The sequence below is a fragment of the Mesocricetus auratus genome, unplaced genomic scaffold (genome assembly GCF_017639785.1).
Source record: "Mesocricetus auratus isolate SY011 unplaced genomic scaffold, BCM_Maur_2.0 Super-Scaffold_100011, whole genome shotgun sequence".
Classification (NCBI taxonomy): Eukaryota; Metazoa; Chordata; class Mammalia; order Rodentia; family Cricetidae; genus Mesocricetus; species Mesocricetus auratus.
The window spans coordinates 14,801,122-14,945,300 of NW_024429195.1; the positions used below are offsets into that span (position 1 = coordinate 14,801,122).

At 39.7% G+C, this 144,179-nt stretch overlaps 1 protein-coding gene and 1 long non-coding RNA gene across 3 annotated transcripts; one reads left to right on the plus strand and one right to left on the minus strand.

Annotated features, from left to right (window-relative positions):
* Positions 1-19,149: 19,149 nt before the first annotated feature.
* Positions 19,150-22,970, minus strand: LOC121143056. Its single transcript, XR_005880190.1, has 2 exons — positions 22,930-22,970; positions 19,150-19,632 (listed from the first exon to the last, which is right to left on the minus strand). It is a non-coding gene; the product is annotated as an uncharacterized LOC121143056 (long non-coding RNA).
* Positions 22,971-37,548: 14,578 nt separating this feature from the next.
* On the plus strand, positions 37,549-116,513 carry Slc7a11 (solute carrier family 7 member 11). 2 transcript variants are annotated; one of them, XM_040754450.1, is made up of 12 exons: positions 37,549-38,194; positions 42,652-42,778; positions 46,101-46,216; positions 55,389-55,514; positions 59,063-59,162; positions 65,339-65,383; positions 95,900-96,023; positions 97,824-97,927; positions 98,684-98,780; positions 100,591-100,740; positions 102,048-102,225; positions 109,296-116,513. In XM_040754450.1, the coding sequence occupies exons 1-12, from the start codon at positions 37,918-37,920 to the stop codon at positions 109,358-109,360; spliced, it is 1,509 nt and encodes a 502-aa protein (XP_040610384.1). In that variant the 5' UTR covers positions 37,549-37,917; the 3' UTR covers positions 109,361-116,513. The 2 variants fall into 2 exon arrangements, with proteins under 2 accessions (XP_040610384.1, XP_040610385.1); XM_040754451.1 differs by lacking the exon at positions 37,549-38,194 and adding an exon at positions 38,215-38,322.
* The last annotated feature ends 27,666 nt before the right edge of the window (positions 116,514-144,179 follow it).

A 144,179-nucleotide genomic window follows, 5' to 3' on the forward strand; every position in this document is an offset into this window, starting at 1 on the left:
CCAATCTTTAGTCTTTTCAATGACTCATTCTAACCAAGAACCAAAAATTTTATCTCCTGCAGCAGATCTAGGATTTCTTACATATTTTTTTGTCACAAAAGGTTTAGACATCTCCTGTTATAACTGTTATAAGCAATGAACCTGTTTGTTCATTGTTTGTTTTGTTTTTGTTTTTGTTTTGATGCTCTTCAGAGAAGGCTTTCCAGTTATAAACTATGTCTTCTCCATCTTTTTTCATTATTTAAAATGATACTCAGTTTAAAAACACAATGTTGACTGAACTTGTATTTAAGTATCACTCCCAAAACATCCATCTTTCACAAAAGCTCCTTACAGACTACAGCAACATCTGCATCTTCAACAAAGTCCATGAAGGCAGTAGGCACAAGATACCACCTTGAACATTTAATCATGTGTCTGTGTTCAGAGAGCAGCCTTGAAAAAGAGTGTGAGAGACCTTATTTCTGATATCATCTTGACTGTTGGGTGTGTCTTTAGCCCACTCTGATTCTTTCTGAATTCATATTAAAATTTTTGCATGTGTCCTCAAAGAATGTCATGGCTATTGTTCCAAAAATATCGCATTGCATCTGCTCATAGGATTATAGTTGTTGATGCACAAGCAGGGTGATATATCTGTTATTGAATTGATGACCATCTGTGCTTGCATTTGGTTACCATGGTGTTCATAATTTGTTGTATTTTGACAACACCTGAAACTGGAAGCACTCTAAAGCACGGAACTTTCTTTGCTTTCTCTCTGTGACACCCTTTAATGAGATTTGTGGCACATCTAGATTTACAGTCAGTCTTTCTTGGAGATAATTGCAGTTTGCTGCAGGCTACTTTAGAATTTCAGCTTTATTTCATATCAAGGACTCTCTCCTCATTGGTCACTTCTGAATTATATGTGGGATGATGGATTTGAGTATCTCTAATCCTAAAATTTATCTCCATGATGAAAACAGAAATAAAATATTGAATTTCAGACAAGTAATGAACACCTTAGTATACTTCCAGTCTGGCATGTGGCATATTCTTTTTTATTGTCTATTTGATGGTAAAATGTAAGTGAGCCCTATATATTTTATCTCTTAATCTAATTTGTATAACCACAAGAAGTTGGAACTGTAAATGTAAAAGGAAAGAGGTGAATGACTTTGTGTAACTGAACAGGTCAGAAGCAAGCCCCACCCAGTTGCTTCAATGTTCAGCCTTGTTCACATAAGGAGAATTTCTCATAATGGGCATTTGTAGCAGAGCACAAATGGAGAGAATGGTTAGAGGGATGAGATTCTCAGGGGCTTTCCAAAGCTCAAGTCCTTGTTCAAGGAATGTAGGACTTGTCCTCAGCTTTCACCTGGCAGGAGACCTTACTGTAGAGGGATGAACTGAGACAATCTATGGATTAAACAAAAATCCAAGTACATTTGAGCATTTGAAATCTCCCCTTTTTCCTTTTGGTATGTAGACATTTCTTCATTTTGTATGTAGATTTTGCATATAGAGGTTTCCTGATCCATCCACCCCTATATGGTTTCAAGGGGTACCATAAGTTCGGAGGGGAAAATTATCAACCTATATATTTGACCTCAAGAAGGTCAAAATGGAGAGAGATTTCGAATGTTGATTAGAAAAGAGTTAAACCTGCATGGGAAGACTATAAAACGAGCATAGGACAGTCCTGAACAACTCTTTGCAGGCCACTGCCATAGACATCCAAGCCTGAATCACCAGAGGAAGACTTGACTTTTGGAGCCAGGGACAGCTATGGGAAGAAGGACACCCAGCAGGAGCTAAGTGATGGCTATCCTTGGCTATCAACTGGATTACATCTGGAACTAACGAAAAACCCAAGAGATACCATACCTGTGAGAGTTTCTTAGTTAATTGAATCATTGGAAGTAGAAGACACACATTAAACCCATATCATGTGAGGTCAGGAGACCTACCTTGTATCTAGATCTTTTGAGGTCTGAAGACTTACCTTAAATCCAGATCAGATGAGGGCAGAAGACCCACCCTAAATGGGGACCACACCTTCTTGTGGCAGCCTCATAAAGGACAAGGAAGAAGGAAGCCTTTGCTTTTTGCCTGCTTGTCCTTACTGTCACTGTCACTGAGCCTACTTCTTCACGTTTCCATCATGGACTGAAGGCCAGCTGAGACATCCAGCCTCATGGACTGAACAACTATGGATTCTTGGACTTTTCTTTGAGCGACAGTCATTGTTGAACTAGCAGGACCATGACATGTGAGTCACCTTAATAAATCCCGTACGTATAATGATTCTGTCTGTTTTGTTCCTCTAGAGAACCCCAACCTGTACACTCGTCCGATGATTGGCAAACTTTTCCACAATCTCGCTTTTGCCTCTGCAAGCTTCGTGTTTTCCTTCATTTTTTTTAAACTCTGTGAGCTTCTGGATCCAGATGCTATAAAACTTGTTTGCATTGTGAATGGACCATGAGATCTACCTTTAGTGTCATGACAGGGGGGTTACTCATTGAGTAGAATGTTCCTAAATTTCTGCCACCGATCACAGCAATGCAATTGCACAGAGGAATGATTGAAAACTATAGAAACATTTATTAAACCCAGTATCAACATGCCCCCCATTGAACTTTATCTTAACTGGCTCTCCAAGCTGTCTAGCTCACTTCAACACCAGAGCATTTGTTGGTTGGAAGGAATGAGCAGTCTTTGCTGTTAGGAGCGCTATCATCATCAAGTTGCTAAACTTTCAGAATCTTGTGACCATGCAATCCTTCCTCAGCTCCTCTTAGCTTCTCCTCCCCACCTCTTTTACTCTGGAGGACACCCAGGGCTGCCTGGGCGCTTGGTGGGGAGTGTTTTTTGACATGAAAGTCTTTCTGTTAGCCCAGCTGTCTTTACTTGTGAAACTGCAGGGACATCTGGCTCTTTCCCAGACCTAGAGGGCTCAGGAAGTACTTAGAAATACATCCATAAGTTTTCTTTTGTTTTCCTCCAGAGGATACCTCAAGCCCTGTACAAATCAACATGTGCATCCAGGATCTTAGGTGTGAATGTACCTATAGGTGACACATACTTGCACTCCAGGAAAGTCACATACGTGATGACCCAAGAGAAAGTTTAGAATGCTGGGGACAAGGATGCCTGGAGCAGTCTCTCCCCAAGTGAAAACCTTTCGGCTGAAATTATCCATAAAACTGTGGGTGTTTGATATTCAGTTCATGCTTATTCATTTAGATGAAGAATTAAATATTGAAATTACTTTTGAACTTCTGGAGATTTGTCATGGCCCTTGGATGAGCTAGATACTAATGCTTGTAGTTTTAGATGAAGCCAGCACTAGACAAACTTCAGATTAAAATTCTTGTTTAAGTCTTCTTAACAAAAGGTAAAACACCCAGCTCTAAAGACCTCTTTTCCAGCAGAGGAATAAAACAAAGTCCCGTGTTACATTGATCCCGATACTGCTTATTTGGTGCTTTTGAGTTTGTAATATAAATAATGATCACATGTACACACAAATGTATATGTGTTATTATGTGAGTTTGCATATGAAGAATTCTTCTGGGATACATTTTAACAGACACAGTATGGGGCTCAGTCTGTAGTGGGTGTTCTTCTCTGTGACTGGACATGTTGGGGTGTTCAGATAATCACAGTAGGGATCAATTTAAATTGCTGGCATTTCACCCTTGATTTGGAATGTGGATGTACAGAAGTGAATTCCTTGTGAGTGGCCTGACAGGTCATACTCGAGTGCATTCTCATTGCTGTATGTGGAAAAGTAGAGAACGGAGGCAGGGTGAGTGCAGGGAAAGAAATTGCTATGCAGAGAAGTCTTTGTGTGTGTGATGATAAATAAGTTATGATATGGAGTATGTTGCCATAGCTAAATACAATGAAATACGTTAACACACTCCTGAGAATATAAAATGCTGTGGACAAACATAATTACATTGCCTTTTCCAATTTTATCTCTCCCACTTAGACACAGCGACCCAATAATCCATGAATGTCAGCAGTTCCCATTTTGACATTTCAACAATATTGGAGAGGGATTTGTAAAAGGCTTGGGTGCTTTGTGCTTCTAATTATACTCATTGAATAGAATACCATTTTCTAAAATCATTTTCTTTGGATGAATGTATATCTTGGCAAATAATGTTTGAGGAGTTTGTTACTATTATTACTGACGAAAAAGCACAGAGGCAAATGGAGATGCATTCCTTGCAGCCTTAACTACACACAGGGGATCAATGTAGCAGGAGAACCTGCCTGCCTGTGCTGTGAATTCATGATCTTCCCTCGCTGTAGCTACCCAAGTACTGGGATAGTGACACGGGTCACAGATGGTAGCACTTATGGGTTCTCTTTTCTTTCTAAACTTTACTTCCTTTGATGTTCTGAATTCCGAGGAATTAATCCCAGAAACTGGAGGGAAACAGATCTCTGGTTCTTGTTATTGTATGTACAAGGTTGTGGTTTGTGACCCCACAAGTTGCTAAACTTGTGCCCAATTCACATACTCTGAAAAGAAAAGGTAAAACTCTGAACTGTACAGTAATGTCTAGTTGTGTGGCTTAGAATTGTTATACACACATATGCTCTAGATGACGGTGGATTTGTCATGCACATTAAAGTCATGTATGCTATATTTAACATATGACCATGAAATATTAGATTTCCATTTTACTATTTTATGTTGGAATATCCCAGGGATAGTAATACGATTAGAGAGTTGGCATTTAGTTCATGAGGTCATTTGAATTTTGAAGGAATACTCCATTTGCTTAAAAGAATTTTGTCTTCATACCTGCTAATATTTGTTAAATCATAAAAAAAACCACAATGCCCCAAGTTTTTCTGACAGTTGAAGATCAAGGGTGTGTACCAAACTAAATAACAGATCCAACGTCTGAGTTTCCATCCCAGCCAATCACAGCCTAGATTTCAGGTTATGCCTCTTCTAATTGATTCAGCAGGCCTGGATCTGGTCAGCACATAACACTCTGATGAAGTGTGACCTGTCCTCGGGTCACTGGATTTTTTTTAAAAAATTGTGCATGTGTCCTTAAGTCTGGGGATTCAAAACTGGATCGTATTGCTTGTAAATATATTTAATAAAAATAAAGGACCCAGTTGCTACACAATTTCAAAATTTCACTTCCCCAAAAAGGCTATTTCAAGAATAAATAGTAATACCAGAGACAGTATCTAGAAATCTTTAATGAGAGCTATTGTATTATTGTAGTGCACGGTGATGTTTGTACTTCATCTATGAAACAAAAAGTCCTTTGCATTGATATAGACAGCTAAGCTGGAGAATTGTGTCATGTCCTGTCTAGTAGTAAGAGTCTGCCTATAAACAACGAAGTCCAGCGACCCAAGAAGGGAAGAATGGGGCCACACGGAAGGTTTCTTCACAATCTTTATGTCTTGGACCTTTCCTCTGATACATTCTCACAAGCATTATCGAGCTTGTGTCAAACAAAGACACTGAGTGCTGAGAAAAACCAGGACAAACCCCGAAAGTAGCTGATATGTTTATAGGGACACTGTTCACATTCATTTTCCTTTCAAAATGCAGTTATTTGTAGTTGCTAGGAAATTCCTTAGCAGGACAAACTCTACATCTGGTTTTAAGTGGCTAGCAGGGAGGAGCAAAAATAATTTGATTTCCACTCTCCCTGATATAATTTTCCTTCACAGGACAAAGGGTCATTTGAAGGGAAAAAATGATCAAAAGCTCTTATTTGTGATAGTTCCTGAAGAAGCAGCTACCATTTCTGAACCTTCACACACCTGCCAGACGTCAGAGACAGGACCATCTAGCTGAGTAAATCTCTGGCATTACCTGAAATAAGTTATCTATAATAAGTTGTCATTCGTCCCTGGCATCTTGGTCCTCGGTGTTGATGTGTCTCTAGTCCGAATATGTTTTCCCCAAACCATTGAATAGCAGAGGTGATGCGGGCAGAGATGATCACAAAGAAGCACGCTGCTCATGAAGTGTGTGCCAGCGCCCATGCTTGGGAAATGGTTGTGATTTACCAAGACAATGCATTGGTATTGCTCTCGTGTTTTTCTCTGAGTTCACTCAGCATTTCTAAGTTAAGAACAGAAGAGCAGAGGCCCAGAAGAGAGAGTTTGGCAGCAACAATTATATCCTAATACTGGAACAAACTACCCTAATATAACATCATCATGCCTCTCAGAATATGTATTTACTTTTCATAATTGCTTTACATCACTAATTTTTAAAAGTCACCAACATCAAAGTTATGCAAGTTATGTTTTCTTTTTAAGGTTTGCATAATAGAGAATAGTTTTACTTACAGATGAACGGAATGTTTATTACAGAAAACTTCTTAAGTGTGATAAATTATAAAACTGCTCAGAGTAGAATAGATTATAAAGTGATTGTAACAATAGTGTATATAGTGGCATTACTTTCAATTATAAAGTCTGAGTGTCATTTGTACTGAATATAGGATGTGGTGACTCAACTAATCTTTCATATGTAGTGTATTTTCTGGTCTTTAATTACATGGAATATTAGAAAAATTATTAAAATTTCAAATTAAGCCTAGATTGAGGCAAATAACTCATATTTTAGATGATAAAATTGAGACCTAGACACGATAAATAATTTACATAAAGTCCCTTTAACAAGTGGTATACAATAGGTAGAGAGAGCTAGACTTGTAAGACCATGGTATCATTTTTCTAATAAAAATCTATCATTGGGAAATGCTTATTTATATATTAAATTTATATAACTTTGTACTGTTACCCCAGGAAACATTTCATAATCTTTCTGATGTAGCATGATTCTAATAAAGGTTTAGAATCATGGCACAATGCTTTCTAAATCCCAAGGTGACTGATTATTTGGATACCATGAGCCCCTTGTGTAACTGTACATTCTGTGGAACACAACATGAACTTTATTAAGCAAGTGGAAGTGTGTGTGTTTTTATTCTTGAACTTCATCCCTATTATGTAAGAACTCTGAATCTTGGAGATATATTTCACCAATTACAATCCTTAGCCTACTTAAGAGTTTGAATCATGTAATCAAATTTTAGCATAGTTTTGAGTGATAAGATCCTCATTCTTTTGTGTGTGCTGGCAATCTCTTTGATGCAAACATCCCTAAAGTTTACAAGTTATAATAAATTGGAACACTGTACAGGGCAGCACCCCAGATTTCCACTTAGCTTGCTCTTTCCCAGGAATCCAATAAAGAGAGAAACAGGTGTGTTTCTAAGCATAATTGTCAATATAAAAGACAAACAAGCAGAATATTAAGAGGTCAGGGATTTTATAGGTATGCCAGAGATGGAACAAACTCAAGAAAGATTCAAAAATAGGTAGACCTTGAAGCAAGCAATTCAATATCAGAGGCAATGTTTTCCAGTTGAAATTGTTTCAATAGTAGGACAGATCTTGTACTGAGATTTCAGTGGTCACTCTCAAGCTAGGAGACATACCCAAGAGGGCACAAAGTAGAGATTTGTGAGGAAAGTGTTCTGTGACTTTTTCTGTAGAGACATGAACAAATGGCTATTCATCCCAGATAAATCACCTATGGCAGACTGATAAAATGGTTCTACCCAAGTCTGACTTGGTGAGCCAACCCGTTTATTGAAATTATTTACAGAAGTGTCAGTGAATCAGAGCAGCTGCATTTTGGGAAAGCCTATCCTAGCACAGAAGACAACTTACACAAAGTATATTCTTAGTGCTGTCTGAATAACACACAGCTTGCACATAGCTTTACTGATTTTATGATCTTGGTGAAGCCTTCCAAATCTTGTAACTTTCAGCAGCTTCTAGGGTCTTCAGACTCTTAGCTTCCTGAATCTTAGGAGCATTCTTGTTCAAAGAGTGAATGCTTCAATTTGGAGAAAAGATAAATTAATGGGAAAAGAACTATGTATTAAGGAATATCCTTTCTCTTACGTTTACTATTTCCAATGTCATATCAACTAAGCAAAGAATGGTAGATGAGTGCTTGAGTATATACCATCTGTAATTTAAGGCACTGTCTGTTAAGTGTGAACAGGGTACTTGATACTCATTTGGCATTCCTTACATTCTTATTGACAAGAACCAAGCACTTTAAATAAATAACATATATAAAATTCATTGGATGTTACTGAGTTAGCTTCTAAGGCTCTTGTGAGGACCAAGGGACCCATCAATGCTCGTTAACATAGCAAGCAATTGGGATCATCTAGATGATATGATTTAAAGTTAAGATGAGCATAAGTTAAAGCAAGACCCATGTTGATGTGTGGTGAGGTTACCAATGTTGAGAACAAGTGAACAGTGACCATTAGAATTGTCTGTGAATACAGAGCTCATTTTAGTATCTGAAGATCAGAAAATTAAATCATGTTATACTTATTATGAAGTATATAAAACCAGCTATTACTGATTCACTTCTTAAAGGAACTGTTTGTTTCTTTCCATGCTTGGGTATATGCTACAGTTTGGATCTAGAATGTCCTCTAGAATGGAATGTAGAAAGAGGTCACTCAGGCTGTGCAATAAAAGGGGACTGCAGGACCCTGCCTCTTCTCTCTTTTCTTCATCCTGGCTGTGCTGTGAATGGGCCTTGTCCCCTGATGTACTCTGAACACCAGAGGCCCCAGACTGAGGCATACTCAGTCATGAATTGACATCTCTGATTGATATGTGAGTCCAAATAAGCCTTTCCTCTTTGTAAGACAATTTCTCTTTGGTATTTGTGACAGTTATGCAAAGCTTATTAACACAGTAGATCTTGAGGATGATTTCTAATGAACTAAGTTTCATTGGTCACTTGGTTTTATTTAAAATAAATGCCATATAAGAATATACATTGAACCGGGCAGTGGTGGCACATGCCTTTAATCCCAGCACTTAGGAGGCAGATCTCTGTGAGTTCGAGACCAGCCTAGTCTACAAAAGCTAGTTCCAGGACAGCCTCCATAGGCATAGAGAAACCCTGTCTCGAAAAACCAAGAAAAAAAGAATATATATTGAATGCACTAAAATTTCATATTATTGTTCAACTCAGTAGACTTTGTAAGAATTTCTACTTATGTCCATAGTAATTTTAAATGTTTTGTTCTGCCAAAATGTAAATGGAGTTTTGCTGGTATAGTTACTGTAAATGCCAGCTAGGCATAATGGTGCGTGTCTATAATCCCAGCACTTGGGTCAGGCTGAGGAAAAAATATTGTGAGCTTGGGTCTTAGCTAGGCTGCATAGTGAGACTGTTGGAAGGAAGGAAGAAAAGAAGGAAGGAAAGGAGGAAGGAAGGAGAGAGAAGACAGAGAAGAGGGTGGAAGAAAGGAAGGAAGAAAGAAGAGGAAAGGAGGGAGAGAGATACAGAAGCAGAGTCAAAGAGGAGGGAAGGAAGTTAGAAGAAAGGAAGGGGAGGAAGGAGGGCAGCAATCCTCCTCAGGTGTCCTAGTCTAGGTGTGCAGCTATTCAGGGTTAGTAAGAGTGGCCTAAAATGGGAACTGAGTCAGTTAGAAATAGAGGAAAGAGCTGGGCATTGGTGGCACATGCCTTTAATCCCAGCACTAGGGAGGCCGAGGCAGAGGCAGGCAGATCTCTGTGAGTTTGAGGCCAGCCTGGTCTACACAGCCAGCTCCAGGGTAGGCACCAAAGCTACGCAGAAAAACCCTGCTTGATAAACAAAAAGAAAACAAAATAAATAAATAAATAGAGGAAAGATAAGATCAGTGTTCTGAATATTTACTCTGGGCAAGAAGAAACAGAGTTATATTTTGTGGGTTATGATCCATCTAATACCATAAAATCATTAAATGTTGTTTTCAAGTATTTCATTTTCATATTGCAATGGAGTCAAATAAAAGAGTTATTAGTCAACAAGAGCAACATGCTGTGTATAATGTAGTGATCAGCTAGGTGGGCACACGATCACTGTTCTCCAAAAGCTTAAAACTGGACAAACTTCAGGGATAAATTTTAGTTGCATGTCTTTGATGAGATCAAGTGTTTTCTGAGCAATGTGAAACAGACTGATTTGTGGTTTTGGAAAAGGAGGATGCTACTGGTCTCTGGGGACCAAAAGTGATGCATCCTGCAGAGTCAGCTCAACAAGATGACATTTTTCTTTTATTAGGTTCCAACTTTCCATATATAGTATAAAGGTATATGTTAATCAAAAATATATCAGAAAAATAAAGGAGTCAACCTGGTACTTTTAGTTGCTGTTTTTCTGATGGGGGAAAAAAAGAGGTGGGAATAGACTTTGAAAACACATTGTGAAGCTGAATAACGAGTTCAAGAAAATGCAGGACAGAGACATGGGCTATGTTCCTCTAAACTGTAATCTTTTACTGGGCTCTGAGTGATGCTCCTTCTGCATGAACATTTGTTGCTTAGGAAGCTGCAGTATGTACACTGTGTCAGGAACATGAGCCCCTCTACGACCTAGTGATGGCAACTCAACTCCAGCATGGACAGCATTATGTGACATCTGGTACTATTCATCCAGAAGACTTAACTTTTTAAGAGCCAAGTACAGAATGTTTTATCTGTTTTTATTTTAATTTCTTTCTTAGCACAGAGGACCTAGATTAACTCAAATGCTTTTGTTGTTTCATCCCTTTCCTTTCCTTTTTTATGTTATATTCTTTTGGGAATGACTTGTTTCCATTACTTAGTCAACTTACGAGTATGTGTCTTCTGGGGTCTGACTAAAATCTTAAATGGCTGTGTGGATGATTGCTAAGCCATTGTTCCCGCAGCAGAAGTGATGGCTGCCCGTTACAGTGGCACAGAGGAGGTTTTTCTGTAGAGTTATATTCTGGGTTTACACATAAGAAGCATTTAAAGAAAGCATTTGGTTTGATTGGAGTGTAAACAAAATAGAAATATTTTCATATATACTTTAGCTACTAATGTTTCTCTAGGGATCAAAGGAAAAGTGAGTGTGATTTTTAGTTTTCGCGAATTTTTATAATGGATGCCAGATTCTTCCTAGACAGAAAGAAGGGGAAAGACCATATAGCCTCTTGGGGTTGGGCGGCTCAATGTTCAAGTTACTCTTCATGGGAACTAAAGCCATTTATGAGGTTTCTAAATTTCCCAAGACTTTGTTCTTTCATCTGTAAAATGGGATTGTAGTGTGCACCCCATTGGAGTCTCATAAACCTTGAATGAGATGATGTCTGGTTAGCAAAGTAAAATAGCATTAGAGGAAGAGGATTTACTATAACAGGGAGAATTTATCAAATTTCAGGGCTGTTACTTTTATGGTATATTTCCCAGTCATATTTGGCCATTCCCTGTGTAAATTAATGAGCTTATGTATGTGAGCCAGGGATGTGTTAAAAAAATATTAGGAGGATGGTTTCATAAACTACTTGCTTCTGACACCGAAAATATGCTGTTGAAGGATAGGGGGAGAGATTTGCAATGAGTGATGGGCTCTGGTTAGGATCTCTCTTAGTAGAAATCAAATGAAAGCGTCAATTTAACCAAGGGAGCTAGTGTTTCTGTGGCGCTGTTCTAGGCAAACGGGATATGGCAATGAATAAAAGAGACAAGATGGTCTGATTTTTTAGAGTATATATCTGGGTAGGGAAGCCAAGTAAGAGATGCAGTGAGTAGGTGATTCATAGTATACTAGGAGATAAGAAAGTGCTTTGGAGAAAATTTAAGCAGAGTCGTTGGGGATTGTCTATGGATTAGAAGACTAATTTATTCAGAGTGGGCAGGGAAGGTTTTATTGCTCACAACTTGAGTGGATGCATGGGATCATTGGTTCAATCCCTAGCACTGGAAACAAGGCGGAGATAGGCAGCCAGCAGATTTCTGGGGCCAGTGTGTTCTGGGTAAGAGTAAAGACCTGGGTGTGGTGAGCAGAACAGGAGGAAACATTTACCAAGAACAGCACGGAAGTCAGTATGGGCCGTACACTGAGGCATTCCAGGAGCAAATACTGTCAGAGAACTGGAGGACCTGCCGGGCCACTTCCAAACAGAGGAGAAAGGTAACAGCACTTAATGTTTCAAAGCAAAACTCACTCTGACTTCTGTGCTGTGAGGTCTAGTGATTTCTAAATATGAAAGGGGAGATGGTTTAAAACATTGAGCCGAGATATTTACAGTGAGCACTAAGTGTCTCTGGTCAACTTTGTCCTCCTGTGACAGAACACCCACGACTGAGTCCTGTTTAAAGAGCAAAACCAATGCTTCTTACAGTTCTAAAGGCTAGGAGGGACAACGATTATTAGCTATAGGATTACAAGAGCCCTCCTGTGGAGTCAACACACAGTAGAGGTTAGCTTTTTGAAGATATCATATGTATCATGAAGATAAAAATTATAGCTTCAAGCCTTCAAGATTGACACAACCCACTCATGCGTGTGGGTTAAATTAAACCTTTCTCATCAGTTTCCACCTCCAAACATTATGGTGTTGATTAAATTCCCAACACCTGCTTGGGGCAGGAGCATGCTCTAACTTCATAGCCTGATACTATTCATTCCCTCTCTCCTCCTCCCCAAATAAAAGTCCTTCTCAAAAGCAGAATGCATTATGCATTTATTTTATTCTAAATCTTCACAATATCCTGGTAATAACACCAAGTTCCACTGTGCAGTCTTGTCTAACTTAGGGGTAAACTTGAAGATATGATTGATGCTAAGACAAATAAATTCTCTCTAGCTAAGAGCTTGGGAACAAAGCAAGTTATCCATTTTAAAATCCAATGTAAGACACACATGGGATATTCCTCTTCCAAAAGGAAGAAATAGGCAGGAAAAAAGCAGTAACTGGTTTCAGAAAAGCCTAAAACTCAACAGGAGAAACAATATTAAATCTTAAATTCCACAATAATCCTACTTGAACCCCCGTTTCTTCTTTCTGGCCACATGAGGTGTGAACGGGGTTCTCAAGGCCTCAGGCAGTTTACTTACATGGTTTTGCTTTGTACACGTCTAGACCTGAATCTGGCAAAGGACTTATAGCCACATCATTCCATGAAGGTGAAAGAAAAATTAATACATGTATAAAATAGTGAAAGATGGAAATTGCTTCCTGAAGACCTTTCATATTTGGTATTTATCGATTTATGGCAATGGATACTTTATGACCTAAATAGCTCCTGCCAGAGCTGGCTTCCAAATGTCTACCTTTTAGACATGCATACAAACTGTAGTGAACAGTAACATATTTATTGAGAGGTTGACTAAATGGTAATCCCTATTCATATTTGGTATTATATAATCTCACTTGTTCCTTACAACTAGTATAAGAGCTATTACATGTATTATCCCATTTTTCATAGGTAACATGAGTCTAAACAATTTGTGGAAGACCCCAGAGCTAGGGGGTCTCACTGAAGAAATCTGACTTTAGAGTTAGCTTTTAATGTGTCTTTCCCCTTTTGACATCAGATTAGATTTTTAAAATTGTATCCATTTCATTTAAAGAGGTTCATTTTTCACTTGCTCTCAGTGGTAAGCTGAATAAATATCTATTCAGAGATGCCCATGCTTCAATGCCTGAAAGTAGTGGCTGTGTTAGCTTGTATAGATAGGGTAATGTCTTGACAAATGCATAGTAAATTGAAATGATCCCCATTGAAAATGAATTAAGCACACCTTCCCTGTGAAGGCTGAAGCTTAGCAATGCAGTCTACTTTTGGGTGTCATTTTTTTTTTAACCCTTGTGATTTCCTGGCCCACCTGGAGCTATGACTCACTCCTGCCGTCTGCTGCTACATTAGGAGAGTATATTCTGTGTCACATCACAACCTCGAGAACAGATGGAAATTTGAAGCGTAGTTTCTATGGAATACATATGACTTTCACCCAATTATGGAGTCAAAATATGGCAAATCCAACTACCATAAATTGCAAGCATGCTGTTTTTGCAGGTGTGGTTAAGGATCTCAAGATGACAAGATTACTTTTGTTTGGTTACTCAGGTAGGTCTGGTGTCATCAAAGAGACATTTGTAAGTGGGAAGCAAGAGAGTCCAGAAAGGAATAGGAAATTCATGCTTCTGTGGATACTTCTTGAAGCAATGGTCAAAACAGGAGGGATGTGTGGGTAAACCCAGGCAGCAGCATCTTCACATGAGACGGGCCACCGTGTCGCAGGTAGGGAATAGTGATAGAAGTGAGAAGGGTCTTAGCAAGGTTTGGAAACTTACCAGAAGGTCCACCAGAGTGTGTCATTCTGCGGAAAGCACTTGGGGTGAAAGGCTACTCGGTCGCACCAAGTACTGTGTGTTTCCAACGCTCCATGCAAAGATAATCAAGCCAACGCAAATAAACAAAAGAGCCCGCCTTCATCGTCCACAATTGATTTTTAGCAGAAAATACTCCTTTGAGATTAAGGCTTAGAGAGTCTTTAGCATTTCCCGTGTTTTCTCTGATACAATCGCTCTTTTGATTTTTCTAAGTAGAGTTAAATGTGCTCTCTTTGAGGAATTGGCTATTTGTTATGAGGAGGCCCTTCGTGGATTCATATGAGGAAACTGAACAGTAGAAACCAGAACAACATAACTCAGCTGACAAGTGGGGAAGAGAGTGACAGAAACATGCCAGCAATAAATCTTTCCTAATTTGACATTTTTGGAAGTATGTTACTAAAATTTTCCTCTTTGGATGACTTCTTGTGGCACAGATGCCCATAGTTTATGTTTTGAAACAGAAAAAAAAATTAATTCAGTCAGATTCATAAAAATGGCTAGCTCCCATGTCTTTCTTTGGCATGTAAAAACATATAGTAAGCATGTCCTTACAGCTTGGGATGCTGTAAGGAAAGCCCAGAGCCTGAGTAATTGACACATAGTAAACACTGACTTCTTGCTGTCCCCCTATCCCAGAATGGGGGATGAGCAGCATCAGGGAACTAGTCTGGCAAGAAACTATTTTCTGGTTCACAGATGACACCTTCACCTGTGTGCTCTCTGAGGCCTCTCTTCTTAGGTTAGAGCTATGGTTTGAATGTGCCCCAGGGGCTATGTGCTTGAACATTCCGTCCCTCCTGGTTCAGGTGTTTTGAGAGTTTGTCCAACCTTTATGGATGAGGCTTCATTGGAGGAAGTGGGCCACCGAGGAATAGTCAGTCCCTGAGGGTATAGCCCAGCCCTTCCTTGGTCCTGCCTTCTAGCTTGTTGCCCACTTGCTTCCTGACCTACCCATGTGTAAACAAATTCTTACAGACACAGCCATCAGTATGGTCACTTTGCCTCCTGGTCACATTCTTCTCAAACCACAGGCCAGAATACATCCTCTTTCTTCACTTGAATTGCTTCTTATAGATATTTTATTCTGGTGATAAGAAAACTAATTAGACACTGCATTCCTGAGAGATTTGCCCTCCAAGGTTCTCCCCAAAATATCAAAGCATGGGTGTTCAGATTTTCCTAGTTAAAATTTTTAGAAGGATTCATTCATCCTATGGCATATGTTCAGCAAAATTACCACCAACTACCCAGCCATTGTACTTGGAACTCCAGAACAGCTGTTTCCCTCCCTCCCTCCCTCCCTCTCTCTCTCTCTTCCTCCCTTCCTTCCCTTCTATCCTTCTTTCTTTTTCCTCTCTCTTCATCCATCCCTTCCTTCCTACTTTTTCTTTCCTTTTCTCTCTTTCTCTCTCCCTTCCTCACTTCCTCACTTCCTTCCTTCCTTCCTTCCTTCCTTCCTTCCTCTTTCTTGCCTTCTTTAAACATGGTCTATAGAATTTGAATTCAGCTTCTCTTGCTTTCACAGTAAATACTAACCCGGCTATCTCCCCTGCTGTGTGTTTTTGTTGTCATTTGTGTTTTGTCCATTTCTGAGAGAATGTAGCCCAGGCTGGCTTCAAATTCACTGGTCTAAGAACAACCTTGAACTCTCATCTGCCAGCTCCTACTTCACAAATGCTACTGTCTCTAGCTTAAAGATTCCCAGTTTTACCAGTCATGTTTGCTGTGGATATCTTTTCAGGGAGGTCCTCCCGTTTTCCACAATGCACACTCATAGACACACACCATCTAATAGGCTTTTAGGAATCATGACCACTGTGCCTGTGTTCTGGCATGCCTATTACTGTTTGCCTGTTAGCCTAAGTCTTAACAGTCTTTTCCCCTGTCCCTGTATTGTATTACAAAATCTTTTTGATTTGTTAGATTTTTATTACTATTTTAGGAACCGGTGGATGCAGAGAAACCATAACAAAAAGCTTTATAATGTGATCAGTAGAGCTTTGAACAGGTTACCGGTTGGGACTTTTAAACACTCTATTATAGCATGCTTTACCTTTCAATGTATTCCTTGTAGACTTTGTTCTGTTTACTTTTGCATTTTCATTTTGCAATTATGCTTCCTAAATTGTAATAAAGAGGGAAAAAATTGCCTGTTAATTTGAGAATAGGGAAAGAATGCCTCTTAGGTGCAACAAATGTGTTTCTTGAGAGGAACACCATGATGGGTGATTTGGTTGGCAGGAAGATGGCTCTCAGTGGAGGAACAAGCTGGGCGAGATGTGAGGCAGAGGAAAACTGACTGTTCTGACTGGAAAATACGACATTAGAGCAAATGAATGTGAGTGACAACAGACAGAGGGTCCAGCAAAGGTCAGCATTCCTTGTGGAAGTATCTGCTATCGGGAGTGACTGGGAGACTTGGAAAACAGGTTCTATGACTTAGCTGGGGTTCATGCTGCCAAGATCATGTTCTGGGAGCTTGTTCCCCTGTGGCAGAGCGTTAAGAGATGGAACTGAGCAGGGGACGAGTAGATCATGGGAAGCTCATGCTCGGGAGGAATTAATGCTGGTCTGTTAGGAGTAGGAGATGACAGAGCAAGTTTGCAGAGGAATCCGAACTCCTCCCACTCGATAACTCCTCCTACTCTCTCACACCTCCCACTCCCCACCCCAACCCTGCGTGTCCATGTTCTCCTTCTGCTGGCAGCTAGCTAGTTCTCTGCTGTCCTGTGAGGGACCCCTTTCCAGGACTCTGTCACAATTTGTTTGGACCCTTCAGACACCTGAACTGTAAGCCAAATAACTTGTTTTTAGTGTAGAAGTTACCCAACCCCAGGTATTTTTTTTATATTAACAAATAATTTGGCAGACACATCTGATTTTCAGTTTTGAGTTGCTTCCTGTGTGTGTAATCAGGTATGAAACTCATTTTTTTCTCTTTTCCTTTTTTGTTTTTTGATTTTTCTAGACAGGATTTCACTGTAGCTTTGGACCCTGTCCTGGAACTCGCTCGGTAGACCAGGCTGGCCTCAAACTCACAGAGGTCCACCTGCCTCTGACTCCCAAGTGTTGGGACTAAAGAGGTGTACCATCACCTCCTAGTGAAAATAAATAAATAAATGACACGAATAGATACAATTTTGAGTGTGTGTGTCTGTGTGTGTGGTGTGTGTGTGTGAGTGTGTGTGTGTGTGGTGTGAGTGTGTGTGTGTGGTGTGAGTGTGTGTGTGTATGTGTGTGGTGTGAGTGTGTGTGCGTGTGTGAGTGTGTGTGTGTATGTGTGTGGTGTGAGTGTGTGTATGTGTGTGGTGTGAGTGTGTGTGTGGTGTGTGTGTGAGTGTGTGTGTGTGTGGTGTGAGTGAGTGTGTGTGTATGTGTGTGGTGTGAGTGTGTGTTGTGTGTGGTGTGAGTGTGTGTGTGTGGTGTGAGTGTGTGTGCATGTGTGAGTGTGTGTGTGAATGTGTGTGTATGTGTGTGGTATGAGTGTGTGTGTGAGTGTGTGCGTGTGTGTGGTCTGAGTGTGTGTCAGTGTGTGTGAATGTGTGTGCGTGTGTGCGTGTGTGTATGTGTGTGGTGTGAGTGTGTGCGTGTGTGCATGCGTGTGTGAGTGTGTGTATGTGTGTGTGAGTGAGTGTGTGTGGTGTGAGTGTGTGTGCGTGTGTGAGTGCGTGTGTGAGTGTGTGTGCGTGTGTGAGTGTGTGTGTGCGTGTGTGAGTGTGTGTGTGTGTATTGGCTGAAGCTGTTGAAGCTGAAGGAAGAAAAGGCAAGCAAGGCAGAGCGTAAGCAAGAAACAGAGGCTCGGTACTGGTGTTCAACGACTGCTCAAACAAACTAGCCCTGCCTTCCAGGCACTTGTGATCAGAAGGCGTGAAAGCACCATTCTCTTCCCAAACCCAATCTGTAGCTTCTTTAGATTCACTTAAGATGACCCGCAGGGTCCTCAGCACCCAGAGGCCTGCCTTAGCATCTCAATGTGATCTACAGTGGAAGGGACTCTGATGATACCAGTTTTAAAGAAGGGAGAAAAGGGCCGTCAGAGTTCTGCAGGTATGCCCTCTGTCTCTCCTTTCCTTCATTTTCTCTTGTTTTCATTATCTTGGTTCTCTCTTCCTTCTTTACCCATTTCTTGCCTTCTGCTTACATTTTCCGTTCAGAAGCTAGACTGTGATTGTCTGGATGTGAGCATTCTGGAAAGAGATGACTTTCCTTCTGCCATGCCAGCTTTCTCTTTGGGTGTCTTGGTACCCTGTAGGGAAGAATTGTGTGCAAGTGTTCCTATGCATCTCTGCATAGGCATGGGATGACCCTCATTTACCCAAACACGAGTCCAAATTCCTTACAGAAAAGCCAGTTAGCATGTGGGGAGCACACAGAAGACTAAGTAAGGCTCTCAGGAAGACAGCTTGGGTTTTAGAGAAAAGCAGTATTGGGTAACCAGGGCAAAATGAGGAAGATCTGTGGAAACTGTGTTCTTGGTCTTTATAAGGGACAGTGGTGCTGCTGTTCAGCCTGCTGTTACAAATCCTGCAGGTTTCCTTTTACAATTATAATCAGTTTATCAGTTGCATCTTTCCTACTAAATACAAAGCTCCTGAAGGTAGGAGCTGTGAAGTTCTTATATAGAGTCAGGTATATGACACACATTATTAAGCACCACTGTTTATTCCCACTTGTCATAATTCCGCCTACACAGGGAAGAGTTGTAAGAGGTTTGCCAAAGGAGTAAATAGATGGGCAGGTGCTCAGGAAGGAGCACAGACTGACTTCACACTGCACATCTACATTGAGTGCTCCCACTTAGGACATCATATACCATTCAAAAATGTTGAAGCAGGACGAAAACTTGCGTAGTTAAATTAATTCTTCCATTAATTATTAATATAAGCAGATAAAAATAATTCAAGGTTAGAAAAACAACTACACAGGATTTTTTTGATAGATTCAGAATTTATTTGTAATTTTTTGAAACACCTGTCACAGCGAATCATTTAACTAAGCAATTTTAGTCCTGAATTTCATTTTGTATACGTATAGCTCACAATGACTATGAGTAGTTTTGTGCCTTTTAATAGATAATAGGCATGAATCTATTTATGTTAGAGACTGCAGTCCTCAATCTTTCTCTTCTGGTAATGCTCTTATTTGTAGCCATTTCCTCCGGTTAACTCCTCGGAAAAGCATTTTGCCAGGATGAAGTATGTAGCACCAGGCCCTGACAAATGACCCCATTAGTCACAGTGTCTATCTGCTGCTCATAGCATTGAAGGGTGGGCCCTTTCCAGAGATTGTAAGATTTCCTGCTGCTCGAGAACAAGGATTGCAGGGCCAGGTTGAGACTTGCTTGTGATTACAGTGGGATGACTCATAATTTGATGGAAATCGAGACCCGTGATTCCTTAGCAGTCTGAAGCTGTGAGACAGAAACATCGTATGAGTTATGGTATTCATATGACTCGCATTCGTACTCCTCTCAATAGTATTTTTATAGCTTTCATATATTTTTGTGGAGTATGCATGCCTTTTAAAAGGATGGCACCCCCACTTCAAGATGTTAAGAGAGAACTCTTATGGACTAAAGGACTTCTGAAATGCTTGTTTATGGATGATTTGACTTTGCTTAATATAATCCTAATAATCTACTACAAAAGAAACAGTGCCCATTCTTTCATTCTCCAGGAGCCTAGGTGTTTTCCTCCAAGCTTTTTTCCTCTTTACGAGCTGGAATTTAGGCTTAGGTGAGTGTGGTAATTTCAGGCAAGACTGGACACATAAGCAATTCCATAGATTCCAGTGGTTGCTTTGTTGGTGTGTGCAGAATCCTTCTGGGAAGGGAGATGCTCACTGGGACGTTAGCAGGGTTGCAGGTGTCACACTAAATTGTCACACAATCCCATTCAGTTCAGGTTTATGAAAGATATAATCAAATACCATAGGCAAAACCATTTACAGATAATATAGCCAACACAGGATGTGGGTTTAACTGACAGCAATGTGCACATTTCCCTGACCTGGTGTTACGAGAAGCTTTTCCTTGTGAGAAACCATTCCGCCCGCCTGGTTCTAGATCCGCATCAGTCCCAAATAAACACACAAGACGCTGTATTAATTATGAAGCTGTTGGCCTTGCTTGTCTCTTACTGGCTACCTCTGCCTTAAGTAATTACCCCATAATTGTTAATCTAAGTATGTCTCTTACCGGAGAATAGTTCTGGGCTCCTACCCCCATGGCGGTTACATGTTGACTCTCTTGTGTTTCTCCTACCCAGAATCCTCCTGGATTCCTAGCCCCACCTATCTAGATTCCTATTGGCCAGACAGTGCTTTATTAGCATAAGACTTCCCCAACATCTCCTCTTTTCTGTTTAAACAAAAAGAAAGGTCTTAACTTTAACATAGTCAAATTGTATATGACAGAACAGTTATCAAGTAAGAACACAGTTACAACATTTTGTCTATTAACATTTAGCAAGATCTAAAGAAAATATCATCCATCCCATCCTTGTGAGTCTAAAGTTCTATATGTAGCTTATCTCTTATCATAACTAAGGAAAACTATAACTATCTGTCTTCAACTCCATCAAAGACCACAGAAGGATAATATATAAACACTAGGATTGACAGAGACATCTTGCTACCTGGACAGTCACCCAAAGTTCCTCTGTAATGTTGGGGCATCCATCTTCAGCCCATAGGCCACAATGTGTCTGGAACACTTCTCAGCAAAGCAGGAAATTTCAAACTGTCCATCTGCGCTGGCAGTCTGTCAGTCATTTCTCTGTGTCCTGCAGAACGTCTCCTAGACTCTTCCATGAAGCAGGAACCCTGTAAGACTGAGTTCACCAGTCATTTTCCTGTGGGTTCTGCATGTCCAGATTATACAACAACAGTCAAGCAGTACAGGCAAGAGCAGTTTCTTGCCCAAATGGCTAATCTTGCCATGTTGAAAGCAAACTCCATAACAAGTTTCTTCGATGCCCATCTTCCTCTCAGACGTAATTGGTGCTGCCAGGAGCAGACATTTCTCATTGTCAAGAAAAGCCCTAAACCATTTTAAATGCCATGTTCTGAAGGTCTTTGAGAGGTTTGAAGACTGTCCATCTCAAATATATTTCTGTATATCTAGAAACCTACTTATGTAAATAGAAATTCTATTATAAGTAACTGTCTATAGTCTGTATTCAATTATGCATTACGTTGTAAAAGATCAGTATAAGCACAATACTTAATCAAGAGGAGAAATATAAGCATCACAAAATTGACCTTGATTTTGTCTCAATAAATGAAAAACAATACCCATACCATAATTCCCCTTTTTACCATTAAAAAAGATTGGCTGTGATCACTAGCCAATTATAAACAATCCCATTTAAATGAAAACAAAGTTTTATAAACAAGATGGGAATTGGGACGTCGCTCATTCCAAACTGCTTCCTGCTGGAAGGGGGCGCTGTTCACACCATGGGGATCATGACAAAACTCAGAAACCTGTATAAGTCCGTATTTTCGGGGTCTGTAAAGCTCCATCATCTTAACTGTCTCAGTCGTTGGAACACCTGGTCCACTGCTTCCGGGGGTCTTGGTTCGTGAAACCACAGAAGCCTGGAAGGAATTCTCAGCTTTTCATTTTCTGTAGAAACATAAGCAAAAACTCCTTTTCCGAGTAACATATCCTTATACTTAAATTTTGAAGTCAAGTCATTTTCAAAAGATAGAAGTTGGATTAATTTAGCAGCATTTATAATCAAGTGTACTTTAGCAGCTGTTCCTTCCTGAGCAATTAAAAAATTGAAAAACACAATAGCGTACAATATCCAGACTCTCTGTGTATTTTCCATCTTTACGTGGCTTATTTATTTATTATTACTTTATTTCTTTCACTTTTATTTCTTTTTCTCTGAGACAGGGTGTCTCTTTGGAAATCCGCCTGCCTCTGCCTCTGGAGCAATTCCTACCGGCGTGCGCCACCACAACGCCAGCTTTTGTATTTATTTACCACTTTGCAGTTTCATTTTCTCTCTCAATCTCACGTATATTTTTAAACACACTGTAAACCTTTAAAGGTTTTGTTCATCCAAGTCTGACTTTACTGTAAATCTTTATGTTTTTCTGGCCACGTGTCTTATCTGTAAAACCGCGGCTGTTTTAAACTGCCTCTTTTTTTTTTTTTCCAAGATGGCGGGCGTAAGCATGATTCCATCTTACCTCCTCAGTCCATGCTGACCTCCAGCAAAGCTGCCACTTCCAGCTGTACATACACACTTTTCAATCGTTAGCAGAGTCTCTTAAAACAATCTTGCTTTTTTTTTTTTTTTTTTTTTATGCCGAGTCAGGAAGACTCCCGTAAGCGAGCCACGTGAATCTCGGCTTGTCGTTAGCAAAACAGAGCACACCTGAGAAAAATGCTGCTACCAAAAATCTGTGCTTCTCTCTGTTCTTCTGTTTCTAAAATTCCTTTAAAGCTTTTGTTATTTTGCGTGGAAATTCATGATCCCACTTCCTGACACCATTATGTTACGAGAAGCTTTTCCTTGCTGCAGAACCACCAGTCGCCTGCCTGCCGCCAGCCTGGTTCTAGATCCGCATCAGTCCCAAATAAACACACAAGACGCTGTATTAATTATGAAGCTGTTGGCCTTGCTTGTCTCTTACTGGCTAGCTCTGCCTTAAGTAATTACCCCATAATTGTTAATCTAAGTATGTCTCTTACCGGAGAATAGTTCTGGGCTCCTACCCCCATGGCGGTTACATGTTGACTCTCCTGTGTTTCTCCTACCCAGAATCCTCCTGGATTCCTAGCCCCACCTATCTAGATTCCTATTGGCCAGACAGTGCTTTATTAGCATAAGACTTCCCCAACAACCTGGAGGTGTACTTTTCACTTTTAAGAAACATATACATAGATCACAGCAAAACCTTTTCCTGTCCCCTTCTTGTCTCATCCCTCCTCAAAGGTAGCATCCTTTGGGAGCTGGTGAATCCTCATGGAAATCCTTGATCTTCTAGTATGGATTCATAAACAACATGCAAAATTGTGTGCTTTTAGCTTTAACAGAGATGGGTCCATGCTGAGTGTAACTTACTTTTCTATTTAACATGATGCTTTTTGGATATTAACACATGCAAATTTAGTTCATTGGTTTCAGTAGTAGGGACAAAGCACACAGTGCATTGAATCTCTTACAGTGCTTCTTATGGTGTTTGCTGCTAAGAAAGGTTTTTGTGTCCTGAACACCTACATAGAATTTTTACATGGCATTTTCTGATGGCATTTCTAATTTATAATAACTATACAACTTCAGTTTTTCTAGATATTTCTAGATGGCTTCATAAAGTCTTTGTGTAGATTTATACTCTTTGGTCAATATTCAAGTTTATTTTCCTCCACATTCTTACAAATACATGGACATTATCTGTCTTAAAACTTTGCCAACTTGTGAGAAGAAAAGGCTAGCTTTTTTCTTTTCCTTGTGTAAAATAGCTGGCTGACTTGAACTTGTTATGAAAGTTTGGGGTGGTGGCTCAGTGGTAGAGCATTTGCCTAGCATGCACAAAGCCCTAGGTTCTCTGTCTGACATTGAAAAATATCAGTAATTATGGAACCAAAGGCACACATCATGATGTATTTTCTTTGCCAACTTGATTGGGTTTGGACATGTCAGTCATATTGTTCATGGAGAGATTGAACCTAGGGGAAAAGTCCCCACTTTAATGTAAGAAGCACAACTCCTTGGATTTAGATGCTAGAAAAATGAAGTAGAAAGAATAGAGGAAGTGAGCTGAGCACCAGCTGAGAACTGATGCAGTGTGACCTGACCCTTCCCATTCCACCATCATGCCTTCCCTACTGTATTACACTGCGTGGCTTCCCCACTGTGTTACACTGCGTGGCTTCCCCACTATTACACTGCGTGGCCTTCCCCACTGTATTACACTGTGTGGCTTCCCCACTGTATTACACTGTGTGGCTTCCCCACTGTATTACACTGCATGGACTTCCCCACTGTGTTACACTGCGTGGCTTCCCTAATGTATTACACTGCGTGGCTTCCCCACTGTATTACACTGTGTGGCTTCCCCACTGTATTACACTGTGTGGCTTCCCCACTGTATTACACTGCGTGGCCTTCCCCACTGTATTACACTGTGTGGCTTCCCCACTGTATTACACTGTGTGGCTTCCCCACTGTATTACACTGCATGGACTTCCCCACTGTATTACACTGCGTGGCTTCCCCACTGTATTACACTGTGTGGCTTCCCCACTGTATTACACTGCATGGACTTCCCCACTGTATTACACTGTGTGGCTTCCCCACTGTATTACACTGCATGGACTTCCCCACTGTATTACACTGCATGGACTTCCCCACTGTATTACACTGCGTGGCTTCCCCACTGTATTACACTGCGTGGCTTCCCCACTGTGTTACACTGCATTGATTCCCCACTGTATTACACTGCGTGGCTTCCCCACTGTATTACACTGTGTGCCTTCCCCACTGTATTACACTGTGTGGCTTCCCCACTGTGTTACACTGCATTGCTTCCCCACTGTATTACACTGCGTGGCTTCCCCACTGTATTACACTGCATGGACTTCCCCACTGTATTACACTGTGTGGCTTCCCCACTGTATTACACTGCGTGGCTTCCCCACTGTGTTACACTGCATTGATTCCCCACTGTATTACACTGCGTGACTTCCCCACTGTATTACACTGTGTGCCTTCCCCACTGTATTACACTGTGTGGCTTCCCCACTGTGTTACACTGCATTGCTTCCCCACTGTATTACACTGCGTGGCTTCCCCACTGTATTACACTGTGTGCCTTCCCCACTGTATTACACTGTGTGGCTTCCCCACTGTATTACACTGCGTGGCTTCCCCACTGTGTTACACTGAGTGGCTTCCTCACTGTGTTACACTGCGTGGCTTCCCCACTGTATTACACTGCATGGACTTCCCCACTGTATTACACTGTGTACCTTCCCCACTGTATTACACTGTGTACCTTCCCCACTGTATTATACTGTGTTGCCTTAAACTGAGTTAAAATAAACTCTTTCCTACTAAGTTGGATTTGTGAGGAACTTTGTCAGAGCAATGAGAAAAGTATCTAAAACCAACACAATGCAGTCACCTTTTATTTTCTTCTAGGATCTCTGACACAGAGAATTCTATCTCTAGGTTTGTTGCAACAGAAAGATTAGTCCAAGATGGATAGCCATAAATTTATTTTCCTGTTCGAAAATACTGTCATGGACACCCATGAAGCTTTATGTCCCCTCCTTTTGTGCCCTATCTCCTGTGATTTTCCTTTCCCTGTAGGAACTATTCATGTGTTTCTGTGTGCACCTTGATTTTACTTGCTAGATAATTTGAATGGTCGTCAGACTTCACTCAACATTATGATACGCATCACTGTGGTTTTCCATGAAGTTGTAGAGTTTGTTTTCACACTCTGCTTTGTGAATAGAACACAATCAGTTAACATCTTTCAGTTGTAAGGGATTTGAATTGTTTGTGATATGTAGATTTTTGATCATTCCTCTCAGGACTACTTCCTCTAAGGCATTCTTTTATTAAAGCTACAACTAACAAGGTTTAGAATATGCAACTTTTCATTATACTGATATTTAAAAACAATTGTAAGAGTCTGCTATGAAGCATTTTTGGTCTTGTGTTAATTTTACATAAGTTAAGGAAAATAGAGAGCTGGTTAATCTTAGCATTTGACAATGTCAAAAGTCAGTATTGTTTGATGAAGTTTGAGCAGTTGGTCCATTTGTCTCTTCTAGGATTTAAATCCAGTAAGGCTGAGTTGAGTAGTAGTTCCTTTTTATTTTTTAAATACTTTAATAGCATTTTATTTATTTTCAATTTGTGTGTGTGTGTGTGTGAGAGACAGAGAGAGAGAGAGCGAGAGAGAGAGAGAGAGAGAGACAGAGAGAGAGAGAGAGAGGGAAGGAGAGGGAAGGAGGGAAAGAGAATGGGTGGAGGAGGCCTTTAGGGTAGGGATGAATTCATGTTCCACATGTAGAAGACAGAGAACTATTTGAAGTTGGTTCTTGCCTTCCGCCATGAATTTTCAGGGATCTCATGTCATCAGGCTTGGTACAAGCACCTTTATCTGCTCAGCCATCTACCTGATCCCCCTTAATTAATCACCTATTATTTATACTATTATGTCTCTTTTTATTAATACTAATATTGTTATGGGTTTACTTTTATTTTGTCACTTTTCAAAGAGAGTTCATTGAGCTTCTGTATTTTGTTTTTATTTTCTATTTCACTTTCTTAACTAACTCCAATCATTGGGCTTATTGTTATATTAGACTTAATATTGTTACTTTTCCTTAATCTCTAAGCGTTATTAAATCAATTACCGTGTATTTTTGACCAGAGATTTGAATGGAGACTCTAATTTTCTTACTTTCAGTTTTCTGGTGTAGGTGTAACCAGAAAACACGATCTCTATATTTCTTTCCTGAAATATTTTATGATTGATGTGTTTTAGGTAACACTATATGGTCTTGTGTATTACATATGCGACACATGTCTGAGGTTTTTGTTTGTTTGTTTTTTTTCCCCTCCATTTTTCTCTGTTCTGTCTTCAGTAGGAGTATGTTGGCCAGGAGAGGGCTGAGGAGAGAAGATGAGCTGTTTTGTTAGTGTCTAGGTCTAGAGGACTGTAACTTGTAATCAGGAGTCGGGGTTGGTGAGATAAACTTGTAGATGGGCAGTTGCTGGCTGGCGAATGCCCAGATGCAGCTCGGATGCCGATCGCTTCAGCATTCTTTGTGTCAGGCTAGATCTGGGAAGAGCATGGTATACAAAACGAAATCCCACAGAGCTTGTTCATCTCATCATGGGTTAGAGTCCATGACTGGAGAACATGACCAGCCATTCCTGCTGCAGGCTGTGGCTGACATAGCTGAGGGGCATCTTAACTGTGCTTTCTGCTTGTTCCCTGGACTTCAGGTAGGTCCATCCTGCTGGATTTTCACAAGCAACATTGTTCTTTCAGCCAGTATTTACTATTGATAAAGGTGGACTAGTGGTTTATATATGAAGGTAGTTTTTGTGTTTTCTCTTTGTTACTAATCTGTGAATAATCCGTTATTTGTTTTCACTTGAGTCACTTTTGTTACATATTCGCACATATATCCTTATAAATCACAGATTTTATGACTTTCTCTCATGTGCAAATCATTTATTTATTTATTATTAACAGTATAGCATACATTTGTATTTGTTTAACGTTGGGTTCTCATTGACCTTGTTTTTACTAGTTTTTCTACCTTTTGATATTTAACTAAACATGCCATTATGAAAGGGAGTCTATATGATGTATTATTTGGAGTGGCAGTTTACATAAAATAGGAATTGTATATCCTTGAAGTGTTTATAGAAACCCCTGTAAAACTTCCCAATCTAAATACTGTGCAATATGATTTTAAACTATTGATTAATTCCAACCAATAAAGAATTTCACTCAATTTTTCTATTTATTCTGGTTCACATTAGTAATGATAGGTTTAAAAATTATTTTAAATTAGTTTTCTAAATGTTTCGTTGCATTCATAGCAATTATACTTTCAAATCTATACTTTGTTGTGAGTTATCATGTGCATTTTTCTATGTCTTGTCTCCTTTTGCTTTTACCTATGCTGACCAACACATGGTTAATTTCCTGGCTTTCAGAAAAGTAGTTGCTGTTCCTGTGATTTCTCATCATTGTATTTACACTTGGTTTTGTTTTCACCCCATCCCATTTTCTCCTCATTCTCTTCACTTTTTCATTGCTCTCTTTAAACTTATTTGTTGTTGTCAAAGATAATTGCTAATTTAAGGATAGTTAAATATCAGACAGAACAAATATTGTACCAAGTTAAAAGTTTTCTCTTCTTATGTCCATGTTGTGTGACTTTTCCTTGGGAGATGTGAGCAAGCATCTATTTACCCAAGATACAGCTGATGACAGATGAAAGAGATGCTTCACCTCAGGCCTGACTTTTAGTGAGCCCATGAATTTGTTGGGGTTACTTATAGCAGGGAAAAAGGTCACATATAGGAGCTTGATGACTCAAAAGCATCTCTGTCCAGGGAAAGGCCACTCTAGCAAGGGTGATGACTTGTGGAAGCTTCGTCCCTGGAGATCTCTGCAGGACTGGGAGACTGTCCCACTGAAATGCTGCCTCTTCTCAGCAATGTTTTACTGCTTCTCTGACTTGGGGAGAGACCCCGTGAACCTTGTAACTTTCTAAGTCTTGTAAATTTTGTTAGCTTCCTGAGTCTTATGAGTTTCCTTCTTACCCCAAAAGCTATTTACAGGAAATAGCTACACGTTCCCCCATCTATACAGAGATCATACACAGTCATGTTTTTACCCTTCTTACATTAGTTTCCTATTAGTGCACATCATGTTTCACAAATTTACCTCTATTAATAAGAAGGAGATCATTTAAGCTTTTAAATAAAGTATTTAGAACTTTATTGTGCTTTTGACAATACATCTTTTGTTTTGGATTATGATTAGAACAATTTACAAATCTTTGTTAAAACTGTAAGATGTATGGCATTTGTCTCTTCCATACTTAACACATTGGATTAAGTAAGTCATTTGTTAGTAATTGTATATGTTGTATACATGTTATATTTATTTTGTATATCTGGAACAGTGTTCTCCTATGAAATCACAGTTTTATGATCATGTAAGAAAACTCATAGTATTCCCATGAATTACTTGGGTTTATAATTCTTATCCATATTTCCTCAAGCTTATTTTCTTAATATTTGAAGTTTAAGTTTTCTGAAGTTTATTTTTGTTATGATAGCTTTGTTTTTATCTAGATTATTCTTCCTCTTTCATTTTTCGTTATACTGAATATTTTGAAAACACTAGACAGTCTGTAGAACAAATTTTCCCCATGTTCTGAATTTCTTTTATTGTTTGCTCTCCTTGATTCAGACTCTACATTTTTGACAAGAATTGTACATAGATATTATTGAGTTATTAATATTTTTTATATTTTATTTTTAAATTTAAATTTAAATTAGAAACAAGGTTGCTTCACATGTCAATTCTAGTTCCTCTCCCTTTCCATCCCCTCCTCCCACGTCCTCCCACCTACCACTCCAATATCCCTTCCTTTCCCCAGGGAGGGTGAGGCCCTCCATGGGGGTGTCCATAGTCTGTCATATCATCCAGGGCAGGGTCTAGACCCTCCCTCAAGAGTCCAGGGTGAGAGTGCATGTCTCATTGTTGGATGGGTGCACAAAGTCCATTTGTATACCTGGGATAAATACTGATCTACTACCCAAGGCTCAATAGACTACCTAGGCTTCCTCACTGACACCCACATTCAGAGGGTCTTGATCAGTCCCATGCTGGATTCCCAGCCATCAATCTGGGATTCAAGAGCTAAGCCTTGTTAGGTCAGCTGTTTCTTAGGGTTAAACCAGCCCAGTCTTAATCCCTTTGGTCATCAGTCCTCCCTCTCTGTAACTGGATTTCTTGAGTTCAGCTCAGTGCTTAGCTGTGGGAGTCTGCCTCTTCTTCCATCAGCCACTGAATGAAGGTTCTGTTTCCTAGACTCTCTGGCCATAGGATTATAGGGTGGCACTCCCCAGATCTTTGTCTAAAATCCATATATGAGAGAGTATATGTCATGTTTCTCTTTTTGTGACTGGGTTACCTTGCTCAGGATGGTTTCTTCTAGGGCCATCCATTTGCCTGAAAATTTCAGGATTCCATTGTTTTTTTCTACTGAATAGTACTCCATTGTGTAAATGTACCACCTTTTCTCTATCCACTCTTCGGTTGAGGGGCATCTAGGTTGCTTCCAAGTTCTGGCTATTACAAATAATGCTGCTATGAACATAGTGGAACAGTCAGCAAGACAAAAAGACAGCCCACAGAATGGGAAAAGATATTCACTAGCCCCACATCTGACAGAGGGCTGATCTCCAAAATTTACAAAGAACTCAAGAAGCAAGTCTCCAAAACACCAAAGGATCCTCTTAAAAAGTGGGCTACAGAACTAAATAGAGAATTCTCAATAGAGGAGTCTAAAATGGCTGAGAGTTATTAATATTTTTATGTTTAACTATCTGTGTCAATCAATTACTTTGGTTACCCGAGAAAGGGTAAATTGACCTCTCTGTTGTAAAGATAAGCTTTCTCTTTTGAAAATGTATGGATAATCTCTGCACAAATATTCAAAATTACATGAATATTCTTTTCCAAGTTTTACCCAGTGGTTTGTGGTATTTGCCTGATCAATGATTGCATTAATATAGAAAGTTCCACATTTTCCAATCTCTTCCCTCTGTTGTTTATTTTCTCACTCTGTCACCCAGGACGACCTCACTATATAACCTCGGCTGGTTTTGAACTGGGTGAAGTCCTTCTGTATCAGCCTCTAGAATCCTTGGATTATGTGGTGAGCCACCCTACATGGTTTCTCTCATTCAGTTAAAGTATATAAACTGGTGTCCTTTGAAGAACTTCCCTTCTCTCCTTCATCTCTCCCCTAAGTAAACTTTATTTATCATTAGAAATATGTAACATGTAAGAATTCATTTCAGTCAGTTTCTTTTTCATGTTTGGCAGATTGATGCAGCTTCAAGAAGACAGCTCCATGGCCACATTCATGGGTGACTGAGGACGTGCATGACTGCAATTTTGTTTCTCTCAGTACAAATAAGGTTGAGTCTGTTTTCATAGGTATAAGTGCTAATTTTTATAGCGCTGTTTGTCATTTGCTTATTACATTGTGTCTGTGTTATAACTGTCAACTTGAGCCTAGAGTCATCTGAGAAGGGTAACTCATTTGAGGAATTGTCTGGTGTAGGTCAGAATATGGCACCTCTTTGAGGAATAGTCTGGGTGATTAACTGATAGAGTATGTCCATCTCACTGTGAGCAGCATCACTCCCTGGACGGCTGATACTGGGCTGTATAAGAAAACTGTCTAAGCACGAAGCTATAAGCAGTCCAGCAAGCAGAAATCCTCCATGGTTTCTGCTTCAGCTCCTGCCTTGACTTGCTTGCCTGACTTCCCTCAATGATGAACTATATCTAGTAAGCAAAAATAAAATGTTTCCTCCCCTAAACTACTTTTTGCCATGGTATTTATCATAACAGCAGAATGGAATGAGAACACTTTGTGTGACTAAGTTACATTTAAAGAGACTAGAAACGTTTGACTGTGTGGCTAAGTGTATAATTCCCATTTTATTTCTTACTTGTTGTGTTATGTGGATTTAGAATAAAACACAGTAAGGCTACTTTTTTCTGAGAGTTTCTTGGTTAGATAAATCTGCACTATACATTCTAAGAGAACACCACCATGTTTTATGGTTTTGTTTTTAAATTGATCTGCTATGATTTTGTGTCTATTGTATATGTGCATCGGTTCAATTTTATTTTTACATCAAAGCTCATCCATGTTTCTCACATCATTACATTTTCATGCTTTAGTTCTATCTTTTATTTAATCGAAATGACTAGTAAGTGAACGCATATACTATGTTTAAGGACAATATTGACTATGGATTTGTCTACTGCTGATATTAACTGCATTGCCTTTAGTACTCCCAAATAAAGGAACTTCACACAGGAATACATCCCTTGGTAAGTCTATTCTGTTCTTATTCTTTCCAGGTGAAAGTCTTTGAAATAGTAACATCACAACCTATCAAGAGCTGGCAACAATCTTTTGTGAGTCAGGCATTATTGCCAAGTGACCAGCATGTGAGTAAACCCGGGCTCCTTTCCTTAGCGGATTCATTTTAGACAACCCCAGTAGCAGGGTTCTCTAGGAAAAGACAACGAGATGAGGAATCAAACACAAAATATTTGCTAAGGAAATGCTTCCAGGAACACCAGTCAGGAGTGGAGGAACCAGGGGAGGCAGGAGAGAGGTTGGAGAGGGTGGGAGGAGACAAAAAAAATGTCTAATTCCATCACTGTGATTCTGCAAGATGAACTCACACGGTAAAGGATGTCTTACATTTTATCTCCATTCAAGAGTGTTAGATTTTCACAATCTCAGGTCAGGGAATCATTGGCTAGTGTTTTCCTAGCTATTTTGAAATTCTACTACCATGGGAATAGTGGCTCCAGCAGTCCAAGTTGGTCCTCAGAGAAGATCTAAGATATGGCAGGGGCAAAGCAGACCATAAATTAGAGAATAAGAAAAAAAGGGTGGGGCAGGAGAAGAAGAGATGTAGCTCAAACAAGAACTCTGCTGCAATCCAAAGCTGCTTTTCTCATTGTTTTCATGAATTTGAGGGCAATGTAAGGAGTGCTTCAGCAGTAACCATGAATTACTGTCCTTTTAATTCTGTCATGTTTGTTCCTCAACACGTAAAGATTTTTTATCTGACCAATGACTCTTTTCCTCCCTGACAATTTTTGACAAAAATTATCTTGTTTAATTTCATGTTTTTTAAATTAGACTGTAGGTGGACATTGAAAAACACAAAACAAAATCATGTAGTTCATTCCTGGGTGAATGTAACCCATTTAACTGTACTAGTATATGATTTATGTACTTGGCCACTGGTTTCAGTCATTTTAAAACTTGCTTTGCTTTCTCCTTACATCTTTTGTTAACATTCCTGGTTATAACTTAGAATTAATGAGGTTTTTAGTATTAGTTTATTCTTTTTTATGGCTTCGGAGTCATGAATTTCTTTGCTTGGTTTATCTTTTTTCTCCTTTCCTCACTCCCACTCTTTTCCTTCCTCCTCCTCTTTTTCTACCATCTTTTCCTCCCCATCTCATCACTCTCTTTTCCTCCTTCTACTGTTCTTTTTCCATCTTCCTTCTCTTCCTCTCTCATTTCCTGGTCTCTTCTTTCCTTCTTCCCTGTTTTCCTTTTCTCTCATTCTTTTGTCCCTTCATTCCTTATTGCTCCCTTCCCCCTTACACCCTTCCTCCTTCTCCCCCCTCCTCCTTCCCCTCCTTTCCACCTCATCTTCTGTCCCTCTCCTCTCTCTCCCTTTTTCTTTCCATTTAGTGATTTACCTTCAATTTGTTAACACAGATAAATAACCCCACCTCTCTTTTCTCCAAGTAAAATGACCTTAGAAACCACTTTGATCACTCTTTAGTTTCATGTTATTTTGTCTGTTTTTGTGTTATTTGTTATCAATCAGTAAGAACGTGGTATTCTAAAAGGATTAAGAAATGAACAGATGTCCTTGCTTTTTATCACTCCCCAGGAGTGCTCCTTCTTGTTCCTCAGGGACAAAAGTATTTCTTCCTGGGGTGATTGTCCCCCTCTCGTGGTTTATCTCCAAATCTCTAAATAATACTTTTCTATAGTTGTAGTTTACATTTCTGTATATTACACATCAACCTTTTAGCACGGCTGGTCATGACTTAGCTCTTTCATTTCCCCACCCTGTCCCAGAGCCCCACATTTTCCTTTCCCAGTATTGCTTATAGTACTGGAGTTAATGATTATAAAATGTACTTATTGGTTTCTACTCCATAGTAGACTAACCATTTCAGGACACAGAACCGTAAACTCAGTTCCATACCAGGGAACACCCAATCTAATGAGGACCAGAGAAAACTGGTAAACATTAATTTATTTTAACATTTAAGGTTTGTAAGTTAGCAAAATGAACATGTTAAGTGATAGAATTTCAGGTAGAGGGAATGATCAAGTCAGGAGCATACCTTACTATGAGAACTATTGGACAATGAACACAGAAGAACAGGCATTAGAAGAAGATATTAATTGTAAACACTGGTGAGTTTCTATGCGTGTTCTTAAGCTAGAGGCAAATAAACATTTCCACCTTGGAGTCCACTCATTTCTTTTGCAATGGACCAGCTGTTGAGACATGAAAGAAGCTTTAGAAATAGATTAGTGAGTAGATATGGGTGTATTTTAATAAAACTTTATTTGCAAACACTCCTACTGTAAGTCATTGTAAGGGCTTTGTATTGTTTCATCCTAACAACAGTCAAGATGCTGAAAACTATAGAGAAGCTAAAAATGAGCCTTTCCTTTGGAAATGGTTGCAACACGTGTGCACACATAATTACATACATAAGTGAGGAGCAATGTACAGAGACAAAGAGTGAACATAAAATACTTGGCTGTGATAGGAAAAAAATTTTCAACTTATGTACTAAGTTGAGGTGTTCAAGAATTAGTTGAGCTTTTCTCTCTGCTCATCATACATACTCCTTTTTTTTTATTCTTTGAAGTATCAAGAATGGTTTTTGTTCCAAACATAACAGATCAAATATATGTCTCATCTATCTTATATTGAAGGTTGTCCAAACTTTCACCAAGTATATGATCTCTTTCCTAAGGAAGTCATTTTATAGAACTTTAAATTTAAACACATTTCCAGAACTGGTAACCACATCTGGCTAATGGCTATCACATGGTGCAACCTGCTTCTATAATCTCTAATGAGAAGCCTTCACATTCATCCCCATCATCCATGTGTGAATGATGTTTGTGTGGAGTACCAGTTAGCACTCTTAGTAAGGAACCCCAGTGTCTGATAGGATCAATGGAAGATCTTCAGGTCCAGCTCCAATCTGCCCTTCTTGGCCATGAAGACACAGTGCTGTGATACTGGGACTGTAAACATATCCATAGGGACCTTTTCAACATAGCCAGGGACATGTCTGCAGTTGTTGTCCTTGTCATTACAACTGCCAACAAATAAGAAAGGGTAATTCTTATTCCATTTAGAAATATGTTAGCTCAGATTGCATTCCAATGCACTACAACTGGAAAAATAACTATGTGCTTGGCTACGCCTAGGTTTTACAGCTCTGTTTACACACATGGGCTGGCATCTTTAGTGTAACGCGTTAGCCACCACAACGCAGGAGATGATTTTAGGAACTGGGGCCGTCCTTGAGCAGAGTAAACATTAAGTAAGTGTTAATGAACAGTCTCTAAAGTGCTCAAAATAACCTCAGAAGCAGGAGACAGACAATAAACCTATTTGCTTTGAATTTATTTTATGATATACACATACTTGAAAACCAACCAAATTCTTAGATTATAAGGTTAGCACCAGTGATTATAAAGGCTTGTTAACCTTAAAGGTAATTCACCACTTTCTTTGAAACGTATATTTTTTTTGTAAATTCATGGGAGGTTCAAAGAGATGTACTGAGGTTTTTATTAGCTGTATGCAGTTTTGAAGAAAGTTTCAGTCTTAGTCCAATGCAGGAGAGTACCCCCTTCTTGGCTATTAGGATAACTTCAGAATTATTTCTCCGTGAATACCTATTAAAATTGCCAAGGAGCAGAATACTATTTAAAGTTGGAATAACATTTTTCCTCCTTTAAAATATTTCCAACATCCTGTCTGAAGAGTACCCTAGTCTTACTAGTCCAACCATTTGTAATTTAGTCTCCAAAGTATGGTGCCATGGCATGGATGGGACACAGTTGCCTGGGGCTTAGTGCTTTATTTTAAACTCTTATTTCTTTAGAATTAATGTTCCCCTTTGAGGAGACAATAGCTTCCTCTCCCTCCTTCTGTTCATTAATCAGGAGAATTATGGGGGTAGAGACTGGGGCAAGAACAGGAGAACTTGGGCAGAGGGGAGGAGTCCCTTTCCTTTCTGAGGGATTTGGACTAGATTTAACTTGGGTAGGTCTTGTAAAAGGGAAATTGTGTGGCCTCAGTTATTTGTGTGATAAGGTCATCATGTCATGAACATTTTCTCAGGTAAGGACTAACAGAAAGGTTCTGGCATTTTCCAGGATTCCTTTCCAATGGTTATTTCCAGCCTCTGTCATCCCCATACCCTCCTCTCTCTCCCCTCCCCATCCTTACCTCCAGCCAGGTTATTTCCTGTCTCTGTAACCCCCCATCCCTCTCCCCTCCCCTCACTCCCCTGCAGCCAACCTTCCTTCCACAGGGATTTTCTGTTGTTTTTATTCTGAGATTCTAAAGCATATTTGATCATGGGTCTGAACATAGCTTCAGGATAATGACTGCATGGGATGGATTCCTCTCATTAAATTCAAACCACAGGGACCCAGAGCCAAAGATGATATAGTTGAGATTCTTTTTCTCTTGGTATTTATTTAGCTTTTATAAGGTACTTGGTTAGAAGCAGAAACTTTCCTGTTTAAGTGTTTACTTTTGATCTTTTTAATGTAAATATTTTATCCCTGGTCGGCAATCTTAATGCACTTTTATATGTTTAAATTACTTTTTAACTGACAGACCAAAAAGGAAAGCTGTATATATGTTAGGGTGTTAGGTTTCAGTACTTGTGCACACTGTAGTGCAATAAATCAGATTAAATCCCTCCATCTCCTCAAAATTTCATTATTTCCTAATGTAAAAAAAATCCCGTTACTTTTTTAAATGAACACTGTACTTCTGTTACAGTCACTGAGAACTTATGGCTTTGAGCTAACTAAAACTTAGTACTTGTTGATTTTAATACATTTTAAAATATACATTCCCCTTACTTTCCCCAAATATTACATTGTGAATTCCTTCACAAGCTTTTGTTCTGTGTGTGCCTTCGTGCGATTATAAGTACTGCCTAAGATTCCAAGTAGAGTCTTTCTTTCTTTTTTCTTTTCTTTTCTTTCTTTCTTTTTTTTTTTTTTTTTTTTGATGGAGCAACAAGCAAATGATGGAGCCCTCTACTTAGCTCAGGAAACCGCTCTGTGCCGACAAGAATCAGAAAAGGACTGTTTTGTCTAGTCACTGGGGTCTTTCAGCTTCTCAAAGGCAGATGGCAATCTTAAACACCAGCCTATCACAGGTCTTAAGAAACAATTGCGCCCGTTTTTTGTGGCGCTGAGCGTAGCCGCGGCTCTCGTGTGCAGAAACTTTCTAGCTTTGTAAATATTAGATTTGACAGTGTTGCTAGGAAACACCCGGGAGGTGAGCAGAATACAAATTATAAAGTCTAAACTTTGCTGCCGAAAACAGTGCAGCCCTAAGGCACTTTTCTATTGTCAAAACAGTTGTGCATACAACGTTTTACGCACGTGTTGAAGTTAAGAAGCAACTCCTTAAAATGAAACAATCGTTTCCTGTTTCATTTTCCATTTTCTTTCCCTCTGAGAGCCGAGTTGCTTACAGTCACCACGACAACAATGTCTGTTCCTGGTTTACTTCTTTTGGATTGGTTAAGCCCCTCTCTTTAATTGTCTGCTTTGTTCAGGGAAATGCTTTGGGTCAGTTGAGCAACACGCCCACTACTGTTAAAAAAAAAAAAAAGCTGAGTAATGCTGGCGCTTTCCCAAGGTGGAGCTTTCTCTTGTGGCTGATGCAAACCTGGAGAATTTGCATCATCATTGTAGCTCAGTAAGTTGGTGTGACAGGCGGTAGCATAAATACGAGCCCACGAGGAAGCTGAGCTGGTGTGTAATGATAGGGCAGCAGCCGCGGCTGCAGCAAACCGCCTGCTCCCGGAGCCGATGCCACACAGGTGCTCGCAGGGCGCCAGAGGAGGAATTAGATAGCGGCGGAGGCTAGAGCACACCCCAGAGTTTTCACCTGTGGACAAAACAGTGCCGAGCCGGCCAGTGAAAGCCAAGGGAAAGCAGAGACTGATCAGTGATCAGTCACGTCTAGGGAAACCAAAGTTGAAAGTTTGTTTTGTTGTTTTGTTTTGCTTTTCCTCTGTTTTTCTTTTTTCACTCCCCCTCCCCTGGTGTGACACTACCATGGTCAGAAAGCCAGTTGTGGCCACCATCTCCAAAGGAGGTTACCTGCAGGGCAATGTGAGCGGGAGGCTGCCCTCCATGGGGGACCAAGAGGCACCTGGGCAGGAGAAAGTGGTCCTGAAAAAGAAGATCACTTTGCTGAGGGGGGTCTCCATCATCATCGGCACCGTCATCGGAGCGGGCATCTTCATCTCCCCCAAGGGCATACTCCAGAACACGGGCAGCGTGGGCATGTCCCTGGTGTTGTGGTCTGCCTGTGGAGTACTGTCACTTTTTGGTGAGTGCACTTCTTCTCTGGGGGTGTGGCTGTGTGGCTCTCTGGGAGAGCAAAGGGTTTATTTCTGAGGAGGAGATGAATGGCAAATACTACAGGAAATGTTTTGAATTTCTGTTGCTGTTGTTCAGGTATGTGCACAACCCAAACAACACACGGTCCGCTGTTGGCATCAGACTGAATCCTCTCAGACTCTTTCCTTCAGGCTACATGCTCTTTTCCTGTCCGGGACTCTTCTCTGGCTTTTCTCAGGTGTGAGGAGAGCAAAAACCTAACTTTGATGACCCCGAAAGCCAGGCAAGCTTTCTCTGCCAAGGGTTTAGGTTTTGTGAGGCACGCTTAGAGCATTGTGGCAGCTGGCTGGCTGGCTGAAACACCTGTGAGGTACAGCCTGCTTGGCCAATTTACGTGCAGAACCGGATGTTCAGAGCAGTGTCACTGACATTTCATTAGCTTACCAAATGGGTAGCACTCTCTGCTTTTTTAAAAAAATATTTTCAATTCATAGACTTGTTCGTTCCTAATCAATGCTTTCAGAAGTCCTTGGGGGAAACAAGTGTTTGATGTGACTCGGGCTCTGTGAGTAGCAAAATGGCGATGCCTTGAGCCCCCCTTATTATTAAATCTTTTTAAACATCGTTGAGAAAGTTTCTCAGCATGAGTTTGCCAGCTTCACTTGGATGCCAGTCTTCTCTTCATACCTGGATCTGTTTCTGTGATGTCTGTGGTCTCTGGGGAAACAGATCATTTCTCTACCTGTTGGTCTTCTAGCCAGAACTGGTATTACCATGGTTATTATTTTTTCTCTTCAAAATGTATGTTTCTTTGGTTGGTTTGAGGATTAATACTGTAGAGGAGATAATTAATTCTTGATCAGGAGGACAAATCAACATGAAACTCTCCAGGTCCATTGTAAAGGTGACAAAAATGATGAATGGTCAGTTTTTTAAAATTTATTGTAATTTGATTTATACGTTGATCACAAAGTAGCCCACACTTTAAAGTGACTTCGTTAACCTGGGACCAAGTTACTCTGGGTCCAATTGCTAACTCTTGCTCCATTCATTCTTTCTGCTTAGGTCTTGTGATATTTGAAATCACTGTTTGGGGAGAATTACCTACCCAGAGAACTTAAGTATTTGTTTTTAGGATGGAGAGATTTCCAGTAATATTGAAAACACACTTATTACAGAAAGATCTATGGAATCTGGGAAACTTGGGGACATCATTCATGTGAATAGATTATGCTTCATGAATGTCAGGTGACAGCTGTGTGCTGTCCCTTTCCAGTTCTGAGTTGTTTGGAGTAATAGAGTTATCAAAAACTCCAGCAGAGCCCTTGCCGTTGTTAATATTAGAGTGGTCCTGGCAAAGAGAAGCTCAGTTGTTGATCTTAAGTGACAGAGTACCCCCCAGGCTTTAAATGTCTTACAGTATTTGATATATTTAGAATAAATCAATATCTAAATCAGAAAAACTACAACCAGTTTCTTGGACTTGGCATACTTTTCACACACAATCAGTGGTATTCAGATGCTCTACATTAATTACTTGGTTGAGTTAATTAAAGACACGCTGACTTGTTTGGAGGAAATGTGCTTGTATGTAAGTCTGCCATCTTTGGTGGAAACTCAGGAAACTAGAGGGAGCAGCTGAGGGGGTGTGACGTGAGCCCCAGTGGATGCTTGAGTGTTAGCTTCAGAGATGTGCCCTCATATTGTTTCCACCTAAATTACTGGGAGCTTTCTGGACACGGAGTCTTCACAAGTAGGAAGCAAGCAAGATCCAAGGAGAAAATTCTTTCTGTTACTTGAAGCTCTAGAACTCAGGGAATACAAGTCAAGAATGTGAACCAGGCAAGTCCCCCAACTTAAAGTGTTTTGGCACGTGATGTTTTTTGTTTTTTGTTTTTCAAGACAGGGTTTCTCTATTGTTTTGGAGGCTGTCCTGGAACTCTCTCTGTTAACCAAGCTGGCCTGGAACTCACAGAGATCCACTTGCCTCTGCCTCCTGAGTGCTGGGATTAAAGGCATGCGCCACCAATACCTGGTGGCACGTGATGTTTTAACCTTCCAGGAGTGGGTGATAAGAATTTGTTATTCAGTAAATTACTTGACACGTTTTAACACTTGTGAAATGAACTTTTTGTAGGATGATTTTGTCTAGCTCAAGGCAAATGTGCAGGGTGGTCCCTAGGCTCTGTGTGGCCAATGAAGTTCCCACTGTCTAGTGCTGTGGATGTTTTGGGGAGCGAGCAAAGTCACCCTCTGCGAGGGGAGCAGCACCTGTATTTGGTTTGTAAGTTTTTGAGTTCTGAGGTCAACACATGGACTTTTATAGCCAGCTTTGAACTTCTTTTCATCTGGGCACATAGTTATGGAGCTTGAGACCTTTAAATGAAAATTCCATTCTCTCAGAACTCAAATCAAACCTGGGGCAAAGTGTACAGGGGTCTGGGTATTGATTCCCTGACAGTTAATTGCAAGGTGCTTAAGACTCTTTCCAATAACTGGACTATATTGGTTGCTTTTCTGGACAACCTACCAACATGGTGACTACTTTGTCAAAAGAAGCTCATGATAGCTAGTTATCTTTAGTTCTACATTAATGAAATACTCCAAAAGTCCTTAAATAGCTACCTGTAAACTCGTTTTAACATTAAAAGGCAGTAGAGCTGCTTGGATTGTTCTTTGGGGTGGAGTCTGGACTCTGACAAAGAGCAGAAGGTGTGGTCTTAGAGTCTTTCTTCCTTTGTTCACTCTTAAAATTCTCCAAATGACTCTGAGATAATGTTGGATTCAGGATTCAGTAAGTGGCCGGGAGTTGGTGGCACATGCCTTTAATCCCAGCACTTGGGGGGCAGAGGCAAGTGGATCTCTGTAGTTCAAGGCCAGCCTGGTCTACAGAGAGAGTTCCAGGACAGCCTCCAAAACAATACAGAGAAACCCTGTCTCGAAAAAAAAAAAAACAAAAAAACAAAAAAGAAAAAGAATCAGTAAGAGTACTCAGACTTCACTAAATTTCCAAATTCTATTTATTTTGGATGTTCTATAGGAGGCACTATTGATCAGTAATTACTTTCCACACGTGGAACCTCTTCAGGTGCTTGGGCAGAAACCTTGTTACCTTTGAGCACTGAGCAATGTCAGAGGTTTTTTTTATCTCTTCTTTTTTTGATAAAATTATGATTTTTATGTCCATCATAATTAACTATGAACTAGTAGGTGAGCATACCATGTCATGAGGTGTTTGTGTGTCAGAATCAGTTCTACCTGTGGTACACCTTTGTATGTACAAGTCTTTTGCGACACGGAAGTCCATTCTTTCACTTCAAAGGGGATGAAAAGTAAGGTTTGGGGAATTTAAATAGCTTCCCCAATCCCATGTTAGTAATACTTCTAAATACAACTTAGTTTATAACTGATTTTTATATTACGTACATGACTGTACACATGAAATCTCATTGTAAAACAGTTGCTCTTTCAACTTCCTTGGTGTACATTTTGAAAACCTCCATAATAACCATTTCTAGCAACAGAACAATGGAATCAAGATTCATTTTGCTGACAAAACATATTCTATCAATTAACTGAAGTCTCACAAGGGGTGTAATTCATTCTTTCCTGAAGACAGATGCCCCATATTTCGACATGCCACAGAAACAATATTTATGAAAATGTTTTAAAATGCCTTAGTGAGGTCAGTTTGAGTACACAGCCTAACTTGTCTTAGCATGAAGTGGTATTGTTATTCAAAGGCCAGGTCAGTACCATTGACACCTTCTGCCTAGTCCTTTCCCTCTGCCCTCTGGTTTCTGACCACAGGTTCTCAAGCATGTTTGTAGATACCATTTCAAACAAAATTTCTTTCCTTACAGTTATTTTCATTTCATTTTATTTGATTCTTATGTGTATGGGTATTTTTCCTGTGTACATGTCTATTCACAATATACATGCCTGGTGCTTGGGGACACCAGAGGAGGGCACTGGGTCACCTGGAACTAGAGACACAGATGGTTGTGAGTCACTATGTGGATGCTGAGAATTGAGTTTGGAAGAGCAGCCAGTGCTCCTAACTGCTGAGGCATCTTTCCAGTCCTTGGCTTTTCTTTCCTTCCCTCCCTCCCTCCCTCCCTCCCTCCCTCCCTCCCTCCCTCCCTCCCTCCCTCCCTCCCTCTCTCTCCCTCCCTCCCTCCCTCCCTCCCTCCCTCCCTCCCTCCCTCCCTTCTCCTTTCTTTCTTTCTCTCTTCCTTTCTTCTTTCCTTTCTTCCTTTTTATTAGCATGAGGCAGGTCTCAAGTGTAAGGAAGTTAAAAGAAGAGCTTGATGTCATGAAGAAGGCCATTCTGGCCAAAAGAAGTAGCCATATGGCAGGCAGCACAAACACTGCTGTATGGATTCCGTTACAAGACTATTTGATTATGTGTCAAATTTGTACCTTTTTTATTATAACCTTTCGCAGGAGCCTTGTCCTATGCCGAACTGGGTACGAGCATAAAGAAATCTGGTGGTCATTACACATACATTCTGGAGGTCTTTGGTCCTTTGCTAGCTTTTGTCCGAGTCTGGGTGGAACTGCTCATAATACGGTAAGGATGTGGAAACAATTAAAGGAGAATAAGCCTATTCATTTCGTCCCTTTTCAGGACCTTCTTGACTATTTTTAGCTAATTACAAATGTGTGTCATGTGACTTTGTTGGAACCATGAAGGCCGTAAGGTTTGAACAGTTTCCTTTAAGCTGCAAGTTTAATTCATATGTTTTTCTAGGGAAGGTATTTATTAGAGAGGAGGTGAAACTTCAAAATCCACCTTGACAAACTGCACCTTTGACTGTCCAGATACAATATAAAATGCCAGGAATTAGAGGTTTTTTTTTTAAATTGTTGATTATATCATCAGGCCACTAAGTTCCCTTTCGTGACTAAGAAATGTCTCTGCCAAGCAACTTAGTGTATTATCAAGTCTTATGCTTTACAAAAAGTTAAAAAAAATCAAGTTTACACACCAGGAATGATTCATTTCCTCACATTAAACAAACCAGCGATCTGCAGTTGCGAAAATCTTTTGATTGTGTTGCTGTAAGATTCCGCGTCCCCTTCCTGATTCTCTTGGCACTGAATAGCGCCAAGTCACTCTGAATAGCAAATTTCCTCCATCATTGTGGGGCATCTGTGATGTCACACGCATAGCTGGTGTCACAGGTGTTTTGTGCTAACCGTTTCACAGGATGTGACTTGCACTTTCTGATCACACAATTCAGTAGGAATCATCAGGGAACCTTGCTCCCCTGTAAACATAAGACACACAGAGCTGAACTCTCAGGTGATTTTTCATTCTGCCATTAACATGAGTGACAAAGGCAGAGCTCTTGGGTGTTCATTAACAGGAATGATTGTTATGGTGTTCATAACAAACTTCAGAGCAGTGCAGGATTCATTGGCAATGACAGTTCTTTATTGCTTAGAAATCGGTAGAATTAAATGATGATAAGACTATTTTTATTGTTTCCCTAAGATCTCCCTATTGGGGATATACTTCTGTATCCTCTGTCAACTTAGGAATATGTACTCTTCAAAGTTTACTTTTACACTTTTTCTTTTCTATTTGCAGTTAATTTCTGGTTTATCCCCAGTTTGTGGCATTACCCCTCCCTACCCCCCCACCCCCCACCCCCCACCCCCTGGTTTCTTGAGACAGGGTTTCTCTGTATAGCTTTGTACACCAGGCTGGCCTCGAACTCACAGAGATTCCTCTGCCTCTGCCTCCCCAGTGCTGGGATTAAAGGTGTGTGACACCACTTCCCAGCTTTCTTTCATCTCTTAATTCTTCGGGGAAAATGAAAGTAGCCTCTACATCCCATTTGACATTGAACTCATTATCATGTCTTTTATTTAATACTTTAGCTACCTATGTTGTATTTTTCCCATTTCAAGTATATGAAAACAGGTTTTAAACCTTTTATAACTTTCATATTATTTAGATCAGCACCCTGTGTATCCTGGATATGAATTCTTTCTTAACAAGTGTCAGGAAGTCCAAGATTATGTTATTTTGAAATAAAAACACTTAGAATGCTGGCCTGTCAGGCTGTTGAGCTGCCCAGCCTGATGTCCTTGGACTTCACTCCATCTTCATCCATGCATTTGCCGTGCAACTTTATCTAATTGCTCAGTGTTGCTATGAGTGTGATCATTCTGTTTGCAATGGACAGATATGGTGCCAGTTCATTAATTTATTCTTTCCGAGTTGCTGCAAATGGCAAATGGCAAGATAGAGATTTAAATTGGAAGGAACCACAATTCCTGATCTTAAATAGCTGATAATCAGATGTTGCCTTAATTTGAAAGAACTGTTTTATGGTGTGTGTGTGTGTGTGTGTGTGTGTGTGTGTGTGTGAGTGTGTGCATAGCCAGATTACCTAAATAAATTTTAGAAGCTTCTAAATAGATTTAGATTCCTTTTTTGTTACACTGGACTCACACTGCTAAGTAGTCTTTCAAACAGACGACAAAATAACACATGACATGAAAAAGGACACGGTCCCTTAAGTACATAAAAGCTTCTCTTCTATTAGTAATATTCATGACATCTAAATAGACCACAGGGTCTCTAACATTAAAGGTATACTTTCAAATTAAGTCTGTATTGTCAGAAATAACCTGTAAAATGAATTCAAGCAGTCTCCCAACAGAACATGATGGGGACTTCAAAGTTAAATTCATTCATAATATGTTAATAACTATTGAATTTCTACTGTATGATAGACACTGTGCTAGCCACTGCACTGGGATAAAATTCTGATTAGCCATAGACACAGTCTTATTCTCATAGACTTCAAAGTCAAGTGGAGGTACAGAGTTTTAATCTGGGATTCATATTAAGAAGAATATAAGTTCTGCTGTGATAAGCAGTGTAGAAGGCACAGGTTTGGTGCTGTGTAGGAAAACGCTTGGACAGACCCAGGGCAAGGGCTGGAAACACACTTTTCTGGCCCAAGACTGAACCCAGGTACAAAGTACAAAAAGTAGGCATTTGGTGTTGTCCTACATGTGCCATTCACCACAGAAGCAAAAGCAGCTGACTGAGATCTTGATCCTGGGAGAAAGACCGAAGAAGTAGGGGAAGCTTGGATCTGAGCTTGACCATAACCAAAGCATGCTTTCAGGGTACTGGAACGACACCACCAGACTTCATTTTACAAACCAAAGCATCCCCTTTGGAGAAAAGAGAAAGGGGTCTCTAGGGAGAGAAGAAAGTTATGATGTTTGTAGTGGTGATTGGAGGCAGGAGACCCAGGCTGAAGACAGGTGATGGTGGCTGGTTTCTGGTAATCCAGGGATAAGGCCTGGGTGTTAGGTAACCACAAGGAGGAAGAGAAGCTGAAAGGACTCATGAGATGTTAAGCAATTCTGTGGATTTTCTTGCGTGTGGCAACACTATGCACTCATTTTGAAGATGAAATGGAATATTCATTTTTCCCTTTGAAGAACTAAAGTGGGATGACTTATTGTCTGGGTTTCCATCTCCTCAGGCTGGGATTTTTTTTGTCTTCTTATTCTGTGGTTCTCTCTATATAAATATTCTTCAGAAATTAAGAATATTTGCTAGGCTTAGAGATTTCTTTTTATTAGAAAATTAAGAGTTAACATTACATATTTAGACACATTTTGGCAATGAACTCTTAGAAGTACTAATTTTCACCAAGATTTTAAAACCTTAGCCATTACTTGTATAGATAATATTTCATTTGGAGTGTATGGCAACTTAATGAAATATAAAGTTCTAAGCATGTTAGAATTCCTTGTTAGCTAGGTTCCACATGTTAGGTAGTAAGATCCAAAGATAAAATGTTCTAGTAAAACTGTTACTTATCGTTGCCTGAAGTTAACCTAACTATATTATTTCTTAGCCCCGGAGCTACGGCTGTGATATCCCTGGCATTTGGACGATACATTCTGGAACCATTTTTTATGCAATGTGAAATTCCTGAACTTGCAATCAAGCTTGTAACAGCTGTGGGCATCAGTGAGTATTATAGCTATAACAGAATAGAAGGACACAATGTAACAATGTGATTGGAGACAAATTTCTTTAGCATTTTTTGCATGGTAGTTCCCAAATTGTCTTCTCTCTGTGCTTACGGTTTCAAATCTGTGTTGGAAACTAGAGTCAGGAACACAAGATTTGAAGTGACTTCTGCTATTACAATGTATTCCAACTGTATGCAGGGTCAAGATGTGTGGGAGGTGGTCTTTTAAAGTAGACAAAAAACCCTTCATTGGTAAAATGTTAAATGGATGGTGGATCAAAAGGCAGTCTCATAGATGAAGAATATTCTGAGGAATTGTTTTTTGAACTAGAAATAACTCAATGCCAGTGATATGTGAAATTATTACTCACCAGTGGTCCTGGGGTTATGTTTATATGATGGGTGTGCATGTTGTGTTTGCATTGTTTATAGTGATATGAACTGTCACCCTCAGTGTTATCATTTTCTCTGTCTATTTTTGGTCATGATAAGAACTTTTCTCTCTATTTGATAACCAGTAGCATTTTTCTGCTAGAAGATTTGTTTATGGGCTATAACTTAGGAAGTTGTTTTTTTAATAGGCATTTAGAAATTGAAGAAATAGCTGAAATGAAAGGAGGAACATACACAGGATTCCATAAGCAATTGTTGTTTGTTTTTTACTCTTTTCTCTTTCGGGGACCTGACACCAAGCTCCCAAATAAATCATACATGGAATCTTATCTCTATAAATGCCCAGCTTGTTTCTAGGCAGCTTTCATAACTTAAACTATCCCAGTCTACCTTTTTTCCATCAGGATTTTTCCTTTTCTTAATTTTGTATATTTTTTTCTTTTTCTTTAAAAAATTTTATTTATTTTTTCATACCAATCACTGTTCCCTCCCTCCCCCACCCAACCTTCCCCTCAACCAACCTTAGTAAGGGTGAGGCCTCCCATAGGAAATCAACAAAGTATGGCATATCAAGTTGAGGCAGGATCAAGCCCCTCCTTCCTGTGTGAAGGCTGAGCAAGGTATCCCTCCATAGGGAATGGGCTCCAAAAAGTCAGTTCATGCACTAGGGATAAATCCTGGTCCTACTGCCAGTGGCTCCACCGACTGCCCAAGCCACAGAACTGTCACCCACCTTCAGAGGACCTAATTCAGTACTATACAGGTTCCCCAGGACCCTAAGAGAGACATGCATGGATGCCCCTGGGAAGGGGAAATAGATAAGAGCTCCTGAGTAAATTGGGAGCTGTGTAGGTTTGAAGGGGAGTAGAGAAGAAAACATGAGGGAATGGGATGGTTGAGTTGTAGGAGAGATAGAAAGGAGGAGAGAGAAATCCGGATAGAGGGAGCCATTATGGGGTTAGGGAGACATCTGTTGCTAGAGAAACTCCTTGGAATCCTTAAGGAGGACCCCAGCTAAGACTCCTAGCAATAGTGGAGAGGGTGCCTGAACTGATTTCCTATGACCAAACTGATGACCACGCTAATTGTCATCATAGAGTCTTCATCTAGAAACTGATGGAAGTAGATGAAGAGGTCCATAGCTAAGCACTGGGCCAAGCTCTGGAGCCCAGTTGAAGAGAGGGAAGAGGGATTATATGAGCAAGGGTCAAGATCATGATGGGGAAACCCACAGTGACAGCTAACCCGAGCAAGTGGGACTCACCGACACTTCTGCTTATCTTACTTTCACTCTTACTCTTTGGCTGGCTGGAAGACTGGCTGGAGGACTGGCCGGGGTCTGGCTGGGGTCTGGCTGTGGGGCTGGCTGGGTGGCTGGCTGGGGGTCTGGCTGGGGGTCTGGCTGGGGGACTGGCTGGGGGTCTGGCTGGGGGGCTGGCCGGGGGTCTGGCCCCCACCAGTCTCTTCCCCTGTTCTCTTGCTCCTTTCTCTATCCTTTTCTCCATCTCCTCTTATTTATTCTCTCTGGATGCCAGCCCTGTTTATCCTTTCTCCTGCCTTACTGTTGGCTGTTTGGCTCTTATAGACCATTAGGTGTTTTAGACAGGCAAAGAATCACAACTTCACATAGTTAAACAAATGCAGCATAAAAGAATACAACATAACTTTGTATCATTAAAACAAATGTTCCACAGCATAAATAAATAAATGTAACACATCTTAAAATAATATTCTACAACAAGCCAGATGGGATGGTCATTTTGTATAGCATTGTAGAATATCATGGAGACAGATAATAATTGCTATTTAAATCATTGTTTGCTGAATCCTTATGATCATAGGTAGTTTACTGATTTTAAGAACCCAGAGAATGGTACACAGGAATAACTGAATTACATACTCCAGGAAGACTGCTTAGAGGGTTGCTCCACAGTGGCTTAATGGAATAACACAAAGCTCAATGCACTTTTGACAGCAGATGCCCTAAGGGCTAGTCTGTGACAAAGTGTGAGTGATTCTACATAAAACCATCTCTGGTACGACATACATGGATTTCTTAACTAAACAGCTTAATCCTAAACACAAAGTTGTTTTGTAACATCTCTGGAAAGACAAAGAAAATGGCTCAAAAGTAGACATTTTGGAGTTCTGGGAATTAAGTTGTAGCTGCCTATGACATTCTTCGCTTTATAGACACCACAGACAGGAAACCTAGGAACAATGACCTCACTTCAGCACCTCAGTATTGTCATTAATTAATTATGCCAGTGTGGTGGGGGCTATGAGGAATCAGCAGTATGTAGAGTATTTGTGATGATGCCTGCAACCTATTAAGAATGCAAGGCAAGTGATGAATATTTATACTTCTGTGGAGAAATGTCTCTGGAATTCCCAGGGGACCAGAGCCCTGTACAAGGCTACATCCCCAGCCCCCCACCATCACTTAGGTTGCTTGTTGGTGCTCAGAAACTGTCTGTTACTGACTGACTTTAAGAGAAGAAGTCTAAGGGATTTTTTTTTTTAGTTTAGCAGAAATACTTGTAGTTTGTGACCTGTGAAACTTAAGTTTTAGGAAGCTTCAGTTCTCAGGAAGCAGGGAGATTAGTGGAGAGAAACAGTCTGCTAGCAAGATGTTAGATCTGGCACCACACGCTTTTGTGAGGTGAATCATCTTTATACAGTGGTTATAATTACTATAGATCAACAAGCTGGAGTTGGGACAAAGTGTCCTGATTTCTTGTTATGTGACCTTGGACTATTAAACTTATTTATGCTTCTGTTTGTTGATTGATTAAATGCCTTTGATACAGCAATGTGTCTTGAATGGCTATAGAAATGTAAGATTATATCAGAGATTTAAGACTTTGAAGTGTTCCTTGCACATGGAAAGTTGATGCCTCTGAGGCTGCATTGAAGGGTTAGACTAGCAGCCATTTTTATACTAGTCCTATCCTCTTTCCATGAACAAGACTGAATCACATCACAGAAGAGAACGAAGTAGTTCAAGAAACTTTTCAGACTAATAATACATGTTATTGACTAAAAAGAATAAACCAAGATCTTAAAGCAAATCTTGATGTGCAGATATTTACAAATTCACAACATTTACCTGCTTTGACTATGAAAGTAAATAAATGATGATGTTTTTATTTTTGTTTTTATGTCTTACTAATGACTCTTACTAATCACGATTTTTGCTAACTTTTTTAAAGGAGACATTTATATTTTAGGGAATTCAAAATTTCAGATCTCCCCCCACCCAAAATTTAAAGCAATTGTAAGACAGAATTGGCAATCTGTGTGGGCTCATGTATTTGTACTTGAGTTTGGTGGAGGAATGGTTAGAGAAGGGCCCGGAGGATTAATGGAACCTCTGTATTCCATCTTAGTTTTGACACTAGCTATAGCATTAGTTTGTAAATTCTGACATAAACTACAGATGCTGATCAGGGACAAAGTTCCTAAACTCAGAGGTATTGAAAGAAAACCGGAATATGCTCATGAGTCAGTGGTAAGTAATTTAAGTCAAAGACTTAATTGGAAAAGTCAAAGTGCCTTTAAAAGGAATCTAGCTTTAATGGAGCAACAGGGGTGGAGACAAGTATAAAGAGTAATTTACCTGGGGGCAAATCTCTCAAATATTTTATTGTTCAAAGTGAATGTAGGTGATGTTTTGCCTGTTACAGGGGAAGGTTGTGGAGATGTAGAAAATGGAGTTTAATTGCATGAATTACCTCCCAAGTTCCTAGAGGGAAATGAGGAATTTAAATCTCTAGTTAAGTAGAGAAAAAGGTCAAACTTCAAAAGCATTTCAACTTTTGTGAAATATTACCCAACCATTTGAAAAATAATAGCAGAGCAGGGGAGGGATTTATCTAAATCCTAATATACCCACAGTTTTCAAAGTACTTCTGGCAAATAATAAAGATGAGACACTTGTGTTTATCCAAAATCCTGTCCATTTTAGCAAAAAATGCTAGGCACATTGAAGTGCAATAGAAAAATCGTATAAGTTCACTTCAGCTTTGCCCCTAAGTCCAGTTCTGGCATGACCAGTAACCTATGCAAGATCACAAGTTCCACTTCTCTTACAGTTCAAAGGGACAGGGATGTGTTCAGTTCTAAAATATCAAGCCTATCCCTCTGGTCCGTAAAGCTGCACCCTACAGAAGCGTGTTCTCATATGGCATATTCTCATAACCACGCTTTCTTCTTATGCCATGAGTTGTACTCACATCTACCCTAATGCATCTCTCTCAGCCTCTCGTCCCCTGATGGTTTACTTTATGTAGATAATGGCCATGCTGGGCAGCTTAAACCCTGTGGAAGTAACTGGGAGGAACAAAGAAAATGCAATTTCTGCATCATTGTGAAGCATATAGCTAGGGGCTGAGAAGATGGCCCGGTAGGTAAAGGGTCTGCTAAGTGGGCATGAAGACCTGAGTTTCAGCCCAGCCTGTAATTCCAGGACTGAAGAATTAGAGACAGGACAACCTCCAGGGCTAAATCAGTGAGCTCTGGGTTCAATGAGAGATCCTGTCTCAGAAATAAAGAGAAAAGCAGCGAGAAAGATGGTCCACATCTGTCTCTGGCCTCTTAATGCGTAGACACACATGCACACCTGCCCACACTCCACGCAAGCACATGGAAACATGTACATACAAAGACAGAATCAAACCAGCCAATGCTACAAACACAGTTCTGTAATTTCTGTTTTCCTTGTACCTTCAAATTATATTGAAAATATATGAGTAGCCTGTGTTGGCAATTCAATCATAGTGTGTGTGTGTGTGGATCTCTTTAAATATGAAACCTAGGTATCCGTACTCCTTTTCTCCACTAAATTGACTCTTTGGTAGTTATGCACAACAATGTATACATATACCAAGGAACAGCAGCCATATCCTTCAGGAGGATGATACATAAAATGTGGAATTCAAGTGTCCTGCCATCCTAAGACCAGACATGAACCCTCTCAGAGAACTATGAAAATGAGATGTCACAAGTTTGTCAAGAAACTGGTTGTATCAGTGAGCTCACAAATTTCTTTTGAGCTGTTTCCTCATTGCTGCACCTGTGAGCTGGTGGTAAAGGCTTGAGCTCAGGAGTTTGCCTTCCTGTCTTTTAATCTTATCTTAATATGTGCTGCCTGTACATGAACACCGGCAAATTAAACAGAACCTGGAGTTTCACCTGCTTATATGAAATGCATGACTGATAATAGCAGCCATGTTATAGAAATGTGCAGATTAACCAGTATTATCCATGGAAGTCTTTGTACTACGTCTGATAGAAGATAATAGTTGACATTTTTTATAGTCCTGGTTCTGTTTTTTCCCAACAGTGAGATCATAGATACAGAGTTGGCCATCTGCCTTCTAAAGGTACTTTCTGAGATCAGTGCATCCCGGAAATGGATGCTGAGAGATAAAGGGACCCAGCAGCTGCTGCAGGAAACAGTGGAGGCACCCATTTTATTTCATCATATAGCATTCATACATAGCATCTGTATGTTTTACCAGTTTAGCACAAAGTGCTCCAACGGTGGAAGCCTGAAGGAATATGACTCCGAGAGACAATCCAATCATCTGTGACTTCTTTTTTCAAAATGAAAGACAGGTGAATGATAGAGTGTGCAGAAGGAAACACTTGGTAGACCTTAAATCATAGATAGCATCAGTCCTCAAGATTTCCCTAAACGTCCCTTTTAAAGACAACTCCTTTCAAAAATGGGTTTCTTATCTGTAGGATTTATGGATATAGCTTTTCCTGCTACATTTTAGTTTCTAGGAAACTGCAATAAATAAGTAAATAAAAGCCTATGTGTTGCTGAATTTTCATTCTGCTAAAAATTTGATGTAAGCCCCTCCCCCCAAGTTTCCCCATGTGTGAAATTAACTGTTACTCAAAGGGGTTAAAACTCAGGCCAGAGTGCTGGTTCAGACTTCTTTTGTTATTATACTATGCGTAGATGGTACACATTTAAGGAGCAGCTAGGGTTTAATGTCAGAAACTCAGAACACGCCTGTGTTTACTGAATCCCAAATCCCCATTCAATACTGTTGGGTAAGAAGCACACTTTGCAGCCTTAAATCCCTCTGCATAGACACAGGATGAAGCAGCAGCTTTAGCAGCCTGAGAACCTCTTCTGGCTGCCCCATAGGCAGCCTCCTTACTCACCAGATGGTACCCCAGGGTCATTGAGGCACGCCTGGAATATGGTGCAGCTTCTCCCAGTGAGTGGATGTTAGATGCTCAAATACAGCTGCCTTTGGAGAAAAGTTTGAGGGAATTCAGTCTCACTAAGCTTTCTTCCTCAGCCAAGGGGAAGGACACAAGGTGAAAGGATCAATTCCTGATGTTTGTTTGATTGATTTGTGTCTTCCATTTGTCTGGAAAAAGTTTAGAAAAAGGACTAATATTCCGGATCCTCATGGTTTCACCTGTCCGAGTGGACATTGAGCATTCAGATGGCAGCGGACCCTCTCTTCTCAAATATGCAGTGGTGGGGTGTTCTTCAAGCAAGACTATTTCTTCATTTCTTCCTGCCCAGCGTGTCTGTCTCTTTATTTCCGTCTTTCTCCCCATCCTCTTTCTCCCAGGGCCACTCTTCCACTTTGGACCACCTGGGATAGGGCAAACACAGCACTCCTTTGTAGCTGATGACACAACCGAGGCCAAGTTTTGTTTCGTTTTGTTTTTTCCACTTTCAGGTCAAAGTTGGACCTCTTTAATCAAAGAAATTATCATCATGTGATGAGCCATTAATTACACAGGAATTTTCATAAATGGATACTCATCCAATAAAATGGAGGGAAGCAGGACTGCATCTTATTATTTCCGATATGAAACTTCTCTATGTATGGGAGACAGATAAATTGTTTTATTTTTATTCATTCCCGATGAAACAATGTCTTTGAGAGCTGAAAGAGGATCAGTCTATTTCTTCATATAGCCAGCTTCAAAGATAGCTGAATTATGATGCCCCATCACCACCTCAGGCCTTTCTGACCGTTTCCGTTATTTCTATGAGAACACACTTCGTGCCCACCCCATCATATTTTGAGTGGACTCTTCTGATCCCTCATTGTTGCCTTTTTCTCAGTAAGACTTAACTTACTGCTTTATTTACTTATTAAAATGTCTTCCTTTACTGAGGTATATTTTGCCAGTTAAACTGCATTATTTTAGAATGTGAAGTGTGGTGACATTCTGCCTTTACCATGTGAACTATTTACTAGTGAATTCTTGCTCCTGTTTCTGTCACCTCACCCTGTTACCTCTTTAGTTTTGGTTGTATGGAGGGAACGTGTATGCACATTTATGTACATAGTTCACTCGCTGAGTGTTGTCATTAAAATCCTGTCTTCCACAAAATTCGTGAAATGTTGCTGTAGACTAAATTTCGGATTTGAAAAATTTTGACATTCTGTCATCTATAGATACTTGCTATTATTCTTTTATAAATAGTTCTTCAGGCATCCTGTTTTCCTCTGTCTCTGAGGTTATCATCTCCCCATGCACACATCAATGACTGTTCAACCTACTGTGTGGGTCAGTAGCATGCCATAAACACCTTTTCATGTAATACATTATTGATCGCATATTGATTTTAGATGGCTGTCCAAAACCATTAAAAGAACGTCCATTAATTAGGCTCTGATTGGGTATAGATTGTTTTAATTTTCCCATTAGTTATTGTATATTGATTATATATCAGCAATTCCTAATTAGGGAACTGAGGTAATGATTATAGTATACAAGGGAAGCATGGTGACAACTCCTGACGACATGATTCCAATTTGAATGGTAAGAATTTTGCTAGTGTCTTTTTTTATGAAACTTTCAAACATTTTTAAAATCTTTTCTAAGGAAGAACACATTTTTACAAAAAGAAAGCTTATTGATGAAATCCACACGTCTGTAATAGCTGCTACCTGCTTTTAACTACACTGTGCCTATGTTTTTGTCAAGAATATAAAGTTGAAATTCCATCAGATAAGAAAAGGAAAGCCTACATTATCACCATTTACACCATTCCTTAATATTTTTTATAACCCACTTCACCCATCCATCTATTCATACAACAAAAATATGTTAGTTATCTCCCTGGCCAGGAATAGAGATGATAACTGGCAATGCCTGAATGAACAGCCATTGTTCTGCCCTTGATGTGGGTGGCTGCTTGGGAAACTATCAACAGTATCAGTAAGAAGAGGAAGGTCTCCTGGCTTCAGACCCACTGTGCATACTGAGTTGAAAGGTTCTAAGATTTTTATTTGATCAAATAGCCAAACATATATTGAAAGCCAACACTTGCAGGGTAGTTAAAACTCACCCTCACCAAGAAGAGTACTGGGTAGCACTTGTCTTGATGAAGAAGACCAAGACCTCAGAATCAGTACTCCTTACCCTTTCCTGATCAAATCCAGCACCATCATGACCCACTGGATGACTTCAGGATGAAGATATTTTACTTTATTGTTATTGCACAGCAATGTATGTTCATTCTTACCAATGTGCAAAGAATAAAACAGGCTCTCTGACTGTGCAGAACTCTTATGTAAGCCTTTCAGGCTTGAATGTATATCAAAGAGCAGTGTTAATGTGGGAGAGACTATATCTGGGGCAGAGCCTGAGATTCTGTGCTGCTTAGGTCCTGGTAGTTCATGCCAGCACTGCAGGTTTATAGATCACATTTCGACTGACAAGGACCTAAGACATCATTGTGCTCGTGGGGGTTTGCCTTTTGTAACTTTGTCTGTTTGTTTACAGCTGTGGTGATGGTCCTGAATAGCATGAGTGTCAGCTGGAGTGCCCGGATCCAGATTTTCCTAACCTTCTGCAAGCTCACAGCAATTCTGATAATTATAGTCCCTGGAGTTATACAGCTAATTAAAGGTATGGACTGAAAAGTAAATGCGCTTTAAACTGCGTATCTGCTTCTGGTCGCTTCTAACACTGACTTTCGCTTGTCTAGCAGAATCCTTAATTAGTCTTTGCTCGTGGAACTTAAACTCTGTACTGTCATCTAATTGATTTGAAAGGCTACACTGAGGGTAAGTTAGCATCTATAGTTGAATGGCAGCAAGAGAATTAAGAGGAGACCAAGCAACAAAAATAAGGTGTCTGAGAATTCTTTTGGTATAAATTAAAATTTCTTGGAGTCAAAACCCAAAGTTTAAAAAGAAAAAAACATCTCCCCAGCAAACACACACACACACACACACACACACACATATGAATTTGCTATATAGCTTTAAGTACATATCAATATATCCTTTGTTTGCACTGCAGAACTTTTCAATAATAGCGACAGATTTGAAAGATAAACGTATTTCTAAAATATAATGGAAGATGACTAATTCTATTTTCTCATTTGCATTTCCTTACTCTGAGACTAGTATCCACAGAAGAGCAGTGAGGTTTAAGAGTAACTTTCCTAAAAACAGGATCCTTATGTGACAATAAAAGAGTTGCAAAAGCTTAGCTCTTATTGTTACACTATTTTCTCTGTAAAATTTGCATTTCTGTAGAAATGGGGCAGCTTCTGGGTTTATCAGTCATGGAGCTTCCTATTTAATGAGATAAGAATGAGAGGGATGCTATCACAGAGTTAGGGTTGGCCTGGTAATGTGCATTGGCTTAGATTTGGTGGAAATGGCTGGAAGAGAAAGAGAGCACAAGGGTTTACTCAATCTGCAACAGGAAATAACGAGAATGATTAGAGCAAATCAATTGAAAAGAGGTGATGTATCGTGTGGGCATGTTAAGTATGTATTGTTTACATTGACATTCTCCGTTCCAAGAAGAGGAATTTATAGAGAAATGTAATGACCCCGCAGGAGGAGAATTCCAACAATACACAAGGCAATGACGAAGTTCAGCAAAACCATTGCCACTGGTAGAGGCACCAAACACCGAGAACTTGGTCACTGTAGCTGGGAGAGGGAACTGTTTTTGTCCAATTAATCGCTAGTGGGTGATCTTAGAGTCCTGCCAGTAAAATGCTTTCACCAAGTCCCAAAACCTCAGCCTCAGAATAAACACAGTGTGCCACTTGAACAGTAGAGCCGGTGTGTGAGAAGATGTCCCAGTTCACCATGGCATTCACAGGGCTGGCCTGCTCGTATTCCACTATGAAAGGAGGCAAAATTGTTCACACTTTCAGAGTTTTCATCTCCTGAGATGACTTTCTAGCCTTCTGTAGAGGAACGGAAGGGTGAATCCCTAGTCCTTCTATCCATGGCTGCTTTCTGGCTTTTCATTTCAGTGCAATGCCAGACATGACAGCTCGTTACAGTCTGTAGTTGGTTCTGACCCTTCGTTTATGTGTATGTGTAAAATGGAGCATGGTTAGCAGCTGACATTGCATTGCAAATTACTTGAGAACGGAGGCCATGATGAAACTCCCGAATCTTTCCTGTCAGTTACAGTACAGTGATATTTTAATTATTGCTTATGGTATCCTGAACATAAGCTCACCCTTAATTCTTGCTTCTCACACAACAGAGAAATTCCTTGAGGATATTACTGCATTTGAAGCATTTTTTAAGTACTTTGGAGACCAGTCATATTTTCTTTATTACTATGAAATTTTATGCAATTGAGATTTTAAATTTGTAATACAACCATTTGTTTTTTCCACATCTGTCTGAGACCTCAGGAAGAAAAAGGCTTCACCGATAAGTGTGGTGTGTTTATTTCTACTCTAATCAGATCGTAATTGTAGCTGGATATTGTGCATTTACTTATGAGGCTTGGAACTTCCCTTTGAATGTTACTTTCATCTTCCTAAGGCCTGTGTTATGCATTCAAAATGTTCCTGAAGCTCAGAAACAATGTGCCTCTCTACAACACCCTCAAAGTGACTCATTTGAAGAACTGTGGCCCAGTCTTTACAGTTTAGATCATTTCTCTTCTTAGTTACTAACTGCTGCACTCTAAAGAATATTCTCTCCTTAGGCTAAGGAGGTCACAGATCATAGAAGAGCACCCAACAATATTTTATTTTTAAGTGTGTGTGTGTGCACGTTTGTGTGCCTACAAATGACCATGCGCACATAAGCCCAGGTGCCTGCAAAGGCTAGAAGAGGGCATCAGATACCCTGAAGCTGGAGCAACAGCTGGTTGCTATGGAGGCTGGGAGCTGAACTCTGGTGCAGAGCATCCTCTCAAGTCCCAACAGATGTTTGTTTTCTTAATCTCAGTGTGTACATTTTCCTTCTATTAAGGCATAGAAATGTTTCAGGAAAATGGGCATTTTTGATTCACCCTGTCAAGTTTCCATAAAACTATATTTAGAAGTTGATTGCTTTGGGAAAAATATTGCTCTTGGTGTAACACAGCCATGTACATCTTGGCTTCCATCCTCATATTCTATCGCTGTGAATACTTGGTCTCATGATGTGGGCAATGGCTGATACTTGACTTACAAGACAGTGTTGTATATACATCCTCTTCCTTCTGCCTTCATGGCCCCTTTTTATTGTATGAAAAGTCAATTTTAAAATATGATCCTTTTCTGTTTGAGTAATCTCATTTGCTGTTTTTCTTTGGGGGTGGTGGATGACACAGATATTTTTTGGCTAATTTTGAATCTGTGCTTACTAACACAAATTTGGTTTTGTAATCTCTTAAACTATTCAAAAGATTCAAAGCAAGAGATACCCACTGTTCACAAAATAGAGGGGAAAAATGTGATGGACAGAAGTGTTCAGGCTACATGTAGATGCCAAGGTGGTAAAACTTGATTTGAGGTTTGGTATAATTTCTTATTCATAGTTTTAAAAGAAAATGGTGACGCAAACCAAGACAGTGTCAATAAGTTATCTCTATAAAGAAATCCCTTTGGATTGAATGGCTTATCACAATTACACTATGCTGCTAGGTGACATTGACCATAGACACTCTTATGTGAGTGGGCATGGGAACCTTTATATGAACAAGACTTTTGGGTTTCCATGGTTGATTTTGACTGCAGCCTTCCCTGCTTTAGGAGGCAGGTGTCGGATGTACTACAGGAACAAACAGCAGGAGATGTGATGTGGGGAGATAATGCAGGCTTCCTCACTCAATGCAGACTCTGAGATTTCTTTTCATCCCTACCACGTCATACTTTATCTTCTAAGAATTTTGACAAACTGAAAACTTCAATTAATGCAAGAAGCTTTAGTCTACTGTCCTCGTTAAAATAGAGGACACTCAAGCAACGGAAATGGCGTTACCTATTTTAAGTGCCACTTTCATCCTGCTGGTCATCTACAAAAGAACTTTAAAGTGGTCTAGGTGACAGGTGTGCATTTGAGACTCCTGCTCTAGCTTGGGTGCAGTATCAATAGAGTTGGCCGCGAACAGGGCAACTCACCTCCCAACTATGTATAGGGGTGGAATAAAAATAGTAACAAATTATTTGCAAAGCTCTAAAAATCCTTGCATCCTAATTGCAGGGCAAACACAGCACTTTGAAGATGCATTTTCAGGAAGAGATGCAAATCTAATGGGGTTGCCCCTGGCTTTTTATTATGGGATGTATGCATATGCTGGTTGGTAAGTGGATATCTCCAGATACTTTATTAAGTTGCTTCATTTGCCTTTTCTCTTGTTAATCTATCTTCTATCGTAGGAGTGTCAGCTTGGACCCTAGTGATGGATGAAGAAACACATCAAATATTTCTTTCCCAACTAGATTTTCATTACGTCAAGTGCACGGTGATTATTTAGTCAAAGTTTCAAGGAACATGGAATTCTCAGAAAGACCTATAGAGCCAGGAAAAATCATTTTCATGGCCATGGATATGATGCAATGGTATTAGACTGAAGGGAAACTAAGTGACGTGTGTTGGTTTCGATTCTTCTTGGCTTCTTTGTGTAACATTTCTTCCTCCTGGGATAGGATAGAACCTGTCTCAACCAAGACTCTTACAGTGTATTATGAGACAAAATGGAGCAGAGAATTGTGCAGCTACTTTCCACAGAAAGGCAGGAGGAAGTGTGAAACATATTTCTAGGTTTTACAGTTGGCTTTGTGGGAGATAGGTTCTAGTTTCTGGGAACACTTAGGGAAGGCTTCTGCAGCTTGCCCTGGGAGAACGAGAAGCATGAAGGAAAGGTGGGAGGGTACTAGAGACTGATCCTTCCTCAGAGGTCCTTCCAGTTTCCTGCAGTGCGGCAAGCCTTTAACTTACAGTGTCATTTTATGAGCCCCTGAGCAGTCAGAGTTGCTATTAGATTTAGCCCAGTGGCATAACAATAAACAAGCAAACAGATGTTTGGTTTCAACAATCAGTATACATTACTTCCAATTACTCATCAGTTAGGATGAAATAGTGCCATTGGGTACTTGGATTAGTACCCTCCCTGTCAAAAGGCCTTTGTGCTAGAGTACCATGGATATTTGTAGATAGTGGTTAATGACTTTTTTGTCTATCCGGTTATGAGGGAGAAACAATTCAGGTGCAGAAATGAGATGGTCTCAGGAGATCAAAATGGTTCCTATGATAAACAGGAAAGGGGACATCACAATGATAACTGGTCAAATAGTATGCAGCATATTCAAGGGCCTTTACACACTTCATCTAAATGCTTCCAGTAGCTGAAAACACACACAGGCAGCAAGTGTGACTGGCACCACGATGCCACGGATGCGTTTATTTCTTTCATGCTTGTCTGCCTGTGATTCGCCCCGCCCTGGCACAGCAGTGTTTTGTTGAGGAGCATGAGTCACAGGAATCAAATATTGGAGAGGAACTTCCTGTAACTAGATTGTGTTGACCTTATAAGCGTTAGTTGAAATGACTATTTCAAGACAGCCCACTAGGTGCAACAGTATTACCGAAACACTAGACGATTAGTTTTCATTGTTTTGGAGTAAACAATGGTAGTAGTTCTTTCTCCATATTTATAAAACCAACAGTGAAAGCTCTGACAATACCCCTAAAAATACTATCAAGAAACTTCGGTATCTCAGCAATTAGGTGAATATGAATTTAACATGAATATAATTTTCTCTTCTTTCTTCCTTCTTTTTTGTTTATGTTTTTGGATTTTATCTTCCAGGGAATATACAAAAGCATTCCAGAAAGCAATAGAATATGGACCCTATTAATCCTACAGATTGTGAAAATATGGCATTAGAAGAGAATCAGCAGAGCCTAGCTACACGGGTTTAGCATAGCTTTGAAGCAAAATGTGTTTGAAGGCTGTTAGGTATAGCATAAGAAGATCAGTGTAAAATATGTGTATACCCAAAGAAGATTTTTTTGCAGCCATTGTGTGCACGCTTTAGTTTTGAGTCTCAGTGGTTTTGAAGTCTTTTCACTTTTGTTCAAAGCACAACGCGGTGCTCAGCAGAGAAAAGAACTGAGTGCGATCACAGTGTTAGGAGCGGAATCAACTCCTCTGTCCTTTGAGCCTGAATCAGGGCTCCATGCCCTGGGGCAGCAGCCAAGCCACAGCGAGGGTCCCTGGGAGCCCCAGAGCAAAGTAGGGGAGGGAACAAGAGCTTTCAGCTCCAGCTGGGTGCTGGGAGCCTGTTGTACTCTGTCAAGAATGTGGAATGTGGTGATCTTCACAAGGCAGATTTGATTAATTCTGTTGAATGGAGTTTCTTTTGCCTGGGAGCACCATGCATCTGTTCCCACAGAATATTAAAACGTTTCTACCCTCGCCCCACCACCACGCGGCACTGAATATTCAGGTCACCTGCTTCATGTACGGCCAATTTTCTCCACTTCTGAGGGTTTTGAGGAGTGGTGGATTTTTTCCGTGGAAAAAGACTCTCTTCATCTTGACTTATCTTATTAATATTGCCTTTTACTGATGCTGAGTCCAAAGCACCACTGTTTTCACCTAAAATGGAGATTTACAGAAAACTTGATTATTACCCCCCCATAATCCTTGTGCCTTCACCCTAGCTTGAAGAGCCAAGAACCATCAATTTCAATTTTTTGTGTGTTTTTGAGGCTTCAGTCACCCTATTGGAAAGTAAGTCTAGGATTGTAAATGAGATGTTAGCTGATCCAAGTGGCTTAGCTGGAGGATGATAGGGAACTATTTAGCTTCATGGGTTGTTATGCTGGCTTAATGCTGCTTTGTAAAGAGGAGGAATGATCTGGTTATTAATCTACGGCCCTCAGTCTTAGAAGAAAGAGTCTGTGGTCTTGGCACTCCATAGATGCAGCTATTTCCATGTAAATGGATCAAGGTGGAGCCTGAAATTGGTCTCAAAGATAGGAACATTGGAAGAACAATCTTTTCTATCTGAATTCTCCATCTTTTGCCGTATGATTGCAAAACTGGCTTGCTCACTTGTAATTGGGGACTGTAAATGGCCACCACTCCCTGCATTGCTACAGAACAATATTTGTTTAAGTGGGGAAAGGAAAGGAAGCAGCAAACCCAGTGTGGAGATATTGTAATGAGACAGAAACAAAGCAGTTATGGTCAGGAATTGCAAGCCAGGCAGCTACCTGTTTGGACAGGAAGCATGCTAGAGCTTCTGTTGTCCTGGATACCCTGCTCTAAGAGCAGTCACCTCCCGCTGTTAGACTGAATAGGAAGAAGATACCAGCAACCCTTGGGGATCCTGAATGGAGTAAAGTTTTGGCTCTGAGGAGCACAGAACCTATCCAGAATGATGAAAACTCCTTCACTGAAACATGATTAGGGGAAAAGAAATCATTAACTCAGTCAGGTCACGGAGTCGGGTCAGAACAACTTTCATATTATTGCCAATGTCCGTATTCAGAGAAATATATCTGCCAGTCCTCCTGTGGCCTTGGGGAAGTTAACCAATTTCAATCCTGTGTCTGGGTCCAAAGCTAAGCACAGTGTGGTGAGATTTTTTTCTCTCTTTTTTTTTCACCGTGTGATAGAAAATTGGTTTTCAGTGTCTTTTGTCGCCCTCTTTAATCGGATCCTCAATGGATTTAGTCTCCCTGAAGCACCAGCGAAGAGTATTGTATGTCTTTGTGTCAAATTTCACCTCAAGAATCTGCTTCCCTTAAAAGTCATGTACAAGGCTGGGTGCTACAATGCAGGGCCAACCATAGCATCTTATGCATAGTCATAGAAAATCTGGGACAATATACCCTGTGAGTATTCTCCAGGGGCATTGAGAAGTAAACCAGGGGAAAGGGACCACTGTGGCCTTCATTCCATACTGAGACCATACAAGTGTCCTGGTTAATTTCCCACAGTGAATGGACTTTGGTACTGAAATGATCTGCTGTCCTCTTCTTCCCCTCAAACTGTACCCAAGCACTTCCTTTTTGTCTATTCTCTAAGGAAAAATATTTGAAGTCATATTCTTTTTCACAAATAGTCCTCTCTGTGCCTTAAGGTTATTGGGAAAGACAGTTCATTAACTATTAAAAAGCAACTGGCTATCTCTGACATGCAAAACCTGGCACTATTCCTTAATTCATGTGATTTATTCAGTTTTGGGTGTTATTTATATATTTGCTTATTTATTTGTATTTGTTCCCCATACTTCCTATTGCCTCAGGCTTTTAACGAACTTGTCAAATCTGTCTCAAATAGCACATTCCACAGCCCTATCTCTGGTACATTCAATGCAGAAATAGTAGCTCATTTATAGTCCACACTTATAATTCTTCTAGCCAGTCTTGCATTATATGGCGAAAGATGATGTGTGCACATAGCAAGGGTCACACTGACTGTTGCTTTTCCTATAATAACAACATTATATGCATTCTGCTATATGTGCACCTTTCTAAGGCAACAACAACTGCTGTTTTTAGAAATTTAACTTTCTAGTTGTTAAGACATATCATCAGTTTTGCATGTGTGTGTACACTTTTTATAGTACCCTTATTGCTACCATTTCTTCAGTCAATGCATTTCTAATATTGATTTATAACTTAGTTATTAGAGCTGTTGCCATCTTGTTCTTGAACATCAACTGACTAGTGAATTCAGTCAGACCAGTTTCCTCTCCTTTCTTGTAGGCTGTGGGATGCCTGAAGCATGTGGCAGGCAATGGGATAATATTCTAGATATTTGTATTTAGAGAGAAGAGAACTTGACTTTCAGACCTATGATTCCATGTGCCATGTAAGAAGCTATTTTAGCATCCAAGGAATGATAAGATAACAGCAGAAGGTGCAACTTTCATTCTGGGAGAGTTCCCTGAGCTTACAGAATGAAGATACAGCTAGTTCTTGTTGCTATGTTCAGTTGTTCTCATGAGGTTTCTTAATTTCCTTCAACCTTTCTTTGAGGACATTTAGGAAGCACTTCATAGGGCTTAAAAGACCCCTACCAGTCCCTTCTAGTCGGAAAATGAAGTCCAGCATGGAAGGCATTAGCCATGTCTCTATGGACTTGGTAGAATCTCACTATGAAGAAAGCAATCAGAATTTCTCAAGTCCCGACATTAGGGTAAGAATTTGAGATCCCATTTGGCATTGAAATGAAATACTTTGTGCCTAAAATGCTTCTTTTTACATATAATTTCCAGAAAAGTATTATGGGTCCAGAAAATGTTCAAAATTCCCTGATTTTTTTTGTTCTCAATGGACAGTGTAGTAAGTAACAATGTGCCTACAATCAACTACCTGAACATACCTGAGACCTCCTTCCTACTGTAGGCTTGTGAATCGGGTTATATAGGGTAAAACTGGCAGTGACTCTAAAGGAAGAAGTGTGAATGGAAGGTTTAATCCTTTTATTTTTGTTTGAAAGTATAAATTGGCAAATAGTATACATTTCTGAGGTACAAAAAATGAGGTTATGATTTATGAATGCAACATGAAATAATTAACTCAAAGTAATTAGCATTTCTATAACAAAGTATAGTTTTTATTTTTTGTGGTAAAACATTTGAAACTTTCTCTTCTTGGAAATTTGAGACATATAATAAGGTATCATTTCTACAAGTTTTGGTCCCTGCTCATACAGTGTGTTCTGTGTAGGAAGCCGATAGCAGTTCCCCACAAGGTTGCTCTCATATAATTTGGATTCTCTTGTTTCTAACTCCAAATTTAGAGTTACAGGAAACAGAGGCCACCTTCAACTTAATTTCTCCTCCCATGCTTTCTTTCATACTGATATGGCAGAATACTATAGCATTCCTCCCTTCCCTGGGTATAACCATTGTGCCACACTTCTGTGCTTTGGGCCAACCTTAGGTGGCCTCATAACACCTCAGCACGGGCAATGCTGTGCATTCTTGAAGGTTCGGGTTGGGGGGACCTTCCTATGGGAATGCTTCCTCCACCGTAGTTCGGGGCTGGCTGTATTCTCCTAGCTCCTGTGCCCTTTGCTGGTGCCGTACCATGTTCTTCTGAGCCATCACGTAAACTGTGAGCTTGGCATGCAGATCATGTGCTTTCCACACCCATCACCGTCATGTCTCACACATTTTAATACCCACACTGCGAATTAGTAGAAAATGTGCTGTTGAAGTTCTTATTGGTTTCCTGTTTATATCTCCCTGCATACACTTTAATTTTTATGATGTTTAGTATTTATTTATTTGGGTTTTTCGGGACAGGGTTTCTCTGTGGCTTTGGAGGCTGTCCTGGAACTTGCTCTGTAGCCCAGGCTGGTCTCGAACTCATAGAGATCATCCTGCCTCTGCCTCCCGAGTGCTGGAATTAAAGGCATGCGCCACCACTGCCCGGCTCTCTTAGTTTGATTTTAAAATGTTTAACATGTGGTGGTAAAACTTACTAAAAGTTATTTTTTTATTTATAATACAGGTTTTACCTCAATTTTATTACCGAAGAAGTAGAAAATCCTGAAAGGTAAGTAACCTTATTTCCTGTTATATTTTTGTTAAAATAAAATTTGATTTTTCTAACTGAATAATAAGCTTGAAGAGGAAACCCAGTGTGGGTCGATTAATTTCACTGTTGTTGCTATCATTGTTCTGTTAGATAAACCCATCTAAAATTTTACAATAAATGACTCCCCACAAATATATATTATATATTATATATAATCATGTGCAATGTTGAATACTAAATTGCCATATATTCTGAACATAGGAAAGAATAATGCTGTGTTTTATATAATCTATTTTACTAAACATATACATATAACATAACATGGACTCTTTATAAGTGGTTTGAACTAAAAAAGTTAATTATTTCTACATGTACCTTTAAAAACTATGTAATTAGAGAGAATAATATAATGAATGGAAAGCTGATGAAGTAAATGAAGATGTTATAGGAACCTCTAAATTTGGGAGCTCAGTGATTTTTTTAAACATTTTCTTCATTAAAATTTTGATAGAAGATTTGATGTTAATTAAACAATGTGTCAAAATAGGCTGCAAATTTAATTATTTTCATGATTTATGAATAAAAATTTGACTTTGCATAGAAAAAATGAATTATCTGTCAGTTAAACAAGGGAAATTTAAGAAATATAAAATATAATGATATTTAACTCATTTTGCTTTTATTCAGCATAGGCTATCTGAGGTGCTAAGCACCCTTTGAGGATGGTTGAGGCTTATCTGCAAGTATTTTATTGTGTTCCCCATGAATGGAAGTGTGGAAGCAAAAGCTTAATAGTGCGACTGACACCACAGCAGAGTGTTAGCTAGCAGAGAGAAAACGAGATGTTCTTAACTTTATCCTAGGATGTGTCACTCATTAAGAGTCTCAACTAAGTAAGTCCCCAGAGAGAAGGGGAGAGAGAGAGAGGGAGGGAGGGAGGGAGGGAGGGAGAGAGAGAGAGAGAGAGAGAGAGAGAGAGAGAGAGAGAGAGAGAGAGAGAGAGAGAGAGAGAGAGAGAGAGAGAGGCAGAAGTACAGAGGTGAGAAAGTACACCATTGTGAAACCAGTTGGAATCAGAGAGTGTGCCTAAGGGCTGACTGTTCAAAGTAAGATAAGTAAGATGAACTATCAAATTATGTCCCCGGGTGTCTTTAGAGATGGTTAGCTGGTTGCATTTGGCCAAATATCAGAGATATCAGAGTTTAGAACATAAGAGCCAGCAATGGGAGTTAATGTGGTGCCTCATAGTATCTGATGAAACTGCAATGCAAATCAATGTGTAATTTCAACATGAAGAAGACCAATTTATTAAGAAATATGGTCAATTCATAAGAATATTTTCATTTTTGTCACTAAAATTAAAGGCAAAGGAAATGTTTACAAAGAAGCAATTCTTAAATTTCTTGGATTATAGAAATAAATAGGTGGACCTGTCATTTTAGTTTTGTTGACTCCTTAGTGTGGGTGTGGTGACCCAGAAAAAGGACATTTTATACTATATTTTATGTTAAGCATTGACTGAATTCTGATTATGTGAAACAAGTAACTAAGACTTAGTATCGAATTTAAAGCTAAAACATTTTAAAGACACTGACTGCTAAATGTAATGTAAAAATTATTATGAAAAACAGCAAGTTATGGTTTATGGACATGTTCTGGATCACAGTATCAGTGCTATCGATGCAACCCATGTTCTAAGTTGAGTTAATAGTTTAGACAGACGTGTTTGCTAGATAAGTGTTGCTATTGTGTGTATATGTATGTGTGTCTGTCTTTAAGTGCTTCATACTGCTGTTGCATGCTTCTGACACATGGCCCTGGAATGACTCTTGGCTGAAGAAGTCTGTCCCTTAACCGTATTTCGTTTAGTTTCACACACGGATTAAGCCCATGCTTCAGTGTTTACAAACACTAGGGAAAGGTGACTGTGATGTGTTGATTAGGTGAATTTTTTCCACTGAAAAGAATTTCTTTTTTTCTGAGACAGGGTTTCTCTGTGTAGTTTTTGTGCCTGACCTGGAACTCTGTAGACCAAGTGGGCCTCCAACTCACAGAGATCCTCCTACCTCTGCCTCCATAGTACTGTGGTTAAAGGCGTGTGCCTCTGTCACCCAGAAAGAGATTTTTCTTAACTAAAAAGAAACAAGAAAAGAAAATAGGGGCTAGAAAGATGGCTCAGCAGTTAATAGTGTGTGCTGCAGAGGACTGGAGTTCAATCCCCAGCACCCACATCACTTGCTCACAACTGTCTCTGACTCTAACTCCAAGGGGTCCTGTCCATTTAGCCTTTGTAGACACCTGCATCCATGTACATATACCACCACACAGAGATGCAAAGACACACATAGTCTTCAAAGATCAAAATAAATCTGAAAAGTGAAATAATAATAGTATATGTCTTACTGGTATGCTAAGGAGTTAGCACATGTATTTAGGTTAGTGATGTTTATATTTTAATCTCCACATAATTGCTTGCTGCTACCATTATTGTTGTATCCTTGTTTTAGAGCAAGGTAAACCGTTACTCATTTAAGAGTGTTTAATAGGTTTCAGCTTCCCAAGCAAGTATCTTTTCCGTCATTTTTGAAAGGAGTATGAAAAATCGTTATATCATATTGAATACAACTCCTGCAATTTTCAGGGCTGGAGCTGAATATTTGTTTCATAATTAATCTTATTTTTGTGCAAAGAATTCACTGAGGTTTTATATTAATGGGGAGTAAGGCTACTTTATAATGTAAAAAACCAAAATACAACTTTTATAATAATTAAAAACTCACTTGGGCCGGGCATTGGTGGCACACACCTTTAATCCCAGCACTCAGGAGGCAGAGGCAGGCGGATCTCTGTGGATTCGAGACCAGCCTGGTCTACAGAGTGAGTTCCAGGACAGGCTCCAAAGCCACAGAGAAACCCTGTCTCGAAAAACCAAGGAAACAAACAAACAAACAAACAAAAAACTCACTTGGTTCTGGAGAGATGGCTCAGCAGTTAAGGTCACATGCTGCTCTTCCAGAGGTGACAAGTGAACTTCCCAGCACCCACACCAGACAGCTCACAACCGTGTGTAACTCCAAACACCTTTAGTTCCTTTCAGCACCTATACACAAGTGGTGTACATGAGCAGACATAGACACATGCACATAATAAAAATAGATCTTTAAAAGGAATTATAAAGCAGTACTCTAGTGACTTGTTTTTCATTCATTCATTCATTTTTAGATATAACAAAATAAAATAAATAAGATAAAAAATTATCACATCAAAATTGGACAAGACAAACCAATAGCAGGAAATTAGAAGGCACAAGAGTCAGAGACCCACTCATTCACACACTTAGGAGTCTCATCAAAATGATAAACTGGAAGCCACAATATATACGTAAAGGACTTTGTGTAGACTGGAGCAGGCCCTGTGCATGCTGCTTCAGTCTCTGAGAGATCATAGGAGCTTTTATCGTGTTGATTTAGAGGGCCTTGTTTTCTTGGTGTCCTCTGGCTCTTACACTCTTTCTACCTCCTCTTCCATTGGGTTCCTTGAGCTCTGAATGGCAGAATTTGATGAAGACATCCCGTCTAGGGCTGAGTGTTCCGAGGTCTCTCACTTTATATGTAGTGTCCGGCTGTGGGTCTCTATATATGTTCCCATATGTTGCAGGAGGAAGCTTCGCTGATGATGGCTGAGCAAGGCCTTGATGTATGAGTATAGCGGAGTATCAACAGAAGTCATTTTATCAGTAGATTTCTTTTCTTTTATTTGATTTTACCCTAGATCCCTGGGCTATCTAGCCTCAGGTTCTTGGTCACCCAATTAGTTGGGTATGGGTTTCTTAGGTTAAATTAGTTGTTAGTTGGTTGCTTCCACAAGCTTTGTGTGACCATTGCCCTCATGTATCTTGCAGTCAATACACCGCTGTAGATGAAGGGGTTTGTGAGTAGGTTAGTGTTTTTGTTTCTCCTTTGACAGTGTGCGGAGTACTTCCCGCTTTAAGGATACTGTAATGTAGGGATGAAGCCTCTGTGTAGGCACTGGCTTAACCTCTTCATGTTCAATGAATTGTTCAGGTATTATTTTCAGCAATGAGCCTTGCCGTCAGTGTGGAGAGCAACCTATACATTGGCAACAGCCTGGTTTGCTTGGGGATTCCCATAAGACCTCTTCGGCCAACAACTCAATTAGATGTAACCCAACATGCTATTAACTGCTATGAAATCTCTCTAGTACTCTAATACAGCATCTTACTTTAAGGTCTTAATACATGAGATTTCTCAGTATAGGTTAAGAGTCTCCAGAATTTTGAGGTCTTTATGAGACAAGTTGAAGAACAAAAGTTTTGATTCCTTTTTCTTCTTTCACATGGGATAATTACTTAAGTAATCTCATTTAGAGAGCCCTGGAAAACTTAACCAATATATTCATCTTCTCTAAATTAAAACATGATAAATCCCCAGACTTTCCTAAGTACACAGTGAAGGTTAATGTCATATTCTGTATTTATCAACCAAAGAAATTCTGAGTTTTGATCATTTTCATTAATGTTAGGTTTTAAATTGACAACTTGTGACCATTTTAACAGTTAGCACAGGTCTTTTCAAACTGCATTTTATTTTGAGAACACAAGAATGATTTGGGAACTATTTAGAGCTAAGTATCAAGAACAGATGGCGCAATTATATGGATCTGGTCCAAAAGCATACTTTCTATTATTTTGTAGGTGGACACGGGTTCCAGAATGCCTTTCATTACAAGGGAGAGTAATTACAGTTGTGTCTCCTTTGTGATGCGGCAAGATAAATGTGTTTCCTAATCATTCACTGGTGCATGCATCCAGGTGTGCCGAGACATGCAACCTTGCTGGCAGCTGGTGCAATGAATCATCAGTCAAGGGTATAACCCTTTTACTACCTCTTCCATGTGAGCAATCAGATCTTCCCCAAACTAATGGAAAGAAGGTGGTAATTAATTTAAGCCAGTGAAAATAGCTGTGCAATTTTACGGAGGTGGAATAAAGAGTGAAATTTCATGTCAACCAACTACTCTTCTCATGTAATCTCATTTTGAGACATCTCCTAGATTACCTAACATGGCACTATGAACTCATTTCTTAGCCATCATAGGCATGCCTCATAAAATAGTTCTTAGGTGCTATAACAAGGGAGAGAACAGCCTGACAATAATGTCTATGCTTGTGTTTACATTATGTTATAGTTAAGAAATTTTCTCATGACCTTTTTTCTTTAACAATACTTCCCTCTCTATAAATATTAGTGCTGGTGTATGTGCACGTGTGTATGTGTGCATACGGAGACCAGAGATCTTTGTTGAATGTCTTCGCTAATCCCTCTCAACCGTCCCTAATCCATCTCAACCCTGAGACAGGGTCTCTCACTGAACCCAGAGCTCACCAATTGACTAGACTGTCTGGCTATTGAGCTTCAAGGATACTCTTCCTTGTCAGTGATGGAATTACAGGCACCACAACACCTGAATTTTATATAGATGCTGGGTTTCTGAACTCAGCTCCTCAGGATTGTGTGGCAGGCACTTTACCAACTGAACCATCTATTAAACTCCACTAAATTTTATAACAACACAAGAAATAAGTTTTTTTATATTGTCTTTAATAATTATCTATGAGTCATCAACCAACTCCACAAAGACATGTATTAGAAATAGTACTATTTCCAGGGACATTATAAGTGTGTAATATTTGGACTATGAAGGGCACAGAATTCCAAGGAATCTAGTTTGGAAATATAATCTCCTCAGATGGCATGTGGAATAATAATGACAGATGACATATTCAGAGTTTTTTAAGAATGTGTTTTGGGAAATATAATGAGTTTTGCCTCATGACATTACTTTTGTAGGGAATATCTCACACAATCCATCATTGTTCAAAAAGTTACATAGTACAAAGAACATATCATTTAGATGTATAATGTTTGAAATACTGTTCATCGATTGATAAGTCATGTCTTGTGTTGATGAAAGCTAAGAAACGGATTGCTTTTGTTTGACCTTGGGAGTCTAAGATTAGTCAGTCTGTCTATTAGACTTGTTCTCATGTTCTTCTCACATCATTTGTCCTTCTGTTCTGAAATGTGGGAAACCACAGACACAGAGGGAGTCACTAAAGCTTGATGCCATCCATCATTTCTGAAGAACAAGCCATCACCGTGCTCTGAATGATCAACTTAAATAGAAGATTTAAATAATCAGAGTGTCACGTTTAATTAATATCTCTCCTGCTCCCAATTTATATTAACTGGCATCTCAAAGTCATCATTCCTTGTATCACCGATAACTCAGAAGAGGAGCTTGCTTTGGGGAAAGTTCTCTGAGATCACTGAGGTGGTCCAATCCCTTTGACTGGCCCACAGTGGTCCCCCAAACAATCTGGATGTTTATATTTGATTCAGATGTTACACTCTTAAATTTTTGAGATAGGCATTTAATTTCTCACCGACTGTTTTATTTCTTATTAAACTTTTATATATTGCCTGTAAGTACAAGGTTATACAAAACCATTAATCTGATTAAAGATAGCAAAACAAAATATGCAAGCAAAAAAAAAACTTGCCTTAATGTTTTATAGTGAAGCTGCATGAGAAAAGACTGAAGCTGGGCTTGGAATTAGTTTTATCTTTCATTTTGGCACTTTTAGATTCAGCCTTACATGAGCTAAATCTTCTTTATGTGTTCAATTAGAAGATTTCAACTCATTATAAAATAACAGCATGTTTTTTTGTGTGTGTGTATGTGTATTATGGTAATGTTTGTGAAATTGTTTACTACAAATTATTCTAATTTTATAATCCTAGAATATGTTCAAATTTTTATTACATATACTCATGTTTGATGTTCTTTGGTTACATAAACTGTTTTTTCATGGAAAATTAACTCATTTTAAATAAATTTGTAGAAATAACCTATATTATTAAACCAATTTAACTTAAAAACATATTTGCCAAGTGAATCTCTTAAAAAATGAATTTTCTCAATAGAGGAGTTTAAGGACTCCACCCCATGATGAGGCATTTTGAATCTTTGTTTATCACTTTTAAATGAATGGCAATTATCCCAATATTACAGTTCTTGTAAGTAAGAAATACATGGAAAATTTAAATTGCAATGAACTTGAAAAGTAATACAAATAGCAAAACTGAATTTACATCCAAGTCCACAAAGGTCTTCCCTTTGGCAAAATGAAACTTTGTTCTGTATTAATATCAGCATGCATCATTAGATTTATCTTAAATCGGGAGACTGCTGCTCTTCAGTTTTGAAATAACTAAAACCTAAATTAAAATGTTTCCATGTTGTGATTTTCTGGGAATAAGCAAAAAGTTTGGTGGCTGGTTTCAGTGTGTTTCACAATAGAAATATAATGATGTCGTTGGTGCCAGTGAGGTAGGCAGAGGCCAGCATGTGGCCACATGGCAAAAAGAGATGGTTGTACCTTTGTCAAGGTCATCAGGTTGCCCTTCCTAGCTGTTACTCAACTTTCTCCCAAATGGGACACAGGGTTGATGTACCTTGGGATCAAAATTCTTGCATTTTTCAGCTTCACATATGCACAAAAATGACTTTTGGCTCCAAGACCCATTGTTCATATAAGGTTGAAGTATCTAATAAGTGATGCAGAAATTATAGGATTATATTATAATGTTTTCTCGTGGGGTAATCAAAGAAGACAGATATTAATCCTTCAAGTGCTTTGTGGAAGGCACAGCACTTTTTTTTTATTCTAACCACATCAAAAGGCAGCGTTTTGAAGGGGAATGCTTTTGAATGTTCTTACTTCCTTTCATTTCAGTCATTTAGAGTTCTATTTTCAATCTCACTGAAGTTTATATTTGACATCTAGAATAGAAAGAAATCATGTTTTGGGATCAATAACAGTGGTTAATTTATCTTTACCCAGTTTATGTTTCTTTTAGGGAAAGAAATAAGAGACCACGACTGGTAGAGTGGATACAGTGATAGAATGCAGAGTCTTGGAATCGTAGAGGAAGGTGGGGAGTTTCTGACTTAGCTTAGAAACCTAAGCATCAATCTATTCTATCATAAACAGCAGCGACCCGTAAGTGACAGAATGAGCAATTGACTATTGTGTTTTTAAATCAGTCTACCTTAATAATACTTATTATTCTTAGAGTCGGGGGTCCCACTATGTAGCTCTGGTAGTGTGGAACTCATTATGTACACCAGGATGGCCATGAAATCACAGAGATCCATCTGTCCCTGTTTCCAGAGTGCTGGGAAGAAAGGCCTGGGCCACCACATCTGTGCCTTTTTGTTTTACTTGTGCATGTTGAGTAGCAACTTTGTCATTTACAACCAATTCTAGTTTAGGTAAATTATTGTGTGGATGGTATAAGCAGGGTGGTTGTTGATGTCTTGATCACAGTAGTTATTACCCAAATGAGGAACAAATATCTCACACTTGGGGTTCCACATACACTCATGCTATCGTAACATTCAAGCATCTACTCTGGTTCCCATTTACTCATCTACATGGATATTCCTTCCATATTTAGAAGTACAGAGTTAGCCATTAGCTCATCTTCCTATTTTGAGGTCATATGTTCACAACCCCCCTCATCCATATTTTCATTTATGCAGGTAATCTACCCTCACTCTTTGCTCTGTCTGCATTTGAAATTCAAGCAACTGTGCCAAAATGTGGTCGAGAAGGGAGTTTTACAGTCTGGCTTGTAGGCGGTGAAAAACTCTTTGGAACTGTAACCTCCAGTCTATGGTCTGTTGCTGCTTAGGCAATCCCACTGACCCACTTCTGCTTAAGAGTCTCACCAGAATAGAAAAAGCTTTCATGTGATTCTTTATGGATAGATGCAAGATATGTCATCATGTTGCTAGGTCATGACACACGGAAGTCATTATGTCCACACACATCATGCCTCAGAACTATTTCATTCATTTTTTTTCCAGTCATTCAAACACTGACTCCATTTATCATTCTACTCAGGAAAAGAAACAATCCTTGTGTTTGTACAGGCACAATTAAGACCTAATCCTAAGAAAACAAAGGAAGTTAAGACTTCCCAGCGAGGAAGAGGAATTCCTTCACTGTTAGGAACTGTATTTGCTTATAGAGTTATTGCAAACACTGTTGGCTCAGAAAATCAAAATTCAAGCCCTATGTGGCCTTCATCGGCTCTATGTACATTGCTTGGTGAGCCTTTGTTTGCCGCTTTCATATGGAAGTAATAATCCTCTATTTTGCTCTTCTCAGGGTTGTGGGGATAAATATGTGAGATTTGAAAATGTTAGTGAGCTCAGCAAGTAATATGCAAGCACCAGCTGCAACCCAAACCTATATTCTTGGAGGATTAGAATATTTTATAAGCATAAGCTCTGAAAAAAATTAAAGGATTAACATAATTGTTTCATGAACGGGGGGGGATGCCTTTTCTGCTCATATGACCCCACTAATCAGCTTGGAATGTTGTCTGCACCACCAGCAAATCATCTACTTACTAGTAGTTAGAAGGCTGAGGGGAAGACACCAGTCTCTCCCATCTGAGTCAAAAGGAATTTCTTGGAAGACATTTTTTTCCTTTTTGTGATAAATGTTAGTGTGCTTACATCTGAATGGCCATTGTCACACATTTGATTGATGATGCAGATAAAACGGGTGGACTGCTTGTATTTTGACTGGAGTTACTTATTTTTAGATTGACTGTCTTATCAAGAAATAGTTTTAAGAAATCTGTGAAACAAGGTCTTGTTCTGAGTGACTTACACCACGTATTTTAAACATTTTATTCTTACTCTTTCCAGTAAAGAAGCTAGTGCAATGCATGAGAATGCAAGCCAAAGTCTTATGAGTTTTTATATTATTTAAAGATAAAAAATCTTTTTTGAGACAATTCTCATTATATCGTGTAGGCTAGCCTTACATTCCCTTGGTAGCCCAGGTTGGCTTTGAATTCAGGGCAATACTTCTGCCTTAGCCTTCCCAGTTTAGAGATAATAGGTGTGTGCTACCACACCTGCTTAAAAAACAGTTCTTTATTAAATATATAAACAGCATTTTAATCTGGCTCATAGGTGGGTCACAGGGCTTAGTAGCTCAGATGACTTTTTCATAACTTAATACGTGTCCAGTGCAGAGAAGAAAGATGACGCTCAAAGGAGCGATGGGATACATTCTATGGTCCTGTTGGCCAGTGAGAAGATTAGGATGGTAAAAAAATTAGGATGATAATCCACATTTTTCTAGCTCCCGAGCTCAGAGTCTTTCTAACACACTGTTAATCTTTGGGGGCCGAAAGGCAGAAGTGATGCTTGTCCTTAAAGGGCATCAGAGCTAAATACGGATGCAACTTTGCTGAAGAAGAGGAAGTGAAAAGCAGAACAGAGAAATGGAGGTGTGTGAGGCAGCGACGGGGCAGGCAGAAGAATGATGTGTTCCAGAGAATAAAGCTTAGTTCACTCTGCTTAGGACACAGTGTGGGACTTGGGCTGCAGTGAGCACAACCTTCCATTAGGAGGCTTTGGGACCTCATTTAGCAGCCAGTGAGACTGGCAGACAGGAAAGCCTCTGCAGAGATGGGAATTAGTGCTTGGAAACTACGAACTCCACGGCAAGTCCAGTGGCATGGCAATGTTCAACACGCAATGTTCAGGACTCTGGTTCAATGACGTTCTTTAGGTGTTATGGTTGGAAAAATGGGACATGCTCATGTCTAACTTCCTTTGAGTTCTATGATATTCTAGTTCTACTTTTAGATGAGTGAATGCAGGGAGGTCAATAGTCATGCTGATGGCTTATGTTATTGGAGATAAGGAGGTGTCGCAATCTAGTGAGAGAGATGAAGCCCTAGGGATGGAAAAATGAGTCAGTGGTTAAAAGCGCTTGCTCCTGTTTCAGAGGATCCAAGTTCAGTTCCCAGCACTCATGTCTGGTGGACCACAGTCACATACACCTCCAGCTCCAAGGGTTCCTACGCCCTCTTCTGGCTTTCATGGGCACCTGCACACAGCTGAACATTCCCACACAGATGCTTATAACCACTAGCATGTGTGTGCATACATGCGTGTGTGTGCATGCATACACACACACAATTTTGAAAGCTTTTGGAAAAAGAAGAAAACCTTAGACTTTTACCATCAAATAGAAATCTTAGGTTAGAGTCTGGAAACATTCCAAGAAAAATCCTTGAAAGATCTGACTATCACTCACTTGATATTCCAGGGGAAGGTGGGCATAGGAGAAGAGGAAGGTAACCGTGAGCATAGGACAGGAGAGAGGCTGGTGGACCATTGGTACTGCATGACACAGTGACCTTCACAGTGATGCCGTGTTCATAGATCCACATGGATCAGATGGCCAAGGTTCTAGAGTTTTCTGCCTTTTGTTTTTCTTTTTCTCTGGGATAGGGTCTCAGCATGTAACCCAGGATGGTCTTGAACTTACAGTGTAGCTGCTTCAGCCTCCCAGCACTGTTATTATAGACACTGGACCGCCGTACCATCCAAAACACTATTGTGCTTCTGGGAATATTTTGCTTTTGGTTTAGCTCTATCTATGTTCCTTATCCTATCTCACCATCTTGCTTAGTAGGGAGGGATGCTTGGTAGCTGACTGTTTAACCCTAGCATACCCTATGTAGATGGCATAAGATGCCAAGTATGGGTAGAAGGGTGGATTGGCATGGGACCTACACCAAGAGGTGAGATAGAAGAAAAAGATAAATAAAAGAAAAAGATAAGTAAAAAAGGGAGAAAAATATTTCTTTTCTTCTTAGAAAAAGACCAGAGTTAGTTTCAGAAGACAGTCACAGGTAGAGGCGAGGGAATGAGGAAAATGGACTAATCTATTAGACCTTAAAACAGAGGACCACATTCAGTAATCTAACTCAGTGAGAATACCTCAAAGCAGGGCTCATGATCTGTGAGTGTGCCAGCAGGAACCATTTGTGAAGAAATAGATAATATTGTGTGATGAGGAATCCCTGATTATATTTATTTTTATCATATATTCTCATAGGAGTCAAACAGTTCCTGGTAAACCTTGGTGTCCAGAAGATTTTTAGTTAGTATTTTTCTGTGTGCTTTATTGGATTTCTTCAAAACATAAATATAAGCAGGTAAAGATTCTTGAAGAAGTCTCCTGAGTTACTGAAGATGCTTTGAATAACCCAGTTGGAATCTTATTATTTATTTTGCACCAGGTGGCATAACAGAAGAAGAGAGCCCTTCATCTTAATTTTCATAAGTATTTACAATCTTGCCTTTTAAAAGTATTAACCTGCTATTTGTGTGCTCTGACCCTCCCCAAATACAGTTGTTAATGGGAACTACAGATAATATATCAATATGTTTGACAGTGCCATTCTTTTTGTATTTATTTTTTACATTCCAATCCCAGCTCCCCTCCCTCCTCTTTTCCCACCCTCCCCACTCCTCCCCATCTCCCATCTGCTCTTAGGAGAGGATAAGACCTCTCTTAGGAAGTCTGTTAAAGTCTGTCCCATCATCTTCTTGAGGCAGGACCAAGGAACATTTTCTACCCTACACACCCCTCTGTCTAGGCTGAGCAAAGCATCTCTCCACATAGGTTCAGTGGAATAGGTTCCACTGAATCAGTGTGTGCATTAGTGTTAGATCTTGGTGCTACTGCCTGTAACCTCATATATTGTCCCAGTCGCAGCATTGTCACCTATATTAAGGGAGTCTAGTTCAGTCTTATGCTGGTTCCCCATTTATCAGAACTGAGTCAGTGATCTCTCACTAGCTGATTCTGTGGGTTTCCCAATCATGGTCTTGCCTCCTTTGTTCAATTTTTACTCCTCCCTCACTTAGTTTGTACTCTAGGAGCTTGGTCCAATGGTCAGTTGTGGATTTCTGCATCTGCTTCCATCTGTTTCTGGAAGAGGGTTCTAGCTTCTCTGGAGTTGTAGATTTGTAGGCTTGATATCTTTTGCTTTACGTCTGGTATCCACTTATGAGTGAGTACATACGGTATTTGTGGTTCTGGTTTTAGGTTACCTCACTCAGGATGACTTTTTTCTAGTTCTATCTGACAGTGCCATTCTTAATGTAGGCACTTACTTAATGATAGAATATCTGACTTCTCTCTCTCTCCTTTCTATCTGTCTATCTGATTCTATCACATTCTCCCTTCCTTCCTTCCTTCCTTCCTTCCTTCCTTCCTTCCTTCCTTCCTTCCTTTCTTTTTCTTGGGGGGAGGTGCTTTTGAGACAAGGTCTCCCTTGTATGCAGCTCTGCCTGCCCTAGAATTCAATTTGTAAACCAGGCTGTTCTCAAACTCACAGAGATCCACCTGCCTCTGCCTTCCAAATGCCAGGATTAAAGATGTGCGCCCATCACACTAGGCTTGATTTTTACTTTTCTTCACAACACACTACTATTAGCTATTTGCAACTCTCAGGGATTTCCAGGTCTGGCTTTGTGTACACGGTGAGCCATTTCTTTCTTTCTTTTCCTTTGCCCTAACTTAGTGTTCAGTTTGCTCATTATCTTCAGGTAAATGCCACTCTTGTTTGAAACCACACTCTCTATGAAGCAGAAGTTATCTCAATTTCAGTTAAGCATTTGTAATATTTGACATGGAGGCTGTTTTACAAAATCATAGAATATTCTTGTGCTTGGCTTTCTAAGGAAATAGGCTTATGGTTCTTTGAGTTTGCTGGCCTTTGCTGGTGTGCTGTGTTTTCTTTCTTTCTCTTATGTTCTTTCTCTTTCTTTATAGAGTTGAGTAGAAAGCTCTACCCATGAGAAAGGCCTACCAGCTCTCAGCTATGGTATACATTAGTTATGAATGCTATAATTAAATACCTTCATATTTTGCAGAGGTCACACAGTAACACATAGGAAATTGTTTATGAGTTTAATTTTAAAGCAGGACATTCAAAGATACATTCATATGTGAAGAGCTGAAACTTAACTGATGCACTCTTCATGCACAAAATGAAGGTAGCAGGTTAAAATGCACAATGCTGAAAGTAAAGGATATGTCACTGGGCTTCTATAAGCATCCAGGTTCTGCCTTTCCAAAGTGTCAGTTCTGTTGATTTTTCATGATATCATTTCTCCTTCTGATTCTGGTGCTAATCTTTCCCTATTCTCTCTGGAGCAAATAGCAATGTCTGAACCTTTTCATACTATCATCCTGTACTAATAGTTCTATTCTTACTTATCTTCCTTTACATGCCTTTACATTATTTTCCATTGGCATGTCCTACATCCCCTTGCCGTAGTTCAACCATGATAAATTTGACTTGAGAAAAAAAATAACTCACACAGGTCTATAATGTGCCTATGGCAAGACTTTAGTCTTGAAATTAGCTGGTGAGGAACATCACCATTAGACATGTCCTGTGTGTCATTTAATAGAGCTGCTCTTTAAACAGTAAAATCAGCAGCTTTGCCATGCAACTCTCTAAAATCAGTCTGCAAGTGGATAATGCATGTGTTTTCTAGACTAGCAGAGGTAACTAATCTATTCCAGGTCATTTAGCAAAGATCATGAGATTATAAGATTAAAAAGGAAATGTTATGAAGAGGAGATGCTGAAATTTCAGGATGTTGTAAAGGAATAGTTGCTCTTATTGTCTCTAGTATCTTCACGTGTAGCCTGGCTCTTAGATTCTTGGTATCTGAGTGCCTATATTTAATTTTTCTGTTATTGGTACTGTCAAACAATCAGACATCCACTTTCTCTATTTTGTACCAGGGGAAGAAACAGAGAAACAGATAGACACGGCTAACGTTTGTTGTCTGTCTGAAAATGACAAAAACAACTAGTGAGCTGAACAGTGAGCAGAGGTCGAAGATCTGAGTTGCTGCTTTGTAGCTGTCTAGGCCCTTAGGTAAGGAAGGCTAAACATTTCCTTTCTGGATCATATGCAAGCCTTTGTTTACCTGTTCCCTCTGATACAGTATCCTCTCGCAAGGAGAGATGACCAAGTAACAGTGTTGGGAGAAAGCAAGTAAGCACTAAACTCAGGGGCACAACTCTCTGAGTCACGGGGCTTTCCTCTGTGTACTAAACACAAGATGAGCTGTAAGTCAGCATGGAGAGAGCTCCCCTCGGGGTGTCTAGGTGCTTTTTAAACCTTCAAGTTCATGAGACAAGTCCATGACTAAGCAGAGTAGCTAGACTGCCTGTTCTCCAAACATGGTGTCAAATGAAACCATTTCTATAGAGACAAATGGGTGGAAATTCCAGAACTCTAAACCCTGCCTGTCCACTCTGCCCTTCTGAATAGAGACACTTAAACACCCAAATCACCCTGATTATCTTGTTTCGGAATTCTCCTAATGAGCACATATTATTTATCTCATTTTAAAGTGGCTGGGACTCAGAAAAAAAAAACAGTTGGAATTCAATAATCCACTTAGTCAGATGATGATATCAATTTTCCATATATTTTATACTCTGCTAGAAGAGTGAAAGTAACATTTTCAAAAAGCAATGAAAATGATTTTCATTGGATTTCCAAGATGGTAATATGCACTCTTTCTCTCTAATAATAACAGATGACCAAATTTGAAAATTCCAACAAATTATGAACACAGAGCCACGAGTAGTCTGTGAATCACAGTGAATCAAAATAGCTCTAAATGAATTTTGGACTTCCGTTTTTCCCATCCCTGGGTGTACGTATTCACAGGTACTGGATTGGTTCACTTGGGATAAAGATGCACATAAATTTCTCTTGGAAACTTAGGCTTCTTGTTTGATTATTTATTGTCTGTTTCCCCAGGGTGTTGTCTACCTCATTAATGTTCCTCTCCCAGCCTCACCTCACAGACCTGCTGTGTCCCACACTCTGCTTTTCCTGCTCACACGGCTACAGAGCTGCTCCACTTTTTAGTTTTTTAAATCTCACACTATTCCATTTGATTTCTGTATCCTTCACTTCTTAATGGGCACCATTTTAATGGTGGTTGATGGACCTCTATTTTCTCTTTTTCTTGTTGGATGTTGAAAGCAGGTCAATTTTTCCTTGATGCAAAAATGCTATATTATAGATTTCCTATACGTCTGTACATGCAATTATTTCCTTAGGACTGAATACCGGGTCGCGTCTACTTTTTAGTATGCAATGAGCACTTAAAGGTCACCGTGCTGCCAAATGCCTTTAAAGGAGAGTCCCTGCTTCCTGGTCATCAGCACCAGGAGTGGCTACTTCCTGTTGTTGGTTCCCCTGATCTTCCTCTGCAGTTCTAGGACCTGGGCTCAGAGCCTAGTGGCACAGTTATTTTGTTATTTGTTCCCCATGTCACTCTTGTTTTGTTTCTTTGAGATGCCAGCTTGCAGAACTTTTGCATTTGTATGTAAATATAATAAGCATTTTCATTTATGTGTATTGCTTTTGTGGTCATAGCCTTTTTTTGTATAGAACATAAATCTCTCTTCCACACACACACACACATTATTTTTGGGAGTAAATCTATAGCATACATATATATGCATAAATATATATATGTATAAAGTAATAGTACCCCTAATTTTATGAAGCTCATAAATTATGGCACTTCTCATGATATGATAATATACATTAAATTTTATGTCCTGTACTAAGATATTTCCAGGTAATTCCACTTCATTTATCATTCTATTGATAAAACAGCCAATTATTATATAATTTTATTATTAAAAAATTCAAAATCTCTTTATATTTTGGAGAGAAAAGCTGCTTCAATTATTACTCTATTACTCTAAACAAATCCATATTGCACACAACTTATGTTTGCATGGAGAAATTTTCTGTTCAGCTTTTCCTATATATGGAAATAATATGAATAATGCTTTGAAATTGAAAGCCCATGACTTTTCAAGTCATCTTGAAGGCATTATCTCTTATAATAAATGCCCCTACTGCATAATTTTTTGTGGCAGGTATCTTCCTCCACATATTTCTTTTTCTATGTGCCAAGCTTAATTATTAAGCTTGCTTCTTTATGTCCTTTCAGATTAAAAGAAAATTAATGAATGAAGGTACCTGTGAATGGCATTAATCTTTTTTTTTTCTTTTTGGCCTTCTTAACTCTCTGAAAACACTAATACAGCACTTTCAAAACATGATTTTCTAATTTCAGAATACTTTTAGCAAGCTAACATGCCAAAATATTAACAGAAGTACCAATGGTAACACGAAGAAATATTGCTTATGATATTTGCAATTGCCAACATTGCTCATTGAGGATTAAACATTAGCTAAGTTTATTTTGTATAAATACTTCCAGGCTTTTGGGGTTTATTATCACGAGAATTAGTCTTTTATCACATGTTGGATAATAAAAGTAATAAACTTATTTCCTAAGCAATTACATAGATTCTGTTCTACATTAAAAAGAATAATACATACTTTTTCTTCTTGGCATCTTTCTTCTTTTTCCATGGAATGTACCTACCAAAAAATCTGGAAACCATATTTTTCTATGTTTACTACTTTTCTTACAAAGTGGTTGTTATGATAATATGAGTGGGGGACCTTGGCGAATTTCATGGCAGGTGAGGGTGACCAAGCGGGGGGGAGCGGGGTGGGGGCGGGGGGAACATGCCAGGCAGATAGCTCTTAGTGAGAAGTTTTATTAGAAAGGGAAATGGGAGGAAGGAAAGAGAAAAGAGGTAAAAAGACACAGTGACAGAGACAGAGAGTGGACAGAAGAGAAGCGGGAAACAGGAAAAGTCCTATCTTCCCCAGAGAGCAGCAAGAAAGAGAGAGGGTAAACGAGAGAAAAGTGGGCGGGGATCTTTTTTTTAAGGGGTCCTTTGCACCTGTGCACACAACCATGGAACCCTGGGTTGACCAGGGTACTGCCTGAGTGCATTCTGCCAGGTGACAAGGGCAGGCCAGTATAATGCTTGAATCTTTACAGTGGTGATATTGGCTTATTTTATCACCAACCTGTTTCCCCATGATGGTTCCAGGGTACTTGGTATATGTAAATTATGCATTAAAAAAATTAAACGCAGTTGAGATATCTGTCCAATCGCGCACTGTTTTGATAAGGGAACCTTGCAGACGTGTGACCCTTCTGGTCTAGCATTGGTTTCCAGGCAGTCTGTGTTTGTGCTGCTACATAAATGCAGGAGGTTCCTGCTTTTTGTTAAAATTGATCTTGGCTAGGAGTGGTGTTATCCTAATCATAAATTAGGTGTTCTGAGAGATTTTGTAACTTGGGATCTACACAACACTTTGGTGGGATGAACATTTCCTCACTGCTTCCATTTACTTTTCTGGATCTTCTTTTGGGATATTTGCTGACTTATCACATGGGTGTGAAAGTCATGCAAGAAAGAGTATGAATTAAAGGAATGGCATCATTTGCTTGAAGTGACTTAAATTTGCTCTCTTTTGCTACTATAAAACTTAGTTTTATTGTAATTGATTAAAAAAATCTAAGTTTTAGCTTCTGATGGAATAACTGTCTCTTCCTGTTTAATAAGATTTTTTTTTATTTTATAGGAGATGTCCTAGAGAGAAAATACAAAAACAATGTCCAGGATTATAGAGATTACTTAGCAGTTAAGAATACCTATACACATAGAATATTTTTAAAAGATTAACAGAAACCAAAAGAATTCAAGAGTCTTTTCCACGTGTGGCTAGAAGCGTCATAAAAGTAAGTTATATCTGGGCTGGAGAAACAGCTCAGCTGTTGCAAATGTGAGAAACTAAACTTTGTTCCTAGAATCCATGGTGTGTGACCTGGTCATAAGGACTGTCATTGTTAGGTTTCTATTGCTGCGATGAACATATGACCAAAAGCCACGTGGAGAGGAAAGGGTTCAGCTTGTTTCACAGCTGTCATGCCGCACTCCATCACTGAGGGAAGTCAGGGCAGGAATTCAAGGCAATACTGGAGACTCAGGCTGTAGAGGAATGCTGCTTATTGGCTTGCTCCTCGTGGATTGCTTAGTTTGCTTTCTTATTCAGTCTAGGACCATATGCTTAGGTGTAGAATCACTTGCAACTATCCAGACCCTCACATATCATCCAGAAATCAATAATTCAATCAATCGTTCAGGTGTAGGTGGAGTTTTTTTTGTTGGAATCTCAATCATCTCTGTTCTACCAGCTGCTTCCCAAAATAACCACTCAGAGATTTATTATTAATTATAAATGCCCAGCTGAGAGCTCAGGCTTATTACTAACTAGTTCTTACAACTTAAATTAACCCATTTCTATTAACCTATGTACTTCTCCAATCTTAAGGCTTCAACCTCTTCTGCATGTCCTGCTTCATTTTCGTCTGGCTTCTGGCTGGAGACTACTGACTTCACCCTTCTTCTTCCCAGCATTTTCTCTGCACAGAAAATCCTGCACAGCCATCAGCCAATCAGCTTTTTATTAGTAATGAGAGCAATACATACTTACAGTATACAAATATTGTTCCACAACACACAGACGTGTCTATCTACAGGCAATCTAATAGAGATGATTTCTTAATTGAGGTTCACCTTCACATATAACTCTAACTTGTGTTGGTTAAATTGCACAAACAAACAAACAAACTAACTAACTAACTAAAACAACCTAACCTACCAACGAACCAAACCAAAAAAATATTTTTAAAAAGCCCCAAATCCCCAAAGGAAAACAAAACAGGATAGTAACGTGCTCTTGTAGATGTAAGAGACAGACAGACCCCTGCCAATTGGCTGGCTACTTGGAGAACTTCCAGGCTCGTCTGGTCTCTACACACACACACACACACACACACACAGAGAGAGAGAGAGAGAGAGAGAGAGAGAGAGAGAGAGAGAGAGAGAGAGAGAGAGAGAGAGAGAGAGAGAGAAGCACAAAATCAGTTATACTTGAGAGGGACAAACAGCCCTGAAAATGCCCTTCAAAGATGTTTTCATTAGAGACTTAGAGGAAATCCTCGGGGTGCTTTAGAATGCTCAGGGAACACTTCTTAGTGGAATTTGTCGAGTACTAACACATAAAGAAAGACTTCAAAACACTGTTCTGAGACCTACTTAGAAAAAGAGGAAAAGGGTCTCTGGGGGAGGGGATACTTTGATCTAAGACTAACCAGAATGGGAAAATCTGGGATAAACTGTCTTCAAAGGAGATAGGCACCTACCTCGGTCCTATTTGAATTTTAGATTCCACCAGTGGGAGAATTTCTGTAAATTTTATATTTTAATCACTCCATTTATAATAATTAGCAAATAGAAGATATTTGGCAAGTGTTGGTCAAATCCATGAGCATGGTGTCAGTTAGCTTGCTAGATACAGTTGGCATTTGCCTTTATAGTATTGCTGTGTATACTCTCCTGAAATTCAGGTGTTTGACAAATGCCAAAATTATAAAATCCAGTGACTTATGAAGCCTCACTGCGAGTGTTTATGGTGTTGCGGTCCATGGAGGTTTGATTTGATCATACAGAGTCCGTGTAGAATCAGGAGGGTGGACAACTCACTTATCCACTAAATTATCTTCTGTGATGATCATTTTTCTTTCCGTCAGGCTGGCACTTTAGATGGCGATGATGGCAGGTGCTCTGATGTGCTGTGTGCCTGCTGAGGACAGCAACACATCTTTAGAGGACAGAGGAAATTGGAAAGTTGGTGCCTGTTCTGTCCTCTGCAAGACAGAAAGAGCAAAGGCAAAACTACATTCTGGTATTCTGGTCTAAGAGCAAGAATCTATCTACCTCAATGACTTCTCTGGGATGCTGTTTTCAAAAGTTGTGGGTGAATGATCTTTTCAGGGAGTGGGCTCTAGACTCCATCAATTCAATACTCTTGTGTTTCTGCTAGTGACAGACATGTGACTGAGGCCCAGCTTTCAGACTGGAATGTAGAGACTTCCTAATGGTCCTATGAAAGCAAGTTAGAATAAATATCAAAATCAGAGTTGGGGTGACATTTAAAGCTCCCCCAAACTGTTTACATTAGGATTGTATATAAGGAAAATTTTAGTTCTAGGGACATGAAGAAGAAGATGAGGGGAATTATGGAAGAGAAGGGACACCAGGGATCAATGATTTTTGTGCACCCCCCTCTGTTTCCCTTGGGTCATGTGTCACAGAGTCATCAGGCAGTGTTTGCCTTGATAATACTTTCCCTCCAGAGAGAGGTTTGCTTGTGAAATTTTGACCTAAGAAAAGATATTAGTAAATATAAGATGAATGCATGAAAGTGTAGTTTTCAAAAGGCTTACTTTTTTGCTGAAAGAGAAAAGATCACAGCATTCCACTTCCTGTGGGAACATGAATCTTGATAGTTGGACAGCTTGAGAAGAGGAAAGGGAGGGCTTGACCAGGCTCGGTACTCTGTGGCCCTCTGTGACCTTTTCAGGCAGCTGTCAAACTCTTCTAGCCAAGAGTCTCCATCCTCAATTTCTTGACAATGACATATTTCTCCAAACTGGCAGGGTGCTTAGCCTATCAACTCTATTTTTTTCTCTTTCCCACCTGTGCCCTGCAACAGGGGGTTTGCCACCTTGACTAAAGGAGCTATTGACTCCTTCATCCACTGAATACTTTTCCTTGCTCAGATTAGCTTTTTCTACTAATTTTTTTCTCAATTACTATCATATTAAAATTATTTTGAATTTTACAGGATCATATATACACAAATTATGTAATCACTCATATGCAGGCACTTTTTAAACATAATTTTTATATTTAAGGTGTTACTTAGAAAGCCATAGTTGAAACCAAAATGTTAACTAAGGCATAAAAGAACTCTGTGGGGTCATATTGTGAAATTACCTTAAGATTCAGGATCACGGCATTCCTTTAAAGTGACTTTTGCTAATTAAGGGACAAAAGCAGATTTAACTGGTTGAAGTAACTTAAGAATACTCCATCATTGTGTTCACTGTCTTCCCTGTATTCTGATGCCTAGAGATCCAATTTGCAAGCAGTCGTCTACTTGAATACCAAATGTGAAAGTTAAAAAGATTGCTATTAATTTGACCTGACATCATTGGTCAGAGATATTGGAGGCAACTTTGGTGGGAGAAACAATAGTTCATCTGTCAAATTGAATGGCTATGTGTCTATCTGCACCATTTCTCATTGTCTGTCAGAAATGTGATTGGCTTAGTGTATGTGTGCAGCATGTTGTCAGTTCCTACTAAATGCTCATTTACAGCTTAAAGATTTTTGACACCCATTTGCCTACACCACCCAACAGTGGTGTACATGCCAACTTGCTTTCATCATTGGAGTTTATTTAATTTTGCATTCTTGGAGATAAAAGTAGATAACTGTGTTTTTCTCTTTGTTACATTGGTGGAAATTTTCAGGAGTTCAAGATACTTGTATTACTTCAAAATAGTAAACAATAAGAGGTGTCTGTTATTTCTGGGAAAATTGAATAATGATTCATTTTCTCTATCTTAATTTGTTCAGACAAATATTTATTTTGATTTGACATTGTCATTTAAGCCATAATGAATTTTATGTCAATTGCTCATCTTTTGTAAACTAGATAATATATTATACAATACTACTTAATGAAGTTATGTTTTCAGTCTTATCGACCCTAATTAAAATCTATAAATATAAAGAAATGGATGCATACAGAGGAAGCCCTTTATTTTTTGATTGTTGAGGTTAATGCTTCTTGAACTAACAGTTAACCCACAGAATGCCTGTGGCTTTCAACTATCAAAAGGTTAGTTCTTAAATCTTACAGCATTCCATTTTTGGTATGTCTGGCTCCCTGGTAGGCTTTTGTCTGTGTTAATTCTGCAATTCAGATTTCCTACAATGGTTTGGTTTCCTCAGGAAATAGTCTTGCTTTAGTTTGCAGAGCCAGAAATAAAGATGTGGTCCAAATGTGGTACTATTAGGAGGTGATGTAATCATTAAGAGGTGTGGCCTTATTGTGGGATACTTCCTGGGAAGACAAAATGTAGGGAACTGACAGTAGACTAAAGTGTGGATTCTAGCAGAGTGCAACTTGATGAGCCAATAAACTCATTGGGGGTTACTTTTAGAGCTATGGGTGAGAGGTTACTTACAGGAGCAAAAATGACTCAAAGACTTGCTCGTCACCAAAAGCCCATTCTAGCTCAAGGGACCCTGGCACATGCAAGCTGCAGAACTCGCAGGCAGCTCAGCATTTTGAGAGGCATCTCAGCTGGCTTCTGTCTCTTAGAGGCAGCAGGACCTGCCTGAGCATGTCTCTCAACAGTCCTTGCTGGATATAGATGGAGAAGGAGGAACTTCCTGAAGCCTCGAGTTGTTTTCTTTCTGAGTTTTAATGGACTTCCCTGAAGGATGGGATTCCCACCTCTTCTTAGAATATCTGAGTCTTGTTGGAGCTTCTCCTCAGGACAGAGCTCTTTATCTGGAGGCCTTGGGTCAACGGAAGTTTACCTTTGAAGGGGATCATGACACCTGGTTTCCTTCTTTCACCTCAGCTTTGAGAGGAAGGGTTTTGTCCCATTACAGACTCCAGCTATGTAGTGTGGCCTTGTCACAGGCCCAAGCAACAGGGTCAGGTGACACCTCCAAAACAGTGAGGGAGAGGCTGCTCATTTCTTCAGATAGTGACTCTCTTGGGGGGTTGCTACAGTGAGGAGCATCGACTAACATAAAAACCAGATCCCAGGTAGGACAGGGGTAGTAGCCATCTTAGCTTCTAACTCACTCATCTACTCTCATTCCAGTGTCAAAAAATGAGTCACGTTCCCTCCTACCAATGAGGAAGCCTGGTAACTGGGCTCTTCCCTAGGTGGCTTCTTCTCAGGAATAATGTAGTTTTGAAAGAGAAACACAAACTGGTGTGTAGTTATGTACCTTGTCCATAAATGTGAATTTCAGGAACACTGCTGTAAAAAGTGGCTTACTGAGACCATAGTATACTTTGGGTCAAATCATGAGGAAAATAATGAAATCGTAAGAGAAATATTATATGCTTGTCATAACAAAATTAAGAACTAACCACTACTGTGGAATTTAATTTATTACTATTAAGATATTTCATCCTATGATTTAATTGCCAGCATTTAATTTAAAGCCAGTTTTGTCTTTATAAAGTAGAACTTGCCTAAAATATGCTTGTGTTTGTTCATGATAAATATAGATAACAATAATGTATCCAGAGGACACATACTAAATCTTCAGAAAATGAGAAAAAATGAGATGCACACAATGCAAAGTTTTTGAGATAGTATAAAGTGGAATCAAATGAAAATTTATGCTCATGCTACATTCTGCTGCATAATTTTATTTAGTCATGAATTTATTCTGGGAGTGGGACAAAAAAATAAAGTGTTTGCGGGATAAAATGCTTATATTTATGTTTGCAATTGCTTATTACCCTATGTTTCTGAGTTATAAGTTTGTATTTCTCTTCACTTGTCCTGTGAGGTTTTGGGAGAACCTTGATCCCTTTTTGCCCTTTTTCTGTGCTCCCTTTGGGCATTCCTATCTATGTGTTTTCCCTTGAGCCTCTTGTGGCCCTCCAATCTTAACCTGTGTCTATTAATTTCTCACATCTCCTCCCAGGTCTGTCTGTCTTCTCTTTCTGTGTCTGGACCTCTTCATCCATGGACACAGAGAATGGTGAGATTCAGATGAGGCAGCAGTACTAAATTTGGGATGTGTCAGCACGACAACTACCCATAGTCTTGCCTTGCTCCACGAGAAGTGGGGGTGGGGCAGAGAGGCCTGAACTCAGTGGTACCTTTGTTTGCGCTTCGGTCACAATGTGCTTGTTGTGTCAGTATGTTCATCTGCGCTCCAGGACGGTCATTAGGCATGAACACAAATCCTTTAAGAACGCTAAACAGGTTCTTCTGGTATTTCTTTCCTCTCAATATGTTTTTTTTTTGTTGCTGTTGTTGTTTTCTTTTAGTGTTTAGTGTCAAACTACACCTTCGCAGTTGCTTTCTGCATGTCCTCAAATGTGTTTCGTTTGTATGTTTTAATAACCCATTCCCACTCTTAATGAATAACTAGAGATGTAGCAACACTACCATAAATGACAATTAGGAAAAAAAAATCCCCGAAAAAAATAGGAGATGCATATGAATGGAACCGTAGAAAATTGTCACTAACTGTCACTAATTCCTCCCCCCCCTTTGCTAAAAGTGAGTGAGGACATGGCCACGTGGGACAGTCCAACATCTGGGGTTGCTGAAGATATTGCTACGAACAAGGCTCGGGAAACATGAATAACATAGCATAATGTCATATGTATGAAATGTGTGAAGATTTTCCTTGAAATAAGCTTATTAATATTTGGTCTGCCATATGCAACCATAGTCTGAAGATTTAAAAAATTAATAACAGTGACAATAAAAGAAATGATAACTCTAAAAAGCAAGTTGTTGAATCCTTAAGAGAGAGTTAATGATGTTTGAATTATTTCCTAGTCAAATCTGTGAAAAAAAATGATAAACCTTTCAAAGTCACTATAGAAAAAAAATCTGAAACAAGTGTGTCTCTAAAATAAATAGTTAGAATTGGAAGGTACTTAATATAATTATAAATACTTTATGTTGCAGTGAAGCATGGCTGCATTTCAAGTACATAATCCCTAAGGCCCATTTCCCAGCAGACTTTTAAAAATCCTTGAAAAGTGCTAGTTTTCCTTTATTTATTTACCTACTTTCTTTTTGCTTTTTACATTAAGAAGTTTGTTCTTCTTGATCACAACTTTTTTGTCCTTTCTTTCCCTGAATGCCAAATACATACTTTGAAATATTAAAGCATTCTAAATAGAAAGTTGAAACATGAACCACTTAGAAGTTTCCAGAGTATATGAGAGTAGGTTGTATGTGTGTTTATTTGTTTTTTAATAACTTTATTATCTACCACTGTGTCCTGGATCATATCTCCAATATAAAGCACATACCTAGGGCTTAGTGAGTTCTAGATCCTCATGGTGACTGGGGAGAAAACATGAGGGGCAGTGAGCTCTAGGTCATCATGGTGACTGGGGAGATTAAAAGGCTTGGGTCACAACAGTCTTCAGGGATTTTGTCCATGTTATGAAACAGTCTTGGGCTATCCTAAATTCAGATGATTAGGGCTTTACTTTGGTCATCTGAGTACCAAAACTCCCATTAACTTTGCTGTTTTCTTGAAGGACTACACCATCAAGCTAGGTTTACTCATTCTGGTTTTACAGCAGTAGCTCCTTCTGGCTAAACTGAAATTCTGGAAACAGTCTTTCTGGTAGTTAATGCTAACATAATTAGCAGATTATCCACTTTAAGTTGGATTTATAGTCACACATGCACGGCATCAGATGTGGAGTAGAACAATTGGCCTGATAATGGATTTTTTTTTTACATAAACACAATGTGCATCTGTTGACATACCAGGACCTCATGGATCTTGAACTTGAGATAAAAGTCAGCACTAAACAGTCAAGATGAGGAGTTCAAAGCACCTGGGAGGTTGGGTTTGAGTTCCAGCTCTCCATTCAGTGCTTCTGGGACCTTGATCCATTTCACTAACCCCTGTTAGCCTAGGCCTCTCTGTTTAAAAGAATATGGGAGTTACCTCCTACTTAAACAGACTATTGTGCATTTTATTTATTCACTTTATGTATTATTTCACAATGATCCGGAATGCAGCACATCGACTTCAGTATCAAGTGTCTTCGTGGGGGCTATGCAGATTCTTAAAAGACAAATACCCTCCCATCACTTTTGGAAAACAAGCCATTAAGCCATAACAAAAAGAAATGCAAAAGGATCTCCAGAACAGGCATTTCAGACTTTCAGTTTAGTAGTTTCCAAGAATCAAACATTCTTCCTTGTGTGCCAGAATGGCTGGAGATGCCAACTTAAATGAAGAAGTGGGAAGATTATCTGAGACATTTTTAAAGACAATTTTCAGCTATTAAACACATCATGCACACACTCATTTTCTGGTAATAGGAAAAGGCATATGTAATGACGGAAGGCTCTTGAGGGTGAGGGACCTGTTTTCACTAAATTTATGTTTTGTTCATCATAGCAAACATATTCAAACACTCGAGAAAGAGGAGGGTTTCCAGGTGTCTCATTCGTGTTCATCAAAAAGCTAAGGCTTTGGTTGCCGTTTAGCATGGGTGTCCACCTCTCAGTAATTTGGAAGCCCTGAGACACCCGTGGCCTTGGTGCTCCTTCCTCTAATTCCTTTCATTGCCCGAGCCACTGGCCTTCCTCTTGGGTTCCTAACAGTGCTTATCTGCCCTCTGTATCTAAAGCGCGCAGAAAGATCACTCTGGCATGGCCTAATAGCTTTTATCAGCTCACCCGGTGGTTCCTTGGCTTTGACACTTGTAAACAGAACTTAACCACACAGTGCCCAGCCCCGATCAGGTCAGCAACTTGCTATTGTAAATTGATGCTGTTTACAGCAAGGCAACCACAGAATCTGCCCCATCCCTTCCCCTTCCTTCAAAGTGGAGAGGAACCTGGTCAGTGACGCTAGTGACTCTGTAGCCACAGTGTCTCTGATTCCTATGGATTCATTTGATATAATTAGAGAGAATCATGGCTTATTGTACTCCACAATATACTATCTCATTCTTTGGGTCATATTTCAGGTACCTGTGGTTGCCCCTCCCAAATAGCTACCTATCATATTTGGCTCCACTCATTACGATTTATTTGACAAGCATGCTGACTCTTTCCCCTTTTGTACACAAAGATGTCTGGGGAAATTCATCGAGTGAAGGTTTTTTCTTTTAAATAATAATAACAACAACAACAGTAATAGCAGTAAACTATCAGCTCCATAAAATGATAACGTATCTGAGGACACTTTCCCGACACTACAATTTGTCCTCTACAGAAACATGTTAAGAATCTCTGAATGTTTCTCCTCCCTTTACATGTATACTGTGAGAAATGTAGTCTTGATGAGACTTTCTCAACTCACTTAATATTCTACGGCTAATTTCCATGAACTTAATAGAGCTGAGGAAGCCACACTTGTGTGATACATACTTCAGGGTTAAAAATGCCCCGATTTCAGGTTAGGCCATGCACACTGTCGATTCCTGGATTTCACTCACCTGCTAGGTGTCCTTGAACAGTTATCTAAACTCAAAAGACTCCATTTCTTCATAAATAATGCTGATGTTTCCAGCTTACAGAGATTTCCAAGGACAGAATGAGGCAGATATGTGGAATACTTAATAGAAGGTTGGGGCCAGTAGCCGCCCAGTAGCTATGACTGCTGCTGGTATGTTTGTCCGTGGCCACCCGAGAAAGAAGGACAATAAGATAGAAGGCTGGGTTAGCTAAGCCTGCCCTCTGGTAAGATAGTACTGAAAGCCCCACTGAGACACATACCGAGAAAGGGAGGCTGCAGGGGTCTGGCTTTGAGATACAGGGCTAGGAAACTCAGTTTTTGGCTGAGAGGACCATAGTTGAAAGTTTCAAGTGTGTTTTTCTGCTACTTTTCAGCATTATATGGTATGACCTGTAGGCAGAGTTTTCCTATCCTGACCACCTGCTCCCAAATAACCAGCAGCCACTTCCCAAATAACTGACTGGGAGACTTCAAATAAATTATAAAGGCTTAGTCGATAGCTCAGGCTTGTTACTAAGCAGCTCTTACATTAAATTAACCCGTATTTCTTATCTATGCTTGTTACTGCATTTTCTAACCGTCCTGCTTCCTTGACAGCTGGCTGGTGTCTCCTCTGACTCCACACTTCCTCTCACATCATTCTCCTAGTTCGATTGTCCTGTCTATCATTCTTGCCTGGCTACCAGCCAATCAGCTTTTTTATCAAATCAGTCTGAGCGGCAAATCTTCACTGAACAAAAGACTTGTTACACAGCAGTGACCATATTCCTTATCTTGTGAAAGTTAGTCACCCCACTGCACTGAGCACTATCACCTCAGTTTGATTAATAGAGTCTTATCATATCTTAATCAGCCCTGTGCTTGGAAGGAATGTAGGGTCTGTTCGTCCCCTCCTTTGTATGTCCATTTTCCTTTACCCAAAGCATGTAGTCTCCAGTGGGCTACTGTACCAGCTGAAGTAACCCAAGTCCCACATAAGTCATGAAGGAGCGAGAAGGGGAATCTACACCTTGTCTCTTCCTGCTTACCCCTTTGCAATGTCATCCAGGCTTTCAGAGAAACAGAATTCGTCTTTCATTGCACCACACCCCTTGTATTTCATTGGCCAGGTAGATTTATTTTTTTTATTTCGATCTAAATTTATCACATATCAATTACAGCTGGCAAGGTCTGTCAGGGTGCTCACGGGAAATTCCCCCGGACCCTCTTCATACCGGGGATAGAGAACATCTGCTACTTTCATGTTCAGAGGCCAGGATTTAGAGGTCAAGGCTGACGGCTTTGGGGATCAGGGCAAGTGTCAGGCTGCAAGCAGCATAATGAATGGCACTTGCTGACCAGCTCCTTTTGCCTGTTCTCAACAGGGAATATTGCCATTCAGTATAATGAGCTGGGACTCAGTGTGTTAAACACATCTAGCCTGGCCAGTGAGGCCGGCTGTGCCTTTCCCCTCCTGGTTCTGAACTGTATTCTCATCTTGGAAGAAATTATATTGAGGTCTTCACTAGTGGCACCCAGCAGGGGGAACCTCTGGGTGGCTAGTAGGAACCTCTGGCTGATAGTAGGATGGCTAGAAAAAAAAAAGACCAGCTTTTGTGCAGGGCGTTGAAGGTTTAAGTTGCCTGAACTAGAAAGTGTTTGAAGAGGCGATTATGTTAAGCAAGTAATGTGTATCGGTAACATGGAATCAAATTATGAGGGTCAGTGGCTCCCTGGCTTCCCCTCTGCATTAAATGAAGACATAATATTGCATTGGTGCAGGGTGCTTCTCGAGGCCACACAGTGTCAGCACTGTCCAGTCGTCCATACTTCACAGCACGTCACCTCTAATTTCATGGGATTATCTGCACGGCTGCTTTATTAGATGCTCATGATCTTGAGAGTCCTCTGAACTCACAGCAGGGCCATGCAGAGTACTCATTATTGTGAACACTTCTCTTCCATACAGAAACTCTTATCGCCATCATTTCATGAAGATAGATGCACCCTACTCTCTTGCTTCCAAAAGTCTTCACTTGTTGGCGCCACAAGCTGCCTAAGGGAAAACTCTGAATATGAAAGATGCATTGGAGGACTCTGTTTAAAAAGCTGTCAGTACAGTGGATTAATAGTAGAAACGTATGTGGTCCCCAGTGAGCAGCATCAGGGTCACTTGGCAACATAGAAGCAATTCTGATCCCCTTGAATCAGAAGCTCAGGGATATATGCTCAGTGCCCATGCTTTAACAAGCCTTCCAGGTGACTGAGAGGTTAGTAGAAGCATGGTGATAACATTCAACGAACAAAGGGACACACCTGTGTATTTGGGGATGAAACAATAGACAAGTTATACAAAATACCTGCCTCCATTTAAAAATCATTAAATTTCAAAGATACTTTGTGCTGATAAAATGTCCCTCCATATGCCAACAGAGCCTTCAGTCATGGCCAAGGCCATGACATCCTTCACTGGAATCAGTCTTCTACATTCTTTGATAGCAGAGAATGCATAGTGACTCATGGGTAATGTCTGTGTATTTCAGAAACATCCCCCTTGCGATCTGCATCTCCATGGCCATCATCACAATTGGCTACGTGCTAACAAACGTGGCCTATTTTACGACCATCAGCGCTGAGGAGTTGTTGCTATCCAATGCTGTGGCGGTGGTAAGTCCACATTAAAATCGGGCCGGTTCAAATTTAGGCTAATGAGTTGATGGAGCTTCGTAGTGATTCCCTCCAGGAGAACGTGTCTTAGAAGTCAGTAACCTTTTCTGGACCCGAAAGATAATGCTCTGAAAATTTTGAGCCCATCTTGCTTGGGGTGTACCATATGACACAGCTAACCTCTGCCATAGATCCTCTTCGTTTTGACTTTAATCTCCTAGAAAACATTTCCACATGTAGCTGCTTGAAACTCCATCAAGACTTCCTTAGGAGGAAGGATTACTTCCCCAGCATGTCTCTAAGGACAGCTGGGTAGTTACTGAATGTAAATAAATGCAGGTTTTGATTTGCAAAGTGCGACACACTCTGCTCATTTCTCATTACAAACTCTTCAAATGTTGACTTGAATCCTCTCTCCAAATTATCATTCTAGAAATTCCAGGTGGACCATGATGATCTATGTCTAGCATAACCTTGGAATAGTGGCATTGGAGTATTCATAAATTTGGGTACAACTAGGCAGTTAGATGTTAAAGAGATGTTGCTGTAATACTTGAAGATGCCAGTGTGCTTTGTAACTCCCTAAGAAATATATACATATAACACATATCATACTTGTTCACGAAGATCTGCTTTTCTGTCATACAGACTTTTAATTTGCTTGAACATTTTAGCTTGTAAGAAAGAATTCACTCATTAACTCAAAAGCAGGAAGGGTGAAAAATTAAAAGCTTCCAGTGACATTCCCATCCATGAATGTCAGTCAATTCCTTTTAAAATAGGATGGCTTCCTATCGACAACACCCACAGGGGATAATTATCTCATTTTGTGTGAACCAACGTATGTGTTCACTGTATGAAAAGAGCTTTGTCCACTGATAGGCATGCTATTGGGTAGTGACGTGTATAAAGTGTCTGGGTGTCTGGTGAGTTGCCTCACCTTTCTAGGCAAAGGGCAGCACTAATTTTTGGAGAGCATAATGGGGTCTGTTAATTGCATAGCCCCAGCTGCATCAAGGACAATGAAAAAAAAATCATACATTAAAAAAAAAGTGTATCCTTCATAGAAATGTACAGGGCTGCACGTGTGGCAGCCTAGAGGAAATCGCAAAACTTTTTCTACCTTTTATATTTCCTGTCACTTGTCAGGATTGGAATTGTGTTCTAGCTTTTTACAGGGAACCCTGGAAGGAAATGACAGCTTCCCAGGGTGGGGGGTGGGGCAACTCCTTAAACAGGTTCAGCTGGTATGGCTTTACTCGGGTAAAGAACGGTGCAGACCCGCTCATTGGCATGCCATAAAGGATCAGCTTGTCTGTTGTCTTGTTTTATCGTCTAGCACCAGGGTTGGTATGTGAAACAAATACCTGTAACTCTTGTGACGGCGTATCTATACCCCATCATAAATAGGCGACTTTCTGGGCTACAGGGCAGGTGTTGTGCAGAACCATCTCTGTCTCTAAAAGTAGAATTTCCGAATCGAGCCTCTTCCTCTGATCAGAGCCAGAGACGTTATACATCATAGTTGATAAAGATTCAGTAAATGGATCGTTGCTTTGAAGGGAGAGAGAAGGCGACTGTTTAGACCTTTGCCCACAGGTCTGAGACAAGCAATGCCATGGTACCTGCTTCTGATGATTGTCTGTGGAGTCAGTTTGACCCTAACCTAAAAGCGGGATTATAAAACATTCACGTAGCACCAGGCTAATAGAAAGTCAAAGAGCAAGTTTGGCCTAAATTGTTTCATTTTATTCCACTTTCTGGGAAAGCATTAATTTGCTCCGTTCTTTCTTTCCCCAGACCTTCTCCGAGCGGCTGCTGGGAAATTTCTCATTAGCAGTCCCGATCTTTGTTGCCCTCTCCTGCTTCGGCTCCATGAACGGTGGCGTGTTCGCTGTCTCCAGGTGAGCGAGTTCATGTATTTTCAGAAACACATTTCTGTTTTAGAGATTGGATGTGATAAGGATAACTTTTAAAGAGAAAAGCAATAGTACCTCCAAACCTGTTGTTTTTAAAGGGATATGTGCAAGTTTGTAGCAGATTCAAGTGACGCATGTTTGATTCTGTCCAGTAGAGGGCGCTGCGTGTCTACACATAGCCCACTCTGAGCAGTTTTTAAGAGTCTGTCTACAAGGTCTAATAACAGCTTTTATTTCTGGCGATAAAGTCTTTTGTTTTCCTGAAGGTGCCACGAAAAAGAGTAAAGTAGAAAGCAGAAATAACCACCCCACCATCTGTAACCCGTTTGTTTTGTTTGCTGGTAGGAAAATCTCTTTTGTTGCCTTACGTTACAATCTAAATCAGAGAGACGTGAATGCCACATGTGTGTACATGTGTGTGCAATGCATGTATGCTAGGTTGACACTAGCAGTCTGGAACAGACTTTGCCAGCAGCTCTTTGTGTGTAGGAAAAGCTCCACTCAGTGAGATGCTGCTATTGCTTTTCCTTAAGGCAGAAAAAGATAACGCCCCAGGAATTGCATGTCTTCAAAGGAGACTTAGGAGGAAGTGTGCCCTTTGTCTGCGAATGACCAGCTAAGAGTGCCAACATGTTGAGTGTGAGAAAGATGCATGCATATTGCTTTGGGGGTTTCCGCCTATTTCCTTTTTGAATGATTGATTCCATATAGTCAACACCTTCCACATTTTTCTCCCACCAGGCTGTTCTATGTTGCATCCCGAGAAGGGCACCTTCCGGAAATCCTCTCCATGATTCATGTCCACAAGCACACTCCTCTGCCAGCTGTTATTGTTTTGGTAATGCACACTAATAAGCATATGTAGACAGCACCTCACAAAGCCTTTGGCCAAGAGGCAATGGGAACAGGAATCCTAAATTACCAACAGTAATCAGTTGGAACTGGGTGTACCATGTTTGGGAGGCCAGGGATTTTGCCCTGGCTTCCTTTGACTCCGCGTTTCTGATGTGTACAGGATGCCCTGGGTATGCCTCACCTCACTTCTCTTTCACCGTGGGGAAAAAATTGCAAGGTATAATGTGGGACGTGAGGACTGTGGCTCCTTTCCTTGGCAGAGAACCTCAAAGGAAAGACCACAAGGACACAGTCTCAGCTACTGACCAGAGCTCACATAAAAGCAGACTGTGCAAGCATTTCCTGGTGTCTCCTCCTGGCCCCGTCGTAATGAGACACACGCAACAGAATCCAAAGCACAGATAAAACACTAAGCAGTGAAATGGTTCTCCGATTGTAACTGAGACCTGTGCGAGCCAGCCTTACAGAGAAGAAAGGAAAAGCCCACATGTAAATCGAGGCTATGGAATTCTCTATGCCGGGAACAATATTTGTGAAATGTGGGTTACAAAAGACTGTAAAAGGTGTAAGAGCCCTCAAATACCCATTGGCAATGCTATAGTCAATTTTATTTTAGTAACATTTTTTTTTCTCAACTGGAATGTGCTGTCGAGAGTGCCCTAGGAAGCATTGAACATTTTTTCTTCTCTGTGCATTTAATTTGCTTCAGAATGTTTCCCTGAAATTTCTTTTTAAAGTGCGCACACACTCCGGGAGGAATCTAAGGCTAACGTCACTTGTGGGAACAGGATGTATTATTCCGTGAAGAGGGCTTTCATTGAAGCATCTGCTATCAGTCAGGCCGTCCTTGGCAGTTTCACTGCAGAGGTTTGCTCTGCTAGTCTCTAGGCTTAGTTCTTTCCTGGTCTCGAGGGTCACATGCAGTTAGCACAAAGGGGGAGTTGACCTAGAGCAGGAAAAGGTCAATGTTTTGCATTCAGTAACCAAAAGATTCACCCCCACGTGGTGGTATCCCCTGTGTGGATCCCAGGAACATCTCAGAAGTCACCTCAGAGCATCCCTTGGGTTTTCTAGTAGAGTCTGCATTTAATATCTAAGATGGGCACTTACCAACAATTGATTCTACATTGATCTTGAATGACTGAATGTCTGTTTTTTCTCTTTTTATTCTTTGGAAGCACATTGTCTAGGGTAAGATGAATCTGGTATACGGTGCTAACCTTGACAGCGTGAGAACCTGAGTTTAGTCCCCCAGAACCAGGTTTTTAAAAATGCTGGCATGGTGGCTTGTGTTCATAATCCCAGTGCTGGGGAGGCAGAGACAGTTCTAGGCCAATGAGAGACCCCATCTCACAGGGTAGAGGTTACCTGAGGAATAACAGGCTGAAAACAATAGCCAAGTTTGTCCTCTGGCCTTCACATGCATTTATAAACATACCTGCATTTATGTACATGTGCACCTGAATATGGATGAACACACACACACACACACACACACACACACACACAGCAAAATACATTTTTCCTCGTCAGCAAAAAGAAAGGAACTGACAAAGTAACAAAAGAGCAGATTCACATAAAGTTCCAACTGAAATGGGCTGATGACAGCATCCTCCAACTGAGGCTTAGTTGCAGCAGAAGAACACAACATGGGAAAGAAGTTTGTGGAATCTGGCTTCTGTCAGAGTGGCGGCTTCTCATTCTAAATAACCATTGGAAGGACACTTACAATGCTATCGCCTGCTCCTTCTTAGTTCTGTGCACTTACCTTGTCTCCTCTCCTCTACCGCCAGCATCCTTTGACGATGATAATGCTCTTCTCCGGAGACCTCTACAGTCTTCTCAACTTCCTCAGTTTTGCCAGGTGGCTTTTTATGGGGCTGGCAGTTGCTGGGTTGATTTATCTGCGATACAAACGCCCAGATATGCGTCGTCCTTTCAAGGTAACCTCAGCCATCTTGTTGGGTTTACATAAATCTCTCTCCTAATACCTAGACCTCTTCTTGTCATAACTTGATGATGGGGAGGTTGGGGGTGGGGTCCTGCAGTGTCAAATATTTAACTGGTGCAGGAAGCACTTGCTAATAATACTTGACTTAGGGAAAGTATATGCATTTTTAAGTATGATATAGTGAATTCATCACGATTTTTATCTGTTCAGAACTTTTTCATTGGGTTTTCATGCATGGCTTCGTGTATTCAAAGGGTGGAATGCCCCTGTCTGTATTCTTACCCAGTTGTTGACACAGCTGGGCTGTGAAAGAAAGTACATCATTAGCTGTAACTGGGAAGGGGTGCAGCTTTACAGATTAGTAAGTGTTTTAACTTGTTGACATTGTAGTAGTTCCCTCTATATACTCTAAAGCAATGGTTCTCAACCTGGGGAACCTGGAGGTCAAGTGACCTTTCACATGGATCTCCTAAACCCATAGGAAGACACTGATAATTACATTATGGTTCATAGCAGTAGCAGAATTACAGTTATGAAGTAGCAACTACAAAGCTTTACGGTTGGGGTCATCACAACATAAGGAGCTGCAAAAAAGAGTCTCGGCATGAGGACGGTTGAGAACCACCTCACTAAAGAAACATGAAATAGCAAAGGGAGAGCTTGCCGCCAAGTAGGATGACCATTTACTGTAACCAGCGTCTTCCGGTGGTAGGGCTGTAGGGAAGGTTTGTCATCTCCTCAGCCCCAGCTGTCCATGGGTCAATGCTATCCCACTGTTTGCTTTTAAGACACAACACTGATAGTGCTGCCAGTCATGCAATTGGGACTTGTTTCTGATTGTATCCATTGCCACATGCTTGAAGCATCTTTATTAGTTGCTGGCTAGGAGTTGGCCTGTTTTATTCCCATCAGGTGGGAGTGTGACTCTCAACAGGAAATCAGTATTCATGGAGAGGCGTTAACATGGAGCTCTTGACTCCATGTGAAAATGGGTTCTAATCCTAATCATCTAATAACCCATCTTTCAAGATGGAAAACGCAAATTATAACGAGGCATTGCTAGTGAAAGAATTTGAGTAGATCCTCCACTAGGAAACACCTTTTCCTAGCCTGAGACTTGGTTCAAATATTCTAAAACAAGTTATAGCTAAGAGCCCACACCTAATGCATGCTCTGTGCTGCTTGGAGGGGTTTGGCTGCCTAAACGGGTTGGGGCCTACCGGCTGGTCATGTAGCTAGTACCCTCCGTCTCTGGTCTCTTGAACTTGTATGACGCTGCTGCTTTCGGCTGTGTTGCAGGTGCCTCTGTTCATCCCAGCGTTGTTTTCCTTCACCTGCTTCTTCATGGTTGCTCTCTCCCTCTACTCGGACCCATTTAGCACTGGGATCGGCTTCCTTATCACACTGACAGGAGTCCCTGCATATTATCTCTTCATTGTCTGGGATAAGAAGCCCACGTGGTTCAGACAATTATCAGGTAAGACTTTTAAGCATCTTTGACCCAGCAAAAGATCATGTTATAGAAAACCCATAAAGGTGCACACATCCAATATGCAAACTCTTATTAAAGTTTAAAACTACATGTGGCACAATTGTTATTAAAGTGAGTTACTGTATTTTAATTGCAGCTCTAAGGAGAAAGACAGTCAGGTCATTCAGAGTGCAGCCCCTATTGAATCATGTTGGGTATTTAATTTGGGTGGTTGTAGTCACTGGCAGTTTTGAGACTAGCTTCTTTAGGCAAAGTTTTTTTTTCAGTACTGTAAACAGCCTCAACTGCTCTTTTAAATCCCTTAGTGACATAATGATTGTTTTCCTGGGTTGAGTGAAGTCTAGTGACTATGATAGCACAAAATTAATGATGGTAAGATTTCTTGGTGAGTGAGGTGGGTACCTGCAAATGTCTTAATCATCATGGCCACAATACTATCTTGTTAGGAAAAGGGAGCTGCAGAGGGTTCTGGTAACAGCAAAATCCATGAAGAGAATAACAGCTCGCATTTCCTGTATAGTTTCTACATGATTGCACAAGCATGACCACTGTCAGTTCTAACAACCGTTGGAAGCAGTAAAAATCATTGCCCCTAGTATGTAGATTTTGAGTTATGTCACCAGAGGATTCCCATCAGTCTTACAAGTCATGTGATTGTAAGAAAAAAAGAGCAAGGGCTCAAACTCAGATGGTTGCCTTTGATGCTGGGTGCTGAGGATGGAAGGTTGAGGCTGGAGACAAAGAACAAGGCATGGCTGGTTTCTTCAGTGATAGTGATGAGGACATTAGCAGGACCAAGAGGAAGTTAAAGGCACTAAGGAGGAAAAGCTGGTTCAACTGGCAGCCAGTTAAGATGTGGAGGGGAAATGCACAGGATCCCTTGGTCAGAAGGGTGCTTTGGAAGAGCCTTGGGGACAGGGGAGCTTATGATCCCTTTTCCCAGCTTCAGCCTCTCAGATCAATCTCCAAGGACGCACGTCCAAGAGTCTGTTTCCACCAGGTGAGGAAGCCCAGGTTCATCAAGAGGGAGAATTTAGAAGTAGGAATGCAGAGTCTTAAGTGTTAGAACTAGGATTTGAACTCACATTTGCTGGACATCAATACTCACTGTGTTAGATTTCCATCACTATGACAAAATATAAGATCAAGAACAACTTAGAGGATGAAAACCTTATTTGGGCTCATGGCTTCAAAAGTTTCAGTCCATGCATCTTCATGGTTTGTTGGCCCTTTTCCTTCCTGGGACATTTCAGTCCTAGGTTTGGATTCATTACTGCTCTGATGGTGATAGTTCTATTGCTTCTAGAGGGCAAGGATGCTGAGAAATCCACAGAACAAAAGACTAGGGTTAAAAAAATACCTTTCTAAATGCAGTCCTCGATCATCTAATTGTTCCAAATAAACCCAGTTTCAAGTGACAAATTCAGCTAAATACCCATCATTGGATTAGTCCTCGTGACCCTTGACACAGGAAGGGCACATCAGCTTAAATAAAATTTCCCTGATTTAAGTCTGGTGTTTTGTGATAGTGACAAGGGTTAAGTTACATAAAATGTATTTTCAAGACCAGATATGCTGTTGTTTATGGGTTTGGTGAGTTTAGAATACAAATTCCTTTTTTTTGTTTTCTATTTGGTGTTAATTTACTTAGTTTACCATGGCTAATCTTTTTTTTTAGGTATGTTTTTTATTTAAATTAGAAACATACATGCTTCAAATGTCAATCCCAGCTTCCTGCTTCTTCCTCCACCAGTCCCACCCCCACTCCCAGCCCCCCACTCCCAGTCCAATCCCCACATCATTCCCCAGGGAGGATAAGACTGTCATCTCATCTAGGGCAGGACCTAGGCCCTTCCCCATGTGTCCAGGCTGAGAGAGCATCCCTCCATGTGGAGTGGGCTCCCAAAGTTCATTTGTATGTCATACCATGGCTAATCTTAAAAGTCCAAGGGAGGACATGAACTTGAAGCTCTATAACTATGAAATCTCAACAATCTGGTCACCTGAAAAAGAACTGCAGAATGTCAGCATGGGGTGACATGCCAAAGCAATAGAGGAAGTCCTGCAAGGCCCCATCCCAGGATGAAGAGCAACAGGCTGAAGACAGGGGAGGATTAGCCTTTTCCCAGGCCAAGCCCCAGTCCAGCCCTATACGGATTTACATACCATCCCCACTCAATGGACTCAGTGTGTTAACGTACATGTGTATACAAAAAGAACAATTAAAGAAGTCATACATTTAAAAAAGAGTTGTGACACTGTAGGAGTTGGTGGTTAGGGAGAGAGAAATAATGTAAATACAGATATGAAGTTCCCAAAAATATAAAAACCCAAACTGGAAGTCTGGAGATTTATGGGAAATTTTTTCAACAAGCAAGGTTTGGTACAAAACAACAAGCAAAAGATTTATTTGCTGATTCTCTAATATATTCTAAGAACACATATTAGAAACCAGCCGTTTTAAAGTATTGTCAGGACTCCTTACCAACTGAATTGGCATTTGGCTACTTTGGATTTTCTACTACTATTTGTATTCCGATTTAACTTCCTAGCTGGCAACACTATTCTGGAAAGAAATGCTGCTATGTAAATCAGGATTTCAAGGCTAACGGAAATATGCTGATTCCCAGAGTACCTGTATAATCTCTGTAACCTGCAAAGCTGTATTTATTTTTCTGTAAGACATATTTAGTTAGTTAGGTTTTCTCTATTGGAGACACTGGACTATAGATCTGAAGGGAGGAGAAATTTTGTTATAATATTTAGGATTAGTGTCACTTGGCTTCTTGCTACAGTTTAGGGTTGAGTTGGGAGTCTTCTTTGAGATTGAAGTACACAAAGAGACCTTGAGCACGAAAGAAAGTCCAACTTTTAGAAGAAAGAGCCAGCAGCCTTTGAGAGGGACAGAGCTGGAGTGAAGAAAGGGCCAGTCCCCATTTTGTCCGACCTAGGAGGATTTCTGTCCTTCCCTGCTCAGTCAGCCAGTACGAGCCGGTCTCTCCTCTCTACCACAGGTGCGCTAGCAGCCACTCGGTCAGTTTAGATCCAGCATTTTCATACATGATCTTCCTTGGTTGCCGTTCTGCTCATGTAATTTTGGAGCTTTTGCTATTTTTCTGCTTCTAATGATGTTTTGAACATCGCCAAGGCCGCTGAATTTAGTGTCAGCCGTTGTTGGTGGAATGGATTGCGGTGGAGGAGACCCACGATGGTGGCTCGGTTCTCCGGGACGCTCTGATGTCTTGCCTGGGACACAGCCGTTCTGCTTTAAACTGTAACCACCACCGCAGCTCTTCATCTTTATTGACGCCTTGAAAGGGACTGGGGAAAAACAACAGTCCTCTGTAATTCTGTTTGAGTTTCCTCTTAGGCAGCGTTCTTGTAGTAAAATAAAGAAAACGCATAATATTTATTGCTGCAGTAGCAAGTATGTTTGCAGCCGTTGGCCAAAACAAAACGCACAGAGACAAAACAAGAGTGTCTTGCAGCAGTACTGGACCCTTCCTCTAAAGACGTTTCTGTTAGAGAGAAATCTCCGCATGAGCTTGGAGGCAAGAGAGCCTTGCTTGTTGAAGCAGTTCGTTTGGTAGTTTAATATCATGTTGCTTTGCTTGGTGAATTGTCTAGTTTTAATGTTGTGCTATTTTTGTTTTTTTTTTCTTTTTGTTTTTTTATCTTAATATGAGTGAATGGATTAACCTTGGGAAAATGTGACAGTCTGACAAAATGCACCTGGCTAGGACTGTTTCCAGAAGTTGTAAGCAGACATCGTTCAGAAACCGGTGCAGGGCTGGTTGGCACAGACAGCCAGAGAGCGTTTCTAGCCTCTTAGCCCAAGGATGTGAGATTTCTAGAGATCTGATGAATACCTCTGGCCACAGGATGCCAGTATTGAACCACGTTTTAGGTTATAGCATTTCCAGAGCTAGAAGGAAGCTCTTAAGGGGGTGGTCAGCTATGCAGAAAGCTTTCTCCCCGTCTGGAAGAGGGCGGTTAATTCTTCTGCTTGGTTGTTTATATGATTTATTTATCTACAGGCAGGTGAACTTCCCAGGGGAGGAAAACGGAGGCAGGTTCCACCCCGATGTGTATAGATACACAGAGGTACTAGTATGGCCCTGGAAACCTAGACCAGGGTTAGTGGCAGCCATTGAACTTGGTAGCTTCTAGTCATCCATCCAGCCTGATCACAGATGAGAGCCAGTGGGCTGAGTAGCAGCTGGCCCCTCTTGCTCAGGTGGAGACAGGGAGGCGGGGATATTTAAAGAAAATCTTTGATTGTAAAAACAAAAAAAAAATGTGGACGACATGAGCAGAGAATGCCTACAATCCATCTTTGTGAACAGCAAGCTTGCAACTCCAGAGCCTAAAAGCATGTGTTGCCCAAAGTGTATCAAGATAGCTTTATCTGGGACAGGCCATTGAAAGCCAGTTAATGCATCTGCAGACTTTCTCCTAAGATTAGAGTGTGCCTTTTTCATTCATTAAGTTTGCCTGTATTTTTTAGTGGCTCAGAAGGTATTCCACCTAATAAATATCATGCATATGAAAACATTTTAGAAAGCCTTCTTAAGAAAACACACTATGATTTTATTAAAAAGTGCTGGGGCAGGGTGGCTTTTCATTGCTTCCCAAGCTCGCGCAAGCTTGGCTGCTGCTCCCCCGTGGATACCAGGTCTGATGGGGTGAGTGAGGTTTTGCCAAGTCAGTTTTTGTTCCAGGGTATTTCAGGAATAGCAAGGGAGCATGAAAAATAAAACTAAAGCCACGGTATTGCCTGAAGTCCTGTGGGTGGTAATTATGGAAAACCCCAGCTGTAGGCCATTGCCTCACCTCTGTTTAGAGAGGCAGTAATATTGATTTATCATCGTGTGGCCACCAATCTTACCTGAGTGTGAGTAGACTGCATGGCACTCCAAAGCCAAATGTCCTGCAGTGTTTCCAGAAGCTTCCTTGCCTCCACTGGGCACCAGTGCCAGACCCACTGTTGTAGGACAGACAGCCTCGAAGGAAAAGTTGGGAAACGGCCAATGCCAGTCAACCATAATACAAATACTGCCACTACCGGAACCCCAAAGAGAGAGTTTAGAAACTCCAGGAGAGATGGTCAGCAGGGCTGAGTAGCAGAAGCATAGGATTTGGGTCTCTGTCTTGCCCTGCTGATGGGACATTACAAGCTGTGCTTTCAGAAGGATACACACAAACGTGGTCATCCCAGCTCCTTCCTTGGCTCCGGGATGGTTGTAACTTCCTATACCAGCAAGAGATCTACAAAGGCAATAGTTGGAAACTCACATTATTGGAAAGCACTAGGGAAAGCTTTGGTGTCAGGTGTGGAGGACCAAGGCTGAGTGAGAAGACAAAATGTAGAAATTGGTTTAGGGAGCTATACAGGGATGCCTTGAAACACGTGCTTGAGGCCATGTTTCTTTAACCCCATTGCTTTTCTTTACAACTCTTGTTTTTCTATTACCTTGTAGCCTTCTATCTTATGGCTTGGCTCCTTGTCTGCCTGGAAAAGTCACTTTCCCCATACTATTGATAGATAATTTTTCCATAAGCCTAGTTTCATAGGATAATTTTGCCATGTCCTTATCTGCAAATATGGGGTTTGATTGTTGCTCTCATGGCAGAGTGGACTGTTAAAAAAGACAATTTATTTAAGAATTATATAAGGTTTAATTTTAAATACTATACATAAAACTCTTTACAATCAACACAGGATTAAGAAGAACAATGTGGGCAGAAAACTTCCTCAGGGAATATGGCTGTATTTGTTACTTTTCTTTGTGCTGTGACATCATACCTGAGAAGAGGCAATGGAGGAGGGGTTGCTCTGACTCACAGTTTGAGTGACTACAGCCCATCGTGCAAGAAAAGGCATGACTGCAGGGGATCCTGAGTGGCTGGTCACACTGTCTGCAGTGAGGGGGCAGAAACCATGTGACAACTCATAGGAAGTAAGGCTGGGTTATAGAGTCTCCATTTTGGCCCTCACTTTCTTCAGTGAAGTTGCACCCCTTAAATCTTCCACAGCTTTCCTGAGCAGTACCTACAGATGGGGGCCAGGTGTTCAAATACATGAGCCTCTGGGGGACATTCAGCATTGAAACCACAAAAATCGGAGAGCAAAAGATGAAAACTAGCCTTTTACAATATTGTTTGTAAGGTCTGTTAGAAGAATGAATCATCAGAAAAGAGAAAGAATACTAGAGGAGAGATGATTTGCTTCTGAAACCTTTAAGGGGACAGAGTCTGGGGTTTCTAAGAATTGGAGACTTCTGAAGATGTTCTATGGGGGTTGGTGACAATGAGCAAACAAGACTGTCCCTGAAATCGTCACCACAAGTTCAGCGCTCTAGGGCTGTGGGTAAAAAGTATCCTTTGACATAATGCAACTCAGGGGTTCTTGTATTTTAGTGTCTGTTACAGTGACCTCTTGCTGGGTTAAGCCTTCAGCTTCTTAATTGGAGACTAACAATTAAAATTGGAGCGACTTTGGAATTGTGGATGATGCTTAATGTAACTTGTCTAAGGACCAGACCTAAATGACCCAGATTAGTCCAAGTTTCTCATTCTATTTATGAGACAGACAAGGCCTTGAGAAACATGGTAATTTGCTCAACAATACTACAAATTAGACACTGAAAATAATATTCCTCTCCTGACTGTCCTGAGAAATTGGTTGTCATCTCCTATGTGAAAAGAGAACAAACCCATTTTGAGCTGAACATGAAACATATCTGTAAACATTTATTTGTATCTTGGTCCCATTGTCTCAAAATATTTTCAGCCTCCTGGTTCATAAATAAGTGTTCTTATTTGAATGCAAAATATTAATATATTCTTACTGAGGAAGCATCATGGGAAGTTGTAGGAGTGACAAGTAAATTAATTGAGCATGATAAGATTGTAATGAAGTAAATAATTCTTGAAAGTGCACTACAAAGAAGGTGGCTATGCACTCTCAGTATTCATCCCCCAAATAATTCAGTTTGCTCTTTTTATACCATTCTGATTTCCATGCATTTTAATCTCTCCTTATTTCTTTGTAGACAGGATAACCAGAACATTACAGATAATACTAGAAGTTGTACCAGAAGACTCTAAAGAATTATGAACTTCATACATCAAAGTCCTGGCCATCTGCTCAGGACTGAGATACAAAATGGATCTTTATTTCAAGAAAACACAACTTGGGTGATGGACTAAAAGAACCGGTTATTTCTATTCATATCTTCTAGTGTATTCAAACTAATTTCTGGGCAGTTTACTGGTAACTCAGTATATTTATAGAAAGCTAGTATTCAAGTCATACAGTGAGGCAAGCTCAGTTCTTGAGTCTGGAGAAAATGACAAAGGGCATTGGTTACTGGGATATGATTCTCTGCAACATTTCTTATAGTGACTGAGAACCTTCAACTAGAAGACCAAAGTGTTTTCTGTATGTAGGGTGTCTGTAAACATAGCTTTACCTACTGGGACATCTATACTGTGAAAAGTGTTTTCTATTTTTCTGAAAAAAGAAGTCATTATTGTGGCAAAGGGGTCAGAAATAATTTTATTTTACATAGACCTTGGATTGTTTTCCTTTAGTGACCAACATGGCTGTCACTTATCTTTCAATGGTTTATAATCAGAGCATCAGAACAAAAGATGGGGGAGTATTGTGTATGGGGGAGTATTTTGTGTGTGCGCGCACACACACGTGTGTGTGTGTGTGTGTGTGTGTGTGTGTGTGTGTGTGTATGTGTGTGTGTAGGTTGAGGTTGAACTCAGGGCTTTGCAAAAGCCAGGCAAACACTCTACCATTGATCTACATCCACAAACCTTAATTTTCTTGAATGCCTTAAAGGAGCATTTCTTGAGGCTATTATTCATGAGGCAATCCTGGGAACTGTGTTTGAATAAAAATCATGGAGAATTTGTTAGGTTAAAGACTATTTCACCGATGGTTGGGAGGTTTGGTGTTTGGAGTGCCACTTTGTTTTCATCCCGGCTCCTTAGTTGTGGACAACGTGTACTTTTTGGTAAATCATGGATGAACAACCTCCTTGGAAATTTTAATCACTCCAATACAGCATCAACCCGGGAGAAACTGCCCATGGAACTAAACATGGAGCTTTATCTCTATAAGCACGTTCATATACAGCGTTAGTAGTTCTAATCACTTTTCCTTTCACTTTGTGGCTGTTTTTACACAGTGATGATTTCTGACAGTGTGTGCATTCCCTTTAGAGTTCTGTTAAAGTATGCCTCTGGATAAAACTATCTGGATCAATTAGGAAAAGCTCAGACTTACATAAAAACTATGGAAGAAATGTCACCGCTTAGGAAGACATTCAGCTGATCTCCTAAAATGTTTCTACTTCTAAATCTAGGCTTGTCCAATCGTTTCTTCCCTTTAATTATAATTCAACTTGCAAAAGCAGTAACTGAACAAACCAATTGGAAGGGAGTCTTCAGTATGTGTGTTCAGCTGGGTGGTACAGGGTCAGGGTACAGGGTACAGAGAGAACACTGGGCAATTTTCAACTGGGATTATTGTAATGATGGGATTTTGAAACCCTTATTTCTAACATCCAAAGATTAAATGCTCAGCACGGACACAGTAAATTTCATCCCTTACATTCTGACCACTTAAAAATGAGATGTTTAAAAATTATCCTAATTAATAAAACCACTGAGTTCATAGTTAATTGTCCAAAGTACAAATGGTGATTTTAATCCTGAACAATTCACCAATTCAGCTTTTTAAAGCCTCAATGACATTTAATGAATACCCAAAGTTAACTTTTTTTTTCAAAAGGCCAAACCAAGTGTTTATTTCCCTAAGTGAACTTGTAACAATTCCTGCTGTTTTTACTAACATGGGCTTTCCAAAATCTGTGTCTAGTTTCTAGAACTAAAATAGTGTTACTTTGTTGTCATCTATCTCTGGTAGATGTTGCTGGAGGTGCATATTTTTATATTGCTATTTTTATACCAGACCCATAAGATTTAACGCGGCAGAGTCCTCTTCTTACCTATGAGATGGAGTAAAGCCATGGAGAGGGTCCTTGGAGACTTGGTTCTTCCTGAAGCTAATGTACTCTCTGGCTGGTTGGTCTCATTGTATTATCTACTTGTCTTTCCTTGTGTGAGCTCAGGGTATGCTTTGTTATTCCTCCTCTCTTTTCAAAGATTTTTTTGTAGCATTAAATTTATAATGCCATTGTAATACATTTTAACCAAGCATAAGAGAAATCAATATTTCTTTAAAATACTCTCCATGGAGTTTTGTCTTATTTTGAAGTTATATCCTAAGAGGACACAGCATTTCTTCAATCATGGGATTCATGCTCATAATTGTTTTAGTGAGAACTTGTAAAATAGACTTTTTACTTAGAAATACTCCTACACACTTATAATGTGTGTTTTTATACAAAGTAATTTTTTTGTATTTTAGATTAATGTGTGTGTATGTACATGTGATTACATGTATTAATGTTTGTGCTGGATGCAGCCTAAACAGTTTAAGATATACAATACTCTATTTAAAAATATTCTTTGTTTAGTATACAAAGCCTTGAACATGTAATTTTTAAAGCACCTAGATTACCAAAATTTAGGTGCAATTTTATTCTTCTCACACAATTATATTTCCACTGATTGATATTTTAACTGTGCTATTTTGTCTCTTTTAAAGCATTGGATTCTCCCCTTTGATTTCAAGTAGCTCTTATAAATGGTGGGTTTGCTTAGCTGGCAGGAGGACCAGCATTGTCTTTCTTCAGGAGATTTACCATTTGTCCTAGCAAACATGGCTCTGTCCAGTCCCACTTATAAGATTACAGGTGCACACCCACAGTCTGTGTGTGTTTCCCCTCCCCGCCACTCCCCCAACCCTTTGGGCTTAGGGTCTAGCCAGCTGACAGAGTTCCGATCCCAGTGCTCCCAAGTCTCTCTAACACTAGAGTATACATTTGGAAACATTTTAATTTTTTTCATATTGCCTTATGTGTCTGCCTAAATTGTTTCCTCAACTGCCATTGGAACAGCAACAGATGGTTTTCATGAAGACAACTATTTAGCAGAAGCTCTCATAATAAGCCGGGAGCAGCCTTTGGCCAACTCACTGTTTTCTCTCAATTTGCAGGTGAATGAGATGCAAAGAAAGAGAGCATCTCCCACTTTTGTGGATGTCTTGTAAGGGAGGTGTGCAAAGACAGCTCCGGGTCAGGATAACAAGAAGTGCAGGGAGTCTCTGATTAGCAGTAACCACATTTCACTGTCCTACAACAAAGTCAGAGAAATGTCAAAGCTTGTCTGTTGAATGCAAATGAGTATCCTGAGAAGGTAATTAAGCAGGAGCTTTGGTCTCTCCAGTGCACCCAAGCTCCTTCCAAGGTCCCAGCACTACTTTAGGAAGATTGTGTTTTTAAAAAGGAAGACCCAGAATTGGGACTGGCTCAGCTTCTGGGAACTCTGACTGCTCCTGCAGGCCACCTGAGTTCAGTTCCCACCACCCACATGGTGGCTCACAGCCATGGGTGACTACAGTTCCAGAGAATCCAACTTCTGCCATCTGTGTGCACAAGGGTTGCCCACGGTGCTCACACATACAGACATTCATATATTAAAAATAAAATAAGATGTATGTAAATCATTTAAAGAGCAGGAAAATCACATATACAATATACAATGCGGTACCCACGTTATTTTAATGAATAAGATAAAAATTATTCCTATTTTTTATAAAGACAGTCATAGAATATTTGTAAGCCATATTTTAAAAGCTACATTAATTGAAATGAACACATGAAAACTATTAGTGCCTGTCTCATAAGGTCTATGTGGTATGGAAGACAATGGTTTTAGTTGCGTTTGTTGTGAGTAGTAGAAAAGCAGTGAATGGAGTTTTATTTGTAGTTCTTTTTCCTATTCTGGAAAGAAATAGATTTGATATTCCAATGAAAATGGGTCAAAAAACTTGCTTTATTTGAATATCATTTGCTTTGTAATGTGCTGTGTGTTGGTGCTGATGGAGTGCAGGATGGTGTTTTATGTTGCTAATCAGTCAAGCCAGGAATTGAGTCATGGCAAGAAGCTCATAGAGGATATAAATTAGAGGAGATAATGAGTCATTTGCATAGCTTCTGTTTACATTGTATATGAGTAAAAGAATTACTGCCTGCTTATGTAGTTAAGCTAAATTTTCCCCATAAATAGTATTTCAAAAGTCTTTCAATATATTTAAGAGTTGAAAGTGTGACCTCTAGGTAGGCCACTGATTGTTAGTACTGTACTTTAAAATAGTGAGTTAACAGCCAATTTTTTTATAAGCAATCCTTTATTTTATCAAATTTTAAAATTTCTATCTAAAAATAAATGATCTGTTTTTTAAGTCACATATTGGTGCAAAGGCATGAGTTATGACCATGTAGAAAACTCGCCGTTTCTGTTTTATGAGACACTGCCGTTCTTTACCAACTCATGGTGATACTGTTAGTGCTACTTACTCATTTTCTTTTCTAAAATCTATTTCTGTTTCATTTACATAAGATAACTGTTCCATGTGCTTCAGTGTTTGAGACTGTGCCTTCAAGATGGTAACTATAGAAAGACTCACATTCCAAGATTTCCTTAGTGAAAAATCTGCCACTTTTATTTAATTCCTTGGGATTATCCCCTGTTTTTCCTTATTTCCACTTGGCTGGAAATGCAGAGGGTGGTTTCAGCCTCCAAACAGCTGCCTGCTCCATGCATATTTCAGCCTGTTTGGATCAAAGGTGCTTTTATAGTATCAACAACTGCCCACAGTTTTATAGATAATACTTTCAAAGAAATGGTGACTCATTAGGCGTCTGACAGCCACGTGGATGACTGCTGCAACTCAATAGTAAACACACTAGCTCACTTTAGTATGTACACTACTGATTTTTAAGCTGAATTAATTATCGGTTGGAAGACCTGCTTGCTACATCTTTGTTACTTCTTGATGAAGCCAATAAAGGCAGTATTGAAGGCAGGGGGATGGTGGGGGGGTGGAGGAGAAGACAAAGGCTCAGTTACCTCTCTGCAGCAGTAACTGTGTTTTGAGCACTTCCTGTGACTGTGGTTTGCACAGCATGTTGTGGGAAAATGAGTTAGATCTTTGAGTGTTACAGCTCTAAGTGGGCTGTGCTTGGTCTGATAAAAAGGCACATTTTGATGGTAGACCTCATATGTTCTTACTGATGACCCTTAATAGCTACAGGCTCAGAACTACAGTCATATCTTCCCAGGAGACAAGACATTATGGGTTCCAGCTCCTAGAATTGAAGGGTCTTGTTTCAGAGAATTTACAAATTAATCCTTTCCTAGAATTTCTCTATTATTCTACTTACTAAATAATACAATCAAATATTATCTTAAAGTTGAAAAGTACTTTGGAGAAAAAAAAACCCACAAAATCCAGCCACATTATTTGCAGTGGATGAATGTTTAAAGCAGGAGAAATTACTTACTTACTTCACCTTATTTCAGATACTAGTCAATAGCACGGTTTAATACCCTGAAGGCAAAAATCCTGTATCATTAAACCTATGTTTTCCTATATGTATGTAGATATATGGTAGTGATTATTTGACAAACCACCAGAATTCTCTTATGATTTGAGTTACTCAGCCATCTTCTTGGAGAGACTTGCTAGCCAATCCTTTTCTCTGAGCATTTCATTACTGCTGTTGCAAAATCTGCAACTAAGTTTTAAACAAGGTTCTTCTTGATATTATCTATGTCCAGAGTGTTTCACTCTTAGAAGTTTCTACAATTGGTAGCAATTGCAGTATATGCTTCATTTCAGAAGCTTGTATACTTTGAATGCAGACATTGGCCCCAATTTCTATTTCTGTCAATGGGTTTCAGTACAGTAATAATGAGAGTCAGTGCTTTTCAACATGTGGGAATTTTGCAAGCATAAGTATCAGATATGTTTTCTACCTTTGCCAACAGGATGCAAAAATGTAGTTAAGTCTCTCTAATGCTGTTCTGGCTGCCTGTGGTTTTATACTAAGCACGTTCCTGAGAATGCATTACAACTGGTCTCTTGTGCTAGATGCTTGGAGAACTTAATTTGTCTTCTCTCTCAGATAAAACCCAAACCCTGAATTTCATAGTGCATAGTTCTTATTGTACTGAGACTTACATGGTAGTCATGCACTGGGAAGGGAAAGTTTTAGTTAGTAATTCAGGATTCAGTCAACCTGCACACCTCTTTATTTTAGTATATCTGGACTTACTTTGCTGAAATATGGGGTTACACATTTTATCTAAGTATTTGACATGCTAAGTTTTTCTTCTTCCATCAAAGAGTAGAGAAATTCTTATGTGTGTTGGTTTGTTCATGTAAAGGTATTAGACACTGTAGATAAATGTACTTCACACCCCTTCCATTCTTCTGCAAACATCATTAAGTGGTTCTGGTGGAGTTGCCTTAGCCCAGCAGTAGTCAAGGTGACAAATGTAATTTGATCTGTGCTCCAGTTGTAATTTACAAGCATGCTAAGACCTGTGTTGGATCTAGACTGTGTTTCTCATGACCTTGGAGCATTAGACACATGGCAGGAGCATGGTAGCTTTATTCTGGTGATATCAACACAGAATTAGAAAGATGCTGTCAAGACAGAATGGTGCCCTGTGTTCTCTTTACTCCTCATTTCTGGCAGAGTCCTTTACCTTGGCATTGGGATGATGATCCTTGGTGAAGGTGATGGCTATAGTTTGCACAAACCTCACACAATGTCTTACATTGAGTAGCGAATACTTAAAGGGTAAGATGGCTTTGGTACAAAAATGTTGAATAATAAATTGTGAGCAGTGCAGAGAGTGCAGAGGAACTGTTATTTGTGGATCTTGTGGTGTCTTCAAATTCCTTGGCTCTGGTGTTGTGACAACATGTGATATATGAAATCATGTGGGTTCTTCTACAGCTGAATGACTTCCCCCTAGGGAGAGCTCTGCTGTAGCAAACTCATTGTGGGATGGTGTCCATGGTCTGATTGTACAAGTGGGAAAGCATAGAGAAATGTGTGCTGTCTGATGGAAATGTTTCTTGTCCATGTTTTCATATGGAATGCATTTTGGTGCAATATGACGTCACTCCAATTCACAATGTTGAGTTATATTTCAGTTGTATTTGTGGAGTTGCCCATTTGTTATGCTTCTAGCTGCTTCGATATTTGTGTGTCTTTCTTGTACATAATTTCACTTGAAAATAAGTGGAGATTTGAATAAATATTTGATAGTTTACATATTAAGCATCATGTTTTTCTTTCTTTTCGGTAATAAATACTGCTTTAAAATGAAGTTTCTGTTTTTTATGATTGAATTTGTCTCATTGATTATGTGCAAGTGCTGACCCTTCTCTTGACACTAATTCTCTGCATGGAAAGTAAGAGTGGTGGCATATGCTATCTCTGCAACATCTGCATGGACCATGTCAGTCTGGCTTCTACTCTGACCTGATGTCTTATTTTCTTACGTGGGACAAAGTCTTTTCATTTGTTACCTTGGATAAGAATATTGTCTCTTGTTTCCATCTAATTCAAAATCGCATATTTCACTACGACAGTCTTTGTAACACTGAAATCAAGTCACGTTCTCAAAACAATTTCCCACTTGTTTGTTTCTCAAAAAAAAACAAACCTTAAAGTCCTTCATATAGAGTACAGAGTTTTCCATAGAAGATTTTTCTATAGTATATAGGGTTTCCTATAATGTACATATTTTTTTCAAAGAGTATAGGGTTTTCCTATAGTGTATAGAATTTTCCATAGTATGTAGAACTTCCAATAGTCTGTTTTTACCCCACCTCCCATAGTCTCTGTAACCATATGAACTATCTTTTCAGAGTTTTCAATGAAGAGCAGACGTCAATATTATTGTTACTTAATGCAATGCAAACTCTTACAAGGAACTATATGTTAATTCCAAACACCCATATCTTTTTCATACAGAGCAAACCTCTATTCAACATTACACCCTGAGTTAAAAAAATGATCTCATCCAGGAAGTTGGTTAGGACCTGGTTCCTAATCTTCATCATGTGTGTCTCTCTTTAGAACTCACTAATCTACTGTAACTGATTGATTGGATACCTTTTCTCTGGCTGTATTTGCCCACTTTGTCTTTTGAGGACTAAGGAGGGCTTCATATTTTTCCACTGGAAACTATATTCCCCTCAAGAAAGTCTTATACAATTTCAAGTATAAAGAGGACTAAAATAGGCATATTAATGAAATTTTTACTGCTGGTAATTTTTCAAAAGCATGTATGATTTTAGCACTTATTAAAGATGAAAGAAAGCTTGCATACTAATAAGACAAACATGCTTATTTATATTTGCATAAATAATTTAATCTTGATATTTCAGGATATAGAAGACCTTGCATGGTTTTCAGAGTTGGCTGATAGTTTGGTTTTTATAAACACCAACGCTGAGAATGCCATTTTACACAAATACATGTGACTGCAGATAGAAATAAGCTTAATCTCAACCAGATATTACTAATTTTTGAAAAATAAGGATTCAAGCCTACCATTTTAAAAATCAAACATTTTATTACAAAAGTTTCCGTAACTAGGCCATTAGGTGTCATGTATACAGTCAAAACACTGCACTTCATAGCATAGAGCAATCACTACTCTGAGCTGAGTTTTTTCAGGAAGCACTGGCTGCTGGTGTATGGCCTGACTGGATACGCAGTGCCAAGTGTGTAAGTGTTCATAACCAAGGCTGCAGGGAAGTCATGTGATGCAGCATGGGGATACTGCCCACACCACAATGCAACAGATTCATCGTGCATTTGATTTTGAATCTTTTTTAGTGCAATCAGAAAACTTTTTCCAAGTTTCCCCATAATCATCACATCTGGTTATGTCTCCTTATACGGAATTGCAACCACAGTTTAAGAAGTTGAGGTGGAAAGAATAGGAAATACTGAACTATGTTTATTTAATATATAAAAATAAAAACATTGTCAGCTGCTGCATTCAAGGATGTCTCAACATAAAGAAATTGATAATGTGATATTTCAAAATTAACATACTTAATTTCAAATCACATGATCATGTGAATAGATGCAGAAAAGACCTTTACAAAACCCAGTATCACTTCATGATAAAAAGTCATGGAGATACTAGGGATAGAGTATATTTCAGTTTCTCCAAAGGTGTGTGCAATAATCCCATAGCCAGCATTTTGTTAACTGGAGAAAAACCTTAAGGCATTTCCACTAAGGTTAGGAAGAAGAAAAGGACATACACCCTTCTCTTATGCTCAGTAAAGTGCCTGAAGTCTTATCTAGAGCAGTTAGACAAGAGATGGAAATAAAAAGAATATAGATAGGAAAAGAAGTAAAGGTATCCATATGAAACGACATTATAATTCTGTCCATTAAAGTTTCCTGACGAAAACTCTTAGAGTTCATACATGCTTCTTATAAAAGTGGACAAAGGCCACTCTGAGCTTTAATCAGAAACATGAGTACAGAAGAAAGGTGTTTATAGGGAAGAAGGCAAGTTCACAGGCCTGGTCGGGAGAAGAAAGAGGATGGGGTTGAGAATGGTCAGTATGTATTGTGTACATGTATAAAATTGTCAAAGAGCAACCTAATTAATAAAGCAGAGCATGGATGGATTTGTAAAATATACTTTTACAACTCTAAAGTTACGTTTCTATGGTGACAAAATGTATGAAATCTCTTACATTAAGAAAAAAAGCAATGGACTACTGAGAAGTTTGAGCTCCTCCCTCCCTCCCTCCCCTCCCCTCCCCTCCCCTCCCCTCCCCTCCCCTCCCCTCCACTGCCCTCCCCTCCACTCCCCTTTCTTTCTTTCCTTTGTCACCTTTCTCTTTTCCTTCCCACCCTTCCTACCCCCTCCACTCTCTTTTCTGGCCTTCCCTTCCATCTCCTCCTTTCCCCTCTCTACCCCTCTGCTTTTTTCCTGCTCTGTTCCACTTCTCTTTTTCCTCTCTTCTAGTTTTTCTTTCTTTCTGAGGGAGAGAAGATATTCTCAGTCAAGAATATACTATGAATTTTTTCTGTGAATATAAATTTAGGTGTTCTTTTTGGCATCCTGTCCATGCATATAATAAAATATTATATATTTTAATCCTAATAACTTGAAAAATGTTATGGTATGAAGTGTAGAACAGAAGAAAGCCTAATCTGTGGGTGATCAGACTTCATTCTGATACGAAGCTTTTTTCTTCCTTGTTAGGGGAAAATATTACTAAAGGAATCTAATAATTTTGTCACCTGTCAAATTTACAAAATTTTACATTTTAAAAAGAAATGAAAACTATGTGATATCAGCAATGTGGAAGGGGGTAATATGACAGTGGTTGGTGTGTGCATGTTTGAAGCCATCAAAAAACAAATTTAATTAATAAGATGATGAAAGCATGAAGTTGTGCGATATTTTTATACATACTTAATGTTAAAGAATTCCTTGATGCTGTGGCATCAGTGTATTCTGACTTTAAATGGCCAGCATTCTATTTGGCAACTCTTGGTAATCCTTTGGATATGTTGTTTCAGGCTCATAGAGTCTTCTGCAAGTGGACTCCAATTCATGATTTTGACTTGAATTGTAGGTTACATCTAATCAACAAGGGCTTGAATCAACCATGTACGGGCAGGTGTTGGGTAAGTAAATGTGCCCTTACTTTTGTTTCCACATCTTAAAATTTCATTTTCAGGCTTGCTGAACTCTGGCTTTGAAGGCTGAACCTTCACAGCCCTATTGTTGGTTTTTATGGTCTTAATTTTAAAAACACATGGTAACCAGCTGACGGTGGCAAAAACTATGGTCTAAAAAATGTTTGATGCTTAAAGAATTCTGAAATAAAAAATAATTAGGATTCAAGGTCTTTTAAATTTTATTAATTCAGAAAGACATGAAAGAGGATTTTCTGATGTAGGCTAAGTCCTACAAAAGTTGAAATGTATTCTAGCAGTAGTAAAAACTTAATCAATTATTATAATCCTATATAAGAATAATGTAGCATACTAGTTATTTCCCCTTATTTAATTTTTCTCAAAAATAAGGATATTAATCTTAATTTATCAGTAGTTATCACAGTACTTATATAACATCATTTTTTGTGTGTTTTTAATTTCCTAAAATCTAAATCAATTCTATTTTTGTCATTCTGAATTCTACTTTAAACTCACTTATGATTATTTATTATTCCTACACTGCTAGTTTATCTTTATAGTTTTTATTCAATGAGTTATAGTGAAAGAGTACCTGTTTGTGTTTTTGATTTAGCAAAAATCACCAAGTCCCTGACCTGCAGTCCACTGACTGGTACCAGAGCCCAGTGCTTAACAGTTTAAGTATTGTTTCTGCTTCATGAACATAAATATTTGGGGAAACAGTGTTTGTTAATGATACTAATTAGCATTGCTATTAATTAGACTAAATCTCAGGTGCTTTAAGTCAGTATAACTAGGTGGAAATACTAGAGAGCTGAATGGTCACCAGATAACAAGTAGAAGGTTAAGAAAGGGATGCTACCAGCAAAGTGTGTGACAAAGACCCTAGGCCAGAGAAGTAGAAGTACAGATTGCTTAAAGAGATACATGATCAGCTAGAGGGTGTGCTCAGTGGGAAAGCCTTTACCTAGCAAGCTCAAGGCTCTGGGTGTGATCCCCAGTACTATAGAAAACAAACAAACAACAACAACAACCAATATAAGAAAAGTCATTAAAAATTTAAAGGCCAATATGGGTCAGACTGTGCTATCTTTTGTACCAAGTAATAACTGCAATCCCAGTACAGCTAGAGCCCTGGGGCAAGGGATAGGATGTGCCTATAAGAGGAACAATCATAAAGGACTTAAGAGAAAACGCTCTAGACCCAAGTCTGTAGCTGGCATAAGGGAGAGGAGCCAGGGAGGGTGAAATTCACAGGCAATACAGATGCTGAACTTCTTCAGAACTTCACAGGCAGATTGGGGCATGTGGAGATGAGAGAGGGGGATCAGTTGAAGGGTGGGGTGGGGATATAAGGAGAGAGTGTGGGGAAAGACAACTAGAATTGGGAGATCTTTGGGGGGGACCTAGTGCAGTGGAAACTTTCCTGGAATCTATGAAGGCTGTCCTAATGAGGACTCATAATAATGGGGGATAGAGTCTCAAATGGTCATCTCTTATCGCCAGGCAAGACCTCCAGTGGTGGAACTGGGTCACACTCAATGAAGATGTTGGCCAAGGGGATCCCATGAAAATCCCCAAACAACCCAGGCCATTGGTAAGACAAAGGGTCACTCTCAACAAACTGACAGCAGGGCCCCATTGCTGAGAACAACACTCACTGTACTCATTCAATTAGAAGTCAAGTTGATGTCTACATGGAACCTCCCTCCCTATAGTGTAGTCTCTTTGGTGAGGGAAGATTCTCCACAGGCTACCAAAAGAGAAACATGGACATGAACCCAGTCACAAAAGTCTGTGACCTATAATCTATCCTGCCTGCAAGATATGCTAGGTAATCGTATCACAGAATTTGTGGGAGTGGCCAACCAATGTCTGAGTTGATTTAAGACTCACTCCACAAGAAGGACCTCATACCTGACACTGGTTGGGTAACCAAGAGCCATAGACTAGACAGCCCAGAGACCTAGGATAAAACCAAAAATTACACAAACACATGCGTGCATACACACAGAGAGTTACAGCCAGACATTACATGAAGAGAGAGTCTAAATGGGATGTCTCCGTTAAATTCCTCCCCTCAGAACTCAAGGAATCTGACAGAAGAGCAGGTGGAAAGATTATAGAGCGGGAGGGAGTGGAGGACTGTGGGGATCACAGACCCTGGCCGGAAACCCCCCCCTCCATCAGCCTGAGAGCAGGCAGCTGCGAGATAATGTTTACTGAAAACATGTTTACTGAAAACAATTCAGTGCCATAAAGCTCTTGATAGGGCTCCGATAAGGGCTTGCTCACTGAAACACCATGACTTTGATCCCCCCTATGGCTAGATGCTTCTTCCTGCTCCCTGCTGTTTCTCCCGGATTCTGGTGCCGGAGATTTAACCACCAGTCAGGAGGGTGAGAAGTCTGAGAGAGCGGTGAGAGGTGTGTGAGAGCTTGGTTGGAGAACTGTGTGTGTGTGGATGGCAGAAGTCTTGAAAAAGGGAAGCATTTTTTCTTGGGGAGTTCTCCTAAGCCGACTTGGGGAGCATAAAGTTTTCTTAACGCAACCGACCGGTCTCTGTGTCATCTATCCCTACCACCTCGCTACATTCTCGGATGCAGCCTGCCCAACAGGTGCGGCAGAGGACACCAGGAGAACATGGTCCTCTGGATCAGCTAAGCCAGACTCAAGTGAGCTCACAGAGACGGAAGTAGCAAGCACAGGGCCTACATGGGTCTGCATCAGGTCCCTGGAGTGCATATAACAGCTAATAGCTCAGTATTTTGATGGGACTTTTGACTGTGAGGGTGAGAGAATCCCTGGCTCTTGTGCCTGCTCTTGGGATTCTTTCCCTCCTCTTGGGCTGCTGTGTCCAACTTCAGTATGAAAGTGCTTTGCTTCATCTTATATTTTATTTTTTCATGTTTGGTTGCTGTCTCTTGGAAATCTGTTATTTTGTAATGAGAGATGAAAAGGGAGTAGATCCAGAGGGGAAGGGAGGTGGCGAGGTCCTGAGAGGAGTGGAGAGAGAAGAAACTACAATCAGGATATGCTATGTGAGAAAAGAATCTATTTTCAATAAAAGAGGAAAAAAATAAGAACTTCACATCTTTCTCTTTCCTAATACCTCTAGATAGAATTATTTAACAAAAAAGATTTGAGGCTTACTTCATTTTTTATCACTCCTGTGTTTTGTTTAATTAGTTCACACTGTCAAAAACATTTATAAACTGTAATAGGTTTCAAGAAACGCATTTGAAAGTGGGTTTAGCCAGAAGAATTACATAACCAACAACTGTGGGGAATCTGTTTTCAAGATGTTTACAGCTGTCTCTGTTGGAACATTTGCCTTCTTCCTTCCAGGTTAGGTGATGTTATAATGGACTTTATTGTGCACTCACTAACTATTTCTCTAGAAATAATCATCTGATTCCTTGTTAAGCCTCACCCTAACTTCCAAAATCTACTCAGTCTTGGGACTTTTGATTTATCACAAGAGATCATAACTTAACTAGTGCTTTCAAATAAACAGTTTTAAGGTAATAAAAGGTAATAAAGCCATTCAATAGAACTTTTTGTTTTTTTTTCTTTAGAAATAAAAAGAAAAGATTTGGTTTTGGTTTTGCACCCTGAAATTCACACAAAAAGAAAATTATCTTCTCTGACAAGAAAACAGGAATTTTGCCTAAAGGAATTATAGAAATAAGTAAAGAAAAATCCTATTTGAGATTAGTTAAAATGTTATTCCATCAAAAACAGTTCATCAGATTAAAGTTCTCAGATTTTCTGATATCATCAGTTAAAACAGGTTTCTCTTACCTGAAGCTACTTAGCAGCTGTTTTCTCTGCACTTACAGTGATGTATTGATTTCTTTAAAAGAATAATTTCATGCCATCCAGGTGTACCTAATGATAAGAAAAGGTTAATGCAGGAAGCCGATGGTTATTAGTAAAACATTTCATCAGATTAAAGTTCTCAAGTTTCAGTGAGGGAGAACTGAATCAAAGAATGGAAAGGACAGTAGAAATTGAACAATGGTTCAATTTTATAATGGACATTATTTATCATTTTTATTAAACTTTGTATTAGCCATGTGCCTTGCATCGACTAGGATACTCCTCACCACTCTCTATGAGTAAGACAGATGACAAGCCTTACTTCCATTTTTAGATTAAGAAAATGAATACAAAATCACTAAAAGGGTCTGCCTGGAGCAATAGAGAAAGTCAAAGAGGTCAGAGCAGAATTTCTGATGATTAAATTTCCCTGAAATTTGATAGTCCTGAACCAAGCCACCATTTAGGTGATGACAGTTACTTTGTTTTTATTTATAAGTCAATTAATCATTAAATTTTTTCCAGTCACTGTGTGATCATCAGTGAATTTTACGATGTGGGATGCAGGCTCTGTTTCTTTGGCTACGGAAACACACATTACTACATGCAGGATGATGATAATGCTGTAATAAACCACAGGAACACTCAGTTTCATATAGGGCGTGATTAACTGAAAACCTGCATTGCAGCTATAAAAGTAACATCCAAGGATGGAATGCTGGGCTTCCCATCTGCCCTTAAATGGTTGGAGGAGTCAGGCAGAGTGGAGAGGCTGCTTGGGGTGATGATGATGTGGGTGGATTACAACTTGAGCAAAGCCATATAGTAGAAACATTGCCTCATAAATAGTTCGTTGTGTAGAGCAGGGTTATTTGCTTCTCTGTCTTTGCCTAAGATCGAGTGCAGAGGATAACACATACAGCCGACTGGATAAATACTGTGTGATTTTTTTCCCTATGACGATGTAAACAAACATCTCACCCCACTCAGGGTACTGATAACCGACCAGGGAAATGACTCCACCTGAGCTTACCTTACTGGACTAGTGAGCTCACTAGGGTTCTTGTCAGGCACATGAGCAAGGAGTAATTCAGGAGGCTCAAAGGCAACTGCATGACCAAAAAGCCCACCCCATCATGAGCGATGGCTGATGAAAGCTGTGTCTCTGGAGCTCCAGGTCTGATTTGCAGGCTGCTCTGCAGTTTGGAGTGTTTCCTCTCCCCAGTCATGGTCATTGCTTGTCTGCTTTGGGAAGGACCTCTACATTTTGCAACCTTCAGGGGAACTTTGAGACCTGTGATTTTTGTTTACTTTCCAGGCCTTCTAGGGCTCATTCACGTCTAATTTTAAGAAGCTTCCATCCTGGATCTTTAGAAGGCCCCACCTTGGAGGGGAATGGTTCAGTTCAGAGGAAAGATGGTTTATTTCCGTGTCCAGAAATATTTTTATGTTAGAAAAAAAGGATTTGATTTGGAGGTGGCAGCCACCAACAGATATTTGAAGGGCATAATGTAGTCAAAGTGGCATCTGGAATCTGAAAATACCTAGCTTGTGAGTTTGGGGGTGGTGTGACATGCAGACGTCTAAAGTGGAAACTAATGTTACATTACTTTACATGTACAGATAGATGTAATAGTATTATCAGTGACTTGGGTTCCAATCCTGAACGCTTTGATAAGTAAGGTGTTTTGAGTAAACCAGAAATTCCTGGTGCAAACTTCCATTTCTTTTTCACACAGAGACTGGATACTGGAGGACACTTTTATTTGTGAAGCACTGAACTTGAGGTAGCGATTATTCCATGTGACACATGTACTTGTTATTAGATGACAAGGCAAGGTCTCGGGTGAGAGGCCGGGGCTTGAGATATGCATTGCCTATATTCTTAAGGCACCTTTTCTTAGTATTTTCTTCCTTATTCAAACTATAAATCAGTTAAGACACATGTCAACATTGCTTGGCAGACAGGAGAAGAACCATGGCACCCTTTGCTGATACCGAAGACAGGAGAATATGACAATGTTTTGGGCAAGCAAGTGTCCTAAGAGTGAATTCTAGGATTAAAGTCTCAGGCCCTTTCTATCACAGGAAGCTGCCTACAATCAGGCCTCTTCCCGTAAATTCCCAATCCTCTAAACCTTATTCCATGTCCAATCTCAGTGAAACAAAGGACCAGGGATGCTTCTGGGGGGCAGGAACCACTTGGATACTTTGTTTTGCTGTCTTCCAAAGTCACTAACACAATTAAGACTGTTATTCTAGAGAGCAGTCAAGGGATTTTCCTTCATGTACCTGTTCTACATGGAAGTAGATACCACACAGAAGACCATCTTTTCCTCTCACTACCTCATCATACAAGAAGCCCTGTACAGAAGTGGATTTAGCTTCAGAACTGTGTATTCTACCCATTGTAATTCCAACTTAATTCAAGCCTAGTGCCTGGAGACACCAATGACTTGAGAAGCAATTTGTTTACTGTACTAAATGAAATTGGCAGTTGGCTGTGAATTGATGGCTTCCCATTGCAGAGAGTATAAAAAGAACACAGGTTCATCACCAAGTTTACACTCACCAGTGAGGAAATAGAATGGCCCGAAAGAACTAAAAGGGAAAAGGGTAGTGAGTTTCCTACTAAGATGCTTTGGCTCTAAGATGAATGGCAATTCCCAATGATGACAGAACTTACTGCAGCTTGAAAGAGCTTCCGCTGACATCATTTCTTGAATTTTGTTCCAGTTGGATGGATGGTAGCTATCCAAGTTTCATGGTTCAGGTATGTGTTAAGCAGAAAAGACACGGTGAGCAGTGATGGCACATTTCTCAATCTTAACAAGTTTGTTATGATTGCTGAATACTACTATCTGGTACAATGTAAATGCAAGCCAACTTAAGGCATTAAAGGAAAAGAGGAAAATGTTGAGGATATAGTTATGTCTTCAAGACCTGTAAGCAACGCAGGCTGGCTTGGGGAAGGGCTCCAAATATAGAAACAGAAAGCAGCCAACAGTCTCTTTCTCTACTTACCTTCCCATCCCTGTGTGACTCTATTATATTTCCATTCTCACACGTTTTACTTTCTCTACACAATGCCTGAGGCTGTGTATCTTTTCTAGTGAAGAAAATGATCCCAAAACTCAAATTCTGCCGTCATAATTCCAAGTAGTTAGTTTGAACCCCAAAGTAAAACCTGTAAAGTTGTTATACAAATAGCTGGATGAATGGTTTTGAAGAGTTTAAACTTTGTTCTCTTATACACACACTTAATGTTCATTTTATTCATAAACATTGGAAGTTTTTGCTAGTGTGCAATAGCAGAAGAAGCTTTAATAAATGATAAGATTGATGGTGACCTCTGGCTGTGTAGAGATGAATTGGTCCCAGGACATGTCAGTGTTTACCAAGATGTTACCTCATGCAGCTCTGGGGGATATGGGAGATGGAATTGTAATCCAGGAGGTTTTTTCACATCAGGAAGTCGAGATCAAATTATAGGTTTCATTTGCATTACCCAACTATGAAACTGTAGCTTACAAAAATGACATAATTTCTAATGAGCAAGTCTAATGTCTTCAGTTTCTCATTTTCTTTGATGGTAAGTGTAAGTAGGAGGGAGAAGTGGCGAGAATAACGGGGAGGTTGGAATGTACTACCCAATTTAATACCCAACTTAAAGATTTTAGCACTTCTTGGAAACGATTCAGATCAAACTGACAAAACACAGAACTATGAAATGTTTAACTGTATGTCCACAAATATTTAATTAAGTTTACCAACACACAGCATATATAGTTAATATCCAATTAAATATCATTTTAGTATCCATAAGCCAGTTATAAAAAATATCTTTTTTACAGGGCTAGTTAGCTGTGTTGACTGCTTTTCTTCTTGTCACAAAAAATACCTGACCAAGCAAGCAGCTTAAGGAATGAAAGAGTTATTTTGACTCCTGGTTTAGAGCACGTGTCTGTCACAGCAGGGCCAGCACAGTGGCTGTGTGTTGGTCTATTGGTCACTTTGTAGCCATAGTCAGAAACAGACTGAGATGAACACTTAAATTATTATTGTTTTCCTTTATTTCAGCCCAGGTTCCTAGCCCATGGAACAGTACCACCCACAGTCATCCTGAGTCCTTTCTTGTCCCCTAAACCTCTCTAGAAACATTTTCATAAACACACTCAAAAGGTATATCTCATGTGTGGTTCTATATCCGGTTAAGTTGACAATTATGGTTAACTATCAAGGCAGGAATCTAGCAGTATATTACCATCTAAACTGGAAACATACAATAATTGTGCTGGGGGTTTGATATTGACTGCCAATGATCTGATATTATGGAGAATATGACAAAAATATGGCAGATTTATAAATATGGTATAAAAGGATGGCTTGAATTTCTTGCAGCTCTACACATTTATAAATAATTGTTAAGAAAGTCATAGGGGGAAAGAACCCCGAAGTATTTAGAAATAGAAAACAATGAAGGAAGTGGCAACCTTCCATGTTTAAGCTATAGTTAGAACTGTTTGCACAGGAAATTTTGGAAGGGTTTGAGATGGAGGGGTGGTTATGGGGAAAAGAACAATGGCGACACCACATTAGAGAGACTGAATGAGTTCATCAAGAAGAAGGGCTATGGGCCGAGAGATGGCTGGGTAGTATTTTTAACACTTTAGAGGCAATTGACTGGAAGGAACCGAGCTGCATGTGTTAACAGTGCACTGAATCAACGTCAGGTTTCAGGCAGGAAGGGAGGGCATTTAACAGGGAGAGAGGATAGCACTGAGCAGCCAGAAGTGTGTGTGCTAATGGAAACATCCTCAAAAATCTTGCAAATAACCAGACTTCTCAGGTCTGAAAAGGAAAGACAGAGAAATAAAGAAAAAGATGCTTAATCCCCTGTTTTAGCAAAAAGTCCATCTCACAAGTGGAACACTGCAAGTCTCTGCCTCCCTGTTAGGGAATTTACTAGTGTTTTCTGGGTTGTAGAGAAAAGTCAAGTGTACAACTTAGTCATGCTCACTTCCTTTTCTGTATGATCTATGGCCTAATAATATGCAGCACCCAGGTAGAGTAATTTTCAAGTAAGATATCTCCCACAAGTTATTTCTAGCTCTCCAGTAAATGAAGTAACAACAATAAGTCTCAAGATGGTCCTATTAACCTTTTAGCCATATAGTACAATGAATGTGGCCATGAGAGATCATTATGGAGTTTCAGTGAATTCCAATAATGAATGCAGATTTTAAACTATGCATTATCCTGCAACATCCTTCCCTTTCATTTGATAAATCAATCTTTTCAGCATCAAACAGACACAGTCTCTCTTCCTCTCTTTCTCTCTCCTCCTTCCCTCCGTCCCTCCCTCCGCTCCTCCCTCCCCCTCCTCTCTGTGATATGTAGTGTGTGCAAGTGTATACATATACCTGTGCATACATGTGCAAAGGTCAGAGGGACTCTGTTTTTTATGGAACGCAGACCTTGGCATTTTGACTAGACTAACTGCCTGTGATCCTCTTTTTCTGCCATCACCCAGGGCTTGAGAAACAGTTTTTACAAGGATGTTTGGGATCTGAACTCAGGCCCTTACACCTGTCTAGCAAGTCTTTTACCCACCGAGCCATCTCGCCAGCCTATTAATTTGTATTTTTGAGCTTTAAATCCACTGCTGAATCCTGATTCCTTTTCCACTATTTCTTGTTGTGCTGAGGTTTACCAGGATATAAATGACAGAATGAATTATGGTATTTTATAGCACACATTAAAACTTATTTCCCTGGAGACAGATATGTCTATTGCAGCTTACCAGTATTATTTCAATTAACTGCTAATTGATCCCCCTTCCTTTATTAGAAACTAACCTTTTAAGGGATACACAATCCTATATAGTTTAATTCAATAATTTAACTCATTTCAACATATAATAAGTAACCGTTGTGTGTCAAGATGTATCACATGCAACTACAGATAATCTTTGCTTCCCTCCCAGTAATTATTTCATCATATCTTAAAAAATGATGAAAGACAGACCCATAAATTGGTATGTAGAAAGTATACTTCTCTTTCTTTGTCTATGAAATGCCTCCAACAAAAAAACACAAGTGAGAGCCGGGCGTTAGTGGCGCACGCCTTTAATCCCAGCACTGGGGAGGCAGAGGCAGGCAGATGTCTGTGAGTTCGAGGCCAGCCTGGTCTACAGAGCGAGTTCCAGGATAGGCTCCAAAACAATACAGAGAAACCCTGTCTTAAAAAAACAAACAAACAAAAAAACAAAAAACAAACACAAGTGAGTCTTCTTATCAAAATAAGCTTTTAAGTTATTGACTTATTGACAACAGTAATTCTACGTAGGAATGGCAGAAGTTTGCTTATGATCTACTTTGAACATGTGCTACTAAACTGGTGTGTTCATGTGTGGTTTGATAAATCATATGAAGAAAATGAATCCTGTGGAAATATGTTTAATAGTTTGATTGCAAATCAGCTTTGGCTGTTAAGCAAGTATGTAGAACCTAGGAGAGGGAAGGTGCTTTATCTTCAGGGACCGTGACTTTGGTTTTATGTTCATAGTCTATTTTCAGCACATTCACCCATTATCCTTTCTTACCCACTGCCATTAACCCTCATTGTCTTCCAACTGGTAGCCTCCCCTCTACATTCATGTCTATTTATTTTGATAATTTTAGATATTAGCACTGCGCTTACATCATTTCTCCTTCCTTTCCTCTCTGAACTCCACTTATGTTGCCCCCTCTCATAGTCATAGTCTCATATTTTTTAATTATTATTGTTACACACACACAGACTCTCTCTCACACACACACATACTCACACACACACATATAAAATCAGCTGGCTTCCTTTAGTGTTGCTCACATGCACATATATTTACATCTGAACACTTGGGATGTCTTAAATAAGAGCCACTAGCCACATGGAATGATTTTCATTGTTAAAAGTTCAGTGCTTCACTTGCGCTAGCTCACATTTCAAATGCTCAGCCTTGTGTCTGTTGTGTGCATGGGAGGAATAGAGATCACTATGCATCTCAGAAGGTCCTGTTGAAAACTCCTGTCCCAGAGATTAGAGCTTGCACTGGGTGCTATAAACTAGAAAGAGGACATTTCCAGTTAGAACACTCTAGTGAAATATGACAGACATGTCAGATATGAAAGTAAGAAAGCAATTTGTTTGGTCTTGAAAGAGGAGGAAGAATGAGGGAAAGGAGAAGGGTGGACTAGACAGAGACAGAGAGAATGTAAAATATGGGAGAAAGCTGGACATCCTGCCAAAATATTCCATTTATGTGAATATACACATTCAACAGCATTACTGAACTAGGGAATGGGCAGAGCTGTGTTCATTCCCGTTAAAGAAACAGTTTTCTTTTTGAGTGGGTCTGTAAGTATTGATGACACTGAGAGATAGTAAGTCTTCGGAATTATATCAATGGTTGGAATAGAACTGGCATTTTTTTCTAGTTATTTTAGGATTTGCAACTCAAGTCATATGGCTATGTCCCTAAGATATACAGGGAAGGTAAAGTTGAATTTTTGGGCAATCAGTTTATGATAAGGTGTCTATCAGAATTGTAATTACATGGTAAAATGTATTACCTACAGAATTTCTTAAGGCATGTTCATTTATAGACAATTGCTTTTTAGAAATGAACGTATGACAATCTTTGACATGCTTGATTTTATGATGACAGCGTAAGTTTGGATCAACCCCAATTCTAATAGTTTCATCTTTAGAAAGCTGAAAGGTGGGTCGGCCTGCCTGAAGACCTCTTAACCTTCAGAAGTTCATAGTATTTATTTGCTTTAGATTTATTGCTGTACTCAAAACTCCAGCATTAATCCTCAGCACATCTTCACGGAGCAAACCCAGTAAATGTTAAGGGACTTTGCAGACAACCCTGGCATTGAGAAAAATGCAAAATGCCCATGACATGAAGATTTTGATCCTTTTAATATGCCCAACAAATACAGTGCTAGAAGGATATGTGGCTAAGTTTTTAGCCCAGGAACACAGGGCTGAGATTTGACTTAAATTTGTCCTGTGTGGAAAACGGGTCAGATTCAGTATTGCCGGGCTGTATAATGACTTCGTTAAGTTGGCTTTCACTCTACTGAAGGCTTTGTCATTTCCTTCCATGTTTAAGTGAAAGTAACACATAAGAAATCCTCAATGACAGGCTTGGAATTTGTCTTCTATTATTTATTGTGATACTTCTCTCCACCCACCATTACACTCTAACAAGTCAAATACCAGTTAAAGGGATGTTTATGACCTTGTAATTCACAGCATGGTGTCTGTTTTGACTATATTTAATGGCCAGCACTTCCTCCAAATGAGTTAAAGCATGTTATTGTGTAAGCATTCATTTTCACTCCTTTACTGTCTCGGGAACATTTTCCCATTTCTCCTCTGGTTTTCTCTTCCCTTGGAAATTTAAATCACAGAATGGAACAATTTAATAAATGGTATTAGCACTACTCCAATTGGCTTGATAAGTGTAGGACATTACCCCTTCACTTACAGACACATAAACAAATATACATAGCAACTCTGGCATCAGATTTTCTTCTGATCTCCATCTTTACACGAGACCCTGACCTTTCAATTCAAGTCTCTCCACTTGTTCTTTCTCTCATATTAGTGTTTGTCTCATTGCGCAAGGCAGGAATTTGGCTATTTTCTCCACTACTCTGCAACTTTATACATATATGACCACTTGTAAATTTGGAATTTAGTTACACTGTATCACTTGAGTGATGTTAAGATTTGCCCCTTTACCCATTTTTATAGTCATCTAGATATATGCATGAAATTTTATCATCTATACGTGAAATATGCATGTTTTTGTTTTTCTTTGATTCCAAGAATTTTTCACAATTAGGTCAGTGTGGTGCTTGGAGAATGGCCCCCATAGGCTCCTATGTTAGTCACTAGAGAGTAGATATATTTGATAAGACTGGGAAGATTAGGAGATGTGGCCTTGGTGGAATAGGTATAGCCTTGGAGGAAGTGTTTCATTTTGTGGTGGAATTTGAGGCTTCAAAAGTCCATGCCAGGCTCTAGCACCCGCAGTCTGCCTATCAGAATGTAGATAGTGTAGTTCTTAACTACTTCTCTAATACCCTGCTTGCCATGCCTGCCACCATGCTTCCTGCCTTAACGGTAATTGACTAAGCCTCTGAAACTGTAAGCAAGGCCCATATTAAAAAATAAATTCTCTTTTAATAGTTATCTTGGTCATGTTGTCTCTTTCCAGCAATAAGAATGACTAAGACAGTCAGTCATAATCTTGACTTGTAAAATTGCATTGCACTTAGGAGTTTTATTTCTTGGACATGGTAGGAAAAAATTAATCTGGGTATATTAAAATATTGACTCCTGATATTTTCTTTCATTGTCTCCTAATGAACTCTGAAGAAAGCCTGGCCATCTATGTCAAGTGAAGTTTGACATGTTAGAGACTTAGATTTCTTACAGAGAGAATGCAAACATTTATGCAATCGACATACAGAAATTATTCTATCTTCTGTCAGTTACTTCCTTAAGAGTCAGAGAAAATATATTTGTGTGACACTTGCAGTTGACTAGTATAATTACTGTTAGCTCTGTGCAGTCTACCAGAAGGGTAGCAACACAAAATAATCAAGCCTCAAGCTAATTCAAAGGGTGATACACAAAGTTGCTTTAAAAACAATAAAATTTATAACCAACTAAGCTTTTAAGATCATACTTTAGAAACCTGATTATCAAAGTGAAGATAATTTTTACAGTTTCATTGACAGATAAAAGTTAATTGCCAATGGTGCAACAATAAATAATAATCAGTAATAAATCAAGAAAACAGTTGTTAAAATAACAATTTACAAAATGTTTAAAACATGAACCAGATAAAGAAAAAAAAACACACTGAGTGCCTGCATTAAAGCTTCCTGACATTCTCTTTTCAACCTCACATAGAAAACTACCTCTCTTAACTCTCTTTCATAGTGTGGTCATTACAGGCTTAGTAGGAACTTCTTGTTGGCATCATCTGTTACATGGCCCATCGTTTGGCAAGTATAGATTTGGCTGAACAGGTTTTGCCACATTAAAGGTGAATGACCATTAAATCATATTGACTTATGACAACAAAAGTTACTCTCTGGTGAATGTTCTCAATAATTAGCTCTGGCTATTCTCCATGGTTAGTTCCTACAGTATTTCCTCAGAGTGATGTGGCCATTACCTTTGGCACTTTGTCAGTGCAGAGAGAAGAAATGTAGATCAAATGAATGCTCACAGCCCTGTCTCCAAAAACTCATATTTTAATCAGCATTACAATTGCTACATGCTGGACATGAACTTCCAAACTGAACGCTGCAGGATGTAGAGATACTAGTCCAAATGGCAGGGGAATAATTATGTTTGACCATAGAATAAAGACCCACTATCTCCTTTCATGTCACCCCTTTCTCACACTGGGTAATTACCACCACAACTCCACTTTACCATGCCCATCTCCAGATGTTTGTGCTGCAGTCAGGATACTCTTATAGTGACTGAAGTTCAGAAATCATCATGTAGTCTAAATTTTGCCTCTCACACAAAGTTATATTATTTCCCTATAAATATCTAAACTTCATATTCAGGAAAGATGGTGGTACCTAACTTGCATGAGATTGGGGAGATATTGCTCCAAATAGCAGATGTCCTATGACCCACGTATAAACAGCATTCTGTAAGCAAAGACTACATACTTTTTTTTTAGGTTAGAAACAATCTTGTTTCACATGTCAATCCTAGCTCTCTCTCCCTCTTCTCCTCCTCTGCCCTCCCCACCAGGTCCCCCAGCCCCCCACCCAATCTCCACTCTGATCACCAGGGAGGGTGAGGCCCTCCACGGTAGATCTCCAGTAACTGTCATTTCATCCAGGGCAGGGCCTAGGCCCTCCCCCAAGAGTCCTGGCTGAGAGAGCCTCCCATATTGTGGCATGGACACTCAAAGTCTATTTGTACACCAGGGGTAAATACTACCCAAGGCCCCATAGATTACCTAGGCCTCCTCACTGACACCCGTATTCAGGGGGTCTGGGTCAGTCCCATGCTTTCAACATAGCCAACAATCTGGAGTCCAAGAGCTCCCCCTTGTTCAGGTCAACTGTTACTGTGGGTTAAATCAGCCCACTCATAACTCCTTTGCCCATCAGTTCTCTCTTTCTGACACTGGATTCTAGTACAGTTCAGTGTTTGTCTGTGGGTATCTGCCTCTGCTTTCATCAGTCGCTGGATGAAGGTTCTGTTTCCTAGACTCTCTGGCAGTGGGATTGTATGCTGGCACTCCCCTGATTCATGTCTAAAATCCATAAATGAGTGAGTACATGTCATGTTTCTCTTTTTGTTAGTGGGTTACCTCACTCAATATGGTTTCTTCTAGTGCCATCCATTTACCTGCAAATTTCAAGATTCCATTTTTTTTCTGCTGAGTAGTACTCCATTGTGTAAATATATCACATTTTCTCTATCCACTCTTCAGTTGAGGGGCATCTAGGTAGCTTCCAGGTTCTGGCTATTACAAATAATGCTGCTATGAACATAGTGGAACAGACATCCTTGTTGTATGAATGTGCATCATTTAGGTATATGCCTAAGAGTAGAATTGCTGTGTCTTGTGGTAGACTGATTCCCATTTTCCTGAGGAATCTCCATGCTGATTTCCAAAGTGGCTGTATGAGTTGGCATTCCCACCAGCAGTGTAGGAGTGTTCCCCTCTCCCCACAACTTCTCCAGCATAAACTGTCATTGGTGTTTTTGATTTTAGCCATTCTGACGGGAGTGAGATGGTATCTCAGAATTGTTTTGATTTGCATTTCCCAGATGGCTAAGGATGTTGAGCACTTTCTCAAGTGTCTCTCAGCCATTTTAGTCTCCTCTATTGATAATTCTCTATTTAGTTCTGTACCCCATTTTTGATTGGATCCTTTGGTGGTTTGGAGACTTGCTTCTTGAGTTTTTTGTAAATTTTGGAGATCAGCCCTCTGTCAGATGTGGGGTTAGTGAATATCTTTTCTCAATCTGTGGGGTGCCTTTTTGTCTTGCTGACTGTGTCCTTTGCCTTACAGAAGCTTCTCATTTCAGGAGGTCCCATTTGTTAATTGTCAATCTCAGTGTCTGTGCTACTGGAGTTATGTTCAGGAAGCTGTCTCCTGTAACAATTCGTTCAAGAGTGCCTCCCACTTTCTCTTCTAACAGTTTCAGTGTGGCTGGATTTATGTTGAGGTCTTTGATCCAGTTGGATTTAAGTTTTGTGCATGGCAATGGAGATGGATCTATGCACATTCTTCTACATGCCAGCATCCAGTTATGCCAGCACTATTTGTTGAAAATTCTTTCTTTTTTCCATTGTATATTTTTAGCTTCTTTGTCAAAAATCAGATGTTCATACATGTATGGGTTAATATCAGGGTGTTCAATTCAATTCCATTGGTCTACCTGTCTATTTTTGTGCCAATACCAAACTGTTTTCAGGACTACAACTCTATAATAGAGCTTGAAGTCAGGGATGGTGATGCCTCCAGATGTTGCCTTGTTGAATTAGGTAATTTTGGCTCTCCTGGGTCTTTTGTTTTTCCATACAAAGTTGATTATTGTTCTTTCAAGGTCTGTGAAGAATTGTGCTGGGATTTTAATGGTGATTGTATTAAATCTGTATATTGCCATTTTTACTATGTTGATCCTACCTATCCAAGAGCATGGGAGATCTTTCCACCTTCTGGTGTCTTCTTTAATTTCTTTCTTTAATGACTCAAAGTTTTTTCTATAGAGGTCTTTCACCTGTTTGGTTAGTGTTACCCTAAGGTATTTTATGTTGTTTGTGGCTATTGTAAAGAGCGATATGTCTCTGATTTCTTTCTCAGATCTTTTATCGTCTGTATATAGTAGGGCTACTGATTTTCTTGAGTTGATCTTGTATCCTGCCACTTTGCTGAAAGTATTTATCAGCTGCAGGAGTTCCCTGGTGGAGTTTTTTGGGTCACTTATGTAGACTATCATATTATCATCTGTGAATAGTGAAAGTTTGACCTCTTCCTTTCCAATTTGTATCCCCTTGATCTCCTTTTGTTGTCTTATTGCTCTAGCTAGAACTTCAAGTACAATATTGAAGCGGTATGGAGAGAGTGGACAGCCTTGTCTTGTTCCTGATCTTAGAGGAATTGCATTGAGATTCTGTCCATTTACTTTGATGTTGGCTGCTGGTTTGCTGTATGTAGTTTTTATTATGTTGAGGTAAGTTCCTGTTATACCAGACCTCTCCAAGACCTTTATCATGAAGGGGTGTTGGATTTTGTCAAAGGCTTTTTCAGCATTCAGTGAGATGATCATTTGATTTTTGTTTCTCAGCTTGTTTATATGGTGGATTACATTGATGGATTTTCGTATGTTGAACCAACCCTGCATGCCTGGGATGAAGTCTACTTGATCATGGTGGGTGAGTTTTCTGATGTGTTCTTGGACCCGATTTGCCAGTATTTTATTGAGTACTTTTGCATCAATGTTTTGGGGGATATTGGTCTGAAGTTCTCTTTCTTAGTTGTGTCTTTGTGTAGGTTAGGGATCAAGGTTATTGAAGCTTCGTAGAAAGAGTTTGGCAAAGACCCTTCTGCTTCTATTGCGTGGAATACTTTGAGAAGAATTGGTATAAGCTGTTCTTCGAATTTCTGGTAGAATTCTGCACCGAGGCCATCTGGCCCTGGGCTTTTTTTAGTTGGGAGACTTTTGATGACTGCTTCTATTTCCTTAGAGGACTATTTAAATTGCTTATCTGTTCTTGATTTAATTTTGGCAAATGATATATATCTAGAAAATTTTCCATTTCCTTTAGATTCTCAAATTGTGTGGAGTACAGGTTTTCAAATATGACCTGATGATTCTCTGGATTTCCTCCCTGTCCATTGTTATGTCTCCCTGCTCATTTCTGATTTTGTTAATTTGCATGTTCACACTCTGTCGTTTGGTAAGTTTGGATAAAGGTTTGTCTATCTTGTTGATTTTCTCAAAGAACCAACTCTTCGTTACATTGATTTTTTGTATTGTTTTCGTAGTCTCTGCTTTATTGATTTCAGTCCTTGATTTGATTATTTCCTGGCGTCTACTCCTCCTAGGTGAATTTGCTTCTTTTTGTTCTGGAGCTTTCAGTTGTGCTGTTAATTCTCTAGTGTGAGTATTTTCCAGTTTCTTCATGTGGGCAATTAGTGCAATGAATTTCTCTTGTAGCATTGCTTTCAAAGTGTCCCATAAGTTTGGGTATGTTGTGTCATCATTCTCATTGAATTCTATGAAGTCTTTAATTTCTTTTTTTTTATTTTTTCATTAACCCAGGAATGATGCAATTGTGCATTATTCAACTTCCATGATTGTGGAGGGTTTCTGCAATTTGTGTTGTTGCTGATTTCTAATTTTAATGCATGGTGATCTGATAAGGTGCATGGAGTTACTCCAATTTTTTTGTACCTGTTGAGATTTGATATGTTACCAAGTATGTGGTCGATTTTTGAGAATGTTCCATGTGGCGCTGAGAAGAAGGTATATTCTTTTTTATTTGGGTGGAATGTTCTATAGATATCTGTTAATCCCAATTGGGTCATAACTTCTATTAGTTCCTTTGTTTCTTTGTTAAGTTTCTGTCTGGTCCTCTTGTCTAGTGGTGAGAATGGGGTGCTGAAGTCTCCCACTATAATCGTGTGGGACTTTCTATGTGATTTGTGTTTTAGTAATATTTCTTTAATGAATGTGGGTGCCTTTGTATTTGGGGCATAGATGTTCAAGATTGAGACTTCATCTTGGTGTATTTTTCCTGTGTTGAGTATGAAGTGCCCTCCTTCATCTCTTTTGATTGATTTTATTTTGAAATCTAATTTGTTAGGTATTATGATTGCTACCCCCACTTGTTTCTTGGGTCCATTTGATTGGAAAATCTTTTCCCAACCGTTAATGAGGTAACATTTGTCTTTGAGGCTGAGGTGTGTTTCTTGTATGCAGCAGAAGGATGAGTTCTGTCTTCGAATCCAGTCTGTTAGCCTATGTCTCTTTATGGGCGAGTTAAGACCATTAATAATGAGGGATATTAATGACCATTGATTCCTCATTCTTGTTTGTTTTGGAATAGTTGGTGGTGGTGGAATTATATGTGGATTTCTACGTCTTTTCTTTTGGCTATTGGTAAGGTGGGATTATCTATTGTCTATGTTTTTCTGGTTGTAGTTAACTCCCTTGAGTTGGGGTTTTCCTTCCAGAACTTTCTGTAGGAATGGGTTAGTGAATATGTATTGTTTAAAACTGGTTTTGTTATGGAATATCTTGTTTTCTCTGTCTATAGTGATTGAAAGCTTTGCTGGGTATAGCAGTCTGGGCTGGCACCCATAGTCTCTTAGTGTTGGTAGAATATCTATCCAGGACCTTCTGGCTTTCAGAGTTTCCATGGAGAAGTCAGGTGTGATTCTGATAGGTTTGCTTTTGTATGTTACTTGGCCTTTTTCCTTTGCTGCTCTTAATATTCCTTCCTTATTCTGTATGTTCGGGGTTTTTACTATTATGTGGCAAGGGGATTTCGTTTTGTGGTCTACTCTATTTGTTGTTCTGTAGGCTTCTTGTACTTTCATTGGCATGTCTTTCTTTAAGTTGGGAAAGTTTTCATCTATGATTTTGTTAAATATGTTTTCTGCCCCTTTGAGGTGGATTTCTTCACCCTCTTCTATACCTATTATTCTTAGGTTTGGTCTTTTCACGGTGTCCCATATTTCCTGGGTATTTTGTGTTAGATATTTGTTGGACTTAAGATTTTCTTTGGTCGATGAATCTACTTCCCCTAGTGTATCTTCAACACCTGAGACTCTGTCTTCCATCTCTTGTATTCTGTTGGTTATGTTCGTATCTGTAGTACCTGACCATTTGCCCAGCTTTTCTATTTCCAGCATTCCTTCAGACTGCGTTTTTTTTATTGTGTCTATTTCAGCCTTCAACCCTTGTACTTTTTGAATTGTTTCTTACAATTTTTGCTTTGTCTTTACCTCTCTTTCTTACATTTGTTGAAGTTTTTGCTTTGTCTTTTCTTCCATTTCTTGCATTTTTGAATTTTTTGGATTGTTTTTCCTCCATTTCTTGCAGTTCTTGTATTTTTGGTTTGTTTTTTCTTCCATGTCTTTAAGAGATATTCTCATATCTTCTTTTAGGGTCTCTATCATTTTCATGAACTTTCTTTTAAGGTCTTTCTCATCTGCTTCTTCCGCAATGGACTGTCAGGTCTTGTGCATATAGACTCTCTAGTTTCTGGTGGTGTCATATTGGTTTTTCTGTTGGTGCATGTGTTTTTGTATTGTCTCCTTCCCATCATTTCTTCCTGTGGGTGCAGAAGGAGTCTCTTCCTCCCCTGGTGTGTATATGACCCCTTTCCAGTGGGTGGGAGCAGGTCCAATACCCTGGTGGCTTTCCTCTTGCATGGATGGAGGCCATCCTAGTATCAGGACCTTAGCAAACTCTGGGTAGGCTGGACCCTCACCTCATCTGTCCCATGGGTGGAGACTGGGTCTTGGAAGGTGGCAGTCTCTTGAGGGGCTGGATCCCATTGGGCTGGGATCTGGGTCAACTGTGCACACTCCTCAGGTCTCCGGTGGTTCTGCTTAGGCCACCAGAAGTTAGGCTTGCCTCACTTCCCTTGTCTTGTGGGTGAAGACTGGGACTTGGAAGCTGGCAGTCTTTGGGCAGGCTGAATCCCGCTGGTGTGGGATCTTATCTGTTGTGTGCAGTCCTCAGGTCTCCAGTGTTTCTTCTCAGGCCGCCGGAAGTTAGGCTTCAAGACTACATCCTTTTAAAGATTTAAATGATGACATATGAGCGTTTATAAATGGATTTGGGAATTTGAGATTTTAGTTATTTTTTCTAACTTTCCAGATTTTCCAAATATTTATTTATTTATTTTTATATTTTTATTTTTTTACTAGACAGGGTTTCTCTGTATTGTTTTGGAGGCTATCGGTCCAGCCCGGCCTCGAACTCACAGAGATCCTCCTGCCTCTGCCTCCCGAGTGCTGGGATTAAAGGCATGTGCCACCACAGCCCGGCCCCCACATATTTATTTTACAACAAGTATTTTACTACTTTTGTAGTTATTAAAACATAATAAAATTATTTTGAGGACAGCATATGTAAAGAATGAAATAGCACCAACTAGAGCAGACAGCTTTTAGAGAAATGGGGGATAGCTTAAAGCCATCTTGGGGTCTGTATAAATGCCTCATCCCTTTTATTTCTCATGGTTCTGGAGTATAAAGGTGTGAACAGGACTATATAGTGATATTAGTTCTACTGAGTCACAGATATTCAGAGTCTATGGTGAGCCATTCAACTCTGTTGCACAGTTATCGGTGAGGATGAACAGAGAACGTAATGCAAGAGGAAGTGGTTGTAATTTTAAAAAAGCACTGCCAGAGAGAAAGCCGCCATGATACAGAGTTCAAGTGGATGGTTTTATTATTATTATTATTATTATTATTATTATATTGTAAAAAGGGGAAAGGGGAGGTGGGGGACCAGCCTCCAGGGACAGAAACAGTGCGAGAGAAGAAAGAGAGGCAGAGAGAGAGGGGAGGGGGCAACAGACAGACAGAGAGGGAGAGAAAGAAAGAGAAGGATGGGAGGTGGGCGGGGCCCTTTTAAAAGGAAGGTAGTGAATAGGCACAGGCGGTGCTCTTAGTGGCAGCAGCTGAAGGCATATCCTGTCAGAACTCCAAAGGCAGGCCAGTAAAAATTCTTAGATACTAGCAGAAGTGCTGTAGATGTTTTAAAGACCACATTATAGTGAAGAATTCCTGAGTTACTTCCAGCTGAAAGAATGGAATAAAATAAAAGACAAGATTTTTTAAAGACCTGACACAGTATTATGAAACAAGGAACTGCGAAAGGTGTTCTTGAGTTCATTTTCTGTAGTTAACTACTGCTGGGCATGAAGCCTACCCTTAAGAGTAGTTTATTTTTCCAACGAGACTCCCTTGGAGAAAACTAAACTTATGTTTCCAAGTAGTTATCAACTAGAGATTGCTTTTGTGTTCAGGATGGAGGCATGGGTGCACATCTCCTTTCAGTTCTAGAACCCCATCTGCTGCAGACCCTTGCCTGCATGCATGTCCTGCCTCAGTCTCTGTGAGTTCATACGTGCATTGTTCCCTGTTAACAAGAGGGCCTTGTTTTCTTCAGAAACAAAGACTTATGCTCAACCTTGACTGCTTATTTCAGATGTTTTCTTGAACAGAGGAGCTTACAATTTTGGGGGCCTATTTCCCTAACAGAGGTAAGGCTCAGAGAGAGTCAAAGACTCAAGGAGCAATCATAGCACAGAGAATGATTGCTGTGTGTGTGTGTGTGTGTGTGTGTGTGTGTGTGTGTGTGTGTGTTTGTGTGTGTTTGTGGGAAGGGAGGCTCAATGGCTTGCATTCAAATGCAATCACTAGCCCAGGGTCAACAAGATATTCCAGAATCTGTATATTCTGGGGTAACACCCTTGGCCTCCATTGGAGAAGTGAAACTTGCTTGTACATTCTAGAGCCAACACTTGACATAGCTATTGAATGTTGAAGAGATGGAGTCTTCCTATATTTCAAATGGAGAGGACACAGATAGAGGTTTTCTTTCTTGAAGAAATGCAGTCCTCAGCCTTAGTCCATCAAGATGTTAAATCTTTACCCCAACATAGTGTCAAGATGGTCAGGAAATTTTCACCTATAAATTCCTTCAGAGAATACTAGTAGGTTAGAATGTATAACATACTCAAAAGCATAAACATAAATTATCAAATTAGTCAACATAAAATAGGCAAAGCAAGCTCTTCCAACAAGCTTGCTTCTGCTATACTAACATGTTTCTTATTATTTATATTATTTTACAAGTAACCTTTAGGACTAACATGGATTCCTAAGACAATACAAGTCTCATGGCTTCTTTAACTTCTCCAAAGTTCACTTTTGAAAATGCTTCCAAGTTGAGTCAAATTTTAAAAATCGAGACAGTTCTAACTCCAGATCTGACCATTTATGATATGAATACAGTTTTGTGGAAGTAGAAAAGTGAAAGCCGTCTTCATGAGTTTGAAAGGGGAAAGTGTTCGTGTGCAGAGAAAAGAATTCTTTACCACCTTAATCCATTATTAAAGGTGACCATTCATCCTTGGTAATCAGATCAATTTGTGCTGAGAATTTAACTCCATAAGTGTGAATTGGAAGTGATTTTATTAGTGCTCTACTACATCAAGCTTGATAAAATCCCCAATCCATTTCGGTTAAGTTTCTATTGATCCACTTAAGAGATCAATTTGGACTTGTTCGATTCTTTTGTCAGGGGATTTCATCTGGTTTGAGTTATGAAATAAATGTGATTTACAAAGGTAAGGGGAATGAAAAACAGTTCACATGATTGTTGACAATTGTTTGAATATAAGTGTTTGCAAGTGAGCGCTTACAGGGGCATCGCCATTTTGAAGTGGACCAGGGAACCAGAACAGTGGTTAGAGCATAACTTTCAGGGAAATTCCTAGTCACATCTTCCCTTGCTGCAGTAATAAGCACACTTTCAGTGTTATTACACTTTTGGGTGGTCAAAATACAGCTTTTTTCTCCTTAATTATTTCATATATCTACTTGTATGTGTAGCCAAGTCTTTCTCTCATTCTTCCTTTGCTCTCCTCTGTTACTTCCTGTGTTTTAAGATAAGTTTTCCTAGGAGACATAGACTGGATTTGAAAATCTCTGGTGGATCCTGGGCAATTACCTGCTAACCATTCTCTTTGTCTTTTTCTGGGACAGTTTTAGGGAGTGGTCTTAGAGGGAGAACTGCCCAGAAACATCTCTCATTCTCCTGAAATTATATCTTCTTGTTGACAGGATAAAGATCTCTCACCCACCCTGCCCCCCAGAAGGCAGAGTTTGATACTGTGGCATTTTTTTTCTGATGAAGAATGGATGTATAGATTGGTAGCCTCGCTGCATTTGTCTATTATATTTTGAAAGTTAAGACTAAAGACTAAAGTGAAGCTCAAAAGATTGAAAGTAATTGAGGGTCAATCTGTTACTTAAGGCCATGGTATCTGCCAGGTTTTAGCAGAAGAACCATTTTAATTCTGCAGCCATAAAAGAGAACTTCTGATTTCAATTAGACTATAATAAATATGGGACCACTGTGAAAGTCAAGATCTGGAAAGAGGGTTTTGAGATGAGAGAATTTATTGTGAAGAAGCATGCATGTGCGAGTGGTGTCTTATACAGTGAGGAATCCATGCATTCATAGCACCTGAGGCAGGAGCATATATTTGCATGCATGCATGTCACAAACATACTATTACCCTGGGAAAGTGGGACAAAGATTGTGGGAAAAGGTGAGACCTTAGTCAAGGAC

Excerpts from the sequence above, each read along its gene's own strand:
- Slc7a11 (XM_040754450.1), top strand. The coding sequence starts at position 37,918 with ATGGTCAGAAAGCCAGTTGTGGCCACCATCTCCAAAGGAGGTTACCTG. Across the intron at positions 42,779-46,100 it reads GTGGAACTGCTCATAATACG|CCCCGGAGCTACGGCTGTGA; the intron begins GTAAGGATGTGG and ends ATTATTTCTTAG. Across the intron at positions 100,741-102,047 it reads ATATGCGTCGTCCTTTCAAG|GTGCCTCTGTTCATCCCAGC; the intron begins GTAACCTCAGCC and ends GCTGTGTTGCAG.